Genomic DNA, 143,668 nt, shown 5'->3' with positions numbered 1-143,668 from the left:
TCCTGGTTTCCTGGCATACTGCCCTTGGGTTCCCAGAAAGATAAGTGTATTTGCATCCCAGTGACCTTTGGCTGGGGGCTCCTGTAGCTTCAGGACTGAGGCAAGCTACCTGGGGAACCGAACAGGTGACTCCGGAGTTCAAATTTTCAATGGCCCTCCACCACCTCCCTGGAAGGGGCCGAGGGCTGAGTTAATCATTAATGGTCAGTGATTTAATCAATAATTCCTGCACACTGACACTTGCATTAAAAACTCAACAGTACAGAGCTCACAGCTTCTGTGTTGGTGAGCGTGTGGCTCCTGTGCAGAGAGGACAGAAGCTCCTTAACCCTTTCTCCACCACATGTGTTTGTGTCCTGTGCGTCTCCTCCTCAGCTGTATCATTTCATAATAAACCTGTGATCTAGAAGTTCTGTGAGCTGTTGTAGGAAATTTTCAAGCTAAAAGTGGGGATGGTAGGAACCTCTGATTCATAGCCAGAGGACCCACAGCCCTAAGTGCCATCTGGGCTTGCAGTGGCATCTGAAGTATGGAACACTCCTGTGGGATTGAGTCCTTGCCAGGCGTGAGTATGTGACATCAAGTAGAAAGAGTCAAAGTGAATTGGATTGTAGGACACTGTATTCATCAGCTTTCTGTTACTGGAACAAATGCCAGAGTTTACCACCTTATAAATAGAAAAAAAATATGCTGGCTCCAAGTTCTGTTAAGTTACATAAAACAGGATCAGACCAGACCCATTGCTTTTAAGCCCATAGATGGGATGGGGTGGGGTGGGCAACATACCGTGGCAGGTATGTGTTGTGGAGCAGTCATTCATAATGGCTGGTAAACATAAAGAAAGGAGAAGGGGGTGGAGCTCCCCTACAACATGTCATTATACATTTATGTAAACCTATTAAAACTACAACATACAGAGTGAGTCCCATGGTAAGCTGTAGGGTTTGGGTGACCATGTACTCATGTAGGCTCATACATTATAATAAATGTATGACGAGGCATGAGAATGTATACAACATTTTTTTTACTCATCTGTCAATTTTGCTGTGAGCCTAAAAGTTCTCTTTCAAAAAAACAAAATCTTAGCAAAAAGCAGTCATGTGTCCCAGTAACTTGAATGATGAAGGCACAGGAGCCAGACAGCCTAAGGCTGTCCTGCAGCTCCCTGTACTGCAGCTCCACAGGCTCCTTCCGGCAAGGAGGCCCAGGATACTGGGGGAAGGTCAGTGCAGCTGGAAGGCAGTGAAAAGTTCACCCAAGAGAGCAAGGACATGGCTGTCAGCCAAACTTGCTCCCCAACAATCTAAGAAATTAAGCTACCACAGGCTACCAACAGAATACTCTTTGGACATAGGAAGGGTAGCAAAAGAGCAAAGTGGCCAGGCTAGAAATTAAAGAATATTCATCCATTAAAAATAAAAAACAGAAATGCTAGGCTCTGATGGCTCATACCTATAATCATAGCTACTGAAGAGGCTGAGATCTGAGAATCCTGTTTCAAAAAGCACTGACAGAAAAGTCCAAAGTGTGAATGTGAGGTTCTAAGTTCAAGTTTCAGTACACAGGAGGGGAAAAATGTAGAGTCCAGTGATGGAAGAGAAGGAAGTAGAGATGAGGGCCACACAAGCAGTCTTAGTGTAGTCTTGAGTGTCACTTCTTGTGACAATTCAGAGAATTTACCAACTGTTTTGTAAATAGAAATCTCCATAGTTCTAGAAAAAGATTTAAGAAAAATAGAATCTGCCTTTGTGTGTGTGTGCGCAGGCATGTGTACACACTTGTGCCTGTACTGGGACTCTTGAACTCAGAGTCTTGAAACCTTTTCAGCTGCTTTGCTGAAGGCTTGGGCTCTACCACTTGAGCCATACCTCCATTTCTGCTTTTTGCTAGTTAATTCAAGACAAGAGTCTCAGGACTTTTATGCCTGGACTAGCTTCAAACCTTCATTCTCAGACCTCAGCCTCCTGAGCAGCTAGGATTACAGGCCTGAACCACCTGTGCCTGACTCTTCTTTTGTTTATAAGCATATATAGCTGCATGGAAATGGCATCCTCCTTTTTTGTCGGTCGTGAGGCTTGAATTCTAGGCTTGGGGGCTGTCCCTGAGCTCTTCAGCTCAAGGTTAGGGCTCTACCCCTTGAGCCAAAGCACCACTTCTGCTTTTCTTATGGTTAATAGAAGACAAGTCTCACAGACTTTGCTGCCTGGACTGGCTTTGAACTGTGATTCTCAGATCTCAGCTTCCTGAGTAGCTAGGATTACAGGTGTGAGCCCCTGGTGTCTGGCTTAACACCTCCTTTTTAAGAAGTGAAGAAGCTGGTTCTTTTTCTAAACAACCATAAACAGTAACATATTGAATGGAGGAAAGCATTGAATGTATGGATGTTAGGTGAATATTCTACAGGTTTTTGAGAAGAGAGAGGAAAGACATTATATCCTGTAACACCCAGCAAAGGAAAAGGCAAACTAGAGTTACAGTGATGGATTTGACATGTTGCAAACATTTTGAGTCCCTTAATTTTGATAAAGAAAATTTGCCAGAACTAGTGTAACACTGCCTTCATCAGAACTAGCTCAACCCGATACTGCCAGAACCAGCATGCAAGTAGTTTTCAAGATACTAACCATTGGGGTAAAGCGAAACTCAAAATGCCTGTGCTGTACCCAATAAAAGGGCTAAGGGTTTGAAGTGGGGACTTCTCCAGGCCTGTGGGCATAATAGACCTGAATTTTCAACTCTCTCCAAATGTTTCTTGGTGCTTTTCCACCATTTTCCTGCACCAACTTCTCCTGTTTTTTGTGGAATTGTGCCTCCAGGAAACTGCTGCCTGGTCTTAGCTACCCTCACCAAGTTCATGTTCAAGAGGATATCCTGGTGGTCTAAGACTTCTGCTTTTATAGGATGGAGTAGAAAATAAGTGAAGATCAGGGATACATTATTAAATGTTCTCACATAGAGTGAGTTCCTCTATGAAGGGAGGTGAGACATAGGCCCCCTCTAAGCGTAAGAAAGGGAGATGATGATTTGTTTTGTTTTGTTGTTATATGTGACAGACAGACAGACAGACTGACTGACTGATTGACTGACAGAGAGCTTGTGCCAGTTCTAGGGTTTGAACTCGGGGCCTGAGCACTATCCCTGAGCTTTCTTGCTCAAAACTAGCACTCTACAATTTGAGCCACAGCTGTACTTCTGGCTTTTGCTGGTTAATTGGATAGGAGTCCTTGTGACTCTTCTGCCTGGACTGGCTTCCACCTGAGATCCTCAGATCTCAGCCTCCTTAGCACCTAGGATTACAAGAGCCAATGGCACCCATCTTGATGATTTGTTTTACTTAGTGTAATGTTGAAGTTGGCCAAGGGAGGTTGTATTAAACAATATTAATGTCTGGTGGGGGGGAGGGTTGGACTTGCTACTGCATTAAAAGGTGAAAAGTTCTCATTTGAGGAGGCTGCTATATCTCTCCATTAAAATAACTATCTGGGACTTATCAGGGATCTAAATTTTCTATCAATGCCATCTTCAAGAGACCAGGATTGAGTGTCTTCAGAAGTTACTGTTAGTAAGGTCTATTAGCAGAAAGGAAACAAGACCTTGCATTATGGCCTTAATACATACGAAGACATGTGCAACTTTTATTTATATTTTGGGAATACGTGAGACAAGGCAAAAAGGATTTTTCAGAGGGTTGTCTTTTGCTTGCTTTTCTTTAAAACCTTTTAGAGGACATTTCTTTGGCAATAGCCCAACAATGTGGAATCAATGTAAAAACTGGCCATTTGTTGACTAAGACATCCAGGGTTGACTGGCTGCCATTGTCTCATCCTTTGTCAGGAATATCCTAATGGATGAAAAGCAGCAACATGCCAAGGAGAGCTCTTTTTCTGTGTTAATACTTGGGCTTGAACTCAGGATTCCAAGCTCTCACTTGGATTTTCTGCTCAAAGACTGGCATTGTACCACTTGAGCTACACCTCCCCTTCTGGCTTTGTGGTGGTTAATTTGATATAAGAGTCTCACGGACTTTCCTGCCAGGCTGGCTTAGAGCTGCAATCCTCTGATCTCAGCCTCCTGACTAACTATAATTACAGATGTGAAACATCATTGCCTGGCTGAACTCCATTATTTTTATGGTGGAGACAGGGCCATTGCTATACTTCATGAACTCCTTCAGGGGCTAGCACTGTCACGGTGGCATCTGGCAAGTGACTAGGAATAGAGGAGGCTGACCCTGCAGGTAGAGTGTACAAGTGGCCCCGGGCTGCCCTCATCCTGTTTTAAGAAGGGTTTGCTAACCTTGTATAGCTTGTGCAGTTATTTCTATTTGCAAGAGCTCAATGGAAAGCTGGGTATGAAGATTCACAGGCTTAGGGACTGGGAAAATCTTTATTTCCAAGATAGTCCATATTCATTTTAGTAATATGCACAAGTCTTGCCTCAGACACCTATGGTCAAATTGTGGATGGTATAGATGATCCACAGAGGTGTTTCAAGAGGCAACAGAAGCTGGGCACTGGAAGCTCACTCCTGTAATCCTAGCTACTCAGGAGACTGAGACCTGAGGATCACTGTTCAAAGCCAGCCCAGGTAGGAAAGTCCATGAGACCCTTATCTCCAATTAGCCACCAAAGTGATTCGAAGTGGTAGAGCACTAGCCTTGAGTGAAAAATCTCAGAGGCAATACCCAAGCCCTGAGTTCAAGGCCCACAACTGACAAAAAAAAAAATAAGAGGCTACAGAAGAGGTGGCCAGAGCCTTCCCAGGGAAGGACATTGTAAGGGGGCTGCCTCATTCTTTCTTGTGGGCAGATTTAAGATCCTTTTGTAAAAAGGGGCCCATTGAAAGTAAGCTATTATTGGTACGAGCAGTGATATTTACATACAACTACAGATGATATATAGCCACTTGAAGCCCAAGTGGACTGAAATTGGACCTGCTTCTCTTTAATGAGTGTGTCACAATGAGACTTCTTGAAGGAGCATGTGATTGAAGTCAGGTGGTACCTGAGTTCTTGGATGGATATAGATGTAGTTAAGATCTTGTCTGCCAAGGCTGGAGATGATGATGAAGCTCTTCAGTCCCTGTGATATATTGTATTCCTCTAAGATGAACTATACCTGAATGGTTGTTGACATTCACTGTGCATGAAACAGATGTGTAATATCAAATACTCAGAGCTTGTGGGTTGGATAGAACCTCAGTATTAATGATGTAATGCTCCCCCAGAAGGTATCCTTTATTTTTCTGAGTTTAAGAATGAGCAAGATTACGACTAAAGATATTGAATGGATAAATAGTCAAGATGATCATCTTTTTATTAATTAGACCTTAAATAAGAAGCTTTAATTATTGAAAGCCCTATTTTAATTTTACATTGATCCATGTGAACTACTTTAACTGAGAGTCTGTAGGGCCTATTTTGTCAAATCAAGTTGTATTTGCCAAGGACTTAATTTAAGTTCCTTATTCATTATGTTAAACATCTATGCCAAACAAAGGAGACTCTGAAGCAATGAATACTGTGTAATAATTAAAGTTAGAAATACCATTTTTCCTCTAGTTTATACTTAGTTATCTTTCAAAGATTATACAGGTTTCAGTGTTTAAATTGACAGAATTTCCAAGGATAACTATCTCACTGTTAGGGCAATTTGATCCTTTGGCTTATTTTAGCCAATGGTAAAGTTAATTTGGAACCTATAGTGTAATGGACAAATTACAATTAATGTTCTGTTGAGGTAAAACCTCCGTGTACAACTATTTAAGGAAAACAAAAATGACTACAATATTAAAAAGCCAAACAACACTGTTTTGTTGTTATGTAGCTTACAGAATATAAATCTTGACTTTTCACACATGTATATAGACACCTTTATCATTTATCAGGGACACGGGGATAGGATCAAGTTCTAGCTTCCCTTTCTGTTTTACTAAGCTTTTCCTCCCATCTCCAGTGGCATAGAGGACCGCCCACAATAGCAGCAAATGGAGCAGCAACCCAAGAGATTTGATCCAGAACAGCACCTTGAGCAGTTCCACAAACCCGGAGGTGGATTTGCACCCCATAATTCTAACACATAAGCAGCTCTGAAGTGCATTCTCCCTCTACTCAAGGCAACTTATAACATAAGGGAAACAGCAATTCCTAGTACCCATCATTTGTCAGTGCCATCTTGTTGAATGAGTGATTTTTTTATTGCTGTAACAAAGCACTTGAAACTTGGTAATTTATTTAAAAATCCAGGTTTATTTGCTGAGAAGTCCAAAAGAATGGCACTGACAAGCTTAATATAATTTATACAACAGAAAAGTTATTACTGATTGGCTTTTGTGCCACTGCACCAGAGATTCTAAATATATCTTTGCATTAGCTTAAATAAACCAAGTGACTTTATGGACTTAATACTAAAGTTGAAATTATCAGGATGTCCTGCTCTATCATAATACGGTGGAGAAAGCGCGGATGGCCCATTTTCCATTGTTATGACAAAAACATCTGAAGATGGATAATTTATAAAGATGAAAAATTACCTAGGTGCTACTGGCTAATGCCTGTAATACTAGCTACTCTTAAGGCTGACGTCTGAAGACTGTGGTCCAAAGCTGGCCAGGACAGGAAAGTCTGTGAGACTCATCCCTAGTTAACCACCAAAAAGCCAGAGTGGGGCTGTGGTTCAGGTGGTAGAGCACTAGCCTTGGGCAAAAATGGCCAAGGAGAGCACCCAGGCCCTGAATTCAGGTCCAAGGACTGGCATGAGAGAGAGACAGACAGAGAAACAGAGGGAGAGAGAGGTTTATTTGTTGCACAATTCTTAAGTTCAAGTATATTGCATGCTGGCATACACTGGCTCTGGTGAATGACAAATGACATATGGTAAAAGGCATCCTGTTATTTAAGAGGGAGAGCTCACTTGGTGAGATAGGAAAACAGGAGTTACTGGGATCCCAGAACTATGTTAATACCTTCTAATGGCAACTCCCCAGTAGTCTATCAATGTTCCACTAGGTTCCTCTTAACATCACAACACTGAGGACCACACTGCCAACAGGTGAACATTTGGCAGACACACTTAACCACATCCAAACTATGGTAGCACCACATGAGTCAGAGCCAGTGTGCCAGCTCAGGTCTCTTCTTTGTTATTTTTTTTTTTTTTTTTTGCCAGTCCTGGGCCTTGGACTCAGGGCCTGAGCACTGTCCCTGGCTTCTTCCCGCTCAAGGCTAGCACTCTGCCACTTGAGCCACAGCGCCGCTTCTGGCCGTTTTCTGTATATGTGGTGCTGGGGAATCGAACCTAGGGCCTCGTGTATCCGAGGCAGGCACTCTTGCCACTAGGCTATATCCCCAGCCCCTCAGGTCTCTTCTTACAGAGCCACTGTGGGGCCCCACCCTTATAATCTCTTCTAATCCTAATCACTGCCCACAGGCCCCATCAACAAGCCTATTTCTTGGCAATTGGAGAAATTTCACACCTTGCTTCCTTCAGAGAATGGGCATTTTGTGAATCAAAAGAAAAAGAAGTGACACCAGGATCATGATCCTAGAATGTACACAAGTGACAATAGCTTACACTAGACTAGGGAGATCTCAGCTTTTGAGTTCTGAGTTAGGGCAGGAACTATAAACAATACCTAGCAAGCCCAGCAGATAGCCCAGAGCCAGCTCCAGCATGTGGTGCCTCCTCAGGCTGCTGCTGCCACCTAGTGGCACACACCAGTCAGTGAGTTGCCCACTGGCATCATCATGCCAGTGATGCTCATTGATTTAAAATACAGAGCAGTAAGCTGAGCGCTAGTGGCCCACACCTGTAACCCTATTTGGGAGGCTGAGATCTGAGGATCACCATTTGAAGCCGGCCTGGACAGAAAAGTCCATGAGACTCTCATCTCCAAGTAGCAAAAGCAAGAAGTGGTAGAGAGCCAGCCTTGAGTGAATAAAAGCAAGAGCATGAGACCCTGAGTTCAAGTCTTAGTACTGGCATGTAAAATAATAAAGTAGAATAATAAAATAATGGAGAACCAATAGAAAATGTGAGGAATACTAAGTTCAAGAAGTCAGGAGAGGACTGCTAAGTGGCCCAGAAAAATATGGTTTGTTATTCTTCCTAAGAGGAGGGCAGAAGTCACAGGGGACTATGGGGAGAGTCATTGATGACATGAGACAGAGTAGCAAAGGGGAAACTGAGGGCAAGGCCCTTTCATCCTGGATGAATATTTTTAAATGTATATACATTAAGATTCACTCTTTGTAATATACAGTCCTTTGGGTTTTGACAACTACAGAGTTATATATCCACTCCCAGGTCCATATCCCCAGAATTCTCCCAAGCTACCCCTTTGTAAAACTCTATTTCTTAGCAAGCATTTATCATTTTCAATTCTTACATAGTTTCCTTTTCTCAAGTGGAATATATATCCTTTTGGATCTGACCTTTTTCACTTAGAAAAATGTTTTTTAGACACACCCATGCTGTTGTGTGAAAAGATAGTACCCTGTAGTATTCCTATTCAATAATGCAACAGTTTGTTTATCCATTTACCTGGTTTATTTCTAGCTTATGGCTATTAGGAATTAAGTAGCCATAAATGTGAACACATGGGATTTTGTATAAATATTAGTTTTCACTTTGACCCAGGAAATACATAGACTAGCATATCTAAGTTATGGTTTCTTTCTATGCGTATGTACCCCACTAAAGCACTAGTGCTTCATGCCTGTAATCCTACCTGCTCAGGATGCAGAGATCTGAGAATTTGTGTTTGAGGCCAGCCCAGAGTTTCATGGAAAATCCATGACACCTTTATCTCCAAAGAACTTAGTAAAGAGCTGAAAATGGAGTTGTAGCTCAAATCTTAGAGTGCCAGCCTTGATCCAAAAAGACAAGCAAAAGTATAAGCACTAATACTGGCACAATAAAATCTATTAAAATAAAATAAACTGCTGGCCTGGAAACTTCGCTCAAATGGTAGAGTGCCAGCTGTGAGCAAGAAACTGTTAAACTGTTTTCTGATATTCACTGTAACATTTTGCCTCCTTAATTCTAGTTGCTTCACACCCTCACCAGAATTTGGCATTGACAGTTTTATTAACTCTTGTAGATTCTTGGAGCCACCAATTGGTAAAAAGAATTTACCAATACAGGAAAATAAGAGAAAGCAAACATTTATTAGGATGCTGTACAAACCTAGTAGACAGGTAGGGAAAGGAATGAGTATAATGCACTCAGACAGGCTCTATACAGGGTTTATACTTTGGGGGTTAGGCTGCTTTGGTTGTCCATCTGCCTTTTTGTGGGCCTTATTGATTGCTTCTTCCTCAAATCATGAATTGAATTTCATGTGTGCAGGAACATCTCGTGAACTTGGTTTAGATGTCCACTTGACTGATCTGGCATGCTTGGCCCACTTCTGCATTCCATTTGGCTGGTATTTTGTCATATTCCAACAAGCCTTTGGTATTTTCCTGTCCATCATGTCTCCTTAAAAAAAGAAAAAAATAAAGAAAGGCCTTCCTCCTCCACATCAAGATCAGTATTTTGGGGCTGGGGATATGGCCTAGTGGCAAGAGAGCTTGCCTCGTATACATGAGGCCCTGGGTTCAATTCCCCAGCACTACATATACAGAAAATGGCCAGAAGTGGTGCTGTGGCTCAAGTGGCAGAATGCTAGCCTTGAGCAAAAGGAAGCCAGGGACAGTGCTCAGGCCCTGAGTTCAAGGCTCAGGACTGGCCAAAAACAAAAACAAAACAAAACAAAAGATCAGTATTTTAAGGAGACTTTAAAGAATAGCATGGCTCCAGTGACTCGAACCTGTAATCTTAGCTACTCAGGAGGCTGAGATCTGAGGATCATAGTTCAAAACCAGCCAAGGCAGAAAAGTCCCCATGAGACTCTTATCTGCAATTAACCACTCAAAAACTGCAAATGGAGCTGTGGCTCAAAGTGGTAGAGTGCTAGCATTGAGCAGAAAATGCTCAGTGCCAACACCCAGGCCCTGAGTTCAAGCCCCAGGACCGACAAAAACAAACAAAAAGAACAGCACAAATGCTAAGCACTCTTTTATTTATCACTGTGATTTCTGTAGGAATGTAAAAATTTCCCTAAAGATTGATGGAAGTCAGCTGTACAAACCAGCAGCTAGTGTGTTATTTCACTAAGCCAAGACAGAATTCATATGCAGTGGAATCAGCCCCAAAAGTGTTGCAGTGAAGATTGGCTGCCTCCTTTCCTGTTCTCAAGAGAGGCAGGATAAGGTCTTGCCACTCTAGGATAAAGGTGAGAAAGGAGAAAAGAAGGAAGAGGTTATCTCAGAGCTGCAGCGTACAATTCAGCAGTTTGCACACTGCAAAGCTACAGGCAAACTTCCCACCATCTACAATGTGTCTTTTCTATGTGTTCTGTTCACCTGCCAGCAACCCTATAGATTTCCACAAATGACAGAATTAGGTGTGGGATGATAATGTGCCGGCTTTAACACAATCCTGGAAAGTAGAAGAGCATGAACACACATGTCAGCTTCTTTTTCTTCTTTTGAGCAGAGGTGGGGATTAACTCAGCCATCATAAAGGCACCATTTTCTCTGTAATTTTTCCATTGAGATTTCACTCTAGCCCACGGATTCAGAGTGAAGAAGTAGCTATTGCCAGCTACATTTGAAAATGTCCTAAGCTGACTATGACTGCCTGATGATGACTTTACTAGTTAGTATTTGGTGTGTGAAATGCCCATAATGCTAGGGTGCGCTAAAACAGTTTAGCTGCACTAATTAGGTGAACGCATAGGTAAGTATTTGAAGTGAGTTATCACCAGATATATGAGTCAATGCAAACCATATGTAAATGTATTTTTAATTCTAAATACGGCCCCCATGAAGAAGAAAATCCACCACACAGTGAGTATTCCCTACCTGACCATCTACTGGTTGCGGGAAGAGACACTGAGTCAGACCACCCCGCAGCTTGAGGTCCTCAGGACCCAGGATGTGTAGCAGGCTCCAGGTCCATGTTTGTAAGGAGAGGAGAGGGGAAGGCTGCTGGTCCAGGACCTGAAAGCTTTAACAAAGTGGTAGAGTGAGAAGAGCAGCACCCTAGGTCCAGACAGTGCAACCTGCTCCTGCTAGTCATGGTGGGAGATCCAAACTGCCGTGGACAAGGACCTGCAGGTGGGCCACTCGCAGCCCCCTATCGAGGCTTCATCTTCACACTGACCCAGTTGTGAGGCAAGACATTAATGATTCACTTCAGGAAATGAAATGTGGGTCACTAACCTTGTGCCTGATCCCGTTCCAGAGGCTATAGGATCTCTATATGATCATTTTGTCTGGGGGCCTTTCTGTTGCTGTCAATCACCTAACTTGGCTTCTGTTAAGAATAAGCTAAGCCCTGACTCCAGTGAGCTGCACAACAGAAGGAAGGGGAAGCGGAACCATGGATACCCAGGAGAAGTGAGTGACACTGTACTGGGCAAGCTGGGCCTGTTTCCTGTCTACTCTGTCATGCTAGGGTAAGGGAGGAAGCATCAGACCACATGTGTGCATATTTAAAATTGTCCTCATGAACTTCCAGGCTCCAGCCCTGTGGCTGCTTCCTGAGAGAGGGTGAGAGGGCACTCGCCCAGTTGCTCTCTGACACGTGGACTGAAAGCTGCAAGCTCTCTCCATCTCCCCCATGTAGTACTTAGTAAAAGTATGCTCTTGTATTTATTACTTGCATTATTAATAATGTTAATTGCTAATGTTTTATTAGATTTTTGTTTTGAAACTGCCTATTCTTTTCTTTTGTTGTTGAGAGACCAGGATTTGAACTCGGTACTTGGTGCTTTGCTCATTGCTCGTGCTCTACCTACTAAGCCATGCCTCCAACCCTGAAAACTGCCCGTCCTTGACATATTTACTATGTAGGTGTTGGTTGTTTTCTAACTTATCCACCATATATATTGAAATATTTCCAATTTATGCAATCTACATGATAGATAAAATAGAAATATTTGACCATTTCATCCTTGCTCATGTAATTAATAACTGCAATTAGTAATGATGTAAATTGTGGCACATTGGGACATCTTCTGCTGCTGGCATATGTAATGGGACTGTCACTTGTTGAGGACCTGTGGCTGAGCTCCAGCTCTGTGGTGCTGAGTGACCTGCATGACCGCTAAGCAGGGGCTGAAGGCAGGTTAGCCAGCCTTGCTGGTGGCCCCCAGGTGAACTCAGTGGTGTGGCCAGGCCAGGCCCCTACCATTGCTGAATGAAGAGAGGGGTGGAGCAGCTTAGCTTAGTGCAAAACTAATAATGCATCACTCTGACAACTATCTTGGCTGTGCCAGTCAGGCTGCAGAGAGATTTGCTTCAGGGATTCCTTTTAAGCTGTTTTTCTTAGGTATGTTGCCAAAGCAATAAAAGCAGGTAGTACAGTTGCTCAGCAAGCCCTAGGAGGGGATTGGTGGCCAGAAGTCACATCTTAGGACTGTGAGGCTTTCACCAGGACAACAAGTATCCCACTCAACAAGTGCTCAGTGACCACCTCATCCTGCCGTATAAGAAAAAAAAAAGCCTCAAGGGGAAAGAAAAAGTGTACATCAAAACTTTAGCTCTCCCTTGAAGCACATGGAGCATCAAATTATAAAGTTAAGCAATGGAAAATGAATGTTTGCCTCCTAGCAATGCGGACACACTTTGGGCTTGAGGATCTCACCACCAGAGATAACAATTATTTCATGCTGTGTATACAATGTTTCTTACAGAGGTAGATACACTTTTTTATAAAATAATAATTTTTTTCCATACTTTTATCCATGTATTATTGTATACAAAGTGTACAATATGATGTTTGAGCATGTATATATGCACCAAAGAAATTACCAGTCAAGCAAAATTAATGTATCCACCCTCTCAGGCAGTAGTAACCTTTCTTTTTTGCCTGTGGTAAAGAATATCTAAAATATACTCACTGAAAATATCCAGAACACAAGATAATATGAACTTGAGCACAAGGCAATGAGAGTGTATAAGTGGAAATAACGAGTCAAAACAAAGTCATCTCCAGACAGAGGCTAGCATAGCTGGTCTCCAGGAGTAATAACTGACACAGAGGAGCAGCAGTTTCTGGACCTTTTTTTTTTTTTTTTTTTTGCCAGTCGTAGGGCTTGAATTCAGGGCCTGAGCACTTTCCCTGGTTTCTTTTTGCTCAAGGCTAGCACTCTGCCACTTGAGCCACAGCACCACTTCTGGCTTTTTCTATATATGTGGTGCTGAGGAATTGAACCCAGGGCTTCATGTATATGAGGCAAGCACTCTTGCCATATTCTCAGCCCCCAGCAGCTGCTTTCTGAATCACAGCTCCTGGCAGAAAGCTGGACCCAATACTGTCTGTTAATGACCTTCCTTTTACATCCCACACAGTTCAGTGAGGCTGTCTCTATTTTTTTCCTCCTCCCTCTCAGATAACCCGGAAAAGCCTAATTAATATATGTGTAAATTAAAATCCAGGCTCTAATATTCCAGAGTTAGACTAATCATGGTAAAAGTTCATTCTGTCCAAACTGCACATTCCATATTTCTAACTATTCCATTTAAACTAAGCTGGACTTTATTTTGCTCAGCAAAATTTTATTAATGAGATCTCAGATTTAAAAATTGGGGAGGGTAGGAAAACTATTTAAACTACTTAAAGATGTTCACTTTTAATTTTCCATATTACTTTCAAACTTTTATCTATTTATTAAAATTAATTATTCAAAAAGTTCAATTCGATGAAATAAATATTGTTAATGTTCTATGACTTTTTTTCAACAACCATTTTTTGGCCCTTTCTATAAACTGGGCTCTAGGATTCAGTATCAGAAAATAGAAATATAGATTTGATACTGTATGCTAATTTTTAATTAAGTAAATGGCTTTGATTTATGGGATAAATCAACTGAGGTCTGATTGGGCCTGATCAAAAACTGCAGTTTAGAGATGCCTAAGGAAATGAATTACATGGCCTTTTTTATTCTTCATTATTGGGGTTTTGAACATAGGACTTCCACTTACTACCAGGTGGTCTCACATTTGAGACATGCCTTCATGTATAATAATTTTTTAAAAAATTAAAAGTGTAAGCCAAAGCTGAAAACCAGAAGCTTGCTCCTGTAATCCTAGCTACTCAGGAGGCTTATATTTGAGGATCAAGATTTGAAGTCAGTCTGAGCAGAAAAGCCTCCAAGTTTCTATCTCCAATTAACTATCAAAAATGCTTATCTGAAGCCTGGCTCAAGTAGTAAAGCAAAAAAGCTGAGAGGTCGTTGGGCCCTGAGCTCAAGGCCTCTAATGTATGCATATACACACATGCACACATCCGGGGTGGGGGGGGGGGAGAGAAAATAAAGAGAAAAAAGTTCCTCCAGTTGCAGTCTTTCCATCACCTCATATGCTGCTTGTATCATACAGGTTCACTTGTCAACATCCTTGTCAAAAACAAACCATTCTGGTTTCCACAAAACTTGGCCTTTGTAACACTTTGGTGTATTTAAAATTTGTCTACAGCCCCCTGATCTAAGAACCTGCCTTGCCTATAGATTGAATATTTTCAATTCTTTCCTCTATCCCCTCTTTATTATAGTGTGCCCAGGGATTCATGCATGCTAGGCAAGTACTTTACCACTTGAGTCACTCTCCCACCCATTTCGTTTGTATTTTGGTTTGAGATATTGTCATTAACTTTGCTAGAGCTGACATGGAATTCTTAATCCTCCTACCTCAGCCTTCCATCTTACCATCTTTTGAGGCATGCAAGCCAGCCAGGACTAACAAATAAGGTTTAACACCTGTCTGATAAACTTTGCCTCAGAACAAAGATTCTCACTGTGCCTTTAAGAAACAATCAGATATCATGTTATGAATCCACAAATTCATATGCCTTCTCATCTTCCCCATTGTTTCACCACAGAAGATGGAGGCCACATGAGTACTCTCTGGAGAGGCTCATGTACAAAGGTGGAGGTCCTCTCTTCCTTGTCCTCCACAGGCCACGGTGTTAATCCACTGACCTTGAACTACTGCCAGTAGTCCTAAAACATACACTTGATGGAATTTCTCCACCAGATGCACCACAGCCTTCTCGCAGTATGGCACCAGAGCCAGCACATCAGTGCTAGTTGGACAGCCATCTGAAAGGGTAAAGTCACTCACAGAAAAGACAGAATGGGAAGCACAGCACTGAATAGAATGCAGAAATCATGTTTGTTCAGTGTGAAAACTCCATCAGAAGATTCAGTGATGGTATCCAATTGTAGCTGGGAACGTACCTTGCACATACCTGTGAATGACCAGGAAAGTCTGAGTATTGCTTTTGGGGTCTTGCGTTGGGGGTTCTTGATAATCCTAATTAACAAGCTTCTTTGGTCCCATTTGCAATGCAGATGCATGATCTTCAATGCTGTGTGATGCCCAGCAATTTGTGCTGGCAGTACTCTTACAAGAAAGCACCAGTCACAGGCTGGAGGCATGAGCAGATTATAGACAGAGCCCAGCCCATTTTCCCAGGTTAGTCATCAGGTATGACTCTTGAAAGTTGATTATTGTAAAGTTTATGAAAGTCATATCTGGGTGAAGAGGGCCTTGACTCCCAGAAATCCCCAGGACTGGGTTGCAAATCTTTGGGTCAGAATCCATTACATTATGGGACTTAAGAGTACTGGCCCGGGCTGGGAATATGGCCTAGTGGCAAGAGTGCTTGCCTCATATACATGAGGCCCTGGGTTCAATTCCTCAGCACCACATATACAGAAAATGGCCAGAAGTGGCGCTGTGGCTCAAGTGGCAGAGTGCTAGCCTTGAGCAAAAAAGAAGCCAGGGACAGTGCTCAGGCCCTGAGTTCATGGCCTAGGACTGGCAAAAAAAAAAAAAAAAAAAAAAAGAGTATTGGCCCTACAAGGTAGTTGGGAGCTGACTTTGGAGGTACATAACTGTAATCCTAACACTCAGAAGGATGAGGCAGGAGAATCTTAAAGGCCAGTCTGGGTTACATAGTGAAACCCTATCACAAGAGGCAGAGACAGAGAGAGAGAGAAACAGAGAGAGAGAGAGAGAGAGAGAGAGAGAGGAGAGTTGGAGACAGAGACAGAGAAAGAGAGACAGACAGAGAGAGAGACAGGGAGACAGAGACAGAGAGAGGAACAAGAGAGAATGAAAGACAGAAAGAAAAGGAGAGAAAGAATGAAAGACAGACAAAAAATCATGTTTTCTTTAAGCTGACTTTATTCATCTTGTAGCCAGACTATGTCTCCTAGTATACAATGTGACGTTACAGACAATCTTCAGTGGGGGGACAAGTTTACCAATATAGAAGCCATGAAGAAGCCAGGCATGGATAGCTCATACCTGGAGTACTAGCTACTCAGAAGGCTGAGCTGTGAAGATCGTGGTTCGAAGCCAGCCTGGACAGGAAAGTCTGTGAAACTCGAAGCCAGCCTGGACAGGAAAGTCTGTGAAACTCTTATCCCCAGTAAAGTACTCAGAAAAAGTCAGAACTGGTGCTGTGACTCAAGTGGTAGAGCACTAGCCTTGAGCAAAGCAACTCAGGGACAGTACCTAGGCCCAGAGTTCATGCTCCACGCCAGCAAAAAACAAAGCAATGGAGAATGAGGATCAGCACTATTTGCATACCATTTTTCTGAAAAGGGATGTGCCCAAAATATACAGATGACTTTTACACTCAAAAAAGATGAATAAGTAAATTTTAAAGAATTAGACAAAAGATTTGAATAGACATTTTGCCAATGACAATGTATGAATAGGCAAATAGAATATTCAAAATCAAAAAATGTCATCCTGAGCAAAAGAAGCAAAAAATTAAATAAAACATAGTTTTAAAAAGACATAAGCCTATAGAGCTTTATAGAATTATGGGACAAATCAACAGCCACATAATTTTGGAAGCCAGGAAACAAATGAGGAGTCATAATTGACTTAACAGAACCAAGAAAAGTCAATGAGCAGCAGGGGAAAAGCTTGATTGACTGATAGTTTGGATCTGAATGTCCCTCAAAGGCCCAAAGGTTAAAGGCTTGGTACCAGCCTGTGGCATATTAGGAGGTAGGGGAAACTGGAGGAAGGCCTAGTGGGAAGAAGTTAAGCCACTGGAAGTGCACCTCCTCCCTATTTCCCTGCAGCCATAACAGCCATGTGATGAGCAGCTTTGTTCCACCACACTTCCCTACCACAAAATATTTTGCCTCATCACAGGCCAAAAGAAACAAAACCAGACATACAAGGACTGAAACCTCTGCAAGCAGGGGCCAAATAAATACTTGCTAGTTAAAAGATGACTATCTCAGGTGTCTGATACAGTAATGGAAAGGTGACTAGCACATTCATATTGCCCAAAGGTTCAGATATTGGTAGATCTAGGTAACTTATAGGGCTGTAAATGAGCTGAAAATGGGAAGATTGGTATAAAGTCTAATTGAAAAGCATCTAGGTAGGATAGTGGCTCAAACCTATTATCATAGCTACTTGGGTAATGTGGAATCATAGGATTGCAGTTTCAGGCATACAAATTTGTAAGATTCCATCTCAACTAATGGTTCGGCATGGTGGTACATGCCTGTCATTCCCAGCAACATGGGGAAACTCAAGTAAGTAACACAAAATAACCAACACTAAAAGGGGCTAGAGGCTCAAGTGGTAAAGCCTGAGTATTTGAGTTCAAGTCTCAGTACCATTAAAAAGCAACTGAAAAAAATTAAAATTCAAGCATTATAGTTACAAAAGATGAATCATTTTTTTAATTATAGCAGAAAGACACTAAATACGGAATGAATGATAAGACAATGAACAGTCCAATAGAAAGTTAGCCTCCGAGTGGTAGAGTTCCAGAAGGGAAAAGCAAGAGAAGAATGTTGGAAAGAAACATTTAAGTGGGTAGCCATTTGTATGAAGGCAAGAGTGCTTCCTAGGCACTAACTATCTTTGCACAATATTCAACAAGCAAATCAGGAAAACCAGCCTGATAATGTTATGTAGGGTAGATTTAGAGAAGGAATGCTTAGTACATGTTTTGCTCATGGCAAATTATTATTATTATTTTTTTTTTTGGCCAGTCCTGGGCCTTGGACTCCGGGCCTGAGCACTGTCCCTGGCTTCTTCCCGCTCAAGGCTAGCACTCCGCCACTTGAGCCACAGCGCCGCTTCTGGCCGTTTTCTGTATATGTGGTACTGGGGAATCGAACCTAGGGCCTCGTGTATCCGAGGCAGGCACTCTTGCCACTAGGCTATATCCCCAGCCCTCATGGCAAATTATTTAAAAGAAAGAAAAAAATTATTAGTGCTTGAATCAGTAAGAATGCAGCAAAAGAAACCACTCTCACATTTTTTATTAAGAGTACTAGGCAACTAGTTGGTGCTTGTCAAAATTTAGATTTTTGTCACCAATTTCACGTGCTGAGATTTTTCCTACTGAAATACTTATTCACGAAGAGCCAAAAACATGTAACATTGTCAAAATGATTACAAATAATGAAGTATGCCTGTATGCAACCCAAGGATATAAAAAATGAGTATGTTATGACCCCTTTTAGCTAACAAAAAGGAATTATGACATAAGTTAATATGTTCACTGAAAAATATGTATCTCTAGAGAGTTTAAAATTATAGAATATTTTTCACTTGTTACTCTGTTTCATCAACAAATACCTAAAAGGAATAACTATAAATTAGTAACAACTGAAACACACAGAATGTAACAAAGTAAGAGAGGTAGTCACTTATAATGAAAAGAGATAGCATCTAATCTCAAGAAAAATGATGAATGCAGACAACAGGCTGTAAAAGTCATTACTTGACAGGCTGTCTGCATATCAACAATTAACATGCAAACTAAGTTTGCAATTTAGTCATTAGAATTGTAGTACTCTCAGTCTCCATAGCCTCAGGTTCCCCATCCACAGAGTCAATCAACCACAGACTGACTTTGAGATGTACTTAGGCCCATGATGGTACATCTATATTAAACATGTACCTATTTCCTTGTCGTTATTCCTTAAACAATAGAGTACAAGTATTTATATAGCACTCACATTGCTTTGGGTATTATATTTATAATTCACAGAAGACCTAGGGTTCTACGCAAATAAGGGAATTGAACACTTTGGAGCAACTTCTTGAGGATAAAGAGAGAGCTGTATAAATTATCTACTATTTCCACTTAAGGATAGGAGCTGCACATTTTTTTCATAATTTAAACTGAGAAGGTCCTTCTCTTCCTCTCTTATCTTTCTTGGAATTAAATTATGACTATAAATTCAAGCATGACTATGCAAATTCTTCAGTGCTTACGAAAGAAAAGCATAGAGTAGGCTAGGTGTCCTAGGCTTTCACCTAGACTTGTGGGGCAATAATAAGGGAAAGTGAGTTTTACTATTCCATGTTAGTTAAGACACATATGTCTATTTTAATAGCTCAATATGAATATTTCAGATACTTTGATTTCAAATACTGAACACTACTTCTATACACAGTAGTCTTTCTGAATCCATTGTTAATTCTTCACATTTGTGATTGCTTCCTGAGGCAGAAATTTAGTTTGGCTCTCAAAACAATCTCTCCCTTCATACTGTACCTCTAAATTCATCCTACATGCATTCAGACCCTTTACATAACATACGCCATTGCCTTTACCAGACTTAGTCTTTAAAAAAAGCATTGAGGTGAATAAATGAATAAAAATGTGCTTCATACACAGGCAGACACAACAGACATCTGTGTTATAGTAATCTAGGAATTAGATTACTCCACTCTCCCAGTTTGTTTTGTTTTGTTTTGTTTAAGACTAGTAGAAGGAATGACGTAACCATGGAAATTTCCACTCCTTCCAAACATACAAATTTCAAACAAAACCCCAAGCCTCATAAATACACAGGAAACTAGGGTCTCTGGCCTTCCAACAGAGAACTCAGCATCACCATGACACAGAAGAGCTAACAAAAGAGTGCTTACCAAAACAGAAAGAAAAGTGTTACAAAGACAGAGCCTTTTGCTTCTACCCCAACCAAGATGCCTTTACTCTGCAAAGTAAAATACTTGTCAGCTAGTACAGAAATGAATTACCTCTAAAATTTTCTTGAGGACTATTATTCAGTAACTAGATTCTGTCACTTTCTGTAGATAATTGTGGGAAGTGTTTAAATTCTAAATGAAAGCAGGACACTCCTTATGTAATAGATGAAATAAACAGTGGTAGATCTATGGTGGACATGGGCATTCCTTGGTTTTACAGTTAACTGGAAGCAACTAAAATCTGGACAAATTCAAAACAACAAAGTCTGTTGTCAGAGTTTAGCAACACTGAAGTTAAAACAAATATTACATGCCTATCACATACTAACCACTGGTAAGGGCTAAACAAACAGTTGCCAATGAAAATAGAAAAGATCTCTGAATTTAAACCTGACATCTAATTTGGTAACCAATTGTTAAATAAAAGTAACCAAAAATGCCACATGAGTTACAGTTGAATCATGTACGGAAGTGGGGGAAGAGAGTTGTAGGCAGAGGAAAAACAAATGGTTTTGAAATGAGAATAAGCTCAGAGAACTATAGTTCATGAAAAGGTGTTGTGCATGCCAGACACATGAAGGCAGCAGATAGTGTCTATGAGCTGCAAAGAATATAAAATTACTGAGGAAAAGAACCTGCTTTTGTTATTACCATTTCCCGTTTATGATAGATTTGGTTGAATAAACTAATACTACAAACTTGCACACATAAAATAGAGATGTTGTAAAATAGAAAGAAATAACAATTCCAACCTGGCATGATGGCACACACATGTAATACCAGGATATCTAGGGAGGCAAAAGCACAAGGATCAAGAGCTCATGGCTAGTCTGTGCTACATAGTGAGACCCTGGCTTTAAAGAAATAAGACAGGCAGACATATTGATTTTTTTAAGATAGATGAATGATAGATAAGCATAACCTTCATAACTGTGATGTCAATGTATTTGTAACAGGCAATGTCTTTTCATGAATGTGTTTGTTTGGAGCCTGAAGTAGCAAAGAAAACTGTAGTGCTGTCTTCCTTTCCTTCCTTTCTAGATTCTAGCATTGAGAAATAATCTAAAGAGAAATTATCTCTCTACAATTCCCATCAACAGCCAAATCTAAACAAATTTTGAGACAATGAAGTGTGAATGTTTCTGGTATGCTCAAATCATGTTACTATCAGTGACATTAGATTGAACAAAAGCCAGCATTAGGGATTTAAAAAGACTTCAGTATTGTAGAATGCCAGCCTAGCAAGAGAAAAGGCCCTGAGTTTGAACCCCAGTACTCTATAAATTAATGCTTTGTCAGATAATATTAACAAAATTACAACAAAAAAGTTATCAGGAAGCTTCTTTAAATTTGGAACTCCAGAGCCTGAGTAACTATCCCTGAGCTTTTGTGTTCAACGCTAGCGCTCTACCACTTGAACCACAGCTCTACTCTGGCTTTTTGGTGGTTAACTGGAGATAAGGGTCTTACAGATGTTCCAACTGGAATTGGCTTCAAATTGCAACCCACAGATCTCAGTTTCCTGAGTAGCTAGAATTACAGACATGAGCCACCAGCACTCATCAATACACTCTTAATGTTACCCTTTAAATGAACTATACCTCCATTTTATAATTAAGGCAGTTTATAGTTTGATGGCTTTAAGAATTCACTACTTCCGTGATTTGAGATGTTTGAGAATTCATAATGAAGAAAGAATGTCCAAATAAAAGCAAAGAATGAACCAAGGAGAGTCACAAATATGCTGCTGTGGTTTGAATATTCCCAACAAGAGCATTTGGTGGACAGACAACTCAGGAAGTAGGGGCAGGAAGACGGGAAATTCCAGACTACCTTGAAGAAAGTCAGCAAGATCTTTATCTCAAAAACAAATGCAAACAAAAGAAATAAAGCCAAAAAAAATCTCTATCTATCTGTCTATCTTTTAAGCCTATACTGAAAGATAGTCTCCAAATGAAAATGCTGTGATATATAGCCTAATGGAAACTGTTTTTATTTTTTCATGATGGCTCCACCCTCACAGATGGATTAATACTGACTATATAAAAGGTTTCTAGGCTGGTGTTGGTGGCTCCACCTATAAGCCTTGCTACTCAGGAAGTTGAGATCTAAGGACTGCAATTGAGGTCAACTCAGGCTTTCAGAAAGCTAAGAGACTTTTATTTCCAATTATCCAGCAAAAAGCCAGAAGTGGAGGTATGGTTCAAGTGGTAGAGTGTCTGCCTTCAGCAGAAGCAGCTAAACAAGAGCCCCTGGATTCATGTGTGTGCATGTGCGCGCGCGCGCACACACACACACACACACACACACACACGGATGCTTCTGGCTGCAAATCCAATCTCCTACCTTCTGTATCTTACCTCTTCAGTAAACAGCAAACATGTCCTCACCATACAACTCCTCATTGTTCTTCCCAGCCTCCAGAACTAAAGTAAATCTCTGTTCTTCATAAAGAACAGAGTCTGCGCTCTTACAGATTTTTTTAATAGTAATACAAAATAGACATGCCCAGATCACCCTTCAAAGAAGGACTTGATACCTTTAAGAAGGGAACTCAGTTGCTAGAAAGTTTGCCATCTGCCTCAGCTGCAGAAATGACCTTGCTCAGGGGGGCTCACATCAGGTATAACTGAACATGGAGAGAGCATAAAGGCTTGGCTATTTGGAGTTGATAATGAAATAGCTATACCAAGTACTATATCCATCCCTTAAAGATATATTTTCAGGCCAGTGTCATAGCTCCATTTCCTGAACCCCAGTTCTTCACTCCAAACTTAGTGTCTGCTTTTGGGAAACATAACTGTGCTAGTGATTCATTTTATACTGTTTGTTAAATATGAAATCCAAGTTCTAAAATAGTATGGGTTATTCAGTATAGTACTATATCTTTATGAGAATGAATACTGACACAGCAAAAAGTATTGGACACTGTTACAATAAGTTTCAACCATGGTTATCTCTAAGGAGAGTTATAGGGGGCTTCCCGCTTTTACTTTTCATCTTTGGAAAAAGTCTTTGAGTGTAGTATATGACATTCAGGAACAAACAACCTGAATTTCAATTTCCAGGCGTAGGTATTAGCTCTGTGAGTTTGTAAGACTAACCGGAAAATAAAAGGATTATAAATGTATAATATTAATTAGTTTAAAGGATATTTAAAGCTTAAAGGAAGATTTATTTTGGCTCATGGGTACAGATCGGTTGGTCTATATTCAGCTGGCTTTGTTGCTTTGTCCCTCTGAGGCAGAACAGCAGGGTGGTGGGAGAGGCTGATCAACTCCTGGCAGCCCAGAAGCACACAGCACTTACCAGGAAAGGGTCAGGGCCAACACACCCTTCTTAAACACTCCCTCGTTGACCAAGTCCTCTAAGTAGGCCCCACCTCCCACAGTTGTATCACCTCTCAATAGTCTACTCAAATTTTGATCCATCAATGGGTTAAAATATTGAGAATATCAGAGCCTTCACAATCTAATACCTCTGGAGATATCCTCACAGACACTCCTTGAGCTGTGGTTTACTAATCTCAGAAGCATCTCTCTCTCTCTCAATTCAATCAATGTTGACAATAAAACTTAACCATCTGAAGAATGACACTGATCAAAATGCATTGTACACATAAATTAGCATGTTGAAGCCCCTTTGGACAACCATTTAAAGATAATAAAAATGTTGTAGGGGTAACAAGGTAAGAATGTTCAATAAGAAATGTACTCAGCTTAACTGTAACCCCTCTGTATATCACCTTTACAATAAAATTAAAAATAAAAATGTTAAAGAAATAAGGGTAAAGCATCAGTTATAAAAAATACTAGTACATTTTTTATTCACCAAAAATGTATCTGTAGAGTACCAAAAGACCTATTTATAATGAGAACACATTGAGAATTCACATAACTGATGGCATCAAGACTACACAAAGAACTGGGTGTTAGAAGCTTATTCCTGTAATTCTAGCTACTAAGGAGTTTGAGCTCTAGAGGACTGTGGTTATAGGCCAGTCCAGGCAGAAAAGCCCTCAAGATTCCAAATCCCCCCAAAAGCTGGACTGAAGGCATGGCTCAAGGGGTAGAACAACAGCTGAGCAAGCAAGCCAAGTTCAAGACCCTGAATTCAAACCTGAGGACTGCAATGTGTACACACACACACACACACACACACACACACACACACACACACACCTCAAAATCAATAAAAGAAAAGTAGGTAAAAGACATAAAGAGATATTTCAAGATAAGGCAAAACATATGATCAAGAAATTTATAGAGTAACGCTAACTTTGCTAATTACAACAGAAATGCCAATACGGTCCGTGTTACCCTTTTCAACAGTGTCAACTGTTACAGAAACTCCATGCCATGGCAGTTAAAAGTAATACAATCGCTTTTGGAAACATTTAATACTACCTTGTAAAGTTGTACTTGAAAAGTTATACATTCATAGCAATTCTACTTTCTTCAATTCTGTAAGAATCTGTTGCTTAAAACCAGGCACCAGTGGCTCATGCTATAATCCTAGCTATACAGGAACCTGAGATCTGAGGATTCAGGCCAGTCAGCCTAGACAGAAAAATCCATGAGACTTGCTCTCCAATTAACAGGGAAAAGGGTAGGAATGGAGTAATGGAGGAATGGCTCAAATGACAGAGCTCATAATTATAAGTTATAAGAAAATGGAGTAAGAGCACGAGGCCCTGTGTTCAAGCTCCTTACCACCAATGGCACATATGCACACACTCGCTTGTGCACATGCACACTAATTTACTGCTTAAGTATAACAAAAAGTAAAAAATAAACCTTTAAAACAACTCAAATTTTTGTCTATTAACAGAAGAATGGAAAATATACTCTGGAATATTTACACAATGAAATAATATTCAAAGATTGCATATAGTCTTAAAGGTTACATAGAACATGATTCTATTTTGTGTGTGTGTTCTTATCTTGGGGCTTGAACTCACAGCTTGGACACTGTCCCTGAGCTCTTTTTTTCCAGGTCAGCATTCTACCACGTAAGCCACAGCTCCATTTCCAGGTTTTTGGTAGTTTATTGAAGATAAAAGTCTCATCAATTTTCCTGCCTGGGCTGGCTTTAAACTATAACACTCAGATCTCCCTCAGCATCCTGGATAAGTAGGATTACAGGTGTAAGCAATTGGAGTCTAGCTATGATTCTCTTTAAAATGGAATTAATTAGATGGGAGAGACTGAGGGAAGGAGTGTCCAAAAAGATGTATTCATTATCTAACTTTTGAAACTATATGTCTTTATAATTTTTAAAACTTTAAAAATAAAATTAGAAATATTTTCAGAAAAATGGATGTGGAAATCAAATGAATGATGGAAAAGGAAATATAGAGGCAGCCTGCTGAAGTTTCTATAACACAGATGGACATATCAACATCTTGACTGTTGAATTGGAAGGCAGCTTCATGGACTCAGCATTAAAAGAGAGTAAAATGTAAATAAAGGCCTTACATATGAATTATCAGTGAGAAAACCGTGTGATTCATCTATCTCTGTATACCACTTGAGACATATATTACAAAGGTACAAATAAAACAAAAACAGAAATTTCAGACTAAAATTTTATTTCTTGAACTACCAGTATACTACTTAGGAGGAATGGAAAAAGAAGTCAGGAAAAATTAAATATTTTGAGATTTGGAGGAGATTAGGTACTAATGAATTCTCACTATTGACAAAAAGGTACATTTCAAACATAGTAAAAAGTATAAAAGAACCATAATCAATAAAGCATTATATAATCAATAAAGCATTATAGGCTAAGGGAACAAAATAATCAAGAGAGTTTAAAAATAAGCATCAGAAATAAGGAGAAACACCAACTCTAACCATAAATTGTGGGAATTATAAAAAATGGATTCAGCCCCTTAAACAGTATTATATTCACTTAGAAAATGTAAAAAGTGACCAAATTGAAATATGCTATTTTAGTAAATAATTTAACATAATATCCACATGCATTTAATTGGCTTTACTAAGTATATGGATAGAACATGACTAGCCACAGAGAGAGTAAAGACTTATTTTTTCACCAGATGCTAAATAGTATTAAATAAATAGCATCCATACTAGACTAGGGGGCCATCAGGTTAGTGTCTAGCCCTGATCTTTCATTTTTAGAGCCTTTAGAATGCAGAATTCTATTTTATTAAAACAATGTGATACTAGACACTACTATTTACCCCCAATTTCATCATTTTCAATACATGAGGAAACAAGGCTTGGAAATATCAGTCTTCTCAGGACTCAAATACTGACTTACTGAGTGCTGACATTCCAACACCAGGCTACCACTGACATAGTGAACTGTATTAGAACACATATGACAATCTAGAAATGAAAGAAAATTATATTCATGCCCTCTATTTCTTCTTACTGCTGGAAGATTTCTATTTAGTTTTGCTATTAGATTACATGGTAAGAACAAAATGTACTCTGCTGCCCTCTTCTGGGAGATATACCTATATACACAAAATTCAGTTGCCATAACTATTTCACAAGTAGAAGAATGCAATTCACATATAATAGGCTCACAATGAACGTTTGTAGAATGGATCTGTAAGCTTTTGAATCTTTAATAAGTACCATGAGCTTTCTTCTAATGAGAATCCACTGCTTATGTATTTAAATTATTACTTGCCCCTCAAGTCTTTTCAGTATTCATATATACAAGTAAAAAAATTTAGATTTCATTCTATAACCAGTTCATGTGCAACAAAAGTATAAATGGAAAATATAACCATCTCCAGTTTTCCATTGAACCACTTGTTTCAAGCACCTTTCTTTTAAAAATGCTAACATTGAAGAAACAGCAGAGAGGTTTTCTTGTAATTTCCTGCTTTTTAGTTTACCTCTACTATGATGATATTGCTTTTCGGGGAAGACTAAGTGACTTGAAACATTAAAAGTAAATAGTTAAATAAAGGTCTATAATAGACAGAGCTAATCAATATGCAGCAAAATCCAGGAAGAACAACACTGCTTGAAATTTGAATGTTTCCATCCTACCTACTTCAGTTTTGGCAAGGCTGTTAACAAAAACTTTTAAAAGTCCACAATCATAAGAATTATCAACCAATAAAAATCATATTACAGATAGTTGTTAAAAATTCCAATGTAATCTTCAGATAGTGAAAATCAATCCTAAAATGTGTAATATATGACCATATAAAATGATGTGTATTGAAATGAACTCCAAGAAATGGAAGCAAGAGGTTTTTATTGTACTTTTTATGGTTCATTTTTTCTTCTTTCCTTTGTTCTTTGCTTTATTGTCTTTTGTTGCTATTTTTTTATTTCTGTTCCTTTTGTCTTGTATGTGAGTTTATCTGATTTGGGAAAGGGAAGGGATGCACAGAAATGGTAGGACCAAGGGTGAACCAATTCACCAGTGAAACCCACTGGACACTATGCTGAAAATAAACTATACAACTTGGGGGGAGGATAAGAAGGGGAAAAACTGGGAAAGAATGAGGGAGTGGGTGACACTGTTCAAAAGGAAATGCACTCACGACTTGACTTATATAACTGCAATGCCAATTACATCACCTTTATTTATTTTCTGTCAGCCTTGGGGCTTAAACTCTGGGCCTGGGTGCTATCCCTGAGCTCTTCAGCTCACGGCTAGCACTCTTCCACTTCAGTCACAGTGCCACTTCCAGTTTTCTGGTGGTTAATTGGAGATAGAGAGTCTCATGGACTTTCCTTGCCCCGGTTGGCTTTGAATCCGGATTCTCAGATCTCAGCCTCCTAAGTAGCTAGTGAAGGATTGACCCCCCACCCACCCACCCTGTTGTCCCAGGGGCATACAGACACCAAACAAAACCTCAGGTATGTGTGAACCTGCTTTGATATGCAGGCAGGGCAATTTATCTAGGCCCAGCTGTAAACAATACATTGTGGGCCCAAGGAAAAGCCACCAACCTCCCAGACCTAGTGGTGCTTTCAAAAACCTCTGCCTCCTTGCTCAGACCCCATATAATCTTTGTCCCAAATTCACCCCCTCACACAACCTACAATCCCATGGGAAGGTCTGTGCCCCTCCCTGTTCTTCAATAAACAGTCCTTGACTATTGATGATTGAGTCTGGCCTATTCATTTTCTCTTCTCCTCCCTTTACCTAACTGCTAGGATTACAGATGTGAGCCACCAGGGCTCAGCTTGTACATTACCTTTAAAATAAAATTTTTTTAACTTATGTGTAATATAACAGATCCTTAAACAAAAAGAGCAATGCTGTAGGTATCAGAATACCAGACTTCGAAGTATACTACTGAGTCATAGTAACAAAAACAGCATGGTATTGGCACAAAAACAGACATGGAGACAAATGGAATAGAATAACCCATAAATAATTCTTGATAAAAAATATAATTTTTGACAGAGGAGTTATAAACATACACCAAAAAGGCAGCCTCTTCAACAAATGGCACTGGGAAAACTTGTTTTTGTAAGGGCTGACCTGAGAACCTAAGTAACTAAATATAAGTTTTAGTGTTAAAATTATAACAGCTTCTAAACCCTGGTGATGACTCCATGCTAGAGGGCTGCACCCCAACCCATGAGACTAGTTTCTTGTAGTTTGACATTTAAAAATATAGGGAGTCCCTATATTCCCCTCTGTACCTGGGTAGCAACCATGGTAACAGACAGTAAAAAAAAAAAAATCATAGTAATAGACTATAGAAACAACCATAATAGTAGTAGAAATGTAATGGTAACTGTTGGGTTGGTTTACTTATGATTGAGTATTGGATTGTTCTGGCCCACTCAAGCTTGCTTAGTGGAAATGGGAAAACATGGTAGCAGTTGTTAAAATAAAGTTGGTACTAGGTCAGTCTGACCACAAAATTCTGCTTCTGTAAACGGCTTGCTTAACCCATTTGTGACTTGTTCTACCCGTCTGCATTAACCCCCTACTTCAGTGCTACGTGACCACCTGTTGTCAGTTCCTGATATCGAGGCCAGTACCCAATATCAAAGCCAAAATAGATAACTGAAAGGGTAGATAGCCAATAGAAATAGGATAAGACTTGCTTGCTAAATGCCATCCAATCAAGTATCTGCCAAGTTGGAAATACCCTGCCCCTGTTGTAATCACTATAAAAAACCCTGCCTATCTGAGGGTCAGGGCTCTCAATCCAGATGTGCTGCATTGGTGATGGTTGAGAGTCTAGGCTCAAGCTTGCAATAAAGACTCTCATGTGTTTGCATCGGAATTGGCTCCTTGGTGGTCTTTGGGGACCAGAAATCTAGGCATACCATTTTGTACATATATAAGACTAAAATGAGATCCATATCACTAACCTTCTACAACAATCCACATGAAATGGATCAAAGATTCTAACTAAGACAGTGTGTGTACACAAACACACACACTCATAGAAAGCAGAATTATATTCTCCCTTTGATAAAGGTAGTAAGTAAGTGATTAAAGGATTATAACAAAGTAGGTAATCTTGAACAAAGTACACTGTGAGCATGGAATTATCACAATGAAATCTCTATGGCACTACCAATGTATTCTAATACAACCCATAAACTTTGGAACTCAAAATATTGAGTGGTTTTATGGTTTAACAGTCACAGTAATTGACTCACGTAGGGGTGAGTACTCTTCCCTGGATGGTCTTTTTTAAAAAAATTACTCATTGTCAAATTTATGTACAGAGGGGTTATAGTTTCATACATAAGGCAGTGAGTACATTTTTTTTTGCCACTCCTGGGGCCTGAACTTGGGGCCTGAGCACTGTCCCTGACTTCTTTTTACGCAAGGCTAGCACTCTACCATTTGAGCCACTTCTGGTTTTTTCTGTTTATGTGGTGCTGAGGAATCTAACCCAGGGCTTCATGCATGCCAGGCAAGCACTCTACTGCTAGGCCACATTCCCAGCCCATGAGTACATTTCTTATCCAACTTGTTACCTCCTCCCTCATTTTTCTCTTACCTTACCCTCTCCCCATTTCCCTCTCCCCTCCCCTCATGTACAGTTGGTTTACAGCATATAGTTTTGTAAGTATTGCTGTTGCCTTGGTTTATCTTTTATCCTTGGCTCTCCATTTTGGTATTCCCCTTCCCTTCCCTAGTTCCAATAATACCCAGGGTACCTAAATCAGTAACAGTGACATCAGGAGAAAAACCCTGGAGAAGATAGACAAAAGAAAATGGCAAAATTTCACATGGTACATTGAAAACACTAAAACACTTATTTCCATAACTTGGAGTTCATTTCACTTAGCATCATCTTATGTGTTCATCTGTACAAAGCTACTGAGCTATTGTGAGCTTTTGCTATGACTATCCTAGACGTGTACTAATTATTACCAATGAGGGAAACCGAAGAGTCTATGTTTCTTTGGGTCTGGCTTACTTCATTTAGTATGATTTTTTCCAAGTCCTTTCATTTCCTTATGAGTGGGCCAATGTCATTCTTTCTGATATGCATAGAATTCCATTGTGTATATGTACCACATTTTCTTGATCCATTCATCTACTGAGAGGCATCTGGGTTGGTTCCGTATTTTGGTGGTGGCAAATTGTGCTGCGATGAACATAGTTGTGGTGGTGGCCTTATTGTGGTCTTACTTGTAATCTTTTGGGTAGATGCCCAAAAGTGGGGCTGCTGGATCATAGGGGAGTTCCATGTTTAGCCTTTTGAGGAACCTTCATACTGCTTACCAGAGTGGTTGAACAAGTTTACACTTCCAGCAGCAGTATAGTAGGGTTCCCTTTTGGTCACACTCTGGATGGTTTTAAACAGATAACTTGTTCAGATTTTCCAGAGGAATGGATTGTAGATCCCTGTAATTTGATCTCATCTGGCTGGGGATACTGGGAGAGGCTATGGACACAATAAGATGTATGCTATGTACTGTTCCCAGATATTGGGTAGATATTACAAATATCATTCCTACATACTGAGCAGTTAGCATAAGTTTTTAATGTTGCTGGCATATTCACCAAAAGTATTTCCTAAATTCCCCAACTCTATAGCAGTATCTATTCCTACTTTTTCAAGTGCGATTCACATCTTTTTTCCTATTTTTACTGATAATACATTAGGTCATGCTCTGATCTTCTTACATTCTTTCACCAATCTCATGAGGACGCAACAGATTCCTCAACAGATTAATCCCCTGACAAGTTCATAATTTGATGGGAAGTGAAAGAAATTTAGGAGATGGGATCTAGTTGGGAGAGTGGGTTCTTAGGGTCCTACCTTTGGGGGCTATATCTCTTCCCAGACCTTTCCTGCCCTCCCCTTGGTGGATACAATGAGGTAAGCAGCTTCGTTCTGCCACATGTTCTCTGCTATGATGCCATTTCCTCACAGAAATGGAGGAGCCAAGTTACTATGTTTTGAAATCCTTAAAACTTCATCCAAAAATAAATGTTTCCTTAAGTGGACTTTCTTAGGTAGTTTGTCACAGAGACAGAAAGTTGAGTAGTAGCACAATGATAAACAGTCCCATAAAGTTTTATTAAGGAAGTCAGGATGCTTTATGGAAGTTATAGTAAAGCTAGCTCCCACTTTACATACTAGCAGAAGGAAGCCTCTGAAGAAGTATTCTTTGTGGAACTGATAGTTAAGATTAGAATAAGTTGTGGTAATCAGGGTTAAAAGAGAAATCCAAACAGCAGAAACAGTACAAACCTAAGCCTTAAAGTAGTAAAGGGCATGACATGTGTCAGGATTAACATGCTCATATCAAGAAAGATGAGATTGAAAACAGGCAGAGCTTAAATCATCAAGACTTATTATAGGTCATGTTAAGAAGCCACACTTTATTTCAAGTCATACATTTCAATGTGATAGTCCCATTATCTGATTTTAATCTCAAAAGTGACATAATCTGGGGCTGGGGATATGGCCTAGTGGCAAGAGAGCTTGCCTCCCATACATGAAGCCCTAGGTTCGATTCCCCAGCACCACGTATACGGAAAACGGCCAGAAGGGGCGCTGTGGCTCAAGTGGCAGAGTGCTAGCCTTGAGCAAAAAGAAGCCAGGGATGGTGCTCAGGCCCTGAGTCCAAGGCCCAGGACTGGCAAAAAAAAAAAAAAAAGTGACATAATCTGATCATGTTTTAAAAAAGATTGCTCCAGTTTCTGGGTGGAGGAGTTTGGAGTACAGCCAAGGAAGAAGCAGAGAAATGGAAAATCAGATGCAAGAATTCAACAATATAAAGGTTGAAAGTGGTGCTAATGGAATTAGGAAAACAAAAGTAAATATAGACACACACATCTGGTCCTAAAACAGGTCTTTCTGCCATTTGTGACAACATGGTCATTCATAGCATCTAGGGATTCCTATCCAACAGACATTATGCTAAGTGAAATAAGGCACAAAAAGGGAAATATCACTTACCTGTGGAATTTTTTTAAAAGTGGAACTTATAGAAGCAGAATAGAATGGTGGAGGGCTGGGAATATGGCCTAGTGGCAAAGTGCTTGCCTCCTACACATGAAGCTCTTGGTTCGATTCCCCAGCACCACATATATGGAAAACGGCCAGAAGGGGCGCTGTGGCTCAGGTGGCAGAGTGCTAGCCTTGAGCGGGAAGAAGCCAGGGATGGTGCTCAGGCCCTGAGTCCAAGGCCCAGGACTGGCCAAAAAAAAAAAAAAAAAAGAATAGAATGGTGGAGATAAGTGTAGAGGTGGAGGTAAATGCAGACAAGTTGGAAAAAAGGTACAAAATTGCAGTATAAAAAGGGAAGCACCAGGTTGTAATGCTACCTACTTAGCAGGCTGAGATTGAAGCTAGTCCTGGCAGACATATCTGAGAGACTCTTATCTCCAATTAACCAGCAAAAATCCAAAAGGAAAGCAATGGCTCAAGTAGTAGAGTACTAGCCTTGAGCAAAAAAGTTGACAGATAAAGCCTAGGCCCTGAGTTCAAGCCTGAGTACTGGCACAAAAAAGAAAAAACAAAGTAGTCTTGGAGACCTAATATATATCATGGTAACTACAATTAATGACAGTGCATTTTGCAACATCTTACAAATATAAATTTCAGTGCTGGCAATTTGCTAAGTGTTTTCTCACATACACGCTCACAAAAACAAAGTAAACCCCTCTGTACAATCCCTGAAGCTCAAAAAAGGGAGAAAGGAAAAGGAAAAAAGAAAAATAAGGAGCAAGCAGTGAGGTAGTAGATATGTTAATCAGTTTGATTATAGCTATTATTTTGCAATTATATTGAAACATATATATTAAAACATCATGAGCTGAAGGTATGCTCAAGTGCTAGAGCACATGTACTGTATATATATATATATATATAATCTCACATTCAACATCTTAGACTTATACAATTTGGGGGGAGTAAAACCTGATGTGGTGGTAATTATGTGAATTTATTAAAAAAACACTGATGCACATACTTAAGTTGGATAATTTTATGTAAATTATCTTAATAAAGTTATAAACTTTAAATCCAAACAATTTTGTAACACAGTATGCATAGGATTACTGTAGAGGCTATAACAGAGAAATGTATCAGATTTGATTACAGTACAAACAGGGAGAAACAAAGCTACAAAAAGCTAAAGGAACTACTTCAGGTGGAGCCTTCACTCACACCTAAAGATCTAAAATAATATATAAGGTCAACTTAACAAAAGCTGCCAAAATATATGACATTCTCTATTCTTTCATCTTTATTGAAAGTTAGAATGTGCCTAGTACCAGTGGCTCTTGCCTATAATCCCAGCTACTCAGAAGGCTGAGATTGGAGGGTAATGGTTCAAAACTAGCCCTGGCAAATAAATCCAAGAATCTCATCTCCAGTTAATTAACCAGCAAAAAGATGGAAGAGGTGTGTCTCAAGTGGTGGAGTACCAGCCACAAGTGAAGAAGTCAAAGCAAGAGCCCTAGGTCCTGAGTTCAAGCCCCAGTACCAGTACTTATACATACAAAAAGACAAAGTAATAATTATAACAAATGTATGGTGAATAACATTAATAACAGCAAGGCAACAGAATACTACTATTGAACTTGGGTTTCTAAGCTCAATGAAATTCATATAAATCTGAAGCTGGTAAGTTTAAGTTTAGATGTATATGGTAAGCTGGAGTGATCACTATGGAAAAAGATCTTTTTGGGTTTGATCTCAGGGTCTCATGCTTGCTAGTCAGATGCCCTCCCACTTGAGCCATGTCCTTAGTCCTAGGAAACAAGTTTTAAGTGAACGAAATTTAACTAAATTACTTAAACCGGATGCTGTGGCTCATGCCTGAAATCTCAGCTACTTGGAAAGCACAAATTGGGAGAACTGGTTTGCTGCCAGCCTGAGCAGAGTTAACAAATAAGTATATTAGCAAATAAGCCAGATGTGTTGGTGAATGCCTTTAATTTCATATACTACTTGGGAAAAATAGATAGGAGGTCCCAGGCCAGCCTGGGTAAAAGGAAAGACCCTATCTGAAAAATAACCTAGAGATGGTAGAGGGGTGATTGTAAACAGGAAGTACTGCATATACACATGAACTTGTTAAAATGAAACCTCTTGTACAAACGATTTATGGCAATTTAAAATGAAAACAATTATAAAGAATGAAGACAGAAAGGCTTGGGAGTATAGCTCAAGGAGCAGCAGGGCAATTGTCCAGCAAGCACAAGGCCCAGAGTTCAAACCCTAGTACCACCTCCCAAATCAGAGGGAGGGTAGAGACAAATTAAATGCAACATTAGAAAATATTCATTGGCTGCCAGAGAAAACAGTAGAAGAGGGATATAGAGGACAAGAAATAGCATAAGATTTAGAAAATGTAAGAAGGCAGATATAATCCAATATCTAACAAAAGGAAATGTGATTAAACAATCAAATCCAAATACCAAGACTGTCACAGTATATTTTTTAAACCCAAAAGAATGTGTAAAGGAGAAACAATGTAGAAATAATCTGAACATCAACCACAAGAAGGCTGAAATGACTGGGTTAATGCCACACAAAATAAGACTTTCAAATAAAAATTGTCACTAAGAAACACAGAAACATTTGATCAGCATATGTGCACCTAATAACAGAGAACCAAAATACTGTGTATATGGGTTTTTTTTTTTATTTTTAGACAAAGGATAGGTTATAAGAGCATGTGAAGTATTTAAGACCCAAGTTTCAACAAGACATTTAACACCTACCCAGACTGGAGAACTTTGTTTTCCCCAACCTAAAATCTGCTCCCCTTTTAGCTGGTCACTCTGAGGTAGTAAAAGCATCCATTCAATTGCTCAGGCCAAAATTCATATACGTGGATTTCTATAATCAAAACATTTATTATTTTATATGGAAAAAGGTCAAAGAAGCCAACAGTTTAATGTTGGCTCAGTGTAGTTAAGAGAGGGTTTTGGGGTCTTTTTTGCGTTTTTGCTTCTGCTTTGTATTGCCGTTTTCCATAAATACACCTCTAGTGCTTCAAAACAAACCCCAAGCAAAATGAAACACAAAACAAACACACATATAAGTTAAGGCAGGCATAGTGGTTCAGATTTATAATCCTACAACTCAGGGGCAGAGGGAGGGCAGGGAATTGAAACCTGGCTTACATACAGTGTGTTTTCTGTTTGGGCGGTTACTGAGGTTTGAAGTCAGAGCTTTGAACTTGTTGAAAGTCTTTTGTAATAAAGGAAAAACAAGCTCGTTGCCTGCCCAAATAGTTCCAAATTCCATATCGAGATCTCAAGTAAATAGAACGTTAAAAACCATCTAAATTTCAGTATCGACATTCTTTCCGTTGATTTGCGGGGTGTTTGCATAGGGTTCTTTAACCGATTTCTTGATTCCAGGTTACTTTACTTTTGTTTGTAGCCTGTTAGAACGAGCCTCCCAAAGGCTAACACGGGATTGATGTAGTTTAGAAGGAGCAAATTCAATCCTTTCCTACCATAAGAGTGTGTGTGTGTGTGTGTGTGCGCGCGCGCGCGCGAGTTTGGAATGCATATCGCGTAATTGCACTGAAGAGGAAACAAAGCTGAGTGGAAAAGAGAAGAGACTTTCGCAAACGCACGCTTGTCCCCTACACCTCATCTCCAGACGTATGAACTTGTCCTAGGTGGATTAGACTGCGTCGGCCGAGGGCTCATCTTGAACGTTAGCCTGGCTCCCCGGTGACCGAGGACTGTGAGCCCGCGGCGGGCGCCAGACTCCCCGGTACCGAGGGCTGTGAGCCCGCGGCGGGTGGTGGGCGCTGGGTCCCCGGTGACCGAGGGCTGTGAGCCCGCGGCGGGCGCAGGGCTCCTCGGTGACCGAGGGATGGTGAGCCCGCGGAAGCCGCCAGGTCTATCACCAAACGCGGCCGCGCCGTGGGAAGCGGAGGGCGGCGATCCCAGGATCCGCAGGCCAGCGGGGCTGCGCTACAAAACGCCTCACTGGAGCGGCAACAGCGGAGAGCAGCGGAGCTCGGGACCGGGGAGGACGCTAGCAAGAGCTCAGCTGACGCTGGGACGCGCCGGAACCAACCGAAGCACCCCGGCAACAAACGGCTTTCAGCAGAGCCCAGTGGCGGGAGCGGAACTCCTCATAGTGCCCACCCCCCATGACGCGAGTGCGCAGGCGCGGGTCTGGCCGCCGCTCGCCATTACGCAGGCGCCGGCCCGCCTCCCGCACTTCCGGGAGCCGCTGGGCCGCCAGACTGTCCTAGCCTCGCCTGTGCGCCGTTAACGGCGCTTTCTTTCCAGGGAGGCCTTCAGGTACAAAGATGCACGTGCCAGGTTGAAGTGGTGGGCTCAAGTCTCTGGCTGCGTACACGTTTTTGGTGATGAAGTTAATACTTGCTTTAGTTTTAACTCAGCCTTAAAAAATGCCAAATCTACAGCAGAACACTATCTTTGGTATTTATGAAAAATTCTTTCTCCCTCGGAACGGGTTGACCGTTCAAATGAACTTGATGAGCCTTTATTTCTCTCTTTTTTTGCTTATCCTAGCTTTTGAACTCAGGACCCTGAGCTTTTGTCCTCGAGGTTGACACTACCATTTGAGCCACAGCTCCCCTTCCGGCGAGAGCGCTCGCTCCAGTGAATTTTAGATAAGAGTATCTCCGACTATTCTGCCCCGGCAGGCTTCCTTCAGCCTCCTAAGTAGCTAGCTTTACAGGCGCGAACCAGCGGCACCCGGTTCGATAAGCCAATTTAAAAATACACGTTGTCAGCATTTCTCTAAGCTTTTATTATGCTTTAAGAGTGGATTTTGAGATCTGAATTTGCCTTCAGCGTCCTATAGCATGGCCTCAAACAGGAATCAGAGAAGTACCTATTCCACTTCCCCACAATCACAAATGCAGTTTCCACATAAAGCACATTGCAAAACTTGCACACGACAAAAGTACCAGAAGGGCCCTGGGAGATAAATTGTGGTTGAGAAAACTAAGATAGGTCTATAACCTCTCTACCAATCAGTAGCAAAGTGGGGAAACAAAATTTCTAAACCACTTCCATAGCGAACCAACTTTCGGAGCTCATAGAGGGTGTCAACAGCCCTCTCTATTCACTCCACCTTGTACAAGCTGCCTGAGATAAAATGGCCAGTTCCTACAGGAACCAGAGCCCGGGTTCCACAAATCACCGCCTTTAATCTTAGCAAGCACCGCCCCCGTCGTCCTGGAAATTACGTCATCACGCCACGCAGCTCGCCCCCGGATGTAGAGTTTTCTATCCGGATTGTTAGCGCGGACGCAGACTCCAGCTTTTCTCTCCGCGCTTTGCACATGCGCTGCGGGTTTTTCCTTCTTCCACTTCCCCTGTGTTTCGCCGTCCCGGGAGCCGCCGCCACTGCCGCGGAGGAGTCGGGAAGTTCAAGATGGCCACTGCAGAGACTCAGGCGCTGCGAGAGCAGCCAGAGTAAGTAGTACCTGTCATTGGGACGGAGGCCCGGGCCCTGAGGAGGCTCGAATGGGAGACAGCGGAGACCTGCGCCGGCGGGCGGGAAAGTTCAGGCCTAACGGCCAGAGCCAAACTTTGCGTTTCCCCGTGCGTTAGTTACACCGTGGTGCCGAAGGCATGGAGCGCCAGAGGGCGGCCTTAGGAGAGCCAGGAGAGCCCCGAGGCCGAGGCCGCGGCCGCTGTTGGGGCGAAGGCGCCGCGGCCTGCCGCGCGTCGTTGCCCTGGGAGGCGGAGTCGCGAGCGGCCTCTACAGGTTCGGGGCGCGTGGCGCCTTCCGCGGCTCCAGTCGCGCCCTCCCACCCCTCCCTCGGGACGCCGCGCAGCGCCGCACTGGGCGGCATCGCACTGGGCGGCTTCGCTGTCGGAAACCCGGAGGGTAGTGGCCACGGACGGAGGGAGCCCCACTTTCCTGTTCCAGCCATCCTGATTGTCCTGCTTGCCAGGAGTCTCAGCTTTTAGGACTCTCAAGTCAGAAGTCACTTTGCCTGTCCCTAAACTAGTCTATAACGAGCGAGATCTTCCCTCCTCCTTCCCCCGCAGTACACTTATCCCCCTACCACCCCATGCCAACTTGTAAACTTGCAGCAAAATAAGATAGAGTCCTTCGTTTGGGGTCCTGGCAATTTTTTTTTTTAATTTTAGCCAGCTGTTCTTTGGGAGGGTGACTGGAAAAAGTAGTAAAAATTAATAGCTACTTCTAAACCCTCTTGTAATTAAGCGAATAGAGGAATCCACGAGGCTGGGTGAGCATTTACCTCTGGAAGCAAAGACTTAAAGAAAGCAGTATTTCGTTTTACATGTTTTGCGAGGTACACTCAAACAGAATGATATTTAAAACTTTTTCTTCAGCGACTTTTTTCTTTTGCATTTGCACCATCTGATTTTTTTCCAGCCATTTCAGGAAAGCGGTAGTCTCTAGCTACTTGTAGCAGATTAAGAGGAATCTTTGCCATGAAGCAGACTGACATTTCATTGTGATGCACCAGGTTCTGGACTCCTCAGTCATTTGTTTGACCCAACTAGACAGAGTTACACAGGTTTTTTTTTTCCTTCAAGTTATTAGTAAGGGCATTTGCAAGTTGCATTATTATTTTCACAGTCTTACTTAGCAGAAACACAAATTACAAAGTTTTAACTAGGCTTGTTTTATTGGCTCTCAGAAAATTCAGTGTGGCACTGAGTATGCCAATATAATACAGATATTACTTAGTCTGAAGTTCTAATAGTCTGATAGTATCCATTTGTGTGATTTTTCTGGACAATTTTCAGTTATTTTGAGGAGTGAGTCAGCTGCATTTTATATACATATTCCAACATGCTACTTAATTATAAATATGTATTTGTATGGGCCTTTAGACTAAGTGATTCTCACTTAGTCATTAAATTTCCCTCTCCTTCCCTCACTGGTTTAAGTGGAATATGTGCCATTTTCACTAATTGGAAAGTAGTTAACAAAGACAAATAACAGTTTGATATGAAAACATACTACATGTGCTGACAGAAGTGAGTGTCCAAATAGTATCTAAAACATTATCTGGAGGGCACTAAGTAGTTCATATTTTGTATAGAATCTACTCAAATGTTATATAGAAAACAGTTTAGAAGCTCCCCAAAGGCTTTTTACTGTAGTGGCTTTTCCATTTATTAGTTCCTTCCATTCAGCTTTTTTGAATCTATTTGCAAGTACTTAAGACCAGGTGCTATTCAAATATTTGGACAGATAGAACTCAGTTCTTGTAAGAAACTTTTGCTGATACTGTTCTCTTTCATATTTTTACAAATAATGACAAAGCACAGAAAAAGTAAGGAGTTTGTACAAGGTCACACTCAGTGATAAATTCCTTAAACCTCAGACAGTCTGGATCTAAAGCTCTGCACCCATGATAGTGTCTGGTCTTCTACATTGTAGTTCCTTTTTCTATTGCCTTTAAGACTTGAAATCATTTTTACTTGTTGCCTCCTCTCCCTGTTGTTCCCTCCCTCCCTCCCTCCCTCCCTCCCTCCCTCCCTCCCTCCCTTCCTTCCTTCCTTCCTTTTTCTTATACTGGGGATAGAACCCAGGACCTCACACATGTTAAGCACAAATTACCAGAAAGCTACACCTCCACCTAAAAATCCTTCATTGTTTTTATGCATTTTGTGGTCCCAGTCTGGCCTTGAACTTGGGACCCTCCTGTATTAGTCTGTCACAGGTTAACCGTATAGATGTCAAAGATGGTTTTTTTGATGTGATATTGCTTTAAAAAATTGTCTAGCTTAAAAACTTAAAGTTTGACCATTCATGCTCAAATTTAGTAATTTCTTTGTCTCCAAAGAACAACAGATTGTATGCTTGCCAAATTTATTAGGCTCTTCATTGAGCTGAATGTGATTGAGCTGAATGTGTAAGAGGAAACTAAAATAACAGTAACGATTGGTAATTCATCACTTTTATTAATTTAGAGGTGCTCCATGTGGTGTTCAAATATACCATACATACCTTTGTTTACTTGGTAAAAGTTAGCAAAACAAATACCATTAAACACTCCTGTGTTATCTGTACTTAATTTAGCTTTGCTTCCAAATGATTCTGTTTAAAGGATGTTACCCAGTACCTAATACTTTCTCAATAAATATTTGTTCTGTGACATATTGTAGACAGGTTGATACACACAGCTACTTAATAAATCTTAAAAATTTAAAATTGCAAATATAGTACAATTTTGTGTGTATTGGGATTTATATGTTTATATGATGTCTAATTATTTGTTTTTCAAAAAAAATCTAAATAGAGTCGGGTGCCTGTGGCTCATGCCTGTATTCCTAGCTATTTCGGAGGCTGAGATCTGAGGATTGAGATTCAAAGCAAGCCTGTGAGCCTGGGCAGGAAAGTCCATGAGACTCTTATCTCCAATTAACTACCAGAAAACTGGAAGTGGCACTGTGGCTCAAGTGGTAGAGTGCTAGCTTTGAGCTGAAGAGTTCAAGGCCAGCACCCAGGCTGAGAGTTCAAGCCCCATGATAGTTGTATAGAGTAGTTTCAATTTAGCATGTCAATTTATGAGTACAGTGCAACTTTGTTGATGTTACCATAATCCCCCCATCTGTCAGAACCTCACCCATATCCTCAAGTCATTCAGTTCCATTTTCATATATACATATTGAACATTAGTATTTGCCAACCAGCTAACCATTTGTCTTGTGTGTGTCTCTGTGACTCATAGAACCCCAGGGCCTGGCCCATGCTGGGCATGCTCTCTGCCACTGAGCTTTACCCTCAAACCAGACTAAAATTTTTGTTGTATGTACAATTTGTTTTGAGAAACCAACCGAAGAATGTGTCGGTACTGGGACTTACTCAGGGCCTCAAACACTCACTGCCCTGGCTTAGTAACAGTTGGCCCTCTACTATTTCAGCCACTCCTCTAGCTGGCCTTTTGCTAGCTAGCTAATTGGAGATGGAGTCTTATCTGCAGAGTCTACTTTCAAACCTAAATCCTTCAGGTCTCAGTCTCCTGAGTAGCTAGGATCAGAGATGTGGATCTCTACATAGTAATGTAGATTTTGATATTCAAAGCACAACTAGTGTTCTCCTTACATCTTTGTGGGGAAGCTTTTTTTTTCCTTTGTTCAGTTGTCAGGCTTGAACTCTGGGCCTAGGTGCTGTCTTTGAACTCTTCAGCTCAAGGCTAGTTAGTGCTCTATCACTTTCAGCCACAGCACCACTTCCACTTTTCTGGTGGTTAATTGGAGATAAGAGTCTCACAGAATTTCCTTCTCGGACTGACTTTGAACTGCAATCCTCAGATCCTAGTAGCTAGGATTATGGGCATTAGCCAATGGCACCTGGCTGTGGGGTAGATTTTTTAAGCATTTTGAAGTGAACTATAAACTATCTGTGTAAATCATTAGAAAAGATAAGGGTTCAAAAGCAATTTTTTCTTTGGGAAGAAGTAGCTAGATTTAAATCACTTCAAGCTGGTGGTTCACACCTGTAATACTAGCTACTCAGGAGGCTGGGATCACAGGATCACAGCTCAAAGCCAGCACAGTCTATGAGACTTACCAATAAGGCAACTGCAACAAGAAAGAGGGGGAATGGAAGGGAAGGAAGAACACAGAAGTAGAGCTGTGGCTCAGGTGGTAGAGCTCTGGTCTTAAGCACAGTAGTTCAGGGACAGCACCCAGGCCCTGAGTTCAAGCCCTAGGACAGGCACATACACACACAAAAAAATCACTTTCTGTATTGTACAATAGATTAAACAAGAATACTCTTATGTGTGCACTCTGTAAGGTACTAGATAGAACTGAGCAAAAGCACAATTTTCTTACCCTTCAAGTGCTATAGTAGTAAAAACCAACTTTAGCCTATTGAGTACTGCTTTTAACTTTTATTACTGTTATTTTATATTTATTTCATTATCTAAATAAGTACCTTACAGCTATGAGTTACATAAATTTCTTGGCCCTATGGATAAAACAGTGACCTAACTAGATAATTATGTTCTCACAGTTCTCAGATTGTATGATAGAGACAAAAAGAATTATGTTAAATGAGTGTTGATTACCCTGAAGAGAAAGTTAAGCTTAGGACCATATTGTAGTTAATTTGCGGTCAAGTAAACTTGACTGAGGAAACATTTGAGGAGAGAACCTGAGTGAGACCAGAGGGGCAAGCAGTAAAGAGTACATGTGTGGGTGAATGCACTGGAGGAGGAACAGCAAGTACAAGCACTGGGGCCTGCGGTGGGAGGCTACCTGTCCAAGGAAGACGTGGTGACAGAGCAAGGAGAGTGTGGATGGAGTACAGAGCCACCTAAAGGATGTTAGCTTTTACTCTGAATGAGGTAATAAGAAATAAGCAAGTTTGATGAGCAACAGTGACACAATCTCAAATGTATAATCCATTATAGGGGTGTACAGCTTTTGACTAATTGGGAATAAAATACTAGCTTGATGTGTTGTCTTAGGCAAGCTCTTTTGAACTCCTCAGACTTTCATCTGTTTTGTGGACTTAATGTAAACTCATCGAATTGATACCATAAACATACAATTTATCTACGCTGTTATTTCCTTAGTTTTTACAGTTGAAGAAAATGAGACATGGAGTAGCATTTTGAACCATGTAATTTATCTCCAAAATCTAAAAAAAAACTAAGCACACTGTCAGCTCCACAGAGGTTTTGTGAATAAGTATATTTAACCAGTAATCTGTACAATAATAATAGCTTACTTTGGAAGGTCACTAAGTTCATGCTTAAGCACGGTTTGTAAGCATTTAACATCTGGTACGCCTCACCTTTTCAGGTAGATACTGTTATTTCCTCCTCTAAGATGGCATATACGTGTGGATCCAGAAATCCTACACTTGTCAGACCCTCACAAGTAAGGACTAGAAACAGGGTTTTTAACCCTGGCTGTCTAGCTCTAGAGAGTGCTTTTCCTTTATCTTAAAGACAGTTGTAGGTAGTTAATTACTAAATTTTGCACTTTGTCAACTCACATTTTATATATATATATGTATATATTATTCTCAATCTATAGAAATGTGGCTGGAGAGCTAGGAAATGTGGCTTAGCAGTAGAGTGCTTGCTTGGCATGCATGAAGCCTTGGATTCGATTCATCAGCACCACATAAACAGGAAAAGACAGAAGTGGAGCTGTGGCTCAAGTGGTAGAGTGCTAGCCTTGAGCAAAAAGAAGCCAGGGACAGTGCTCAAGCCTTGAGTCCAAGCCCCGGGACTGGCAAAAAAAAAAAAAAGCCAAGAGAAATGTGGTTGCAAAATAGTATACATATATGCTATATGAGAAGTGTGTGTATATATGTATGTATGTATTTTTTTGTTTTTTTTTTTGTTGTTGTTTTTTGGTCAGTCATGGGGCTTGAACCCTGTGCCTGGGTGATATCCCGAAGCTCTTCAGCTCAAGGCTAGCACTCTAGAGCCACAGTGCCATTTCTGGTTTTCTGGTGATTTCAGGTTATCAGGAATGGAGGTTGGCAGAATCAGACCTCTGTGTTTGGTGACATGCAGTGGTTGTGTATTCTCTATTTCCCACTATTTTAGTTCCTTCCCCCATCATGTTTATTGGAAACTCATGTATGGCTGGAGGGTTAGATTCTAATACTCCAAATCTTGCCATAATCCCTAAAAATGGCAGATACATTATAGACAACCCAAACAACACTCCAACCTTTAACTGTACTTTAACCTTTAACCTTTAACTGTACTTTAGCCACTTACTCCTAGAGACATACTATATTTTGTCATCTCCTGGAATTGATCTACCTGGGATCTTCTGTTGATGTCTTCCATGTATGATACCCTAGCCTCACTGATCTCTTTGAAATTTGCTGTACATATCTTTTGTTAATCTGCTTCTTCTGTATTAAATGCCCTATTCCCTCTCTTTAAATTCTTTGCTTATACTCCATGACCAGTGTTAACTTCCCCTTTAAAAAAAAATTCACATTCCTTTTCAATAAACATCTATTTTCCTCCACTGCCAAATCCCTGCTTATCCCCTCCCCCCCACACATATACACATCTGCCCTAGTGTACAAAAATATCCTCCTTTACCAGACATAGTCCATTTCAAGTAGCATCTGTCATGCTATTAAACTGGTATTTCACTTGAAATTATTAATCACTACTGCCTTGATAAATTGAGAATCTTTAACTTAGAGTAACCCAGACATTTAACCATATACTTCCCATTTTTACTTACATAGCACCTGTTAATATGACCATTTTTTTGAAAACCAATTTCTCATTTGAAATTGAGAGATTAATTTTCAGAATAAATATTGGGTTGAACAATGTGAAATTACTTTTATTAGACTTCAGTTGACCTAGATATACAATGCTCTCCTTCCCTGTGGATCAACTTAAGTGTCACATGATTGCTTAGTGACAGCTAGACAGCTACTGGCCAGGAATCCTGACTCACAGTTCTCTGTGAAGTTCTAACACTTGGGCATTTATTTATATTGTCTACTTACTGTCAGCTACCAAGGACATTGATTGCTCTGTTTGGACGATAGCTTATTAGTCCTAGAGATTTATTTTGAAGGGGGGCAGTTAGGTGAGATACGCTCAAAATAAGTAACATCTTGAATTTGTTAGAGTTTAGACTTGGCAAATTTTCTTAATTCCAATGTATATCAGTACATTTTGTGAAAAAGAAGTTTTTCATTGTTCAGTATGTGTGAGAAATCCTAGTTTAAAACTTACCATACCAAGTGGCCATTATGACTAAATCAATATTTATGGGGTTTTACTATGCCTGGCTTGGGTTTTATTTAAATTAATTTTTTAACTTTAGTCAATTAAGTATTTCCTTGTAGGACTTCTCTGTTTTGTGAGCTAACCATTACAAGCAAAAAGTATTTATCTTCATCTATCTCAGTTGTTGCCATGTACTTTCTTTATACTAAAATATCTGAAGCTTGTAAAAAATTTTAGTGACTAACTTAACTAATGCTGATAAATATTGCTATTTTAAGATGTATTTTCATGCATTTATAGGATGGAAGATGCTGATAATTCTGAAAAGAGTATAAATGAAGAAAATGGAGAGGTATCAGAAGACCAGTCTCAAAATAAACACAGTCGTCACAAAAAAAAGAAACATAAACACAGAAGTAAACATAAGAAACATAAACATTCCTCAGAAGAAGACAAAGATAAAAAACATAAACATAAGCATAAACATAAGAAACACAAAAGAAAAGAAGTTATTGATGTTTCTGATAAAGAAGGTATGTCTCCAGCAAAAAGAACTAAACTTGATGATTTAGCTTTGCTAGAAGACTTGGAAAAACAGAGAGCCTTGATTAAAGCTGAACTTGATAATGAATTAATGGAGGGAAAGGTCCAATCTGGGATGGGGCTTATTTTACAAGGTTATGAGTCTGGCTCTGAAGAAGAAGGGGAGATTCATGAAAAGGCAAGGAATGGAAATAGGTCTAGTACTAAATCTTCAAGTACAAAGGGTAAACTAGAACTTATGGACAATAAAAATAGTACAAAAAAACGAAGTAAAAGCAGATCCAAAGAACGGACTAGACATAGGTCAGATAAGAAGAAAAGTAAGGCAGGTATTGAAACAGTTAAAGAGAAAACAATTAGAAGCAAGTCAAAGGAGAGGAAAAAGTCCAAAAGCCCATCCAAAAGAAGTAAGTCTCAAGATCAAGCAAGAAAATCAAAGTCCCCTACCCTTCGGCGTCGATCTCAAGAAAAAATTGGGAAGGCCAGATCGCCTGCTGATGAGAAGATTAAAATCGAAGATAAAAGTAAGACAAGAGATAGAAAAAAATCCCCAATTATCAATGAAAGTAGAAGTCGTGATCGAGGTAAAAAATCCAGATCCCCAGTTGACTTTAGCAGTAAATCCAAAGACAGAAGGTCACGGTCCAAAGAGAGAAAATCGAAAAGATCTGAAATTGATAAAGAAAAGAAGCCAATAAAGTCTCCTTCTAAGGATGCTTCCTCTGGGAAGGAAAACAGGTCACCCAGTAGAAGGCCTGGTCGCAGTCCTAAAAGAAGAAGTTTTTCTCCAAAACAAAGGGATAAATCACGAAGAAGTAGATCCCCACTTCTAAACGATAGAAGATCTAAGCAGAGCAAATCACCATCTCGAACTCTGTCTCCTGGTAGAAGAGCCAAGAGCCGATCCTTAGAAAGAAAGCGAAGAGAGCCAGAGAAGAGACGACTTTCTTCTCCGAGGTATTTTGTCTTTATAATGTTAACACCTTTTTACCATTGTATTATATTGAAAGGAGAAGGGAAAGTAGAACTTAAGAGCAGTTAAAAATGAGATAACAATGAGTTTTGTAGTCTGTTATATTAACCCTTAAACTTTTTATTTATTTATTTATTTTTTGGCCAGTCCTGGGCCTTGGACTCAGGGCCCTGAGCACTGTTCCTGGCTTCTTTTTTTTTTTTTTTGCTCAAGGCTAGCACTCTGCCACTTGAGCCATAGCACCACTTCTGGCTGTTTTCTATATATGTGGTGCTGGGGAATTGAACCCAGGGTTTCATGTATTCGAGGAACACACTACTTGCCACTAGGCCATATCCCCAGCCCACCCTTAAACTTTTAGCACTGAATACTTTGTGTGTTTGCAAATGTTGAGCTTGATGGCTGAATCGTTTTTTTCTTCCAATTTCTTGATAATTAAGAATCTAGGGCTGGGGATATGGCCTAGTGGCAAGAGTGCCTGCCTCATATACATGAGGCCCTGGGTTCGATTCCCCAGCACCACATATACAGAAAAAAAATGGCCAGAAGTGTCGCTGTGGCTCATGTGGCAGGGTGCTAGCCTTGAGAAAAAGGAAGCCAGGGACAGTGCTCAGGCCCTGAGTCCAAGCCCCAGGAGTGGCCAAAAAAAAAAAAAGAAAAAAGAAAAAAAAAGAATCTAATTTGCTAACAGCTCCTTTAAAACCCACATTATTTGACTGATAAATCATCATAAGATTATTTCAACTCATCAGGTGGTTACATAAAGGTTACATAGAATCAGAGTTCTGTGATGTACTTTATATCAAAGAATTTAATTATAGGAGAGAATTGATTAGACTATTCTAAACGACTTTAATCTTCTATATATTTGTAATTGCAATTTGAAATTGCCAGTTTTTGCTTATTAAAAGAGTGCTATCTTGTAAAGATATATTTATTTACTGTATTAATATTTTCAATGTACAGCTATAAATATAAATGATTTTAAAGTTTAAACCATTACAAAAATGTTAAGATACTGTGCCTGTGTTTGTTTACTGGGGCTTGAACTCAGAACCTCTAGCACTTGGTTGGCTTTCCTGCTCTAGGATATTCTACCACTTGAGCTATACCTCCACTCTTGGCTTTTTGCTGGTTAATTGAAGGTAGTCTTAGGTTTATCTGTTCAGAATGGCTTTGAACCACAGTACTAAGATCTCAGCCTCCTGAGTACATAGGATTACAGGCAAGAGCCTACCAGCACTTGGCTTAAGATAACATTTTTTTTTTCTGTTCTTCACTTCTCAGTATTATGAAATTTCTTCAGCTGTCTGCACTGAAGCATTTGTTTTTCTTATGTAAATTGTTATTTTTACTTTTCCCAATAGTCTTTTAATTTGCTTTCAGTGTGAAGAGAAAATAATGTGGGTGGTTTTTTTTTCCCCCCCTTTTTGGTGCTAGACTTGGGGCTTTAACTCAGAGAGCCTGGCCCCTGTCCTTGGGCTTTTTTATTGAAGGCTAGTACTCTACCACTTGAACCACAGTTGTATTTCTAGCTTTTGTGGTGTTTAATTGGAGATTAGAGTCTCATAGGCTTTCCTGCCTTGGCTGGCTTCAAAACCATGATCCTCAGATCTCAGCCTCCAGAGTAGCTGCCATCACTTCCCAGGTAGTGTTTTTTTTTAAGACCAGACCTGAGAATTTTAAACAAGTTAATTTAAAATTTAATGATAGAATTTCCCAGTTAAAGCGTGATTCAAATAATGCAGAAACCTGTGAATTCTTTGCTTCTCTGTCTATCTACAACCATTCCTAAAGATTGTTCTGTTAGCCCAATTTCTGTGCACATAACAGTTAATATGAATATAAATATTCCTACAAATGGGAGTCATTATTTATCTTAGCAAATCGTATGCTTTTTCATGAAATGTTTCAGTGACATCACATAAATTCTTTTTTGGGGGAGTCTGAAACTCGTACTCAAACTTGTACTCAAATTTGGTACATGCCGCTTTTTGCTCATTGGCTCGTGCTGTTACTTGAGCCACACCTTCAGCCCCCACATGTAAATTATTTTATTATTAATAGCAGTAACATTATTTTACAGTGTAGAAGTGTCATAGTTTGTTGTTGTTGTTGAAACTGATGAAAATGGATTTTTTTTACTTTGTGCAAAGAGATCCACTGGTTCCCTGTTGAGTTTGTCTGTATAATAGATTGATAAACTCCATTTGCAGTCTCCTGTTATTCCCATCTATCTGTCAGTCCAGGACGGTCATATCACCTGTGCTCCCATGACTTAATTAGGATAACATCTCTTGTCATTCTTTGAAAATTAACATAATTTTGGGTTGGGGGCATGGCTTAAGTAGTATTTAGCAAGAAGAAAGCTGAGAATTCAAAACTCACTAACCTCAAAAGAGAGAATGTCTTCATCTGAATTTTTCTACAATTTTATTTTACAATTTTTAGCCAGTCTTCAAATAGGCTTCTTGTACAAGCAGATTGTATATGGATAAAAAAGAATTTTCTCAATTGACCCTCAGTATTCACCAAGAAGTACTACAGATCTGAATCGAGTCTACCTTGTTGCTTTGGCTGAAATTGAGAACTTTTTTTTGGGGGGGGGGGGCGTTATTTTTAGTTCTAGATAGCATCTAGGTCAGGTTATCTTTTTACCAAGTGGAGGAATTGTTGAGATAGCATTAAATTGTGATGACAAGCCTTATGCATAAGTTACCCTTACTTGAGATTAAACAGGTTTTTTGTTTTCTTTTTTGGTGGTACTAGGATTTGAAGTCACAGTATTGACACTTCCTAGCAGGCTTTCTACCACTGAAACCTCACTTCTGGCACAGCATTTTGCTGGTTATTTTATAAATGGAATCTTACAGGGTTTTTTTTGTTGTTTAGACTGGAAGAAATTAAGTTATAGAAAGGCCTATGATAATCATATTTTTTATGGTTAAGAATGAACTCACTGGGAGGTACTTATGAGAAAATTGTTACAAAGTTCATTATAAATAGAAGAGGCTGGGCTGGGGATATAGCCTAGTGGCAAGAGTGCCTGCCTCGGATACACGAGGCCCTAGGTTCGATTCCCCAGCACCACATATACAGAAAACGGCCAGAAGCGGCGCTGTGGCTCAAGTGGCAGAGTGCTAGCCTTGAGCGGGAAGAAGCCAGGGACAGTGCTCAGGCCCTGAGTCCAAGGCCCACAACTGGCAATCAATCAATCAATCAATCAATCAATAAATAAATAAATAAACGAATAAATGAATGAATGAATAAATGAATGAATGAATAAATAAATGAATAAATGAATAAATGAATGAATCTGAAATAACTTCTTTAGTTCTGAGACTAACATTGATTATAAGGCTATGATACTCAATTGACATTAAAAATAAAAATGCTTTAATTGCAGAAATGGCAAGATACAAAAAGAAACTTAATGAATTTATCTGAAATCAGAATTACTAGCTTCCACCTTTAATATTTATAGCTTTTAGTTACTCTTCAAATTCTTAGGCCATACTTACCTGGCAGGGGAGATACCATGATCACAAATTCTTAGACCATAGGAAACAGGTTGTATTGTGTTCTATTGACACCAAAATCTCAGTCATCATCTGAATTTAAGTTGAACTCAAAGTAAATTGACCAGTATTTACTGTCATTAGATCAGTGTGTCTATTCTAGGATGTCCTTTTAGTTTGAATTTTCTTTTAACTTTCATTTGCTTCCCTTAAGAACACGACCTCGAGATGATATCCTGAGTAGACGTGAAAGGTCAAAAGATGCCAGCCCTATCAATAGGTGGTCTCCATCCCGAAGAAGAACAAGTAGATCTCCCATTAGAAGGAGGTCCCGTTCTCCACTAAGACGTAGCAGGTCTCCAAGAAGAAGAAGCAGGTCCCCCCGGAGGAGGTAAACATGTTATATTTTTTTATTTACTAATGTTTTTGAGCCTCTAATTAGCTCAGTTGGTACATTTTCCTTTATATCATTTTTCTCTGAAAATTTGTAGCTGTGAACCATAATTTCCTTCTGCAACAAGTGGCATTTCTCAGGCCAGTTTTTCTTTATTGTAGTTTTCTTTCAGGTTTACATTATCATTTAATAAAACCTCAAATTACTATGGACAATACTGGAATTTGAAATGAGGGCCTGGCACTCCTACCACTTAAAAGTAGGACTTTTTACCTCTTTTTGCTCAGAGAAAAACACTAAATGAGCTGGACTTTGATTTTTTTTTTTAACCAGCAAGATCATAAATAAGTAGCCCAATGTGTCTATATTCTAGCTACTCAGAAGGCTGAGATCTAAGGATCACAGTTTGAAGCCAACTCCGGCAGAAAACTCCATGAGATTCTCATCTCCAGTTACCCAGCAAAAAGCTGGAGCTTTGGCTCAAGTGATAGATTACCAGCCTTGAATGAAGAAGCTAAGGAACAGCACCCAGACCCTGAGCTCAAGCCCCAGTACCATTACACACAAACACCCACAAATATACTTATACACAAAACCTGTACACAAATATTTATAACCACTTTATGCATAAGAGCCAACAGTTGGAAACAACCCTTCACTGAATAAACAGTTAAGCAAACTGGAGTATTGTCATAGAACACTACTCAGCAATAAAGTAGAAAGAAGCTCAATATACAACACTGGTGTATTGATACCCACAATGCACAAAGAGCATTGATAAAATCAACTGGTTGGACTGGATAGATCTCAAGGTAGTCTATGTGGAAAAAAGCTAACCCCAAGAGTTGCTCTCTGTATGGTTCTCTCTCTCTCTCTCTCTCTCTCTCTCTCTCTCTCTCTCTCTCTCTGTGTGTGTGTGTGCGCGTGCGCACGTGGGCGTGCGCGCGTGCTTTGTTTTAACCTCGAGGCCTGGGTGCTGTCCCTGAGCTCTTTTGCTCAAGGCTAGCACTCTGCCACTTTTTTTTTCTGGTTAATTGGAGATGAGAACCTCAGATTTTCCTTCCAGGCTAGCTTCAAATCACAACCCTTGGATCTCAGCCTCCTGAGTAGCTAGGGTTATAGATACAAGCCCCAGGTACCCAGCTTTTTTTTTTTTTTTATGTGTTCCATTTAAATAACATTCCTGAACTCACAAAATTGTAAATATGGTAAACAGATCAGTGATTGCCAGGGATTAGAGTCTGGACATTGGGTGGAGGGTGGGGGGGATAATTGAAAGGCAGAAAGAGGACGTCTTGTGATGATGGCACAGTTGTTACTTTAATTGTGTTTGCTATTAGGTGAAGCTTTCACACAAAACCTCCTCCCCCCCCCCCCCCACGGGCTTGTCAAATGGATGAAATCTAAATAGTCTCAGTGGAGTATATCAGAACACATCATCTCAATACAGCTATTTAAAATGTTAATATTGGGGAAGGCTGAATAAAGAAGGCACATGGACCTCTGTTTGCTTTTGTTGTTATGTTATGTATGTTGTTGTTCTGGTTTCCAGTTTCCTATGAATCATCACTATTTCAAAATAATAAAAGTGAAAGAAATTGCCATTGGGCATATATATAATATAAAATTATCTCAGGATATGTGTGTATGTATGTATGTATGTATGTATGTATATTCCAAATATTTATACACAATCTTAATTTGTTTGGTGAGTATATCTACTTATAGATAGATTCCACCATCAAATTACTATGTTCTCTTACTAACTAAAAGTTTGTCATGATAAAAATAAATAAATAAGCAGCCAAGTTTCTTTTCTAATTCTTCCTGAAGAAAAACTGGCAAAAACCTATTTATTTGCTGCTAGAAAACTGTTTAACCTGAGGATGTGTACTTACATGGTTCATCAAAAAGGTTTTTTTAAAGCAAGTAATCATTCTTAAATCCATATATACACTAACCTAAACCATAAGTGATCACTTGTTTGCCAGTCTTTCAGTATTTCCCATTTATAGTTTGAAAAGACAGCAACTAAAGGCTTGTATTTTAGCTATCTTTCCTTAATTTTGAGGATTTTTTTTCACTAGATCCTAGAATTGAAAACACATAGTCTGAAAGTGCTTATCCTCTTAGAGGTTTTTTTTAAAACAATTTATTTTCTTCTGCTTAATGTGAAGGAATTTTTGTGTATTTCAAGAGCATATAATTACTGTGACTACCTGTTCCTTAATAAGCAAATGCTGGAGAAAGGAGAAGAGGACCTTCCTTCCATTGCTCCTGGTCTTCTGCTCCACACTGGTCTTACACTGTTTGTTTTTCTAGGTTCCAGTATTGGTCTTGAGGGTCCTGCTCTGACTCCTCAACATTTTTTAAAAGATTCATTTCCTTCTTTCCATCCTGTGTTCTAAAATTTTGCCATAATGTGCTGTAGTGTGTGAGTTTTTCTTTTCTTACCCCATTAATTCTGCTGGTTAATACTTACTAATACAGCAAGAAGTTGTGGCCTTCTATTAGCAGGACTTTTGTCTTTTTCTGTTTTCTGTTTTTGAGGTGCTTCCCCCCCCAAAAAAAAGTCTCCCAGTTCTACATGCTTTTATGTTCTCATTCCTATTTTTTATTTTAATCTACTTTCAATTTAGATATTTCCCTTTGCTGTTTTCCTCAGTCGGTGCTTCATTACTTTTTATTTTTGTTTTTTTTTTTGCTGGTCCTAGGGCTTGTATTCCTTTTTTATTTTTTTGCCAGTTCTAGGGCTTCTCCAGGCCTGGTCACTGTCCCTGAGCTTCTTTGGCTCAAGGCTAGTGCTCTACCACTTGAGCCACAACGCCAATTCTGGCTTTTTCTGAGTAGTTTATTGGAAATAAGAATCTCAACTTCAAACCTTGATTCTCAGATATCAGCCTCCTGAGTACCTAGGATTATAGGCCACTGGTGCTCAGCAAGGTGCTTCACTATTATCTGTTCTGATAGGCACTAGGAAAACTGGATAGAAACTGTCTTCCATACAGGCAATATAGAATAGAATTCTACATCATGGTTGTCATTTTGGGGATAAGTAGAAAGAGACTTTAGGATATTTGTTACTGCAGGTCTTTTCTCTTGGGTATTTTCCCAGAACTATGATCTCTTGGAGTGTTTGACGTGGCTACTAAGAGAATTCTAGTCCTTCATATTGTAAGAAAGTGAATCTTAAGTACTATCACACTGTGAAGGGAGTGATGGGCATTTTTCACTGAGTCAGGGGAATGGATTTTTGTAGTGTTTTGAAGGCTTTTACCTCTCACTTTGTCCTTGAGAGAATACAATGATCCTAGGCATGTACTCATATGTATCTGGTTTACTGTGTCCCTCTTATACTAAGATTCGGCATAATTTTCATGTTAATATTCTTACATCTAGTTGGCACATTTCAATTTTTTTTACTGTTGTTTCTTATGTCTTTTGCATTCTGTTTGTGGGTTTTCTTGTGTTCCTTTGCTGTTACCATTTTTGGTAAGATTTCAGAAGAATTCGGGTTAATGTGGTCAGATGCAATATTAGCAGGAAGCTTGCCAGTCCTTTTTTATGTAGACCATTTGGAGGGTCACAATATCTTTCTAAAATCATAATGCTTAAAGTATGTATGAAGTTAGTTTCTCTTTGATATGGGCCAAGACCTCAAGGCATTTATAAGAATATCTGCGAATATCTTCTTTATCTTTCTTGTACTTAGCTGCAGTTTTCCATTAAATTGGACTTCTTGAAACATAACACTTCTTAAGTTTTCCTGGTTGGTAATGTAATTAAAAACAAGTACAGAGCCAGATTGTAATCCTAAATACTCAGGATGCTGAGATCAGGAAGTTTGAGGCCAGGAGAAAGGTTAACAAAACTCCTATCTTATCCAGCGAGCCATGTGCCGCAGTGTCTATAGGAGGCATAGGTAGGATTGCATTCCTGTCTGGCCTTGCCAAACAGAAAACCTTGTCTAAAATATAAGCCAAAAGGACCTGGGTATGACTAAGTGGTAGAATGCCTGTCTATAAAGTATAAGGACTTGAGTTTAAACCTCATTACTACTCCCTCCTAAATGAGCAACATAATTAGACAACAAACAGTTGACTCTTAGTAGTTGTACATTTCTACTGGGGAGACCACAAAGACCTCAGGTTTTTGTTGTTGTTTATTTACTTATTTATTTTCTAGTCTTGGGGCTTCAACTCGGCCTGAGCAATGTCCCTGGCTTCCTTTTGCTCAAGGCTAGCACTCTACCACTTGAGCAACAGCACCACTTCTGGCTTTTTCTGTTTATGTGATGCTGAAGAATCGAACCCAGGGCTTCATGCATGCTAGGCAAGCACTCTACCACTAAGCCACATTCCCAGCCCCCTCAGTTTTATTATATTAATATACAAATACAGGATTCAGTATCTTTCTATACACCATCACTTTTGTGCTATGAAAATACTAAGAGCAGCTGGGCTTTTTAGCCCAAACCAATACTTAGGAGGCTGAGCAGGGAGGAACAAGTTTAAGGCTAGCCTGGGCTACACAGTTAGAACATTAATCTGGAAAAACATATAAAAGGAGATGGTGGTGGTGATGTTTAGTACTTGGCTAGCAAGTGCAAGGCCCTAGTAGGTCCCTAAAATCAGCAGAGGTGAAAAATGACAACTTTTAACAATAGATTCTTGTTCTCATGGAGCTTACAGTCTAGTCTATATTCATGAGAAACATTTTTTTACCTTGAAATTTGGTAAGAATCTAGCTATTTCACTTCCACATGAACTATGCCCCCCCATTCTGATGATCTACTGTTTATCTTTTTTTTCTTAGGCTTTTTTGTTTGTTTGGTGTCAGTCCTGAGGCTTAAACTCAGGGCCTGTGCACTGTCTCTGATCTTTTATTTTTTGCTCCAGTCTAGCATTCTACCATTTGAGCCACAGCTCCACTTCCAGCCTTTTAAGACTCACTGATTTTCTTGCGGGAGCTGGCTTTGAACTGCAGTCTTCGAAGCTCAGCCTCCTAGTAGCTAGGTGTTTTGTTTGTTTGTCTGGCTCTTTGAGATAAGACTTTCCTATGTGGTAGAAATTGGTCTCAGTCTCATGATTCTCCCAGTTTAGTCTTCTGATAGCTGAGATTACAGATCAGTACTTGTGAGTTTGTTGTTTTTTTTGTTTGTTTCTTTTGTTTCCTTTTTAGGACTGTCAGGTTTACAGCTTTTGAGTAGAGAGAGTACAGAGATCTCTTATATTCACTGCCTTTGCACATGTGCCTTTCTCTCACTTTAATTGGCTTTTTAAAAAATTTATGGGGCTGGGAATATGGCCTAGTGGCAAGAGCACTTGCCTCCTACACATGAAACTCTCGGTTCGATTCCCCAGCACCACATATATGGAAAACGGCCAGAAGGGGCGCTGTGGCTCAGGTGGCAGAGTGCTAGCCTTGAGCGGGAAGAAGCCAGGGATGGTGCTCAGGCCCTGAGTCCAAGGCCCAGGACTGGCCAAATAAATAAATAAATAAATAAATAATGTATCTTGTGTTTTTCTTTGAAATAGGGATAGAGGTCGGAGGAGCAGATCACGCTTGAGAAGGAGATCTCGATCACGGGGTGGTCATAGAAGAAGGAGCAGAAGCAAAGTAAAAGAGGACAAATTTAAAGGAAGTCTTTCTGAAGGAATGAAAGTCGAGCAAGAGTCTTCATCTGATGATAAGTAAGAATAGAGCGTTCCCATAATTTAATTAGTTTAGAAATTATTCTAGTTTGAATGCAAATTATAAAATAATTTCTACCTGACTTTCTAAGTGAATCTAGTGATTTTCCTGGGTTTAAAACTTAATCTTTGGTAATTCTCCATTAGGTTTATAACAGGTAGTAGTGGTTCTCTAAATTTAGGTGTGTCCAATTTGACATTCATAAACCTTTCATAAACCTTTTTCTTTTTATTAATAACAACAGATGTATTCCTTAGTCTTACCAGTCTGCATTACCAGTTTACAAGGAGACTTTTTTTCTGTACCAAATTTAAACCTTTTGACTTACATCAAATGTTATGACAACATTGGAGACTAAATGGAGAAAGTTTCAGTGACAGATATTAGAAAAAAATTCAAATGTAAACAAAACCAGTAATTCTCAGCCCAGGGCCTGTTGGAATTCAGCATTTTCAGTGCGTGGGCTAATTCTACACAAAATAAATGTCCATAAGAAAAAAGAAAATGCTAATGTTGAGGAATCCTGATTAAAGCTAATGACAAAGAATGTTGAATAGTAGAAGGCTGAGCTGTATCCTGGTAGAGTCACAGAGTAGTTGGCTTATTGGGCCCCTTTAAAGATTCATGAGGTCTTTGGGGTAACCAATGAATGGATGTTTGTTGTCTGTGTGGTTTGTTTTTTTTTTGGTCTAGTCCTGAGGTTTGAACTCTGTTTTTTTTGGCCAGTCCTGGGGCTTCAACTCAGGGCCTGAGCACTGTCCCTGGCTTCATTTTGCTCAAGGCTAGCACACTGCCAACTTGAGCCACAGCGCCACCTCTGGCCTTTTCTTTTTTTTTTTGCCAGCCCTGGGGCTTGGACTCAGGGCCTGAGCACTGTCCCTGGCTTCTTTTTGCTCTCAAGCACTCTTGCCACTAGGCCATGTCCCCAGCCCAACTTCTGGCCTTTTCTATATATGTGGTGCTGAGGAGTCAAACTTAGGGCATCAAGCACTCTAGGCCACTCTATGGCCACTAGGCCATATTCTCAGTCCCGGCTTGAACTGTTAAGATGTATAAATTTCAATTTTATAATATTAACGATGTTTAAATCTTTTTAAGCCTTGAAGATTTTGATGTGGAGGAAGAAGATGAGGAAGCTCTAATAGAACAGAGAAGAATACAAAGGCAAGCAATTGTTCAGGTATGTGTTATTCACAAACACAATTGTTTAGTCAATGCTCTTTCTAAGTAATCACTATTTTAGGAATTTTTTTTTTTACTATTTCAAAGAAGTAACAGTGCAACTGACCGTGTTTTTTTTAGAAAATAGATGGATATAAACAACTTGACAAGTGGAAATTGATGGCTCAAACCTGTAATCCTTGCTACTCTGAGAAGGCTGAGTTCTGAAGAGGTTCAAAGCTAGCCAGGGAAGAAAAATCTGTGAGAGTCTTACCTCCAGTTAACCCAGCAAAAAGCTGGAAGTAGAAGTGTGGCTCAAGTGGTAGAGCACCAGCAAGTTTATTTAGTTGTTTTCTATATATAGAATTCTGACATAAATTTATTTGTAAGTCATGAGAAATAAACATGAAAATTATTTCATAATAAATGTAGAATATACCGATACCAGAAAACTTGGTTGGATCATTTTTGGTTTTGCTCAGGTCCACAATCCCTTATCTCCAAGTCTTAGGGCCAGATGTGCTTCAAAACTCAGAATGTTTTTAATTTTAGAAAGGTAATTGGTGCATCTCTCTATGACTTAGTGTCATCCGTAGAATTTGAAGATGTTTGTATTCCTACCTGAAATTTTACTAATAGTCACATGGTGTAGGGGAGGGGATAAATAGAAAAATAGCATCTCATCCAGTCAGGTTAATGTGCACCAAACATAGGAAAACAAAATTTTGTTAATTTTGGAATTTATATAAGGGATTATGAATCTCATTCAATCAAGGTATTGATACCATTTTTGTTGTTTTACATTGACACTGACTTGGCAGATGTCGCACCTCCTAGCTAATTAATATGTTCAGATAGCATTTGTTATTTATGAACATGGTATACTATATTGTTACAGAAATACAAATATCTTGCTGAAGACAGCAATATATCTGTGCCATCGGAACCAAGCAGCCCCCAAAGCAGTACTAGAACCCGGTCACCCTCTCCAGATGACATCCTAGAGAGGGTAGCTGCTGATGTCAAAGAATATGAACGGGAGAATGTCGATACATTTGAAGCCTCGGTGAAAGCCAAGCATAATCTAATGACAGTTGAACAGAGTAATGGTGGGTGATGCTTCTTTTATACAGCTTTATTATAGAGAAGCACTTTATTTGAGGTGAGACTTGGGGTTTGGGGAAGAATGAGAGGAAATATTAATATTGATCTGCTAAATATTAAATATACCTTAAATGTAAAAGTAAGTTTAGCCTTTATAAATGGGTTTCTACTAATTCAGTTCCTAGATAGAATATGAACTACCACGTTTTCATCACCTTAAGTTTTTGGTAGAGTATTTTTTTTCTCCTTTTTTGTTTTTCTTTGTTGGTCTTGGGGCTTAAACTCTGGGCATGGGTGCTGTCCCTGACCTCTTCAGCTCAAGACTAGTGCTCTACCACTTGAGCCCCAGAGCCACTTCTGGTTTTCTGGTAGTTAATTGGAGATAAGAGTCTCACAAACTTTCCTGCCCAGGCTGCCATTGAACCGTGATCCTCAGATCTCAGCCTCCTGAGTGGTTAGGATTACAGGCGTGAGCCACCGGTGCCCACCTTGGTGGGGTATTTTAAAACAAATTCCAGCCATGACTTCATCTCACCTGCAAATATTTATGCCCCTTACAGATAATGACATGGATGTTCTCTATTATCAATGTCTGTTTACAGTTACTGGGTTTAATTCTAAATCCAAGGAAGATAAGTACAATGCATAGGGGATGTCTATCTCTTAAACTTCACTTCATTCCTAAGAGTTATTATACATTTATTTCTCCCCTCTTGCTATTTACTCAGGAGGATGCTTTGTGTCCTATGACATTTTCCTCTCTGGGTGTCATTTTCATTCTTCATTTCCAGAATTGCTTGAATAGCATTAGAGACAAATAGATGTTTGTTTGGTAAGAATACTTCAGAAGTAGTGCTGTGTTCTTGGATCACATTTGATGTCTGATTGCCGTGTTTTTATTGACATTGAAATTGTGTGTTTAGATGTAATGAACTACATCTATCCAGTATAGTTACCTTTTGCCTGTTGACTTAGTTTTAACAGTTCTATTATTTTCTTCCATGGAAGAAGTTTCCATTCACTGGTTACTCCAGAATGTAGTTTGGATATGAAAACAGGCTAAATGTGTTAATTATTTTCCATTATTGACCAGTCTTTACAGGAAAATACAGCTATTTCCCAAAGCTACCACTGGAAATGGCTAAGCCTTGAGTTTTTATTACTTACTTAATGTTAGTCTAATTTTGTTACTTACCATTTTAAAGATCTCTGTTCTCTCTTCAGTTAGCCTGTGCATGAAGCCCTTTGAATGAATGACCTTTGAATTAACTCCTTTAATACTTAGGAGTTGTTTTTTTTTTTCACTTTCTAGGACAGAGAGCAGGAACTTTTTTTTTTTTATAGAGGGTCATGTAGTAATTTAGTAATTAGGTGTTTCCTCCAGTCCATAAACGTGGTGCATTTAGAGAAAAGTTGTTTTGTATATTGAGATTTGAACTTTGTAATTTTAGTTTTCACAAAGTATTCATTTACTCACTTGTTTTTGCCTCTTAGGATTTGGTTCAAATTGTGTATGTAGTAACTTACAGATTTTCTGTTTCTGTCTTCTTCTCTTGCAATGAAAAACTTAATTCTTATGAACACAGTTACTGACAGGATATTGTACTCAGACTTTTCTGCACAGTGATTTACTACTGACTTACCATCAGTACATAAATGTACTAAGTACCACTGGAAATTTCAGTGGAACTTCTGTCCTTAGAACCCATATTAAGGTATAGGCATGATTCTGTGTTTTAAAATGGTTTGAAATAATTCTCCTCTGTATGTCACCCCCAGCTTACTTCAGCCTCTGTCCCTTAAGTGTTGGGGTTACAAGTGTTTACTACCACACTTTTAAAAATTACTAATAAATATATATACCTAAGTTCCAACTATAATAAACATGGTATATACCCATATCAGCATGGTCTTTCTTATTTCTCTCTAGTCATCTGACTAGATATGAGGATGTATTTAGTTGTTGGCTACTTCCTAAGTCATTTTTAGTGTTGCATATACCACCACACTCCAGGTGCAAATTTAAGAAAAGTCTTTTTTTTTTTTTAAAGAGCACTTTCATTTGAATAATTACTATTTAACCACTAGCTTATTCATTAAAACTAATAATAAAGTTGATATTAGTTCTTTGTGAAGTATATATTTTTAGTAAAAACGTGGATAATGTTTTATATATCAAGTGTAGGAAAGTGATTCTGAATTTAGTATTAATTGAAAACTAATGTGCTATAATGAAAACAAGCATGAATTACTATTGCTTATTTTTTTAAGTTTCTGGGTGTCTTCATTTTTCAAATATGCACATTTCCTCTAAGGTTCATCTCAGAAGAAGCTGTTAGCACCTGATATGTTTACAGAATCTGATGATATGTTTGCTGCATATTTTGATGTAAGTTTAAATTAAATATTAATAGGAAAAAAAGTACAACGATGCATACAGAGAAAAATATGGATAGCAGGCTGAGTGAACAGTATCCAGAAACCAGACCTTACCCTACAGTACTATTTGCACATTTTCTTTAAGTCTAAACTTATATTGAAAATTTGAAAGCAAGTACGGCAGAACAATTTGAGAGTTTCATGAAAGTTACACACCAAATGACCTAATTAAAATGTACAACAGTTGTTTGTGTACATATGGATGCATATATCTCATTGAACATATAAATAGGGATGTTTGCATACATATGGTAGTTAGGTGACATAAGGGAATACCAACATTTACCAGGCCTTTATTAGAACAGTCTGTGTTATGCTTCTGTATTTAGATAGTTAAGGACTTTAGGATTTGAGGATTTTATAGGCATTGAAGAATATTAAGGGTAGTTTAAGAACTACCCTTTTTGGCAACTTATTGTTTTTCCTTAATGCCTTTTGAAAGGCATTAATGGATGTGTCTTTCAAGGATGTGTTAAAATATGAGCACATTCAAAAGTAAAGCCACTGTCTACTTACATGAGGCTTTATTAAGAGTAAGAAGGGAGGACAGATGAAACATGGAAAATAAAATTTGGGTAGCATAAGCCATTAGTGTTTGAGACCCCCAGTACTTTAGTGGTTGGCGCATATTGGCTCAAGTAATCCACAGGTTACTTGTCTTATATGGATTTCAATAGGAGCCAGAAAAGTTTAAGAGGGTAGCACTCAGGGCATGGCTTACATGGTAGAACAGCATGCATGAGGCCCTGGGCTCAATCTTTAGTACCACTCAAAAGGGGTAAGGGGAAGGCCTGCTGGCATTGTTGGAAGGAGAGAGATGGGGAGAAATGAAAGTTGAGCTAATCAAAGTGTCCACAACTTTCTTTTGCCTAGCTGATACTTGTATGAGTCAGCTTACCATCACTAGAACAAAATACCTGACATCAACTTCTAAAGAGAAAAGCTCTCTTTTTGCTCAGTTTTAGCAGTTCCAGACACAAGTAGTTTGTCCGTATGGCTTTGGGCCATGGCAAGACTTTGTAGCAGAGCAAAACTGCTTATTTCAGAGCCAGAAGGGAAAAATCCTGAAGAGAATCTGGGGCCCCGCTGTGCCTTCAAGGGCACATCTTCCAAGACCTTCCACCAGGCACCATGTCTAAAAGGTTCTATCACCAAAAAAAAAAAAAAAAAAAAAAATAGAAGAAAAGAAAGAAAAAAGGTTCCACCACCTTGGGGACCAGGCTTTTCTCACAAGGGCCTTTGGGAAAGGGGTGGGGGGACATCTAATATTTGAACTATAGCATTGTAGAAAGATCTGGGTATCACAGTAATGTACAATAAAGATTCTTCCCAAGTACTAGATATTCTTATTTTTTAATTTTCTACACAGGCTCAACTAGTGCAGCCAGTGAATGTCACTACGTTTCATGCATATATGGGAAGAGTACAAATGTTGACTACGTGGACAGGGCAGTGAAAGAAATGGTGAAAATTGGTAGGCAAGAGTTGCCACTATGGTTGTTAACTGAGCGCCAGTCTGTAGTTTTTGTCACAATCTGTCTTATCAGCGTAAGGAAAGCAGATCTAATTTTTCAGTTTTTATTTTATTTTGTAATGCCCTAATATTCACAATTTTTTTTTTTTTTTTTTTTTTTTTGGGCCAGTCCTAGAACTTGGACTCAGGGCCTGAGCACTGTCCCTAGCTTCTTTTTGCTCAAGGCTAGCACTCTGCCTCTTGAGCCATAGCGCCACTTCTGGCTGTTTTCTATATATGTGGTGCTGGGGAATCGAACCAAGGGCTTCATGTATACGAGGCAAGCAGTCTTGCCACTAGGCCATATTCCCAGCCCTCACAAAAGTTTTTGAAGATATTTTGTTAAATTGTTTTCCTAAATGTTCTTGTGATGAGACTTTGATAATGTTTTAGCTATACTGCATTTGCATTATATTACTTACTGCATAAATGGTAGCAAGCATTTACTAATTCAGAATAAAATACTGCTTTTGCCATTTTTCTATAAAGGAAATATTCTTAGTGTTGGATTTATAGATAAGCAACTCATGTTACATCTGTTTCAGAGTGCTCGTCTTCGGGCTGCTGGCATTGGAAAAGATTTCAAAGAGAATCCTAACCTCAGAGATAACTGGACTGATGCTGAAGGCTATTATCGTGAGTTGTCATTTCTTACTATGTTTATAATAATGTAAACATTAGGTTTATTAAATCTTGATGCAATGATTTGTTTTAAGGGAACTTTGATAAATCACATCACAGTTTTATCACTTAAGAAGTATGACACATCCAACTGCTGCATGGACTTGGCGTTATGCTCTAGAAAGCGGCCCAGAAATGTTGGATGGAATAAGGTAGACTGGGATGTGCCACCTAAATCTAAGCAGTTAGTAACTTCTCAGCCCAGAGATGATTCTCCAGAAGGAAAAGGTGTATCATCTGCTCATCTTTGAAACAAGAAACACAATAAAGAACTTTGAATGTCACTCATGCAACACCATAAATTGAAAGTTCCTTGAACACATTTTCTTTCTTCATTGCTAAACTTGTTTCATTTGATGGGATTACAGAAGCTCTTCCAGTCATCTGAAATGGACATGCAAAGAATGACAAGTAGAGGCCTGACTTAGATCTCTGTTGTGTCTAGAAAACTATGTAGTAGAATTATGACAGTTTGCATGGTGTTTTCTACTTTTTTGTTTTGTTTTTAAGGTGTGAACATAGGTGAAGTCCTAGATAAACGATACAATGTATATGGCTACACTGGGCAAGGTGTTTTCAGTAATGTAGTAAGAGCCAGAGATAATGCAAGAGCCAATCAAGAAGTGGCTGTAAAGATCATCAGAAATAATGAGCTCATGTAAGTTCAAAAGACATTTTGAGTTAAAACTGTTAATACAGCTTACAGGTAACTTTCTACAAGTGAGTGTGCTTTCTATATCATTTTTTTTAATGGCACAGTCAAACAATTACTGCATTTGTTAAATGGCATAACAGTTCTCTTTGACAGAAAATTTAATTTATAACTATGAACTGTAAAGTGCTAGAGCCATATAGGTTGGTCATGTTTAGTTTATTTTAGTACCTATTCTTTCTTTTGTTGTGATAGTCTTAAAACCAGAAAGGAGAAATGAGAAGATCTTATTTCAATCACTGAAGATAGGGTAGCTGGCAAAAAATTAAATGATAGGATGTATTTATGGCTTTTCTCTTTATTTTTTGAATAGGCAATTACCATACTCATGTTTTAATACACAGTGGACTTGTTTTGAAATGTTAGAAGTATTGGATACTAAATAAAGTGTAAACTATTGTGAGAATGATACACACCAATTCCTCAATAGACTGATTAGACTTTCTAAAAAATTACAACCTAGTCAGGCATGTTGGTGCATACCTTGTAATCTTAGTACTCAGGAGGCCAGTGCAGGAGGATCTTACATTTGAGGCCAGCTTTTGACTACATAGTAAGGTGCTGTCTAGAAACAAAATAAGGCAAAACATTCAACTACTTATATATATTGTCTATGATGTGCTAGACAGTGTACACATACTTGGTTTTAGCCTCATTTTCTTTTTAATTTCAGGCAAAAGACTGGTTTGAAAGAACTAGAGTTCTTGAAAAAACTTAACGATGCTGATCCTGATGACAAATTTCATTGTCTTCGACTCTTCAGACATTTTTACCATAAGCAGCATCTCTGTCTTGTATTTGAGCCTCTCAGGTACAATGTCAAAACCTTATTTTACATAAATATTGTAATACATTTACTGGGTATTAGAGTAGATTTTTTTTCCTCCCCAGTTGACGCTAGTTTTTGTATTTTAGCTTTGTGTTATTACTGGCCTGTAACCTAGTTACTTAGGCAGAAATAAAGAGGATCATAGTTAAAGGCCAGCCTGGGTTTAAAAACCAAAAACAAATTAAAAAAAGAGCTGGACACGCTTCACTGTATCTTAGCCAGTAAACCAGGCTTGTGGTATGCTTCTGTAATCACAGCTATGCAGGAAGCATAAGTAGAAGGACAAGGACAAACCTTGGGCTAAAACATGGAACCCTTTTCCAAAAAAGTTAAGTAAAATGGGTGGGCGGAATGGGTTGGGTGTGAGAGTGCCCAGCTTGCAAACATGAAGCCCTGTGTTCAAACCCCAATACCGCTAAGAAAAATAAATGTAAACTTATTCTAAAATCAAAATAGTTTTTAATATACATCTCTTTGTTTATTTTGAAATTGGGTTTTATTGAGAAGTTGTTTTGTATTAACACAACTAAGGTTGAGGTGCTCATTTCACCTTAATAATCTGTTCAAATTAAGTGCTAAGGAGAGGGGCTCCCAAACAGAATATTTAGTTGCAGATTATATTTTTCACTTAATTTTACTGTGTGCTTGAACATGTCTCTGCCTTTTGTATTCCATGTTACATTTTGACCTTTGCTGCCTTGTTTTTTCTTTCTTTAAAGTATGAATTTACGAGAAGTATTAAAAAAGTATGGTAAAGATGTTGGTCTTCACATTAAAGCTGTCAGATCCTACAGTCAGCAGTTGTTCCTGGCATTGAAGCTTCTTAAAAGATGCAACATCCTCCATGCTGACATTAAGCCAGACAATATCCTGGTAAGTCAGTCAAACAACCAGGCTATATCATATGCCATACCTGTTTTTACTAGCAGTATTACTTCAGCAATGCCATTTTAGAAGCAGTAATTCAGCTGTTGTGATTGACTTGGATAATTGTATCTGTTTTAGAAGTTGGGTTTCTGACAGTTTTAGGCAGTATAAAAAAATAAATGAGCCATTGGCTTCCCTCCTTTTTTTCTTTTGATTAATGATCAGAGAATACACCAACCCAAGAATGCTCTACTGTGGTAATAACAAATATTTATTCATCTCTGTGCAGACCCATGGAGTTAAGAATATCTTAAAGAAATTGCCTTTCTTGAGCAAATAAAGAATTCAGTTTTCAAAGTACCTCCCCCGTTCTACTATTGTCTGATTTTGAAGCTCTGGCTTCTGATAGCACAAGCAGTATACAGTATTGCTCAGTATTGGTTAGTTGCTGTATCGAAAGGCATTCCTTTTCGTCGTAACCTCTCTCAATATTGTAATACCCAGGTTTCACAATGAGTTTAATGTTATTCAAATCTGAAAGCACATTATTCCAGTGGTGTCATTGAAGCACACACTTGCTTTCCCAGCCCCATTCCTGTTTGGTACTCTTTGAGGTTTCAGGCATGTTCACAACTTGGGGAATTCCTAATTTATATACTAGTAACATATTCTGCATTTCATTTTTTAATGAATACATTATATCAGATCTTGTATAGTTAATTCCTTGGGAAATTATTTAGAAAAGCCAAACATGGAAGATGTCCTTTACTAAGAATTTATGTTTGAGCTATGATGATTGATTCTTAAAAGATTGTGACCTCATTGAAATTCACTTAAGCTGCTTAGTTCCCATTTCTCTAACTACTAAAGTACTTCTTTCCAGACTATGACATTAATAATTAGGCACTTCCCATTTTCATGCATTGTGTTCTATATCTAATACAATCTGGAGATAGGATTATTAGGTAATTATAGTGAAATACTAGGTACATTGTAAATGAATAGAATTGCCTAGCCAATGTCACTATTTTCTTTTTACCTCAAACTTGTCATTTTAAAATTGTGAATACAGCATCCACAATGACTACTACATAAAATACAGTGTTTTAAAAGTTATCACTTGACTACCTGTGTAGTCACTATGGAATTTACAGAGTAAGACATTTGCCGTTTTCTTAGAGGTTTTTTAACACTTGAATGAATTTTTCCCCTGAGTGAATGCTAACCTAGTGTAGACTTTCATGTGGACTTTAGAAAGTGTTTTACTTTCTTCCTCAAAAAGGAAAAAGTAGATCCCACAGCCTATTAGTGAAAATCCAATGTTTTTAGCCCAAGATTATAGTCACCAATGTTATAAATATACCTTGTTTCTCATGGGCTATTTTTCTATATAGCTTAATATGGATATCATTTCCCATGTTCCAATCTAAAAATCAACCACACATATGTGACATTTCCCTAGAGAGCTCCTAGGGATATTAAAAGTGTTTGGGGTGGAAACAATAGGCCATGTTCAAGTCCCAACTCAGAATTTGTGTGTCTCTTTTGAAGGGGAGAAGGGACTCTGGAATGTGAATTACCTGCACTTGTTAATCCAATCCTGAACATGCTTCCTACTCATGAGTGGCAGCAGTCATGGAAGCAGCTCCAGCCTTTCTCAGCAGATGTTACTGTTACTGTATATGTGGAAATACTTACAAAGGCACCAGAACAAATAACTAATACAGAGTTCATCTTACCACTTTTGCCAGATTTAACATATTTGTAACTAATGTGTTCTCTATGTTGAAGAAATTAGTGTTTTAAAGACTTTAAGTGATTACTAAGTTTAGGGAGGTCTAGATCAGCTTTGTATGAAGGGTATTTTGATATTTTCTTTGGTCCAAATTTATCTACCTCATCATTTTGCTTTCATTGCCATTGTAATTCTGTCAACTGAAACTTAAGTCTGAATTGTTATTATTAGTGAATGTTTTCATGTTGCTTTAGGAAGTAGCAAAATTACTCAGATTTCTAGAAGATGAAGTGAAATTTTCTCTTACTGCCCTATTTTCCTAAAGTTGCTGGCTGTTAAAATGAAATGTACTTGGTATGTCTTCACTAATTGTAAAAAGAAAAAATTGAGAGCTCATAATATTTTATAATTAGAAATTGAATTTTTAAATGAGTGACTTGTTCTTAGTAGTGAAAGTAACAACTTCTTAAAGCACATTTTTATTTGCTTGTATTATTCTTGGCATGAGTTAAATTTTGGAAAATGTCTTTCAGGTTAATGAATCAAAAACCATCTTAAAGCTTTGTGATTTTGGGTCGGCTTCACATGTTGCAGATAATGACATAACACCATATCTTGTCAGTAGATTTTATCGTGCTCCAGAGATCAGTAAGTTTTTTATGGTGTTCTTTGACCTGGGCCATCGTGTGGTGGAAACAGCATGTTTAATGTCTAAGCACTGTTTTCCATCACACTTCAGCAGCTGCACGAGTTCATTCATGAGGAAGGGAACCGTAGCAAGTTCATCCTCCTCAGGTGGAATGAAGGTAGTTGGGACAGGAGTCTTGATCATGTCGAGCAAGAGTAGCAAACAGTTGTGGAAAATCCTCGACTTTAGAAGACTGCTCTTGATTATTCAAGGTCTGATTATCAATTTATGGATTGTATGGGACCTTTGGTTTTTCTCTTCTTGTTGCCTTGGTTGAGGTTGATAAGCATCCTCTCCAAAGGTGAAAATGCAAAGAGAGAAGAGATATATATTTGTCTGCTCCATTAATTCCTTTCTTGTGCCTCTTTTTTAAGGTTTTTAAGTTTTAGAATCTCTACTAAGAATTAGTGGGGAAGAACATGAAACTAATTGCCAAACTGAGGAATTAAGGTTATGGTTATAGTTTAAGCTAAGTCCCCAAATAATGGAAATAAAAATGAACAGTGGTCAGTCATTCTTACCCTCATGTATTAAAGCTTCCCTTGTTTTCAGTTATAGGCAAAAGCTATGACTATGGTATAGACATGTGGTCTGTAGGTTGTACCTTATATGAACTCTATACTGGAAAAATTTTATTTCCTGGCAAAACGAATAACCATATGTTGAAGCTTGCCATGGATCTCAAAGGAAAGATGCCAAATAAGGTAAGATACTAATGCCACTTTGTTTCCTCAAGGTCTCTGTCGTTCGAGGTTTCCTATAGCCTGAGGGGCTGCTGATACTTAACATTTTAACTGTAAAAGAAAGATTTATAGAAGCCAGTAGGCAGCTACCATGTTTCCTTAGCTCCTTTCCTGTTTCTGGCATTGAAATAGTAGATCTCATCATCCAAAGCCCTCAAAAGAAAGGCATTAATAAGAACTGTTTCAGTCATAGGCAGAGGAGAATTTGTTAGTGTGAACTACAAACATGTTTGGGAGACAGGTCATGTTGAAAGGTAAGGAAGTACTTGATCATCAGAGAATGAATAGTGGCAATTGGTTTATTAAAGGTTGGAGGTTATTCAGGAATACAAAGTAAGTGTCTAGAACATTTTGGCTTATACCTCTAATCTTAACTACTTGGGAGGATCAAGGCTCAAGCTCAGCTCAATTGATAAGTGTGAGTGGTGATGTACAGTGCTCATCCCAGATATGTGGAAGGCTGTAGGTAGGATCATGTTCTAAGCTGGCCCTAGGGGCTGGGAATATGGCCTATTGGTAGAGTGCTTGCCTCATATACACACGAAGCCATAGGTTCAATTCCTCAGCACCACATATACAGAAAAAAAGGCCAGAAGTGGTGCTGTGGCTCAAGTGGTAGAGTGCTAGCCTTGAGCAAAAAGAGGCCAAGGACAGTGCTCAGGCCCTGAGTTGAAGCCTCAGGAATGGCCAAAAAAAAAACAAACCTGGCCCTATGCAAAATCTCAAGGCTCTACTTGGAGAAATAAAATGAGAAAGGCCTAGGGGATATATCTTCTGCCTAAGCTAGCCCAAAGCCCATATTGCCAAAGTTTTTTTAAAAAAATTTTTCTACTTGTGTTTTATATCTTAGCTTTGTAAGATCTGTTTATTTACTGAATTCCTGAAAGAATTGTCTCCTTATAGACCATGATCTGTTTTGGTTATACTGTCCAAATTCTATTACATTGGAGTTCTGTTACCTTAGGATAAGTTACATAGCAATTAGGTATGTCATTGGTTGTTTTAAGGTTAAAAGCCTGACTTTTCAAGGCTTTTGGAATATAGTTTTTAAAATATCTAAAATATTTAGATTTTTCCTTACCATCAGGAGAAAAGGCCTCAACTGTTTACCAGTTTTCCTAAAAATACCACGTGTCCTTGTTTTAGATCAGGAAAGTGCAACTTGATGCTGCAGTTGCATAAGTTGTATGTATTCAGTTGGTAGTGTGCCAGGCTGTTTCATAATAGTTTAAAGCCAACTTTTCTCTTCTATTTTGTAGATGATTCGGAAAGGTGTTTTTAAAGACCAACATTTTGATCAAAATCTCAACTTCATGTACACAGAAGTCGATAAAGTAACAGAGAGGGTAAGTGGTTTTTAAGTTTATTAAGTGCTTTACTGTTAATGAATTGACTAGTAGATATTATACAAAATTGTGAATGCCTTTTAAAAACAATTGTATATAATTCCTTTTGTTGCTGATCAGTTTCTGAATAAAACACATAGCAGGTTATGAAAAGAGGAGGGATTAAAATATCTTTCCAGTATGATTTTGTGTGCTGTCATTTAGGCCTTCACTACCAGCCCCTTCTATTCCATTGTCAGGCATCCCATTTAGCCTTGGTACTGCTGCTGTTGGATGGATGATCTTTCTCCTTACTTAAAACCCTCTTGGCTCATTCTTTCCTATAAAACAATGTTGGAGTTCCCCACAGTGACAAATTAAGTACTTCATGACACTACCTCTGCTTTCTTAAGCAGTTCTCCACATTTAGCACTTGGCTAACAGGCTCACTGGTTCAGATCTTGGTGCCTTTATTCCCAGACTTCCCTGAGCTTATTGTTCTTATACTACTCTAGCTCCTAATGTGTCTCTGTGCATATATCCAAAGTCCCTCTAGAACACACAGTCTGTATCTGGGTTGAAATATTGGTTTCTTTGTGCTTTCCCTCACTGTATTCTATCCCTGTTTTTCATCATAGCACTCCATGACATTTGTGGTATTGGGTCGTTTAGGTGTCTGCCTCTAGCCACCTGAGTAAGGTTAGGGAAAACATAGCTCAGGCAGTAGGCTCTTACTGTCTGTTTTCATTGTTCACTCTGGAGCCATTTCCATCCAAGTTTTTTAGTTGCTATTTAAAAAGATGTAGAAGAGCTGGGAATGTGGCTTAGTGGTAGAGTGCTTGCCTAACATGCATGAAACCCTGGGTTCGATTCCTCAGTACCACATAAACCAAAAAAAGCTGGAAATGGCTCAAATGGTAGAGTGCTAGCCTTGAGCAAAAGAAGCTCAGGGACAGTGCTCAGGCCCTGAGTTCAAGCCCCAGGACTGGCAAAGAAAAAATCTAGAGCATAGAGAAGACACAAAGTAGCTGATCATGATTTATATAAATACCTTCCTAATGTTTATGGTAGACAAAATCTGATTTATGTTAACATACATTTAGTAACTTTTTCAGAGATATGCATTGTAAAAATTATTTTTAGGAGAAAGTTACTGTCATGAGCACCATTAACCCAACTAAGGACCTGTTGGCTGACTTGATTGGGTGCCAGCGACTTCCTGAAGACCAACGTAAAAAAGTACACCAGCTAAAGGACTTGTTGGACCAGATTCTAATGTTGGACCCAGCCAAACGAATTAGCATCAACCAGGCCCTACAGCATGCATTCATCCAGGAAAAAATTTAAAATGAGATGAAGAAACTCCAAGGGTTTGAGTAATTAAATACAAAGACTGAAGAAATTTCACAGCAGTTTATTATTAATGTATATAAACTTATAAATATATTTCTCCAGCAAATTTGAGGAAGCATGATATATTTGAATTAACACCAAGGGTGATATTCCTTTTAGAAATGCTAGCTAATTGTTTTGTGTCTTATGTGAAATTTCACTATTGAACTGTTTAATTGGCAAGACTGCACATAGTTACAGTACTAATGTATAATGTTGCAGTTCCCATAAAAGACAAAAGCATCTGTTTCGAATAGTAATATTGGGTGGTTGATTTGTTAGCAGACTTGGCTTCATTTTGGTCTTCGGATACAATGGCCAGCATAAATGCTGTTTATATTCACGTTTTCCTAGGTGTGTGTGTGCAGGCCACAGCAGCATGCCCTTGGTGTAGTCAGTGCCGAAGGGGGTCTGTTCCTTCTTGAGCCTGCCTGCAGGGATGGTCTCCTCTTTTAAAGCAGGTTGTGTACAACATTCAGTACACTGAAGGTAAGCTAAACCATCAACATCACCGGTGTTTTTAAGATGTTATTTTATTGGAATAATAAATGACAAATGAGGGATATTAGCTTTGTGGCAGAATTCCCTGCATGTTTGATAACTGATCTTGTTTTTTTTTTTTTTTTTGGCATTGCAACTGTGGCATACTTACAATTTCTGTTCTGTTCATCACATGTAAAAATTGAAGAGTACGCGCTTGATGGGTAGAGCGCCTTCAGTGTACTGTTTCTTATAACTTTCCTTTTTTAAATCAACTTGCTATAGACTTTCTATACATTTTGTTAAATACAGTTCCTAGCAACATAGAAACAATGCATAGTTTTCATTTACTAATTACAAATGTTGAGGCCTGCTTCTGAAAGTCCTCATATTTAAAGGTTAGACACATAATGAAATTTTTAACTATTTGTATGTCATTTTTGAAAATGTACTGCTTTATGGTAAAAATGTTTTTCATTTGTTCATTGTTTTCATTATTTGTGATCATGTTGTCTTTCGATACAGGCATAAACCTTCCACTCTTGAACAAAGCAGCTGCTTTTTAAAAGCGGTAATTGCTTCTTTACCTTTTATTTCTTTTGTAAATGAAGCTTTTCTTTAAAAATGTGACTTTGAAGTGTTGTCTATTGCATAAAACAGTTGACACTCACTGTAAAGTGAAGATTGTTCCTCTGCATGTGGAGTGGACCATGCAGGTTTCTGTATGTTCTCAGTATGCATCACTAGGTAATAAAGGCTTTTGTGAACAAGGCATTTGTAGCCATTTTTAAAAGATTTTTGTCTTCAGTGCTGGTAAGTCAGGTAAACCATAAATAGTTAAAAGTAACCTTTGTCTTTCTCCTAAAAGTAACTGAAAGTATTATTGCTTAAAGACATAGATCTGGCCAAAGTTTGTCATTTTATTATAATTAGGGTCCTGTACTTACTTCATCCAAAAATAAGTCCTACAGATATTGTCAGCTTACAGTGTAGTGAGATTATTCCTGTAGGTTACAGGGTGTCATTCAGGATTTAACTAATGTTTCTGCTATTTTCTCACTTTTCCTTTTGATGGTGCGGAAAGAGAAAAAAGAAAGCGGGGCACAGGCCATCCGACGCCTTCTCCAAGGGGTCTGATTTGCTGAGACACCAGCTTCACCTTCTTAACAAGGTTATTTCTGACAGCATGTGTAGATAAACATTTAGCAACAATTTTAAACAAAATCATGTAAACCAGCTTGGTTTTGCAACACAAAGGATTTCATATTTTTACCTTGGTAGAAAAGATTCTCAAAACCGTATGTAATCATTTCTCTTTGGGGGGTAAGTTCTGCTTTGTTTCCCTGAGGAGTATGGAAAGTAAACAGGCTTTAGGGGTTTAAATAATATTTTTAAATTGTAAATGGGATTCTTTTTATTTACCCAGGCACCTAATTACAACAAGCATGCACATTTTGGTGCATTCAAGAATGGAAAATCAGAATAGCAGCATTCTCCTGGTTGGTTTTGTTCCATTTAAAGACATGAAATGAACTACACAGCCAGGAAGGTGATAGAGATATAATAAGCCACCTCTGAACCTACACCCCATCTCTTCGTGGTTTAGACTTACTAAAATAAATGTAAGGTGATTTCATCTGCAGGTTGAGTGAAGCCTATTAAATTAAGGCATCACAGGTGCAGCTTCTCCACCTTAATGACCGGATAGTGGTTCTCCCACCATTTACTTTATCTGGTGATAATATGCTGCATATTCAGTCTTTTGTAGTTATTTTCACTCAAAGTAGTTGGCGTTTTGATGCTTCTGGTGGTTTTCATGGCTTCATTTTATGTAATTATTTAATAAGTTAAATTCCACTAGAAACAGTTCATGCCTCAGAACTATTAGTCGTTCTTTAAAAAAAAACAAAGTTGCTTGTTACTTGTTCTTTGTGTTTTAGGTGCAGCTCAGTGGAAGATGATGACAACCAGAAGACATGAGCTCAGGTTTCTGTCCTATAAAAGATTAAAAAAAAAATGAATTCTCCATTTAATTCTTGTCTTAATTTTTTGAGTTTTCAGCATTATGATTTGGGTTTCATTGATGTTTAGTATTTAAAGTGGTGGTGCTACTGTGGTATTTTTGTCTGTAAAGTGCTCGTTTGGCCATATTTCCTGCCATGTCCCCTCCCTCAAAACAGTGCTCAACTTTAGTGGTATGAAAGATTTGGGTAGTGAGTGAGATCAGATTTGTATAACATGTGGTCAAAAATAGTCCTAAGGATTATTAGAAAGACAGCAGCTACTGAAGCAGTTAGATGCTCTGCAGCTTTAGGCAGGTGCAAGAGAGGAAGAACTGAGCTCTTAACATTGGTCAATTCTAGTATCCATTCTCTGACTTCTAGCAAGTCATGGTCTTAAATAGGTAAAATATTCAGAGCCACTACCAGTTTTTCTTTAAGAGAAAGGTGATACTATAGATTTTTTGTATTTCCAAACTAAACATTCCTAGATTTATCTGTTTGGAAGGAACTGCCTGGCAACATATACACTTATTTTTAGTTCATGATTTTGCTGAGGCAGAATTTTTGTAACTACCTAAGGCATTTGTTAGGTGGAGGTGACTTAGTAACTTAACCTGCATTCACAATTCAGAATACTATTTTTCAGATACAATTGTCTGTCATGAAGTTTGGGCTTTTACACACTTTTTTTTTTTTTTGGCCAGTCCTGGGGCTTGGACTCGGCCTGAGCACTGTCCTTTTTGCTCAAGGCTAGCATGCTACCACTTGAGCCACAGCTCCACTTCTGGCCTTTTCTGTTTATGTGGTGCTGAGGAATCGAACCCAGGACTTCATGCATGCAAGGCAAGCATTCTACTACTAAGCCATTTTCCCAACCCACTTTTTACATATTTTATGGGAAAAATGATAAGTGATTGTCAGAGTTGAGGGGCCCCCTGAGTCTCTTTTTTTTTTTTTTTTTTTTGCCAGACCTGGGGCTTGAATTGAGGGCCTGGGCACTGTCCTTGAGCTTCTTTTTTGCTCAAGGCCAGTGCTCTGCCACTTGAGCCACAGCTACACTTCTGGCTTTTTCTGTTTATGTGATACTGAGGAATTGAACCCAGGGCTTCATGAATGCTAGGCAGGCACTCTACCATTAAGCCACATTCCCAGCCACCTCGTGGGTCTTAAGCATAGCTCTCAAAGATGTCATAGTTTTTTACCCCTGGGGTAGAGGAAGTATATAGGTCTACATTCTATGTAAACTTGGTTCTCAGAGGCCATCAGAAGTGAGGGTTGAGATTTTAAACAAGGAGAGAGTCTTTTCATAAATAAGACCCTCTAGTATTTGTGTTTACACTTAGTGTTCTTTGAACATGCTGTGGGTTCAGAGTGGTAGCTTACTGGTAAGAGTACTTTTCCTGGGTTAAATTCCTAGCACTACCAGGAATTAGCAGCATCCTTTTCATTTCCCAATGGCTGTCTCATTTCACCCTCCTTTTTCAATTGTTCTGTGTTCTAAGGTAATATAATTTTGATTTGACATTGTAGTTACTCCTTTTTAAAAAATTTTTCCTAACAAAAATTAATACTCAAGACACTTTTACAATACAAAGTATATGATGCTTTATGGGATGTGGTAGAGGTGGTGAACTGCAGTGTTCTCAGTTTTGTTCCAGATCTGCATTCCTGCTACTCTGCTTTACTTTTGTACTGCCTCATCATTCATAAGCAGAATGCATAGATTGAAGTCAGAACTCTGAAGTGAAACAAAGGAGTTAAAATTTAGGCCAAACATTTAAATGCTGGAGATAGATAGGAAACCATATCAAATTTGTAATTTCCCTCCTTTGGTTATAACACCATTAGCAATTGGGCTCCAACTTGAGTATACTTTTAATAGTGTGCTAGTGCCAGCATACATTCATGTGTATTTTTTACATGTCAGTAATGTACACCAAATTGACTTTACAGTGTTTTCCAGTTACTTTGAGATGTTGTGGATTACTTACTTTTTCTTCTTCTGTATATAGGGTAAGGGACTGTTCATCTGAAGAATCTTTCCATTTAGTGGTCAAGATACAGAAGCGGGTCTCTGAACGTGCTCACTGTGTATCCCAATTGTTCGTGGTAGCATTTGATTTGTAACTTGGATTTAAGCAATTTATGTTCCCAAATGACTTGTGGGGAAGCTCAATAAAAATGCCTCTTGGTACCATCTTGTCTGCTGTTTGGGTGTTTTTTTTTCCTTTGCTTGAGTTTGGCATTTTATATTTAGTTTTCAGTTAGAAAAGCCAGTTTTTAATCTGGTGTTTCTTAGTTGCTTTGAAAAAGTATTCTGTGCTCAAATGTGGTTAGGGACTGATGGATTAAAGCTAATTGAAGTGATGGGGAATTATGGTGTGTCCCAACCTATTGGGCAGAACTTGCCTGTCAGGAAACTACCAACATGGAAACAACTTATCACATTTTTCCTCAGGAACATCAGAATGTTTCCAAAGCATTAAGGGCCGCACATATTCCAGTTGTTGTTTCTGGTTATGGAAATATGAATCATTAGCTGCCTCCATTTTCTACAACCGTTTAAGCCAGTTGGTACATGGCTAATGTGGACTCCTTTCACACTGGGCTCTGTCAGTGTGCTCACACTTCTCAAATGAGAATGAGAGTACAAGTATGTCTGTCTAGGTGCATGCAAAGCAAAATTGGAGGATTAGGGTGAAAATGTCTACCTGCCTGGAGCAAGCACTACATGCTATAACATTCAGCTTAGGCTGGTAGGAATCGGGATCTACCTACTGACCTACTCTGGGTGATCTAGTGGACATTGGATTGGTACACTGACAAGTGTGTAGTGTGTGCATTGAAGTGAGTACTGTAAAACCTAGACACTCTTCTGTGGCCACTGGAAAGATCTACATGAACAAGCTGATAGGATGTGTGGGAAAAGTTCATCTGAATTTTCCTGAACAGAACCTCTTTATATTTATGTGTTATATAAAATTTGCAAGATGTTTCCAATCCAGAATTATAAGTTTTCAGCAATTTTCTGTTATTAACTTATTTCTAGTTTTCTCACAGTGGTAAATTCACCTTGTTGCCTTTTGGGGCCAAGCTTTTCCTGCATCAAGCTGACATGATTATGTCTGCTTTCTACAAATTTACTATTTCTAGTCTTATTTTAGGACCCTGGCACATAGAAAAAGGTTCCATAATTTTACTGAATGATTAAAAAAAAAAAGCAGTCCCTTTGTTACATAATTGAGATGGCAGTGCTTCTGCTGTATTCCTGATATTTCAAGCCATTTTAGAGTATAGTTTGAAACCTCAGCTAGGTGTTTAGCTTTTTTGTGTGTATTTTGTTTTTGCCAATCCTGGTGCTTTGAATTTAGGGTTTGAGCACTGTCTCTGGCTTCTTTTTGCTCAAAGCTAGCACTACCATTTGAGCTACAGCCCCCCTTCTAGATATATACATACATATATATATATATATACATATATGTGTATATATGTATATGTCCCTTATAGTGCTAAGGAGTCAAACCCAGGACTTCATGTATATGAGGCAAGAACTACCACTAGGCCATATTCCCAGCCCACTAGCTTTTGCCTTTTTGTATTTGCTTTGCAGTACTAAGGCCTCATACTTGCTAAATAGCTAGTACTACAGGTGTGAATTATGGATACCTGGCTCCATAGCCCCCCTTTTTACTCCTTAGGTCCCTGGCTCATTCTCACGCCCCCCCCCCCCCCAGGTCCTAAATTGACCTGCTTATATTTCCAATAAAAATTTGGTGCTTAGCTGTATGCTGGTGGCTCATGCCTGAAATCCTAGTTACTCAGGAGCCTGTCTTGAGATCTGAAAGTCAGTTGGAAGCCAGCCTGGGGAAGCAAAGTCCCTGAGATTCTTGATCTTTAATAACAAGCAAAAAAGGTAGAAATAGTGTGACTTAGAGCATTATCCTTGAGTGAAAAACCCATTAAGAATGTGCGGCTCTGAATTCAGGTCCCAGGACGGCACACACAAATGGTGTTTAACTTTGTTTCCATCTGCTTGCCATATATTTCCATGTGACCTAAAGGTAGGTTCATATTGCTATATGTATATGTTCTTAGCAGATGTCAAAGCCCAGGATGAATTTGTTCCTTCTTTCAAAAGAACTGAAGCTGTCCAATACAGGATCTGTCTGGAAGCTCTGGATACTCCCTATATGGCCTCTGCCTCCATGGTTCATGTCCCTACCATCTCCCTATCTCTTTGTCTTTAAAGTTTGGGTTGGTGCCTTTGCTGACCTACACCATGTCCTGACATGCTCCCTGCAGAAGTAGGTTGGAGTTTGTTTGACATTGCAATTCTACCATTCTCACAATTGCATGAAATAAAGGGTGACCTGTGGCCCAAGTGGCAGAGTGCTAGCCTTGAGCAAAAAGAAGCCAGGGACAGTGCTTAGGCCCGGAGTCCAAGCCCAGGACTGGCAAAAAAAAAAAAGTTCTCTGATTTTTAGGTGGTCTAAAGTTTGTCCATCACATCTTTTTCTGCCAGTTAGTGAGTGAGCTTTGAGCTGTTTGGGTTTCCCTTAGCCAGGGTTAACTCAGCAATATAAAACCTTGGGAGAAAAATAAACTAGTAATGTGGTTTTGGCTACTTTGCTAACTGTGATCTTACTGTTCCTCCAATACTTTTTAACTATTAGGTCTAAATAGATAAAGGTTATTTTCTATCTAAATCTGTAGAGAATTCCTGTATATTACAAAGAAGGATCTAAAGAAATAGTTTTGAAGGCTTTGGGAAAACCTAGTAAAAATCCCTTAATGGAACAGCAGCTTCTTACACTTTGAAGCACCAGATGCCCAGAGGTCAGAATGTTAGCTTTGTGGAGATGGAGAAGGAGAGGGAAAAGGTGACAAAGGAAAGGGACTAAGGAAAATCACAGCAGGTAACTAAAACTTGCATGACTGTATCATAGGATATAATAACAGCAGGAAGTCAATTATACCATTTATTGACTATGGAATTATACCAGAAAAACAATCACAAAGGATTGCTTCTTTTGAATAGAATAGTGTGCTAAGTAAAGTATATCTCTGAAACCTAACATGAAAGGAAAAAAATATCAAGTGTGGAAGCCATCTCAACAGTGACTTTCTCACACATCATTCCATATCATGCTACGCAGTCATTTGGGGGATCAGGAAGTTCTTAATACTTGTTTCTCAACGATAAATTGTATTTTAGCTAGGCTTCTTAAAACAGATTTACTGTATTGGTATAAATGAGTTATTTTTGAACAATAGGAGAGTGCTTACCCTTAGCTATAAACGAAGGTGACAAACAGTTTAGTTTCTGAATATAGAATGGTCTATTCAATAGTATACTTCTTCTGTAAAGTTTCCTTTTGCTCCGTGAGGCCTTAACTTCCTCCCTTTGATTTTCAGGAAAAGACAGGGGTACAGCTGAAATCAGTACTGGGGACCGTGGTGGCAGACATCTTGTTGAAACCATTTTAACAAGTGATTGAGTTGGTTGCCCAGTAGTAGGCTTGGGTGACAGCTCCTGGCATGGATTTAAAGTGGAACTTTTGGAATTCTTAAAATCATCACAAGTCACCGTCAGCTGTTTTGTGGTGGATACATTCTTTAAAGATGGTGGTCTAGAGTTCCATTTGTATTTGCCAGCATTGCTCCAGTTCCATCGTGAAGCATTTTGTTCAGGCTTGCTGGATCCAGAATTGTTCTTTCTCTTTTCTCGACTTTTATCTACACAAGGTATCTGAAAACTTGAAGGGTCAGGAAGTTTTGCCTGTCTCATTTTCAACACAGCTTTGGAAGAGGAGGGTCGCTCAGAAACAATGGGAGTACAGAAAGTGGACTGTGGTCGTGTCCTCTCTTTTTGTATCGTGGCCTGTTGTAATCTTTCCAGATCCAGTAAACGATTTATCAGGCTCCCTAGGGAGCTTTCTGGAGGCTCTGTTGTCATTTTCCAACTTTCACATTTTGAGACAGCAACTTTGTGCAAGTCCAGAGTATTGAAAGGAGGGGGCAGAAAATCTGGATACTGAAACACTTCAACAGGGTCCTCAGTGAAAAATTTTTCCACGTTTTCTATTGGTTCTGGCTTTAAGTTCAGCTCCATCTTTTGGAAATAGCTGAGTAAAGAATCACTGGCCTTCTCACTTTCTGATAAATCACTTTCATCTGTTAAATTTTCTTCCAAACTGCTGTGTCCAGATTTTAAATTCCAGCGTGGGATAGATAAAGCATCACCGCTGTTGTTTTCTATAGTTGAGCTTGAATTAAGATGAAACTCATTTCTGGCCTTTGAAAAGTCTCCATCTGCATAGGGCCAGTAGAGACCTAAGGGTATCATCACTGGGCGATCAGCTAGAGCATTTACTAAGGAGTGGCTTAGATGGAAGATCCTCGAGGTATTAGTGGTTACCTTAACGCCACTTTCTACTGAAGAGTTTTCTAATTCCCTTAAAAAAAAAAAAAAGAATGTCATTAATGAGTGGTTTGTTGACTAGAACTAAAATGTCATTAAATGATAAATAACCTTTGTCAAAGAATGGTTAAGATATCTGACATCGAAATAAGTTAACTTTCAAATTACATATTTTTTAAGTAAAGAATGAGACACTGCATACCCTTGTGCAAGCACAGGAAGATTATAGTCTGTTTTAGGGAGGGGTGCGTGTGTATGTGTGTGTGTGTGCACATGTGCACGCGCATGCCTGTCCATACTAGGGCTTAAATTCAGGCCTTGTATCCACATTTGGCTTTTCTGCTGGTTAATTGGAGCTAAAAATCACATGGACATTTCTGTCCCAACTGGTCTTGAACTGGAATCCTCAGATCTAGCCTCCTGAGTAGCTAGGATTTACAGGCATAAGCCACCAGCACCCAGCCATGGGTAGTTATAATATCTAAAAACAGCTAACTGGGGTTATGATTAGTCACTCAGTTAACAATGGCTAGCTATATCTAATTTTTCTGTGTTGTATGTGCAATCCTGCTGTCTGAAAATGAGGATAGCAACTCAAACTGAAATTGTAGTAGTGCTTTTTTTCTTCACGTAATACTGTCTTTAATTACCTTAAGTCTTATGGCCCCATAAATCTCAATCCTTTTCTCTAAGAAGTTGGCAAAAAGCACCACTATCAATCACACATACATAATAGTTCCACAAAAACTTGTGAATAGCTGCATAAAGAAAATCCTGAATTATAACTTTGTCTTAGTATTCAAAAATAAAGTTGGTATTGTATCTATCACAGTCACTTTTAAAAGCATTTGAACTTACAGACCAACTGTAAAATGTGAGAAGTGTTAAATATTCTTTATTTGACATTTATACATAAGCCACACTAAAATATCTTTCAATAAGTAAAAGGCAGATTTCAGGCAGATTGTAAAGGCAGATTGTAATTAAATTGGCTTAGTGAAGACCAAAAATATAGACATTGCTTCCTTATCTTCAACCACTGCCTTTAACAAGTTAATGATCACAAATTCAAACAGGTTAATTTTGCTTGATTATCAGACAGTGAAGGGATTTCCCCCCATGTTTAAAAGATGTTCTCATAGTTAGCTATATAAATCTGAATATAAAACCAATCTGACAGATTTGGAGATGGTATTCCCTAACTTGTTGAAAAATTGAACATTAGTAAGTCCAATCATATCACAGAAAGGGGAACAAATGACAGTATTTTTTTTTAAAGCTCACATTCACTTAACCATAAGCCAGTTTTACTTAAATCAGGACTGCCCAAAAATATTCTGCCAGCCATTCATGATCTGAAATCTGGTATTAGAGATCAATTGAATTATGGTACACATTAAAAAGCCATGAGACATTTGTTTTGCAATAAATAAATAAGGCAGTGGCTATTATTCATTTGTAGCTTTTTGAGGTAAGCTATCAAGTCTGCCCTTTCTCCCTTCTTAATGCCAGCGAAGATCATTTTTGTTCCTGAGATATACTTTTTGGGATTCTCCAAGTACTCCATCAGTGTATCCTCTCCCCAGGTTATTCCTTTGTTCTTATTGGCATCTGTGTAAGTGAATCCAGCTGCTTGACCTGTCTTCCGACCAAACAGACCATGGAGATTAGGCCCAGTCTTGTGCTTGCCTCCCTTTTCAACGGTGTGGCACTGGGCACACTTCTGAACAAAAATCTTCTTGCCTTTCTCAACATCACCCATTTTAAATTCGCTCCTCCGTTGCTACTACAGCAGACAGCAGCTCTCGAAAGCCAGACGTCCCGCTCTCTCTGTAGTAGTGCTTTTAACTTAGAATTAGAGGAGAGGAGCCTAGTGGAGGAGGGAGAGGTGGCGGTAGCATTGACGTTTGAACTCAGGACCTTGTCCTTGCTGAGCAAGTACCATCTGAGCCATTCTCCCAGCCTGATAAAAGGAAAAACATTGTGTGCCAGTCCTGGAGCTTGAATGCAGGGCCTGGGAGCTGTCCTTGAGCTTTTCTGTTCTAGGCTAGAGCTTTACCACTTGAACCACAGCTCTACTTCTGGCTCTTTTAGTAGTTAATTAGAAAGACTGTCAGACTTTCCGGCTAGGGTTGGGGGGGGGGGGGCAACAACAACAAATAAATATCCCTAGATCTCAGCCTCCTGAGTAGCTAGGATTATAGGCATGAATCACAAGCACCTGGCCAAATAAATTTTTAAAGAAAGGTTTCTGTAATAGCCACTGCAGGTTTTAAAAAGCATTCTAACAAGAAAGGAAGCCAACAGTGTCTATGAAACAAAAATTGCCTCCAACAGTTCCTAGAAAATTCTCCATTAGTATGCTCTTTTAGGAGAAATACTATTTTTAAAAAGAAACTGTAAAACTACAAAAAATGGTCATGAAATGCTGAGTTTCTCGATTGTTTTAAAGTAACTAGAGAGCAAGGTGTTACAGTTCACACCTGTAGTACCCACTCCTCAGATAAAGGCAGAAGGATCATTTGAACTCAGGAGTTTAAGTCTGGGTAACAAAGCAGAAAAAATAAAAGATAACTAGAAATGCTAGCCTTGAAAGATTTGAAGCAGTTGATGGGCAGTCTCAGTAACCACATATATGTGTGTGTGTGTGTGTGTGTGTGTGTGTGTATACACACATATATGTATATATATACATATATATACACACATACATATATATATAAATAAATGCTTTCATTTTTACAGAAAGTGATACAGGGTCAAAATGTGACTTAGTGGGCTGGGGATATAGCCTAGTGGCAAGAGTGCCTGCCTCGGATACACGAGGCCCTAGGTTCGATTCCCCAGCACCACATATACAGAAAAAACGGCCAGAAGCGGCGCTGTGGCTCACGTGGCAGAGTGCTAGCCTTGAGCGAGAAGAAGCCAGGGACAGTGCTCAGGCCCTGAGTCCAAGGCCCAGGACTGGCCAAAAAAAAAAAAAAAAATGTGACTTAGTGGTTGAGTGCTTGCCTAGCATGCTTGAAGCCCTGGGCTCGATTGCTCAGTATCACATACATGGAAAAAAGCTAGAAGTGGCATTGTGGCTCAAGTGGTAGAGTGCTAGTCTTGAGCAAAAATAAATAAGACAGAAAGTGATACAATGTGGTCATTGCCTTGCCTTTGAAAAACGCCAGGAAAATCACTTCAAACCAGCAGTTAATCAACACAGTCCATGTACTATGCATTGTAAAAGGAGCATACAATCTGAGGGAGGAAGTGGAAGGAGAACAACATGAACTAATAGGAATATCTGGAATATCAAGCACTACATGAAAATGTCTTTATTGCTACTCTTCATTTGTGTATGGCATGTGGAAGAGAAAAAAATTCTAGGTTTAGACTAGTCACAGCAGAGGATCACAAGAGTCCAATATAGCTATACCCTTATGAACACATAACATGATGCTAAGTGAAATGAACTCCATGTTATGGAAACGACTGTTATGTCACTGTTGTAATTACTTTCAACATGTGATGTGAAACCGTAGCTTCTATTATTGATGACCCTCTTGTATCCCCTTCCTGTAGTTGTACCTGCACTATCTCTGTATCTTATCTGAGTACATTGGAAACCGTGTATACTGGTATTAGAACTAGGAAACTGAAAGGGAATACCAAAATCGAGAGACACAGGGTAAAAAGACAAAGGATTACAAAAGCAATACTTGCAAAACTGTTTGGTGTAAATCAACTGAACAACTCATGGGGGGAAAGGGAAAGGGGGAGGGAGAGGGAGGAGGGGGGAATGAGGGAGGAGGTAACAAACAGTACAAGAAATGTATCCAATGCCTAATGTATGAAACTGTAACCTCTTTGTACATCAGTTTGACAATAAAATTTTTTTAAAAAATCTAATAAAATATCATTGAAGCCAGGTGCTGATGGGCACACCTATAATCCTAGCTGACCAGGAGACTGAGTTCTTAGGACCACAATTCAAAGCTAGCCTAGACAGGAAAGTCCACCAGATTCTTATCTCCAATTAACTACGAAATAGACAGAAGTGGAGTTGTGGCTCAAGTGGTAGAGCACTGACCTTCAGTGAAAAAGCTAAGAGAAAGCTCCTGTACCTTGAGTTTGAGCACCAGCACCAAACTGTCATCACTGCATCATTGCAATTACTTGGTTTTATCCTCCCAACATCCCTAAGAAAGTGCTTTTGTTCCCCTTTCCCCTTCAGAGAAGGAAGCTGAGGCAAAGAAAGCAAATCACTTCTGAAGAATCTGTTCTCTTACCTGTTCTCCATGGTGTTTCCTTCATTTAATGGATAGCTCCATAAATGGAATATGCCTTGTTTGCTGTTCTGACGATAGAAAAACCATGGACAATATTTTAGAAACTGCATGATTGTTTTCTTTTCTCTCCCTGCTTTCCTTTATTTCTTCCTTCTTTTCTTCCTTCTTTCCCTCCTTCCTTCCTCTCTCCCTCCCTCCCTTCCTTCCTTTCTCTTTCTTCCTTATTTCCCTTCTTTCCTTTGTGCTAGGGCTTGAACTCAGGGCCTGGGTACTCTCCCTTAGTTTTTTCACTCACAGCTCCACTTCTGGCTTTTTGGTGGTTAATTGGAGACAAGAATCTCATAAACATTCCTGTCCAGACTGGCTTCAAACCATAATCCTCAGATCTCAGCCTCCTGAATAGTTAGGATTACAGGTATGAGCCAGAGGCACCCTGCTTGGCTTAGTTTTTAAATAAGATCCTGCACTTATGCCCAGGCTGCTCTGGGTATAATCCTCCGACTTACTCTTTCTGTGTAGCTGAGACGACAGGGGTACACTACTATGCCAAGCTTTTATTGTTTGGAAAGGGAACTGAAGAATTTTTTGACCAGGTTGGCCTCAAACCATGATCCTCTCAATCCCTGCCTCCAGAGTAGCTAGAATTTGCTTGTGTGAGCCACCATGCCCAGCTTACAGAAATAAAAGTTTAAATTTAAGTTTGAGGAGGAAGAAAAACAAAAGACTTAAAGAACATGCATATTATTTCAAACAATATACTTTGTGAATTATTTAAACCAAATATCCTTACCTTGTTAATTTTGCCTGGAAGAATGTATATGAAAAACATGACAATTAATTACTTGTTTTATGTAGCACCCCAGACAACCCCCTCCCTTTGATACAAGTAATTATTCCAGCATAATATACAAATCCAGAATTTCTTACCACCTGCTGCACTATCCCTTCCAGGTGGGAGGATTTTATTTTCAGGAATGAGTACTTCGGAATCCAACTTCCAGGGAGATAAGTTCTAAAACAGTATTTGTTTTAGGATAAGCTTCAAGAGTAAGAAAATTATAAAGCTCAAGCACACAATTTTATACACTCTCTGGGGAAGATATCAGAAAGTGCACAGAGCTCCATGCCCCTCTGCCTCCCTGATGACAAGCAATATCTCTGAGGAGATGAGATCTTTCTCATATCAAACCATTACCAGCTTGATAACACCTGCTATTCCAGAAAGGGAAAGAATTTTCCAATCATTTATGGCTTCATTCTCATTTTGGTTAAAAATAATGGCGCATAGGATTTGAACATTGATTTAAAACATTATCAAAGCGTGGTGCTGGTGACTTGCACCAGGAATCCTAGCCTTTCAAGAGGCTGAGATCTTAGGAGCACAGTTCGAAGCCAGACAGGGCAGGAAAATGGTCATAAAACTCTTATCTCCAAAACCACCAAAAAGCCGAAGTAGAACTGTGGCTCAAGTGGTAGAGTACTAGTCTTGAGCAAAAAAGCTCAGGGACAGCCCCCAGGCTCTGAGTTCAAGCCTCAAGACTGGCAATAATAATAAAAACAAGAAAGAAGAAAGAACTGTTAGGGGTTAGGGCATGGCTTCATAGCAGAGTGCCTGATTAGCATGTGTCAAGCCCAGTATCTGGTCCCTGGCACTGGAAAAAAAAATGGAAAAATTGCTATAGATTCTGATTCAAGAGGCCCAGCTGCTTATGCTCTGTGGTTTTTTTTCGGGGGAGGGGTCACACATGAAACAGCCTCATATTTAAACCAGAAAAATGAAATCTGTGAAAATTGAGCTATTTACACAGTGAAATTAACATAAATGTATCAACTGGTAAAGAAGGCTCGTCCTCTGGTTTGCAATTTTTTTTTGAGGTTAGGAAGTTGTTAGATAATTTTGATATCCCACCTACCTAATTTTTTCCCAAAATACCCTGCAAAAAAGTAAAAAGGTGATCATTGCTTGATTGATGACAAGGGAGCATTTTATACTGAAATATGTTTGTGATGAGGAATGTTTTGACATTTAAGAAGATGCTAAATTTCCCTTTGTTAAAAGAAACCAATCCCCCCTCCCCATCGTCTATCTCCAATATGGTAAGGTGAAAGCTCAGTACAAAGTACACAAGAGAGATCAGCAAGATTACCTCTGCAGCAAGAGTCAATGGGAGTTATGTGTCAGCAATGGGAGCTGCTGCCCAAAGCTCAAGTGCAAGAGCATCTGCCATACCTCCTGAGTGGTGCTTGACTCCTGGAGGTTAGGGTCATAACTCTCACCAGTTCTTCTCTCCACTTTGTTGTAACTGCTCCTCTGTCTCCTATACAGGTTGTAGGACAAGCACAGTTAGGGTAAGGTCCACATTTGTATGTGGGAAGTATGAACTTGAGCTGGGCACTGGTGGCTCATGCCTATAATCCTAGCTATTCAAGAGGCTGAAATCTGAGAATTTTGTTTCGAAACTATCACAGGCAAGAAAGAAGAAAGTGTATCAGACTCTGGTCTCAAATTAACCACCAAAAACTGGAAGTGGAGCTATGAATCAAGTGGTAGAGTGCCAACCTGGAATGAGTTTGAGCCCCAGGACAGAGGGAGAAAGAAAGAGGAGAGAGAGAGAGAGAGAGAGAGAGAGAGAGAGAGAGAGAGAGAGAGAGAGAGACAGACAGACAGACAGACAGGCAGGCAGGCAGACAGACACAGAGAGACAGACAGACAGAGACAGACAAACAGAGACAGAGGGGGGAGGGAGGGAGGGAGGGAGGGAGGGAGGGAGGGAGAGGGAGTCTTTGTTCCCCATCTAAAGGAGGCTAAGAAAAATGCTTAATGGGCCTAGGATGTAGCTCAAAGGGAGTCCTTGCCTGACCTGCCCAGGGCCCTTGATTCCATCCTCAGCCCACCTCGACCCCTGCTTTTGAAGCAGAGGAGAACTGTGGGGGTAGGGTGGAGGTATCCCTGTGAACTCCACCAGAAACAAAATGGCATAGACAGAAGTGAACTGGGAGGCCAAACTGTCAGAGACTGGAAATTAAGGTTAGAGGTGAGAAAGAAGTCATTAGATAAGAAAATAAAATACCAATTGAAAGAAGAAACAGGATGGAATTTATAAAACTGGGCCCAAGTTTGCTGTTGATCATGCAAAACAAAAAGTAAAGCATTTTAAAGCAAAGTCAGCCTCACCTATGGGAAAAGAAAGAACCTCGGGCAGGTTCAGGAGACACTAAACAGCCCACAGGAGTGACTACTTCCTCAGAACCAAACTAACATCCTGTGTAAAATACCCACTACCATTTAAGGGGAAAATATTTGTGAAGTAAAGGAGAATAAAGCCATCAGTGGACTTAAGGAAGGAAAACGACAGTAATGACTGCAGTAAGCCCGGACAGATGATTTACACTGTATCGTCTACTGAAGAAAAAGCTATCTCTCCATCCACCTGCTATTTGCTCTGGGGTTGAAACTGGCAGGAGGAGTCTGACTGCTGAGCAGGGAGAATTGCTTGAGCCTCTCCTCGGGTATGTGTCCTGGGAAGGGACTCTGGAAAAGACCCTTGTGTCTGCATCCAGGGAAAGGAGCTTCCGAGTGCCTAGGGTAGGGAGGCAATGACTGCAGGGGACCCCTATGACCAGGAGAGGTTCCCTCGTCCTCCCCATCATTACCAGCCTCAGTAGCAGCAGGTGGGGAGTAAGAGGTAGGGCTAGAGCTTCTTACCCCTCAGTGCAGCTGGTCCATGTGTCATTCCCGTTGTCCTCTCTGGGGGTACCCCAAGGCCCGGGTCCCTCCCTGTGCGCCCCAGTCTGTGCGAGTGCCCCATCCAGCTCAGTGTTCCTGCAGCAGGAGGATGCCTGGACTTAGCTCTTTTCCTAGCCATACAGCACAATCTCATTTTGCATTTTCATCTAATGTTCTGTGCCAGAACTTACTTTCTGGAGCCAGGAAAAGTGGGGCTAGGAGCCTCTCTTGCCTCCTCCAGATTCGCCCACCTCATCTGGTGTGAGCCAAATACTCTCTTCAGGACACTTCCTTTGAGAAACTTGGACATCATCTTCTCCTTCTGGACATTGCTGAACACTCTGCCTTCTGGGAGCCAGCTAACCTTGTCCCAGCCACCGTGGCCCAACGACAGAGAAAGAGGCTCAGGAGGCTCAACCGCCCTCTTTGGAACAACAAAAAACAGCAATTGCCATTTACCTCAGGTCACACATAAAGATCTACCTAATTAGAAAAACAGCCCAGAGTCCTGTTTCCTGGAGTCCTGTTACCTTGGGGGACCAACTTAGTCAATCATGAGCTGCCAGTGATAAGCAGAGGCCTGGTCAGGGGTGGCAGCGAGGAGAAGAGCTTGACAGAGGAGAATTCACTCTAATCTGTCCTTGGAAAGGAAATCATAAGCTACACACACACAAAAAAAAATGGCCTTGCAGGGCACTGGCAGCTCATAGCTGTGATCCTAGCTGCTCAGGAGGCTGAGATCTGAGGACTGTGGTTTAGAAAGAGTCTGTGGCCAGAAGTGAAGGTGTGGCTTAAGCGGTAAAACACTAGCCTTTGAGTGAAAAAGTCAAGGGGGAGTGAGAGGCCCTAAGTTCAAGCTCTAGGACACATGACCAATAATAATAATAATTTAAAAATAAAGAAAATAAACATGGTCTTGAAAAACTCAATATCCTGTATGGAATTGCAAATCAGATGAATTGGTCCTATGGGACTGGGCATCCTAGGCTTGAGGCCTGGCAGCTCCAACTACAGTTGCACAGGAGGTCACCTGCCAGGCTGCTCCATGGCTGTTAGCAATCACGCTCAACAGAGTTCTTTCTACTACATCAGACTTAAAGGACATGAATGATGGATCTCTCGAAATCTTACTCATTGGAAAAGCTGAGCTGCTACTATATTAGCTTATTTTGGCTAAGTGGTATTCTATTCAGGGCATACATATGTATGTGCATATATACATATATGTATATGTAAATAAAATATATATGCAAGATGCATATGTAAATTATATATTTGTATATTATATAATATATTTATATATTAAAATCTATCTATCTCACATCATGTTTTCTTCCTCCATTCATCCACTGATGGTCACTTGGGTTGATTACTTATCCTGGAGGTTGCAATGAACCTAGGAATCTGGGTGTCTCTTCTACACACTGACCTCATTCCCTTTTGTGAGTGTCAGGCAGTGGGTTTGCTGAGTTTGCAGCAGTTGAACTTCCAAACTGCTTTTCCTAATGATTGTGCTCATTTACATCCACCTTCGATGCATAAGTTCCTTTTTTTTTTCTTCATCCTTGCTAGCAGTTTTTATTTGATACTGAAGGGACATTATCCCTTGCTCCCTCTCCCTTTCTTTTGTCTCCAATCCCCAACCCCCAGCCCCCTTTTTTCCTGCTGGAGAGAACGTGGAAGACCCTTTCTAAGGAGCTATGGAAGACATAGAAACACCAAGAACCAGGGGGAATGTGGAGGTGAGCTAGTGCAGAAAATGAGCCACGTGTATTGCACATGAAGTACCCTTTAACTCTTCTATCCTATGTGAAATTCAAAGCATAGTCTGAAAAATAGCCCAAATTAACAGAGCCCACGGAAAGGAAGACAGCCTGAAGGGTAAATGGTAAGCTAGATATCTCTCACCATAATCTTGGAGGGCTTTGGGCCTGTACTTCCCAAGGCCCAAGGATTCAGCTGGTTCCTCATATCTAAGTAACCTTGACACATGTATGCATGTGCTACTGTAACTGCACTCGAGAAGTGCATGCGCAGTCTTATGTGGCCATCCTTGGCTAGATGCCTCTTTTGTCTACAGAAGATATAAATAAGCCTCACTGGAGGACTGGGGCCAATGGGCTGCTGCTGCTGCTGAGGAACAGAATGTGAACCTGTGAGCAGAGACGCTGGGGCTGCTTGGCAGAGTCTGAATCTATTCTGGGATGGGGCCATGACTTAGTTTCACCTAATGATGAAATCTATGGTCAGAGAGCTTGGAATAAACATGACCTCCATTCGACTGGTATCTTTCTGTGGCTTTCCTGAATCAAAGGAGAACCTAAAAATGGTCTGCATAAGACAATTCCCCAGCCCCATAAAATAGAAGTCTGTGCCCACCCCCACCCCTGAAGTGCAGCGACAGCATTAGGCTCCCCTGGCTAGCTGCCTGCTGTGTATGATTCTCTTATCTCTCATATTTTCCTGTCTCACTATTTTTTTCTTAATAAATCACAATTAGGTTTTGGTAATATAGTTGTAGGAGATTGAAGTCCATTGCGATATTCCTACCCAGGAAGGAGACAGAAAACCACCCTTGTATGAGAACACCACCCAACAGCTGGGCATCCTGCTCGTTCTCTTTCTGGACATCCTTTTTTTTTTTTTTTTTGCCAGTCCTGGGTCTTGGACTCAGGGCCTGGGCACTGTCCCTGGCTTCTTTTTGCTCAAGGCTAGCACTCTGCCACTTGAGCCACAGTACTACTTCTGGCTTTTGTTCATATATATATATATATATATATATATATATATATATATATATATATATGGTGCTGAGGAATCGAACCCAGGGCTTCATGTATATGAGACAAACCCTCTACCACTAGGCCATATTACCAGTTTTCTGGACATTATTTTTGCTCCTAGAAAATATCTGTGCCCTAATGTCCTAGAGTTACTTTGAGATGAAGAATTCCCTCTGTGTTCTTCAGGGCTGGCTTAGAATAAACCTATTTCCTTCCATCAATTTCTGTCATCATGGTTTTCAGCAGAGCAGTGATAAGTGCAAACCTTACATCCCACTAACAATAATAAGTGGATTTTAAAATACATTTTTTTGTCAGTCATGGGGTTTGAACTCTGGGCCTGGGCATTGTCTTTGAGCTCTTCAGCTCAAGGCTAGAACTCTACCACTTGTGCCTTAATGCCACTTCTGTTTTTCTGGTGGTTAACTGGAGATGAAGAGTCTCACAGACTTTTTTGCCTGGGCTGGCTTTGAACTGTGATCCTCAGATCTCAGCCTCCTGAGTAGCTAGGATTACAGGTGTAAGCCACTGGTGCCCAGCTTACATTTTAATTAATTGTTATCTATTTCTGATTTTAGTCAGGCCAACAATCTTCAGACAGCTAGAGGTATTCCAGCCCTTGCTATTTAGAGCAAATATGGATTAATTTACATAGCATATACAGAATTACTTTTTTATTTAAAGTAAGTTTTAATGGTTACAGAATTTAAGTATGCAATGAGTAATATACCCAAAGCCCTGAAGAAGTACAATGGAAGCGATCACTTTGTTGGTATGAGATAGATCACTATGTTTGTGTGGCTTGTTCTTTTCTATTTATGAAAATGAAGGCTTAGAGTAATGTATCTTACTTTGCTTGGAAAAGAGAAACTACAGGATTTGTGTTTAAGATGCTAGTTTTCTGCCCAAAGATACCCATATAATTTTAAGACTTACATCATATTTAAGTGATTAGTTCACTAAATATTTTAAAGATTTTTTTAATTTAGAGTAGTACTTTTGCTAAGTGTGTGTGTGTGTGTGTGTGTGTGTGTGTGTGTGTGCAAGCATGTCAGTACTAGAACTTAAATTCAGGGTCAACACTATCTGCCACCACCATCTAGGTCTTAGATGTTCTTTCCGGTTTATTGACCACTTTTCAGTGTTTCCCTACTCTATTCATGAGCAGTGGAGTAATTCCAGACACCTGGCTCATGGCTGGGCACTAGAACATCTGAAATTAAAGAGTATCTCTAACAACCCTGCTGTTTACATTTTTTCTCCTAAATCAGGAGTAATTCTTGGTAGCTTCTAAATTTGGTGGTTTCGGATTATTTAGTACCTCTTTAGTATGCTGAAGAATGGCCTTTTATCAGAAAGGCTCCTATAAAACATTTTTTGTTTGCTTCTTTTATTTCTTCCATGCTAATTTAGATAAGAGAATAAGACATAGTTAGGCTGCTTACCTGTGCCAATCTGGACATTTCCTTAGTTTTAGACCATGAAGCTTTTCTTCAGTTGTCACAGACTGTGCTGTTAACACCCCTCTCTCCCTCCCTCTCCCTCTCTCTCTCCCTCTTTCTCTCTTCCCCCCAACCTCTCTCTCTCTCTCTCTCTCTCTCTCTCTCTCTCTCTCTCTCTCTCTCTCTCTCTCTGTGTGTGTGTGTGTGTCTCTCGTCTTAATTATAAATTCATGGGGTGCAAAGTCTCTCTGAAGTGCCAGATGAGAAAATACTATGGGCTGTGTTCCTAGCAGTCTTCCTCCTTCCCTTTAGGAAAGCTATCTTTTCTCCTCAGAAGTCATCCATATTCAGACAGGAAGCTAGAATTTCTGTGGAAAATCCCTGAAGGAGGATGTGGCAGGATAATTTCCATGGACTGTTTTTCCCTGCTTTGAAGATGCAAAATGAACACTTAAGAATTCCAGGCTCACTGTGGGCCATTGTGACTCTCAGAATGCCAAGCTGTCAGAGCCCAGGGAGTAGGTTCTGTGGTCTCTTCTTGGAAAAGGAGGGATGCTGAGAGGAACAACCCTGAGACACCTCACTCATCAAATTCTGTTTCTTCTTTGTAACTCAGCAAGACATCATGGGAACACACAGCAACAATGCTACTCTACTAAAATTTCCACTCCTCAACACAGAAGAGCGAAAAAACTATGCCAATCCCGATGTCCTGATTAATACCTTCGAGAGACTATCCAACCTTCACAAGCTGCTTCCCAACCACCTGGTAGAGATGCTGCAATCTCATAAGAGCGACGAGCCCAAAGGTAAAAAAGCACATGGGGAGAGGGCAACCCAATCCTTTTTGGAAGCAAATATTTTATCTTGGTACAAATTTCCTGCTTTAGCTACAAGTAGGTAAAAATAAGTTCCTCTTCCTCCTCCTCCTCTTAACTTTTGTGCCAGTATTGGGGCTTCAACTCAGGGCCTGAGCACAATCCCTTAGTTTTTTCATCCAAGGTTAGTGATCTACCACTTGAGCCACACTCCACTTCTAGCTATTATGCCGGTTAATTGGAGACACTAGTCTCATGAAATTTTTTTCTCTGGTACTTCCATACAAGGCCTCTTAGTGACATCAATCAATTGGAGGTAGGAGTTTATCAATGAATTGCTTGACATCCATCATTTCCTCTTGACAAACTGTGCATCATGCCTTCGTATGGTTTGAAAGTCACATTGGCTGGATTGACCAATATTTTCAGTTTTTCTTTTTTTTGGCCAGTCCTGGGCCTTGGACTCAGGGGCTGAGCACTGTCCCTGGCTTCCTTTTGCTCAAGGCTAGCCCTCTGCCACTTGAGCCATAGCGCCACTTCTGGCCATTTTCTGTATATGTGGTGCTGGGGAATCGAACCCAGGGCTTCATGTATTCGAGGCGAGCACTCTTGCCACTAGGCCATATCCCCAGCCCATGTTTTCAGTTTTTCAACAGTCAGAGAACCAAACCTTAGGGGAACTACAGAGTCACAATCCCCATGGCACTGGAGAATAGAAATATCTCTACTAGTGCCACTTAGAGGACCCTGTGAAAGGAAGTCCGAAGTGGAAGCCAGCAACTCAGTGCAGTGACGCCTGTCAGTTTCTGCTGCATGGTGAGAGCAGTGTATAAAGATAAAGCTCCTCCCTGAGAAAATCCTCCTAAAATATTTCTGTTAGAAGGAATGCCATTCTTTACCTCTTCCTCTATTAAAGCTTTTACATTTTCTGATGCCTGCTTAATTCCATATTCATCTTCCTGGGATTCTGGTGAAAGCCCAATGATACCAAACCATGAAGGCATAGCGATATTCATATTTAATGTAACAGGCATAATTGGCGCATATGGGAAGATGTATTTGATATGTGAACTTCTGGTACCTGCAAAAGCTTCTGCCCATCCATGCCCAGTATCTCCCAGTCCATGAAGGAAAATAACCATGGCGGTGGCCTTGGGGGTGTCGGGCATGAGGGCGGGCAGTGAGTGGGGCAGACATGTTATTGCCGCACATCCACGGGCAGCCTAATGGTACTATCCAGGTGACCACTGGCTCACCCTTGTCAGTAGCAGTAGAGGAGAGAGCTGGGGCACCACTGTGTGATAGGTGGGATCTGTTAAAACAAGTGGCTTTGGCTCTGGTAGGGCAAAAAAGATGGGTATTTATACAAAACCTTTATAACTATTACTATGTCATTTGCCAACTAGAACTAAGCAGAATGTGGTAATAATAAAAATAGGAAAGTATTTCCCATCTTTTCTCTGCATTGCTAAGGGGCAGTCTTTTTTTTTTTTTTTTTTTTTTAGTGCCAGTCTTAGGGCTTGAACTCTATAGCTTTTGTACTTAACGCTAGCACTACCACTTGAGCCACAGCTCCACTTTTGGCTTTTTGGTGGTTAACTGGTGCTAGAGTCTCATAGACTCCTACCCTAGCTGGCTTTGAACCACAGTTCTCAGATCTCAGCCTCCTGAGTAGCTATGATTACAGGCATGAGCCACTGGCAACCAATGCATTTCTAAAAGGAAAACTATCACTTTACTAACCCCTCTGCTTTGAGAGATGGAATCAACACAGTGAATTTTGTTAATAAAAACTTTAGGAATATCTGCACATACACATTTACATTGAATGAGTTAGCATGAGTTATCATTACTGTACAGATTATGCTAGAGGAATTTTAAATTTCAGACATGGTCATATATAAGCTATTTGAAATTCATCACCTTGACACAGATCTTGACAGTGTATCTCTTGATGATAGATAGGAGGCTAGTTTGTCCCGGAACTCATGGAGATAATTATATTGTTTAATGGTCTGGATCGCCCCAGATCCTCTTACGTCTCGAAGGCTGTCTATGTCTTGCGGTGGTGAGACTGTGTCAGACAGGTCCAAGAGGAGACAAGCGGCTACAAGACAGGATCTCTCAAGGCCTCCATAACAGTGTAGTAAGGTTTTACGGTTGTTTTTGAGGCAGATTGTGAGCTCCTCCATTATTTCCCAGCACCTGTCTATGTCAGGTGTTCCTCCATCTGGGATGGGATGGTGATGAGTGATAATTCCATGCTGCTGGTAGAGGTCCAAAAGGTTTGGGTCTCTATATTTTAACAGTTGCCCTCTGGTGCAGAAAACAAATATGTCCTGTATACCATAGCTCCTTAGTTCGTCTGTGTCTTTGTGAACATTTCTTCTAACATCTTTACATTTACAACCTGGAAGAGCACATAAACCGAGAAACTGAGAATAATTTATTTGTGATAGAGGTAGCCAAGAAATCTGAATTGAAGTCTGTTCGTCTTCACCAGGCTCTTCATCTGAGGAGTCAAATTCACTTGCTTGTATTGAAATAGGCGGCTTCATCAATGGCTGCCAAACACCAACACCCTAGCAGCGGCGTTGCCTCCAGTGGCTGGGTTCACACTACGCAAAAATTACTTCTTCTGAGCCAGGCACTGATGGCTCACACCTGTAATCCCAGCTACCCAGGAGGCTGAGCTGAGGATCACTGTTTGATGCCAGCCTGAGCATGACAGCCTGAGATTCTTATCTTTAATTAACCCCCCCCCCAAAAAAAACCCTGAAGTCATAAGTAGAGTTGTAACTTAAGTGGTAGAATGCCAGCTTTGCAGAAAAGCTAAAGGACAACACGCAGGCCTTAAGTTCAGTCCCTAGTACTAGCAAAAAAAGATCTTTCGAACAATATAAATAGTCATCATTTGATTTTTAAGTAGTCAAAATTTCTGGATTACCAGTAAAAATTATTTAAGAACAAATTATAGGTAATAAAGATCAGAACCCTATACTACTGTGTAGTTATCACACAGCTTAATATGTAGCAAAGGTGTATGCTTGGTATTTTTGAACAGTGTTAATTTTTCTTGTGTATTCCAACTGACCAAAACAATGTTAAGAATGCATCTTTGTAAATGGGTGGTAGTGGAATTTAGTAATGGACTACATAGGATGTTAATAATGAAGCTATATGTTTGTGTCTGGATTTGAAAATTTTAAACAATCATTTACTAAGTCATTTGCCTTGAAGAACATAGTTATTTCAGTTACACAAATCAGTAAGGTCTTTATGGCAAGAAATATTCCAGTGAAATGCGTTGTGGTATGGGAATATTTAAATATTTTTCACGGTTTCTATCAATGTGAAATAAAATTGAATTCTGACTTTTCTGTGAAAAAAAGAAAAGAAAAGAAAATTTTTTCTCTGGCTGGCTTTGCACTGTTATCTTCAGGTAGGTCTCCTAGTAAAATACGTTATTGTTGGCATGGTAGAGGTAAGGAGTTCTTGAGACACAGGACCAGCTATGGACTTCCAGGCCCAGGTTTTCAGAGCTCACTGTAGAATTGACACTGGCACTGAGGTCATGGTCCCTTTCTTATATATGGCTCTTTGGTGTTTGTAGCCTTTTTATGAGCCAAGATACATTGGTTAGTGTTGTAGGCAAAACATATTTGTGGAATGATGTAAGGGATCACAGAGAAATACACCAAATGTATGAATTAAGCTTTTGGGTGTTGTGCCTAGATTTTCGGTTCCCAAAGATCACCCCAAGGAGTCAATTCTGATGCAAATGCATGAGAGTCTTTATTGAAAGCTCAAGCCTTGACTCTCAACCTTAACAGATGCAGCAGATCTGGATTGAGAGCCCCGACCCTCAGATAGGCAGGGTTTTTATTGTGATTACAACAGGGGCAGGGTATTTCCAACTTGGCAGATACTTGATTGGATGGCATTTAGCAAGCAAGTCTTGTCCTATTTCTATTGGCTATCTACCTTTCAGTTATCTATTTTGGCTTTGATAACGAGAACTGGCCTTGGTATCAGGAACTGACAGCAGGCGGTCAAGTAGCACTGATGCAGGGGGTTAATGCAGGCAGGTAGAACAAGTCACAAATGGGTTAAGCAAGCCGTTTACAGATGCAGAATTCTGCAGTCAGGCTGACCTAGTACCAACTTTATTTTAACAATTGCCACCATGTTTTCCCATTACCACTAAGCAAGTTTGAGCGGGCTAAAACAATTCAGTAATCAATCGTAAGTAAACCAACCCAACAGTTACCATGGCATTTCTACTACTATTATGGCTATTTCTATAGTCTATGACTATGATCATTTTTTACTGTCCATTACCATGGTTGCTACCTAGGGACAAAGGGGAACAAAGGCTCCCTGTATTTTAAAATGTCAAACTACAAGAAACTAGTCTCACAGATGGGGGTGCAGCCCTCTAGCATGGAGTCATCACTAGGGTTTAGAAGCTGTTATAATTTTAACACTAAAACTTATATTTAGCCACTCATGTTCTTAGGTCAGCCCTTACAAGGGTTGACTTTAAAATTAATGAGATAGCTTGGTACTGGTAATTGTAGCTACTCATGAGACTGAGATCTGAAGATTGCAGTTCAAATCCAGCCAATGTAAGAAAGTCCATGAGACTCTTATCTCCAATTAACCACCAGAGAACTGGAAGTATGGCTGTGGCTTAAAGTGGTAGAGTACTAGCCTTGAGTAAAAACACCCAGGGACAGTGCCCAGGCCCTGAGTTCAAGCCCCATGACCAATAACAACAAAAAATTAGTGAGAAAAAAGAAATGAATCCAATGCCTAACGTATGAAACTGTAATGTCTCTGTACATCAGTTTGATAATAAAATTTTGAAAAAAAATTAGTGAGAGAACTTCCAAGTTGAAAGTAAGTTTTTTGTTTTTTGTTTTTTTGTTTTTGCCAGTCCTGGGCCTTGGACTCAGGGCCTGAGCACTGTCCCTGGCTTCTCTTTGCTCAAGGCTAGCACTCTGCCACTTGAGCCACAGTGCCACTTCTGGCCATTTTCTACATATGTGGTGCTGGGGAATCGAACCCAGGGCTTCATGTATACAAAGCAAGCACTCTTGCCACTAGGCCATATTCCCAGCCCTGAAAGTAAGTTTTAATAGCATATTCTTTAACTCTATTTCTACCACTTCTTTCTCCTGTTGCTATTTGATACAACTCAGGATATTTTATCTGATGATTAGAAGTAATCTTCAATTTTATTATTGCTGTTGCTGCTATTTTGAGTAGGTTTTTTTTTTGGTAGTATTTTGTAGTTACTTATGCAAGAGATCTCTTTCTCAGCTCACAGCTAGGTACAGTAGCAAGCGCCTGTTATCCTAAACTTTGTGAAGAGCTAAATTTAAGAGAATGGGACCCAGGCCAGCCTAGAAAGAAAATTCTGTGAGACACTGTTTCAGTGGAGGGAAGCTAGATGAGGTGATGCCTTCCTGTCATCTCAGAAACAAGGTGAAACCCAAAACGGGCAGATTGAGGTCCAGGCATATGCTTGGGCAGGAAGAGAGACTCTGTCTCAAAAATAACCAGCAAAAATGGGGCTATAGAAATGGCACAGTGGTTTGAGCACCACTTGATAAGCACAGACCATAGAGGAAGCAGCAACTTCCCTTTTTTGATCCATCTTGTTGTTCTTCACCCTTGGGGGAGACTATAGGCAAACTGTGGACCTTTTCTGGTCACAATGATATATAAAATTCTTCCTAATATCTGATCTCTAGATTCTCACCCAGTTTAAAATTTTTCTGCTTCCCACTTCTCTGTCTCAATTGAGACCTAGAAACTGGTACAAGCACAGCAGTGGTGTGAGATTCTGTTCCACTTGGTTAAATTGATTAGGGGAAGCAGAGGGGGGAGAGGAAAGAAACAAAAAGGGTTTTTTTTGTGTGTGTGTAAGAGACAATATATTTGTTATTTTGTTAGTTGATAATAAACCGTGTGTGTGTGTGTGTGTGTGTGTGTGTGTGTGTGTGTGTGTGTGTGTGTGTGTGTTTGCCAGTACTGGACCTTGAACTCAGGGTCTCACTCTGTTGCTTGGCTTTTTAGCTCAAAACTGGTGCTCAACCACTTGGGCCACAGCTCACCTTTCTAGGTTTTTGCTGATTAACTGCCAATGAGTCTCACAGACTTTTCTTTCTGGACTGACTTAAAACTACCAGTCTTAGATCTCTACCTGATGAGTAGTTAGGATGACATGTGTTAGCCACTGGTACTGGAAAACATCCTCTTATGTCCTGCCACTCCTGTCCTTTGGCAGTGGTCACTAGCAAAAGCTGGCTATTTCCTTCCAGGACTGTTGTGTGGGATATTGGGCTATTTCCTGTTGCTGAGCATATCATTTTTACAGCCTCCTACCAACATTGCCCTTTCTCTCATCCCACCAATCTTTGCTTAGTCTGCTGTAACAAAACAGCACAGATTGAGTAGATGATAAAAGAGGAGTTTGTTTTCTGGTGTTCTAGAGGCTGTGAGTACAATGTAAAAGCAGACCAAGTGTCTGGTGAGGACTTTCTGGCTCACAGACAGCAACTTTTTGCTGTGTCTTCACATAAAGGAAGAGGCAAGGGGTTTCACAGCTATTTATATAAGGGGACTAACCCCTTTCCTGAGACTGCAGCCATCTGACTTAGGCATCTCCTAAAAGCTCCACCTCCTGTGGTCTTGGGGGTTAGAATTTCAACATACAAATTTTGACAGGCAGGGCTGGGGATATGGCCTAGTGGCAAGAGTGCTTGCCTCCTATACATGAGGCCCTGGGTTCAATTCCCCAGCACCACATATACAGAAAATGGTCAGAAGTGGCGCTGTGGCTCAAGTGGCAGAGTGCTAGCCTTGAGCAAAAAGAAGCCAGGGACAGTGCTCAGGCCCTGAGTCCAAGCCCCAGGATTGGCAAAAAAAAAAAAAATTTTTTTTTTTTGACAGGCATAAGCGTTTTGATTACAGCACCTCCTTTCCCAGCTTCTATACCATAGTCTTCCAAACAATTTCAACGAATATGGCCTCATCCTTTGACAGAATCCTTCTTGAGATCCTATTCAAGATGGCTTGGAACCAACTACTTGCCAGGTGCTAGTGGTGCTCACCTGTAATCCTAGCTACTTGGGAAGCTGAGATCTCAGGATCTCAGTTTCAATCAAGTCTGGGGAGTGAAAGTCTGTAAGACTCTTTATCCTGAATTAACCAGCAAAAAGCCAGCAGGAGAGCTGTGGCTCAAGTTATAGGGCCACAGTCTTGAGAGGAATAGCTAAGGACAGAGTACAGGCCCTCAGTTCAAGCCATAGTGCTTGCTAACACACACACACCCCTACTTTCCATGGAGTTACATTTAGTATGTAAAAATTACAGGCCCCTATTCTGTGTACTCTCACCAGTTGGTGCAAATACAATGGCTTCCCATATTGCCTTCTTCCCATGGCCACAGGTAGCCATAGTCCCAGGCACTCACAGTTGCATGCTTCCTTATGTTAAGAATTAAAGTCTTAACAACAAATGCTGGTGGGGTTGTGGAGAAAGAGGAAGCCTACTGCACTACTGGTGGGAATGGAAACCAGGACAACCACTCTGAAAAGCAGTCTGGAGGTTCTTCAAAAAACTAAACATAGACATATCCTATGGTGGATGGATGAATGGATCAAAAAATGTGGTACTTGTATATGATGGAATTTTACACAGCCATTAGAAAGGATAAACTAGTGGCATTTGCAGGGAAATGGACCGAACAACAACAAATCATGTTGAGTGAGATAAGCCAAGATCAGAGAGACAAATGGTGCATGATATGTGGGTGTTAGATTTAAAATGCAATGAGATATGACCAAGTAAACAGGACTCAAGATACCAATACACAGTGAGACCAAAAGAGGACAGTCTTGGGAGAAAAGCATCAAATAGTAAGACCCAAGCACCTCTTCACAAGTGTGTAAACTCATATATAGACAGACGCAAAAGAACTCCAAAGATAAGCAAAGGATCTCTTCTTAATTTGTCTTATCGTTTTTAGATGACTCTGTATTCTTTACCTCACATGTGGTGTATGCATGTGCACATATGAGGGAAGCTGGGAAGAGGGCACAGAATGAGTGGAAAGCAGATGAAAAAATAAATACAGCAGAGGGGCCCAACAGCTGCACTGGACATTGATGGAAGCAAACTAAGCAATTCAAGGGCCATAATGGGAGAGACGAAATGGAAGAAAAAGAAGGAACAGATGATACTAAACAAAAGGAAAGAAATGCACAGATCACCCGATCTAGAAGAAATAGTGTTATTGTTAATGTTCATAGAGTTCAAAAGCTTTGTAGATTAGAATGATGATATCCATCATTGGGAAGGTTAATCTGTGTACTGTGAAATTTATGTCATTATTTAATCTCAATAAAGGGGACCAAAAAGGAAAAAAAAATATTTGCAAAAAAAGTCTTGGGCTGGGAATATAGCCTAGTGGTAAAGTGCTTGCCTCACATACATAAAGCCCTGGGTTCGATTCCTCAGCAACCAATAGAAAAAGACAGAAGTAGAGCTGAGGCCCAAGTGGTAGAGTGCTAGCCTTGGAGAAAAAGAAGCCAGGGACAGTGCTCAGGCCCTGAGTTCAAGCCCCAGGACTGGCAAAAAAAATATTAAAGTCTTAACCCTCAGCATACCGTATTATGATCATATTTAAAAATAGGGGCTTTTCCAAGGGTTCCTTCTTCCTTTTCCTTTCCTTTCTTTTTTTCTTTTTTCTTTTTGTGCCAGTACCAATCAAGTTTGTTCGGCTTATTTGATTATGGCTAGCTATCATCTACTGCTTGAACCATGCATCTCACATTTGGCTTTTTGCTGGTTAATTTTGGAGATGGAATCTCAGGGACTTTACTGTCAAGGCTCGCTTTGAACCATGATCCTCTGGACCTCAGCTTCTTGAGTCACTAGGATGACAGCTAGCACCCAAGGAAGCTTTGTTTTGTAATATATAGATTAGGACTTTGTGTACTAATAGGTATCTGACACCTGCTGGATTTTTTTCACACTTTAGTCTTTCTTGGGATAAAACTGAGACAACAGAAAAATTCACACTTCCATGTTGTTACATATTCATGTCCCACAGACTAGCAATTTCCCATTTTCTATCGGATACTGACAAATACACCTGTGCACACAGATGCATAAACAGGGATGTGTGTGGAAGTATGTGAATAGTCCAATGTCATTCAATAGCAGAATGATCAAATGAATAGTTATATTTACGGTGCACTATTCATGACAGCTAAGTTATGGAAAAGCCCAGATGCCCCACAATAGGTGAGTGAATCCAAAATTGTAATACCTACACATGATAGAATTTTACACAGCCATTAGGATATCATTTGCAGGGAAATGGATGGACCTAGAACAAACCATGTTAAGTGAGGTAAGCCAAGCTCAGAGAAACAAACAGCACATGTTTTGTCTTATATGTGGAAGCTAGATGTAAAAATACACAGGAACATGATAAATTATACAAGATTCTAGACATTCACACACCGAAGGAGGATATTCTTAGGAAAGGAACACAAAGGTGCAATGCTTATGTGCATCTAATCATATGCATTCATATTTATCAAAAAGAACTCCAGGAAATGGAAACAAAAAAGTTATATTTATAATGTGGACAAATACTAGAAAGGAGATTGTAAAAGTTGGATTTCTGTCATTTTGAAAAATACTCAAGATAAATTAAAAGTGGAGAGGTTAATCTTGGCTCAGCGTCTTTGGGGTTTCGGTCTGTGGTCACTGGGAGCTGTTGTTCTGTTTCCTGTAGCAAGGCAGGACATCATGGGGAGGAGTGTTTGGTAGAGCTGGTTTGTTCTACTGTCTGTTAGTAGCTGGGAAGCAAAGACAAAGGCATGGTAGGGAAGTGTTCCACTATTTCCTTCGAGGCCAGGGACTCCCAGGGACCTAACTTCCTTCCACTAGGTCCCACTTGCTTTTATATATACACATACATACATACATACATACATACATACATACATACATACATACACACATACATACATACATACATACATACATACATACATACATACATACATACATTGTAAAGGTGATGAACAGGAGGGTTACAGTTACATAAGTAAAGTAATGAGTACATTTCTTTTTAAACACTGTTACTCCCTCGTTTTCTCCCACTTGCCCCTCCCCACTCCCCTCTTCCCCAACTTGTAAAGTTCATTTTCAGTGTAGTGTCTAAAGAGTATCATTGTTGCATTAGTCCATTCTTTGCCCTGCTGTTTCTGTGATTCCCTTTCCATTCCATGGATCAAATAAACTTATATACAAGACAAAGGGTACAGAAAACCAGAACAGAAAAAAATAGAAATAACTGTACATAGGACATAGTAAGAACCTCTTGTTTCCAATTCTTGGAGTTCATTTTGATACACTTCATTATGTGTGGTCCTATGCGCTTAGAGATTGGGCTATTGTAATCCCCTGCTAAGAATATCATAGACATATTCTAGTTATCACAAATGAGGGAAACCATGCAACCTACATTTCTTTGGGACTGGCTCATTTCGCTTACTATAATTTTTTCCAGGTTTTTCCATTTCCTTATGAATGGGGCAATGTCATTCTTTCTGATGAAAGCATAGAATTCCATGGTGTATATATACCACATGTTTCTTGATCCATTCATCTACTGAGGGGCATCTGGGTTGGTTCCATATCTTAGCTATGGTAAATAATGTTGCAGTGAACATGGATGTGTTGGTAACTTTAGTATGGCCTTGTTTGTGGTCATTTGGGTAAATGCCCCAACGTGGGACTGCTGGGTCATAGAGGAACTCTATGTTCAGTCTTATAAGGAACCTCCACACTGCTTTCCAGAGTGGTTAAACAAGTTTACACTCTCACCAACAGTGTAATAGTATTTCCTTTGGGCCATATTTCCCACCATCATATGTTGTTATTAGATTTCTTGATAATAGCCATTCTAAATGGGGTAAGGTAGAATCTCTGTTGTTTTGATTTGCATTTCTTTTATGACCAGGGATGTTGAACATTTCTTTACTTTTCTATTGGCCATTCTTATTTCCTCTTCAGAGAGGTCTCTAAGTCTTTAGCCCACTTATTAATGGGGTGGTTGTTTCTTTAAGGATTTGTTTTGGGGGGATTTAATTTTTTGAGCTCTAAGTATATTTTAGATATGAGTCCCTTGTCTGTTGTATGACTAGTGAAGATTTTCTCCCAGTCTGTGGTCTTTCTACTTATCTTGCTAGCTATGTCCTTTGCCATGCAGAAACTCTGCAGTCTAATGCAATCCCATTCAGCCAGCTTTTCTTTGATTTAGTTGTGTTTCTGAGTAGGTCCTACTTCCTAAAGGCCCCATCTCTCAAAATGCCACAACCTTAAATATATGGGCCTTTGAAGAATATTCAAGATCCAAACCCTAATAAAGGTTGACATTGAAATATCTACAAGACCTATTGGTACAGAGTTTAATAAATAAACCACAAAAGAAAGAAACACAACAGGATTCCATTTTTGTCCCATGACAAACATACATTTGTACAAACAACTTTGTATGTGAATTCAAAGAAAAAGAGTTTTGGAAGGAGACACACAAATTCAGGAGAAAATAAAGACTTTCATTTAGGTATGTACATTTCTCAGAGTTGTTTAATTTTATTTATACCAATAGAAATTTTTTCATGTCATCTTTGCAATGAAAATCCAACTTTAAAGTTAATAGTGCAATGAGTTTATGTGAAGTTGGAGAAGTGGCTTTTGCTTTTATAGTGATATTCCAGTTTTACGTTGTTTTCATTTTGTTCCTTTAGCACAATACAAATGCTGACTGACACCGACATGTGTTTGGCAGCTAGTAAGTTCATGCCACAGAAACTGTCATGTGTCTTGTTTCAGAGGTATTTGAGTTCAGTAAGCCTTTGCTTTGGTTCAAACCAATTTCAAGAGGGCAGATGCAGTCAAGGTGCATTGCATTACAGGGAAGAAACCATTCCTTTAAGTCCCGAGTCTGTGCTTTGGAGTCTTGGCTAAGGTAAAGCTTTATCTGCCACGTAGATAAATCTGATAAACTGTTATCTCCAATTTACCAGCAAAACGGACTTGTGGGTCAAGTGATAGAGTGCTAGCTTTGAGTGAAAAAGCCAAGTGAGAGCTCAAGGCCCTGAATTCAAGCCCTAGTATTGGCACAATGAATAAAAGGATAGAAGAAAAGAAAAAAGGAAATTATTAAAGGATAAAAATAGGACTTTGACACGGCTCAGTAGAACTCTGCCTAGCATGATCACAACCTTGGCTTCTGTCCTCAGCCTGTGTGCTCCCACCCATGACAAAGGCATGTCAATGCCATGCAAAGATGGAAAGGAATGACACATTGTATTTGTGTTTGTCCTGTATCAGATGACCAATCAGAACTCACTGGCATAGAAAGGCTCTTAGCAAGACAACAATTGCCAAAAGAGATTAGTCTGTCCCCAAAGCCAAGCCAGATGCCTTCATGGAAGAGAAAGAAAATCAGCAAAGCTGAAGGGTGGAAGAAATGCCACTTGTGGAAGAAAAACATAAAAGAGCCTCCAATGTGCACCATAATTGTTAGGTAAGTTGTCTACTTTTTGCCCTACAGAGACACATTCAGAGATACTCCCCCCCTTTCTGTCTCTCTCTTTCTCTCCCTCTCTCTGTCCCTCTCTCCCTTCTTTGGTGTTCTTGTGCTTTTGCTTGGCTTTTTTTGCTCAAGGCTGGAATTCTTTTTTTTCCTTAATCTTTTCTTTTAATCTTTAAAATAATTTTATTTTAAAAAATGGGAGAAAATACACTGATAGGTTTTTGGAAAAAAAAAACAACAAACTACGCATAGGAGAAGTCTTGTGCTTGGCCCTCAAACTGTCTTACTCTATACAAACTGTCTTATCTATGGTGACCTGAAAAGGCCAGAAATAAAGTATGAGACAGAAAATACTTCCTCTTTGGTATCTCCCATGGAGCTCAAATTTAATCACTTAGGTCTGATTGAGTCTTTTTCTTTTTTTTTTTTTTAATTTTTATTGTCAAACTGATGTACAGAGAGGTTACAGTTTCATACATTAGGCATTGGATACATTTCTTGTACTGTTATCTCCTCCCTCATTCCCCCCTCCCCTCTCCCTTTTCTCTTTCCCCCCATGAGTTGTTCAGTTGATTTACACCAAACTGTTTTGCAAGTATTGCTTTTGTAGTCTGCACTATCTCTGTATCCTATCTGAGTACATTGGAAATCGTGTATACTGGTATTAGAACTAGGAAACTGAAAGGGAATACCAAAATCGAGAGACACAGAGTCAAGGCTGGAATTCTATCACTCGGGTCACATCTTCACTTCCAACTTTTTGCTGATTAACTGGAGATAAGAATTGTTTGGATTTATCCAGCAGGCTTCAAAAAGTGATCCTCAGATCTCAGCTTCCTGAGCAGTTAGCAGTTAGCATGAGAGGCATGAACCACCAGCATATGGCTGGGATGTCACTTAAAAAAAAAATTAAAGAAATCATGTTTTAAGACAGGTACTGGTGGCTCATGCTTGTCATCCTAGCTACTCAGAAGGATAGGATCTAAGGATTGCAGTTTAAAGCCAGCCCAAGTAGAAAAGTTTGTGAGACTCTTATGGCTGAAGTGGTAGAGTGCTAGCCTTGAGTGAAAAAGAGCTCAGGGACAGACCCCAGGATTAGGGTTCAAGCCTCAGAACTAGTAAAAAACAAAACAAAACAAACAACAACAACAACAACAAAGGAAGTATTCAAGACTTTATCCCTAATTAACTGGTAAAAAGTTGGCTTGGAGGAATAGTTCAAGGGGTAAAGTGTCCGCTGAGCAAGTGCAAGGACCTTAGTTCAAGGCCTGGTACTGGCAAAAAGGAAGGAAGTAAAAAGGAAGGAAGGGAATGAGGGAGGAAGGAAGGAAAGAAAGATAATCCACTAGTTGGTGTCTCATGCTTGTAATCCTACCATTCAGGAGGCTGATATCTGAAGCGCACAGTTCAAAGCCAGATCATGTATATAAATACAAAAGATTCTTATCTCTAATTAACCAGCAAAAAGATGGAAATAGAGGTGTAGCTTAAGTGGCAGAGCACCAGCCTTGAGCAAAAAAGCTAAGTGAGAGTATAAAACCCTGAGTTCAATCAAAAGGCTTCTGTGTCTCTTTCTCCAAACTAGATAAGACCCACAGGACTCCAGAGCTAGGCAAAGCCACCTCATCCTTGTGGGATGATAGGAGATGGCATCCAGGAGTCACAACTGTCTCCCATCAGCACAGCAAGAACTAGAGCCACACCTGAACATGTTCAAGTCATTGTCTGCTGACTCACCATTGTTGACATTGCACCAAAGTCCCTGAGATCACATGTAGGCAGGACTAAAACTTATTGTGAACATTTGACATGCTAGTTACTTATAATTCATACATTTTTAAATTTACTTTGTTGTTGTTATAGAGGTGATGTACGGAGGGATTACAATTATGAGTCAGGTAATGAGCACATTTCCTTTGTACAGTGTCATCTGTTCACTCACTCCCAGCCCCTCTCTCCTGTCTCCACCCATGAGTTGTGTAGTTCACTGTCATCCATGTCCAGTTGGCTCCACTGCTGCAGTTTTTCACCCTTTTCCCCTCGAGTTCTGTGCCCTGTCCTCATCCTCCCAAATATATACACATGAATATGTAAGGTAAAGAAGACAGAATGACCAAAAACTAAAAACCAAAAAGTCTTTTGTTTCCATATCTTGGAGTTCATTTTAGTATTTATATTATTTCATATAAATATGAAGAGGCACTTAGGCATTGTGCCTTTATGTTTCTTTCCTAAGAGTATCGTCTTTTGGTCTCACTGTGTGTGACTATCTAGAATCTTGTATAATTTGTCATATCCCAGTGCATTTTAGACCTAACTTCTGCATATCAGAGAGAACATGTGCCATTTCTTTGATCTTGGCTACCTCACTTAACATGATTTGTTCTAGTTTCAAGCATTTCCCTGCAAATGACATTATTTTATTTTTTCTAATGGCTGTATAAAGTTTCATTGTATATAAGTACCACAGTTTTTCAGATCCACTCATCTATTATGGAACATCTGTGCTGGCAATTGTGAATAGTGCAGCAATGAACATGTGCAGGTGTCCTTATCATATCCTGGTTCATGATGCTCAGGGTAGATGCCTGGTAGTATTTCTGGGTTGTAGGGAAGGCCTATGTTTAGTTTTTTGAAGAACCTCCAGACTTCTTTCCAGTGTATTTATACTTGATTACATTCCCACCAACAGTGCAGGGTTTCTTTTTACCCACATCCCCACCTACATTTGTTGTTGTTCAAATTCAAAATGTTGGCCAATCTAACTTGGGTGAGATGGAATCTCAGAGTTGTTTCAATTTGCATTTATGGCCAGGGATGAGGAGCATTTCTTCATGTATTTCTTTGCCATTCTTACCTCTCCTTAGCTCCCTTGTCCATTTAGTGATTCGGTTATTAGGTTTGGGAAGGCTTAGTTTCTTGAGCACTTGTGTATGTTGGATGTTAGGCCTTTATCTGAGGGATTGCTGGTAAAGATTTTTTCCCAGTCAGTTGACTGTCTTTCTAGTTTGTAACTATGTCCTTATCTGTACAAACCCTTTTTATTTTAATATAGTCCCATTTGTCAACTCTCACCTATCTGTTGTGCCCCTGGGACTTGATTCAAGAAGTTTCTACCTGCACCTATAAGTTCTAATGTTTCTCCTGCTCTCTCTTGAAGTATTTCGAAGTTTCAGGTCAGATGTTGAGGTATTTGATCCACTTGGAACTGATATTAGTGCATGGTGACAAACAAGGAACCACTTTTAATTTTCTGCATATGGTTGCCCACTTTTCCCAAAACCAATTGTTGAGGAGGCTATTTTTCCCCCACTGTCTTTGGCTCCCTCATCAAGTATCAGTTAACTGAAAGTATATGGTTTTACTTCTGGGTCTTCTAAAATTGATTCCATTGATCTTCAAGTCTATTTTTATGCCAATATCAAGTTATTATTATTATTATTATTATTATTAATTATTATTGCTCTGTAGTAGAGTTTGAGGTCTGGTATTGTGATACCACTTGCATTGCTTTTTTGTGTGTGCCTAGAATTGCTTTGGCTATTCTAGGTCTTTTGTTGTTCCATATGTAATTCATACATTAGTAAATATGTCTAGCTATGTAACCAGGCTAGACTTGAACTCCTGGGATCAAGTAACCCTCCTGCCTCAGCCTCCTAAGTAGTTGGGATGACAGATGAACGCTTCTGCACCCAGCTTACATGAAAGTTAACTTTACACATCCAGTTGGCTGGGTGGGTACCTGGTTTGTTCACACACTGGATGTTATTGTAACGAAAATTTTTAGATGAAAGTGTCATTTTAATCAGTAGACTTTGGGTGATGGAGATGGTCCTCCATAATTTGATGAGCCATATTCCATCTCTGGAAGGCCTCAACAGAAAAAGACTGAGGTTCTGAAAGAGTAAGGAATCCATCCTACAGGCTGCCTTTAGACCAATCCTGCTGAGATTTCTAGCCTGCTTACTGGTATTACAAATGTCCAACTCATCTGCACCAATCATTGCAAGAGCCAGTTCCTTAAATTTCTCTCTTGCTATCTGTTAGAGCATTCTGTTTTCCTTTATGATCATTTGCTGCTTAATCACAGGGATGCATTTTGTGAAACAAGCAGGTCACAGGTAATCTCATCATTGTGATTCTGAACATCATAGTTACTCTTTTGATACAGACGAGTCGCTGTAGCTAGTACAGCGCCACCTGCACACCCATGTACATCACAGCACCACAACTAGCGAAACAAGGAAATTATTCTAGATGCTCACCAGCAGATGAATGGATAGAGAAATGTGTTTTTTTTGTTGTTTTTTTTTTAGGGAGAGTAAAGTTATTTTATTAAATCATGCACATCACGTGTGTTAGTGCAAATAGTTTAATCTGTACTCCAGAAATTCTATTGTACTTTATATCTTTACAAAATAGATTTCAAACAATTATTTACTTTAAAAAATGTAATTTTGAAGTTAAGCATTTCAGAACAATATTTGCAATAACCTATATACAAGAGGTACTGGGTACCACTGGCATATTAGCATTCTGTGGTGGAGTGGTTTCCTGCAACAGAAAATGATGAAATCAACTATATGACAGTATTTTCTATAAGTCATTTGTGACTAATTCCTCCATAAACCTAGTGATCCTCCCAACAGCAATCCCAAGTAGCTTAAAAACATAACTTTTAAAATATAAACAATGACTGGCAAACATCACAAGGCAAATTATACCCTAAACTCCCATTTCATCATCTGCCTAGATCTATGTATTTCCACAGAACATTGAATCCAAATCACTGACTTTCCCTCCCAGTCTTTACCGATGCCTTAGGACATTCTTTGACCTAAATAAACTTTACTGACATAACTATGGTGCTGGAGAAATGTGGTTTTATATACAGTAGAGTTTCATTTAGTCATAAAGAAAAACATCAGAGTGTTCACATGAAAGTGGACAGAACTGGAGATCACATGAAGTGAAATAATCCTGGCTCAGAATGACATGAACCACATGTTTTCTTTCATATCATGCAATGTAAAGGCAGATCTTTCTGAAAGTCTGCTAAGACTCCCCCTTCCTGCCAAATCAAATGGAAGGGAAATTGCACATCCTGGTAACTGTGAGAACCATTTCATATTCCTGCTAGTCATCTGAGTACCTTCTGTCATGAAATAACTGCTTAATTTGTGCATTAGTACTGAGTTCTAAAAATCCTTTATATATTTTCAGTCGAAATTCTTTGATATGGTAGTGGTAGATTGTAGCTTGCCTTTCATTATTTCACGATCTTTTCTTTTAAAAAATACTAGTGATCCTAGAACTTATAGGCACAGGAAGGAACTTCCTGAATAGAGTCCCAGGGGCACAACAAATAGGGGAAAGACTCAACAAATGGGACTACTACAAATTAAAAAGTTTCTGCACAGCTAAGGTCATAGCCACCAAAATAGAAAGACAGCCAACGATATGGGAAAGGATATTTACCAGCACAGCAACAGACAAAGGCCTGATATCTGTCATCTACAGAGAACTCAAAAAACTAAGCCCCTCCAAGCCCAATAAACCTATTAGGAAATGGGCAAAAGAGCTAAAGAGAGACTTCACAAGAGAAGATATAAAAATGGCAAAGAAACACATGAGGAAATGCTCAACATCCCTGCTAGTAAAGGAAATGCAAATAAAAACCACCCTGAGATACCACCTCACCCCAGTTAGAATGGCCTATACTCTGAACTCAGGAAACAACAAATGCTGGAGGGGCTGTGGGGAAAGAGGAACCCTTCTCCATTGTTGGTGGGAGTGCAAATTAGTACAACCACTTTGGAGAACAGTATGGAGGTTTCTCAAAAAGCTCAATATAGACCTACCCTATGACCCAGCCATACCACTCCTAGGCATCTATCCTAAACAGCAAAACCCAAGATATCAAAAGGACATTTGTACTTCCATGTTTATCGCGGCACAATTCACAATAGCCAAAATTTGGAAACAACCCAGATGCCCCTCCACAGATGAATGGATCCAAAAAATATGGTACTTATACACAATGGAATACTACATAGCGATTAGGAATGGTGAAATATTGTTATTCGCAGGGAAATGGTCAGAACTCGAACAAATAATGTTGAGTGAGACAAGCCTAGAACACAGAAAACAAAGGGGCATGATCTCCCTGATATATGACTGTTAACAAAGGGAGATGGAGAGACAGTAGAGACCAAGTCTGTGAACACTGTATATGTGCTTGATACATTGTATATTGCATATGTGTCTACCTGACCTAGACAAGGGATGGAAAAACAGGTTGTAAGATATCACAAGAAATGTACACACTGCCCTACTATGTAACTGCACCCTCTTTGCACAACACCTTGTAAAAAAAAATTATGTTCAATTAATAATAAAAAAAATTAAAAAAAAAACTGAAGACTGAACACACATGCCAATGAAATGCAAGGTGCAATGGCAGGTTAGTCAACAAACCTGAAAAACAACTAAACAGAGGGCATTATGGGACAAATAGACCACTCACTCACCCCTTCTCTGTCTCATTTTGCAAACTGCCACATGCAGATAACCCTATTTATTTCCAGAACTTACCAGTGCATGAAATGAGGTATCACTGTAAAGTTTGCAGCAAAGCCCTCTTCATAATAAATATGGGATCTGTGCTCAAAAAAAAAAATACTAGTGATCAAACACAGGAGGCAAATGTACTACTTGAATTATGGCTCCAGCCCCAGAGTCTTACTACCTTTGTTTCTAGACTGGCCTACAACTAGTTTGGTTGCAATTGAATTGAATCTATAGATCAACAGGATAGAACTTTCATAGCAATGAGTCTTCCAATCCATATCTGTCGATATGTTTAGTTCTTTCATTTCTTTAAAACAATATTTTATAGTTTATAGAAAAAGTCTTGGACATCTTTTATTGACTTCCTTACTAAAATTTTGTATCTTAAACCACTACTGTAAACGGAACTTAAAAAAGAATAAGGACACAATTGATTTGTGTTTACTAATGCTGCATACTGCAAACTACTTTATTAATTTATTAAGGTAACTTTTTAGTTTCTTGAACTTGAGTGTGTGTGTGTGTGTGTGTGTGTGTGTGCGCGCGCGCGCGCGCATACTGGGGCTTCAGAAGCTCAGGGCCTGGGCCCTGTCCCTCATTTTTCTGCTCAAGGCAGGCATTCTCCCAGTGAGCCACACCTCTGATTCTGGCCTTTTCCTAGTTAACTGGAGATAAGAGTCTCAGGATCTAGTTTTAGTTTGTTGCATGTGTTGAGCCAGTTTTGCCAGCACCATTTGTTAAAGAGGCTATCTTTCTTCCAGACTATTTTTTTGAGTTCCTTTATCAAAGATTAAGTAGCCATAGTTCTGTGGGTTCATTTCTGGGTCTTCAATTCTGTTCCATTGGTCTTCAGGCCTGTTCCAGTGCCAATACCAAGCTGTTTTTATTACTATAGCTTTATAATACAGCTTGAAGTTGGGTATTGTAATTCCTGCAGCACTGTTCTTTCTGCTTAGGATTGTTTTTGCTATTCTAGGTCTTTTATTGTTCCATATGAATTTCTGGATTGCTTCCTCTATTTCATTAAAAAATGGTGTTGGGATATTAATGAGTATTGCATTGAATTTGTAGATAGCCTTTGGCAATATTGCCATTTTGATTATATTAATCCTCCCAATCCAGGAGCATGGGAGGTTTTTCCATTTCCTTAGTTCTGACTTAATTTCATTTTTCAAGCTTTTAAAGTTCTCATCAAAGAGGTCTTTCACTTCTTTGGTTAAGGTTACTCCTAGGTATTTTATGTTTTGGGGGGCTATTGCAAAAGGAGTTGCTTTCCTGATTTCAGCCTCGGTCTTCGGGTCGTTAGCATAGAGAAAGGCCGTTGATCATCTCACCCCAGTAAGAATGTCATATATCAAGAAAACTAACAATAACAAATGCTGGAGGGGATGTGGCCAAAAGGGAACCCTACTTCATTGTTGGTGGGAATGTAATCTGGTTCAGCCACTCTGGCAAGCAGTATGGAGATTCCTTAGAAGGCTAAATATAGAACTCCCCTATGACCCAGCAGCCCCACTTTTGGGTATCTATCCAAAAGACCACAAACAAAATCACAGTAATGCCACCAGCACAACAATGTTTATCGCAGCACAATTTGTCATAGCGAGAATCTGGAACCAACCCAGATGCCCCTCAGTAGACGAATGGATCAGGAAAATGCGGTACATATACACAATGGAATTTTATGCCTCTATCAGAAAGAATGACATTGTCCCATCTGTAAGGAAATGGAAGGACTTGGAAAAAAATACACTAAGTGAAGTGAGCCAGACCCAAAGAAACATGGACTCTATGGTCTCCCTTATTGGGAATAATTAGTACAGGTTTAGGCAATTCATAGCAGAGCATCACATAGCTATACCCTTATGAACACCTAAGATGATGCTAAGTGAAATGAACTCCATGTTATGGAGACAATTGTTCTTGTCGTGCCAAGTCGTGAGACCACCAACAAGAAGACCACCGAGACTCAGACATTCCGAAATGCAAAAGCAAGGCAAGGCTTTATTTAAGCGAGCTGCAACACGGGCCTCATCCTACCCACCGACACAGTGGAGGTTAGGAGGGAGCCCCGGGCTGTGATTACACAGGGCTTATAAAGGCAAAGAACAAGGTTACAACAATCAGGTGTTCAAGCAAGCAAGATTAGGACACAGGTACAAATCTGATTGGCTCAGGGTTCGATTCTAAAATAGGGTTCACGAGGTAAAATGGGGTTCACGTGGTAAAATGGGGCCTGACTTCAAAGTCTGGCACTTCATTTCCCCCTTTTTCTTTTTGGTACCTTGAGAGCCAATCATGGCTCCATTCTGTCCATTTCAATGGCTTGCATGTCTAGGGGATGATATAGAGGTAAGGCATGGGCCAGTAGGGCCCAATGTAGTAACCAAAGGGCCTGTCACCATTTCTTACAAGTATAGTCTCTGTACCTCTGTTTTGCATGCCTCTAGTTTATCCTGCCTCATCTTCCCCAAAACAACTCTGGTCCCTCGGTTTTAAATGGGGGGCTGATGGGTGAAGATCATCCATCTTCTGTAACTTCTTCAGGCTGACTCAGGGGCGTTGACCTTACCTAGCCAGGAACCTATAACCTTAGTCTACTTTACCAAGGGACTGCAGGATTACTGAAAACTGAAAATTAACTTTCAGCTATACAGACTTACCATTAGCTGTATAGTGTTTAGTATCCAAATGTAAGCAACAAAATAATACATAAACTTCTCAGCTGTGCTCTAAGGGTCGGGTGGCTATACCCGTATTCCTGAGCAAGCCCAAAACTACCTAAAATAAGGGGGTCACCTCACTTTGGAGTGAGCTGCCAAAATATCATCAACACTAGCCAGTGTAGTAAGGAAAGAAGGCAAAAAGAAAATTATAACAATATTCAGTCTAACTTTCTTTTCTTGAGGTGAAGGTGAAGCGGCTGAGTTGGGTGCTTGGAGACCTCCCATGTTCCACCACGGTAGTTATCGTCCAGGGCAAAGGGGTCAGCTGGCCTGGCGTGGAAGCAATGAACCCAAGTGGCGATGCTGTCTAGGGTTCCTTCCACCGTGGTTCTAAGGATTTCAGTCCCCTGGTCTGAATAAATGGGGGGTAGGGACAGAAGCAGAATCATATAATGCCTTAAGTTGGGGTTACATTCTTGTGCACGAGCTGCAAATAATCGAGTTTACACAAAAATTCAGCATCATCCAAACCAGCAAGCAATTCAGTCTGAAGGCTAGGGATAATGGGCGGGGGGTACCCATACATTATTCTCAAAAGGAGTAAAGCCAAGGTGATAGGGAGAATTTCTTACTCTAAGCAGAGCAAAAGGAAGGAGTGACACCCAGTCTGCGCCAGTCTCTAAGGCCAGTTTAGTTAAGGTTTCTTTTAGAGTCCGATTCATTTTCTCTACCTGACCTGAACTCTGGGGTCTATAAGCACAATGCAATTTCCAATCCATCCCCAGTGCTGCAGCTATTCCCTGACTTACTTTTGAGACGAAAGCCTGTCCGTTGTCTGACCCAATGGTGGATGGGAAGCCATACCTGGGTAGGATATCTTCCAGGATCTTCTTAGCCACTACATTTTCAGTCTCATGCTTTGTTGAATGGGTTTCAACCCATCCTGAAAAGGTGTCTACAAAAACTAGCAAATATTTGTAATTTCTGTGAAATCTACTTCCCAATACACGCCTGGCCTATTCCCACAGAGGCGAGCTCCTTTAGTAATCTGTTGATTGGGGGCATTGGCAAGCTGACAGGACTTGCAATTTTTAACAATATCTTCAATAAGTTGATCTCCTTGTCTAATTTTCACTTTGGAGTGTTGGAGCAAGTCCTGCATTTTTTGGGTTCCCATGTGAGAAGCTCAGTGGATTCTCTTAAGGATCCCCTTACCCAGCCCTTATGCCAAGACAAGTTTCCCTTCACAAGTTTTTCACCAGTCATTGTTTCCTTCTCTGTCCAGGGGTTTTGTGGGCCATGGGAATTTTCTTTATCCACTCCAAGCCTTCTTGGAAATATTGGGGCACAGGAGGCAAAGCTCGTGGCCCTGGGTCTACTAAAGTCTGTTCCCAGGAACGCTGACTTGTTTGGCTGATTTAGGCACAGGGATTTTCAGCACAGTCTACGTGCATCTGACAGCCAACGCTTGCTCTCTTTTAATATGAAGCCCAGATGGGTGACTTCAGGTTTACAAATTTGTGCCTTTTAACATTCTAGTTTGTAAAAGCTTTTTCCTGACTGGCTGGGGAACTGATCGCTGATGACCTAAAAAAATTACCTTTGCAGGCCTTTAACAGATCTCAATAAGGACACAATCTCAGGTCTACAAGCTTTCTTTCCTAAACAGATGTATCAGCTTAAAATTCTCACTGCCAGTCAGAGCTTTGCGTAAATGCGGGGGGGGGGGGGGTGTGTGTGAGATTTTAATCTATCCTCTCATTTGACAAACTTCCCCTTACTAACCACTATCACAGATGACTGGCAAGTTCCTGCCCAGTAGACAGACATGGACATTGGAAAGGCATGCTTATGAACTATTCTTCTAGGACTTCCCAGCTTTGATTAACTTTTGAAAGGCCAAACAGGAGTGACTCTATCTAGGATCTGACACCATCTCTGCCATCCAAGCAGTGGCTTACTGCCTCTGGATGCTCCATCACTTTTGTCCCAGGAGGAGTGACTTTCCACTGGACTTGGACTCAGGGTCTGAGCGCTGTCCCCCAGCTCTCCAGCTCAAGACTAGCACCCTACCCCTTTGAGCTCCACACAACTCCGTTCCCAGCACTCTGCTGGCTGATTAGAGACAAGTCTCTCACAGGGACCTTTCTTTGCCCGGGCTGGCTTCGGACCACAGATTCAGATCAGTGAGTCTTATAAGGGGCCACTTTACTCCAATTATAAGCAACAAGGTGGTCCACACAGAAGTAGTTTTTAAGCATGCTCTCTTACCTGGAACTTATTAAGGGTCAGTATTAGATCTCGACAAACTTGTAGGAATCACCTGTGCTTCTCTGTGGGCCTGCTGGAAACTGTTACAAAAAACCTACAAAGAAGCTGGAATGGCAATTAAACATTTTTGTAGCCATAATTCTCCTTTTCTCACTTTGCAATAATTATTTAGGACAATTTTACTTCCAAATTTCTTATCTAGAAATATATTCTTGATTTCCAAAGCCTTTTTTAACACTAACACAACATTTTAGCTTTTATCTGCATTGGAAAAACTGAAGCTCACAGGCATTCTGAAACCAGGTGCCGCCCTTTGCCTACGGGCTGCTTGTTTCAAAAGAGCCTCTTTTTTTTATTTTTTTCTTCAGTCCCAGTTACTGCATGGCATGAAGACCTTTGAATTTTTCCTTAATGCAAGAATTACAATTAGAAATACTTATACATTCAGCTTTCCAATATATTAGTGAGAAACATTGGTCCATTTTGCCATTTCTTCCTACATACATAGAGTTAATGAGAGTTTACTTCTATCCCCATTAGTTTAGTATATATATATATCCTTTTAAATCCAAATTTCTGACACTTAGCTCTGATTTTTTTTTAATTTTAATTAAAGAACCCTGAGAAATCCTTTGAAGCATTTGGTAATGCCCAAACTTGATGACCCTTTGACTTTAAACTTAAACCTAGTTTTGCATCATACTGCAGTCTTGAACATGTTCACACTCACACATGCACACACACATACATTTTCAAAAGATCTTAAAGTGCGCAGAATAAGCATCGGCCATACATTTTAAGACAAACACCTTTAACAAATGATTTTAGCATTCTCCAGCCTCATTTTCCGGGGCTTGATAGTTTTAGTAAAACATTTTTAGTCTTAGTAAAACATTTTAGCACACCAAATAATTTTCTGCTTAAGAAGGCTGGGTGGGGGGTCCCCCTAGAGTTCTTTTTTGCGGACACTCTCACTGATTGACTGATTGTGGGCTGTCACCTGTACATCTTTCCAGTGAGCTAAAGTAAAGTCCAGGGGAGTGGAAGGAACATTCCCCATCATCCGTTTGTCAGTCAGGCACAGCGCAAGAAAGAAACACACAAAAATAATCACAGGCACAAAGACCAGACAACACTTACAGACAGACTTAGGGAGCCGCGGCTTACAGGTATGACTGTGTCTCTCCTGCCCCTGTGAGGGGGCAGACCACACAGTCTCACTGTGTCTCTCCTGCCCCTGTGAGGGGGCAGACCACACAGTCTTGAGGCTCTCTCTCTCCCATTCCTGTGTAGGAGCGGACCAGACAACCCCGAATATAGAGTGGACTGGACGGGAGCCTGTTAGAAGGGCCTCCCAGTCCATTCCTTCAGGTTCAGGGTGGTAGTGGGAAGCCTGAGCCCCCTGTGGAGGGCTTGAGGTGTTCCCCAAGTCCTCCAGGACTGCCCATACGAGCGTGTCCACTCCGGCTGGTCCTTCACTACCTACAGGTTCAGATTCAGGCAGCTGGCCTAAACAGAAAACAAAACTACAAATCACACAGACACAGACACACAGAATGAACAGCGCTATTTTCTTACCTTCGGAGTCTGGGATCTCGGGGGTCTCTGAGGCCATCCCGGACGCAACCCCAAATGTTGTGCCAAGTCGTGAGACCACTACCAAGAAGACCACCGAGACTCAGACATTCCGAAATGCAAAAGCAAGGCAAGGCTTTATTTAAGCGAGCTGCAACTCGGGCCTCGTCCTACCCACCGACACAGCGGAGGTTAGGAGGGAGCCCCGAGCTGTGATTACACAGGGCTTACAAAGGCAAAGAACAAGGTTACAACAATTAGGTGTTCAAGCAAGCAAGATTAGGACACAGGTACAAATCTGATTGGCTCAGGGTTCGATTCTAAAATAGGGTTCACGTGGTAAAATGGGGTTCACGTGGTAAAATGGGGCCTGACTTCAAAGTCTGGCATATCACATTTGTAACTACTTTCAACGTCCCATGTGTATCTATAGCTTCTATTATTGATGATGTTCTTGTATCACCTTCCTGTGGTTGTACCTACACTATCTCTGTAATCTTATCTGAGTATATTGGAAACCGTGTATACTGGTATTGGAACTAGGAAATTGAAAGGGAATACCAAAATTGAGAGACACAGGGTAAAAAAAAAGAAACAACTACAAAAGCAATACTTGCAAAACTGTTTGGTGTAAGTGAACTGAACACCTCAGGGGGGGGAAGGGTAAGGAGGAGGGGAGAGGGGGGTATGAGGGACAAGGTAACAAACAGTACAAGAAATGTATTCAATGCCTAACGTATGAAACTGTAACATCTCTGTACATCAGTTTGATAATAAAAATTTGAAAAAAAAGAATAGTATTTTAAAAAGCACAATGAGGGAGGAGGTAACAAGTTGGATAAGAAATGTACTTACTGCCTTACATATGAAACTGTAACCCCTCTGTACCTCACTTTGACAATAAGGGGGAAAAACGAGTTCCTGTGTGGGATACATTGAGAGGTAGGTTCAGGTAATTAGGGCAAGGGAATCCTGCCCTCATAGGGATAAATGCTAGGTTCACAAGGTCAGTCAGTTCTCAAGGGAACAAGATGTTATAAAATGAATAAGTGTGCCCACTCTCTAGTTTTCTGTCTTGTCATGTTCTAGCTCTACAAGGGTTCCCATTGTTGTGATGCCAGCTGCTAAAAGATTCTCACCCAAGATGGAATCAATATGGTTTCAAAACTTATTTTAAACATCTTATTTTTTAAGTTGGTTGTTGGGTTTGAACTCTGGGCCTGGGCACTGTGCCTGAGTGACTCAGCTCAAGGCTATTGCTCTACCACTTGAGCCACAAGGCCACTTCCAATTTTTTGGTGGTTAATTGGAGATAAGAGTCTCAGGGACTTTCCTTACTGGGCTGTCTAAAAAAAATAAGTAAAAAAAAAAAAGCAAAATAATCCTTGACAATCTTTTTACTCCTTGGAATTGCATCTCCAGTCTTTGTCAAATGAGATGCATGGCATTAATTAGAACAGGAAGCTAGAAGAACAGGTAAGATAGTTTGCAGTTGTGCCACGTAAAATAGCATATTAAAGAAGAATCAGAGCTGGGCATTGATGTAATCTTAGCTACTCAGAAGGCTGAGATCTGAAGATGATGGTTTGAAGCCAGCCCAGGCAGACAAATCTGAGAGACTACAAATAGCCAGCCAGCCCAAAGCTGGAAGTGGAGATGTGGCTCAAGTGATAGAGCACCCAAGCACGAGCACAAGGCTCAGAGTTCAAGGCCCTGTAGCAGTGCACGCACACACACAAGAACTCTGTCACAGAGGAGGAGCATTGCTTTCCAATGGAATGATCCATTTCCCCTTCATTAAACTGTGAAAAAAAAGAAAAATAAACCCTAAGATCCATATCTGTTTTCTAATTGTTTCCTTCTTCCATTTCTCCTTTGCCAGATGGTTGAAAAAGAATATGCAACCTATTGAGGATGTGAGGTCTGTGGTCCGAAAGCTGTCAATGTTTGGTCCAATTAGGACCGTCACTCCTTGCGGACGACAAAGCGCTATCTTGGTGTATGAAGATATAACTTCAGCCTGCAGAGCGGTGGCTGCCTTCCACAGTAGGATCCCAGGCACAATGTTCCACTGTTCCTGGCAACAACGATTCATGACAAAAGATGTAAAACTTTCTTTTTTACTCATTTTTGTGCTGGTAATAGGGCTTGGATTCAGGACCTAAGCATTGTCCTTAGCTTTCTCACTCAAAGCTGTGCTCTACCACTTGAACCACATCTCCACTTTTTGCTGGTTAACTGGTGGGAAGAATCTCATAGACTTTTCTGTGTGACTGGCTTCAAAGCTCAATCCTCAGATCTCAGCTTCTCAGATAGCTAGGATTATTGGTGTGAGCCATCCGGGCCTGCCAAGATGTAAGCCTATTACCGAAACACAAAAACAAAAACAAACACATGAAAAAATAAAACCAAATGTGAATTCCTGAAGAGCTTCCTTTACCAAAGTTTTATTTTTCATCAGAGGTGTAAGGGTAACAGTTTTAATGGTACCATTTTTACAATCATAATAACTATGTTAGCAGTGGAAAAAGGCACAAGGAGGTTGGTTTAGATCAGGCACATATCCCGTGGTCATCAGAGTTTTGCTTTCTGGGATAAGAAGTTCACGATCGCATTCATGCACTCATCAGACAGCCATCTTCCCTGGAGGGTAGTGCATTCTTCAGCATTAACGGCATGGAGCTTTTCTTTCTCATTAGATCTGATTAACTCTTTGGAAATTCTCATGGCCTGATAAAAGAAAACCAACAATATGGTTAAAGTGGAATTATTTTTGATTGACTCTAGTCATTCACATATCAATTAACTAATCCTGATAAGTCTTAAGCACTTATGTAATACAGGAGAGTGCTTCCCAACTTTTAATATACATACAAATCACTTTAGTAAGTATGGGGCAGGTCTGTCCCTATCTACTTCTAAAACACCTCCAAAAATCAAGACCAAAACATCAAGTTCTAAGACCACATATAAATAACAAGAATAAAAAAGCAATAAACTCTTAACAATCACATATAAAAACAAATATTCAACCTATCTACATTTTCTCCTGTATTCTAGTTTTTTTTTTTTTTTTTCCCCCAGCCTTGAGACCAGGACTTGAACTCCCGGTTTGAAGCTTTCACTCAAAGGCTGGCACTCTACCAGCTGAGCCATGCCTCCAGCCCTTTCCCTGTATTCTAAAATGAAAGTTCTCAGCAAATCCTGCCTATCCTCCTCTTCAAGTTATTCCCCATAAGGAACCACTACTCTGTCCTGTGTCATGGAAATGTCTATTTGATAAGTTTTGTAAAAGTCAGTGCTTCTAACACTATTATATTATTTTCAATCTCAAATTGATATGTATTTGAAGCCAAATGTCTTGTCATTTTTAAGCAAAGCATTTCCCTACAGCAAACACATTTTCCCCTTAGGGAATTAAGTTCCATGGTTCCTATGGGGGAAGGGTAAGAGGAGGGGAGAGAGAGAGAGAGAGAGAGAGAGAGAACTAACATTTGGAGGTAATTTTGCATATGCTTTCAGCCTGGTCCAAACTTCTTTCTGGAACGTGCTTTCAGGAAAAACTTCAGTTACAAGGCCTTGGGCACATGCCTCTCTTGCTGTTAACTTCTTCCCAAAAATAAGCATCTCAGCCGCCTGAAATGGAAAGTTTAGATGCCAGCTTACTAAAACAAGGCTTCAGTTCCTATGAGAGCTGACTGCTTTCAGGAGACACAGATCTGCGGGTGGGCTATGGGGTTGTGTGTGTTTCACAGTAAGGGAGAAGTTGACGACCTCACAGTTTGCAAAACAAGCCACTATCTTTGCAGGCTTCCATCTTTGAAAGGAGATCCAGGAGGATCTATGTTGGAGAGGCCAGAATGGGAATCTCCAGACAAAAATGACCCAAAACCTCAGAAGCTATGGCTTGGTTTGCCCTATGAAGTGATTGTAACAGAAAATGTTAAACAAGCGAGAAAAATCATGATCAATGTCAACTTTTTAAAAATCCTTTTATTTATTTTTATTTATTAATTAAATTTTGTTGACAAGGTGTTGTGCAAAAGGGGTACAGTTACATAATAGGGCAGTGAGTACATTTCTTGTGATATCTTACACCCTCGTTTTTCTTTCCAGTGTCAACTTTTTTTTTTTTTTTTTTTGGCCAGTCCTAGGCCGTGAACTCAGGGCCTGAGCACTGTCCCTGGCTTCTCTTTTGCTCAGGGCTAGCACTCTGCCACTTGAGCCACAGCACCACTTCTGGCCATTTTCTGTATATGTGGTGCTGAGGAATCGAACCCAGGGCCTCATGTATACAAGGCAATCACTCTTGCCACTAGGCCATATTCCCAGCCCCCCAATGTCAACTTTTAAAGAAACAAAATTCAATTTTAAAAAAAGAAACAAAATTCTATTGCCTGCTGTTTTACCCAGTGGTCTAGTTGTGAGATTTTTCTTGACATTTAAATTCACTTTAAAATATTCATTTATTCACTTATTTATGTGCCTGTAATGGGGATTGAACTCATGGCCTGGGTACTGTCCCTTAACTTTTTGCTCAAGGCTGGCTCTCTACCACTTGAAGGACAACTCCACTGCTGGCCTTTTGGTGCTTAATTGCAAGTAAGAGTCTCACAGACTTTTCTGCCTGGGCTGGCTTCTTGCCTCAATCCTCAGATCTCAGCCTCCTAAGTAGCTAGATTACAGGGGTGAGCCATAAGCACCTGACTTAATTTTATTTGGCTGAAGAAAAATGAGAATGTCTTATATTACATTTCTTTTTTTTTTTTTTTTTTTTTTTTTGCCAGTCCTGGGCCTTGGACTCAGGGCCTGAGCACTGTCCCTGGCTTCTTCCCGCTCAAGGCTAGCACTCTGCCACTTAAGCCACAGCGCCGCTTCTGGCTGTTTTCTGTATATGTGGTGCTGGGGAATCGAACCTAGGGCCTCGTGTATCCGAGGCAGGCACTCTTGCCACTAGGCCATATCCTCAGCCCCTTATATTACATTTCTAATCAGAGGCTACTAAATGGAAGTTCTTTCTACATTTGCAATGTCTCTTCCAGAAGAATAAACTCTATTGCAAATATTCTAGTCTCTTATGAGTTGGTTCTGCTCTACTTTTCAAAATGCAATCCTGAATAACAAGTCTGGGTATATGGTAGCATAATGAGAGTTTAAAAACTGAACTGGCGGTGTAGCATCCTAGCTACTCAGGAAGCTGAAATTTGAAGATCCTGGTTCAAAACCAGTGTGACCAGATAAATCCAGGCAACTTATCTCCAATTAACCAGCAAACAGCCAGAAGTAGAGGTGCAGCTCAAGTAGTAGGCAGAGCCACTGGCCTTGAGAGAAAAAGCCACACCAAGAGTGTGAGGTCCTGAGTTCAAGCCCCAGTATCAGGATGCGCACACACACACACACACACACACACACACACACACACACAATGTATCTTTTCTTCTCCCTTGCTCTGAGACACTAAAGAATATTTGCTAAGCATATTGCTGGGCTCCACTTCTCCAGTTGTTATTTATACTCTTGGAGTCATGCCACAGAATGCACACAACACAGAGCTAGGCCTGAGAAACCACTTGGTCACTGCAGGGGTGTCTAATACATGGGCAACTTGGGCTGACAAAGGCAGATGGAGTGAGGAGAGGCAGCCAGTAAGCTCTGCCTACATGGTCACATGCAAAGTGTCAGGTTGTCTCATTCTCAGGGCTGCTTATCCACCGGATGATGTAGCCCCAAGCTCAGCAGCTCCTTGTGCTCCACAGCTTTGGCATTAGTGAGCCAACAGCTGCCAATCAGCAGAGAGAGGAGGGTCCCCCACACTAGGCCTCAAACAGAATCTCAGCTTCTCACACCAGACCCTTCCCAGATCCTGATTTCTGTGTAGGTGATATTCTTCAAGTGGCAGCAAGTGATTTAGCTTCTATAGCTTTTGCTTATCTTAGGAAGGGAAAGGAGAGGGAAGATAGGATTATTTTAGGAAGAGAGATTACACATTATATATTATCTTTAAGCTTCTCAAAGTTACCTTGGCCGGGCCCATTATCTTCGGGAAAGTATAAGAGGAGCACCCCTCCGCAGTCTGGCCCAGGTGACTAAATGGAGTATGAAAGGTTGCCTGTTAGGGGTAGGGGGAGAAGTGAAAATCATTTTCACATGTGATTTTTCACATACTTGATTATAATTTCACAATTCAGGTTTTCTTTTCTTTCCCTCCTTCAGTCCTTTCTCTTTCTCACATTTTCCATCCCCTCCTTTGTTCTCCCTTTTTCTTCTTTCCCTTTCTCCCTCCTTCTTTTTGATCTGTATGCCAAGACTAGGGCTTGGACTGAGGGCCTTGCACTCTCACTTGGCTTTCTTGCTCATGTGTAGCACTGTATCAATTGAGCCATGCTTCTACTTCTGGCTTCCTGTGGTTAAGTAGAGACCAAATCCTTTGGGCTGTCTGCCTGCATTGGCTCTGAATGGCGATCCTCAGATCTTGGCTCCCTGAGGATTTCACTGAGTAGTCCAAACTAGCTTAGAAATGTATTCCAGGCTGGACTCCAAATCACGATCTTGCCTCAGCCTCCTGAGTGCTGGGGTTACCGACATATATTACCACTGTCAGTTGTGTATGTGTATGTGTGTGTGTGCGCGCGCGTGCATGTGCACAAGCATGTGCCAGTCCTGAGGCTTGAACTTAGGGCTTGAGTATTGTTCCTGAGCCTTTTTGCTCAAGGTTAGCAAGCACTCTACCACTTGAACTACAGCTCCACTTCCAGTTTTTTTTGCGGTTAACTAAAAATAAGAGTCACAGACTTTCCTTCCAGGCTGGCTCTATTTTCAGATCTTAGCCTCCTGAGGTTATAAGTGTAAGCCACTGCTATATGTCAAGATGCACTTAAAAGTGTGTTGTCTACAGACTTTTATAAACATAGAGTTAATATAGCTATACCATGGGGAACATCTCCATGGTCCCCAAAGTTCCTGTATACCTCTCTGTAGTTAATCTGTTCTTTCTACCATTCCCATGCAATCTAGGGACCAAGCTGCATTTGGTCCCTAAAGTTTTGCCTTTTCTAGAATGTTACATAAATAGAATCCTTAACTCTGAAACTCTACTTCTGGCTCTGTCACTTAGCTAAAGGCTTCTGAGAGTTACCATGCTGTTGCATGCTAGTAGCTTATTTCTTTTGATTGCTGCATAGTAATCCTTGTGAGGATGTACAATAGTTTGTTTCTCCATTTGCCATTTAATGCCACCATTGTTACTTCCAGTGGTTTGGCTATTATGACTAAAGTGATTTAAAAGTGCTTTTTTCATGCAAGATGAACAATTTCTGTTTTGTCAATGAAGCTTAAAAAAAAAGTCAAGTCTTTTTTCTGATTAATTCCAATAAAAAGAAATGGTTATCTTTGTGTAAAGGATGCTGGGTAAACAAGTTCTCAGGCCTCGTGGATAAATAGATGGCAGCAGAATAGCTGGTTGGGAGACAAGTGTAGCTCAAAGAAGCTGTAGGATTCTCTCCCAAAGTGGGTGGGCCAATGTAACAGTCCAGCTGTGCAGCGTTCCATTTGCTCTGAACTCTGTGTAACAAATTGAACTTGGTTAATATATATTTATATATACATATGTGTGTGTATGTTTATACACACACATATGTATATTTGGTCGGGGCCTGGGCACTTTTGCTCAAGGCTAGCATTCTACCACGTTGAGCCACAGCCCCACTTCCAGTTTTTGAGTGGTTAATTGGAGATAGGAGTCTCATGGACACTTTTCTGCCCTGGCTGGCTTTGAATTGCAATCCTGAGATCTCAGCCTTCTGAGTAGCTATGATTGCAGTCCTGAGCCACTGGCACCTGGCTAGTAGTTGCACATTTTAGCTGCACATTTATTTTCTGTTGGTATTAGGGATTAAATTTAGGACCTTCTTCTTGCAAGGAGGCCCTTGACCAATGCCTCTTAGACCTTTCCTTCTATGTCTTTTTAACTTCAATCATATGAATAGGGTGTACAGATGTCTAGTGGTTTTGCTTTACACTTTATATTTATGATTAGCCACATGGAGCATCTTTTCATGAACTCATTAACCATGTATATTTCTTCTTTGGTGAAGACTGTTGAAATATTTTTTCCCACTATTTTTAAGTTAGGGTCTTTACCTTTTTGGGGTTGTAAGAAGTCTTTATACATTTAGGTTACAAGTCTTTTTTTCTCTCATTTGTGATGCACATTATTTTTCTGTGGCTTATCATCCCATTTTTTGAAAGATCTCTATCCTTTTGGTTAAAGAGCCACTATCTTTCATCTTCTGTGGGCAATTTATTCCTCTCTAGTCCTCATTTTTATATTATATTACACATATACTTTATTTAGCAAGGTTACTTTTGTTGTGAGTTGAAGAGTTGTTCCTTCTATTTTGAATTTGTCTTCATCTTGCTCTAGAGATCTTTCAATTAGCTTTATATAACAGAATCATCTATCAGTTATCTACTTTTGGTTTGTGTGTTTCTTTCTTCTTTCCTTTTTCTTTCTTTCTTTTTTTGATTTTTTTGTTGTTGCCTTCTTGAACTCAGGGCCTGGCCTTTTAGCTTTTTCACTCAAGGCTGGAACTCTACCATTCCAGTCACAGCACTACTTTTGGGTGGCTAACTGGAGGTCATGGTCTTACAGAGTTTCCTGCCTGGGCTAGCTTCAAACAATAGTCCTCTGCCTCCTGAGTATCTAGGATTGTAGTCATGAGCCACCAGTGTGTTCTCTTGTGTTCTTAATTTATTTATAAAACATAAAAGAATATTTAGATTTTGTTTCTTACCATCAACACAGTGTTATTTTGAATGCACATTTGTTAGAGATATAAAGTTATAATGCATGTATTATATAAATAAAAATACAAAATAAAATGTTCTCATTAGCATTATTTTTCTTCTATTTCTCCAAAAGAAATGTTTCTCAAAGCAAGAAACTGAGAAGACACAACCAAAGGAATACAACAAGAAAACTTATGGGGAAAAAAAAGAAAAACCTAAGCAGACCTAAACAACCATGAACAGGTACAGTCAAACCTGACAGAGCTGTCATTACAATGCTTATTTTTAAAATCAAGACCTGGATGTAGTGAATGGTTTAGGGTCTGGCATTACTATTTGGAGGATTACCTCAGGAGCATTTTCTACCCTGTAGGTGCCAGTTTCCTCATCTGCAGAAATGTCCAAGAGTCCTAGCCTCACAATTTATGTTATATAAATGTGTAGGGGGTGCGGTCTTATGGGTAGGGATGTGATGTGGGTTAGTTAATGATCTAGCAAGTACATGGTAAGTACCGAAAAAGTATTTTTTATGATTTTATTTATATCTTTGTGCCACTATTGGGGCTTGAACTCAAGGCACTGTCCCTGAGCTTTTTTGCATAAGGCTAGCAAGCAACCATCTGGGCCACAGCTCCACTGCTGGCTTTTTGGTGGTTAACTAAAGAGTCTCATAGACATTCATGTCTGGGCTGGCTCTGAGCCACAATCCTCATATCTCAGCCTCCTGAGTGGCTAGAATTACAACAGCCAGTGTGCCAGCTTATTTTATGATTTTTAAAGCCACAGAAAAGTTGCCACTTGCTGGCAGAGGAGCAAATAGCATTGCTAACCATGGCTTATCATAAAGAATGGACAGCACATACTAATTAGCATTTTGGCTCTATGTGTTAAACACAAATGCATCATTTACTATATGTTATTTGCTCATGATGTCAATAATGACAGCTCCTGGGACTCTCCTCATCGGTACAAAGTAACTGTTTTTCACAGTAGGCAAGAACTCTTTTAAGTGTGGAGACACTTAAAGAACCTGCCAGCCTTAGAAGTTCTACAGTAAATGTTCTAGGGACAAAGTTCTAAAACAAATATTCATTCCATGTTTGTTTAAAGTGACAAAAACTAGAAATAGCCAAGGGTTCCAGCAGTCAGGGAACTCTTAAACCAGGTAACTTACATAAACCAAATGCCATTACTGGTTTTCTCTGAATGGTAAAATAACGAGTGACTTTATACAAGGGATATTATACTTTAGCATATATAACATGGCATTGTAAGATACATATATAGTAGAATGAATGCTTTAGTGGAAAATAATTAACTTATCCACCATCTCACATAGTTAAAATAAGGCAGCTATAAATCTACTAATTTAGCAAAATCCTGCCTGTAACCAACTACTATTAACTCCAGTTGCTCATGGAGCTTTCCCTCTGCTCCTCATGTCTTTGACCTTCATCTACACCGTAAGTTGACTGATTGGTTGATTGATTGCAGGTACTTGCACTTTCATTTTTTTCTGCTCACAGACAGTGCTCAACCATATGACACATGCCTCTAATTTTGTCTTTCTGTTAGTTAATTGGAAATGAATCTCAAGGATTTGCCCTAACTGTGAACCACAATCCTCAAATTTCAGCCTGGCTTCAGGGAGTGATGTTTAGGTTATTTTTTTTCCTTTGTGTTTTTTCATATATATATATATTTATATTTTTGGCCAGTCCTGGGGCTTGGACTCAGGGCCTGAGCACTGTCCCTGGCTTCTTTTTGCTCAAGGCTAGCACTCTGCCACTTGAGCCACAGCGCCACTTCTGGCCATTTTCTGTATACGTGGTCCTGGGGAATCGAACCCAGGGCCTCATGTATACGAGGCAAGCACTCTTGCCACTAGGCCATATCCCCAGCCCAGTTTTTCATATTTTTCAAAACATTATTTTTTGCTATAGCAAACACACACTGTGGTAAGAATAAAAATTTCAGTATTTAATTCAATGGTGAACTCAAGGCTGAGTTGTATTCTGGATAAGGAATTACCTAGGAGCTTTAGTTTTCTTATCTGCAAAGGAGAGGGGTTAGAGTGATAGAGTGATGATAGTGTGATGGTCACATCCTAAATTCTCAGTGTTCTAGGACTTAGTTAGAAAAAGAGGACCAAATTATCTACTTGTGTATAACCTGCAAAGATGCTACTTCTTGCTCTCCTATGAGGGAAAGCTTTCATGTTTCTCCTGTGTATTTGAGTAACATGAAAGATGAGTTACTATTGTATAATTTGATTAGAATACTGAACCATCGTAGTTGGGACAAAATTTATAACAAATTAGTGTCTAGAAAATTTAGATTAATGATGGAGGAAAAAACACAATCCTACAAGTTGAGGAGAATCCAAAAGATCTCATTTTTACTACACTTGCCTGGCCTCCCATGTTTCTGGGAGCTGACTTACCTGATCTGATGCATACACAGCATCAAACAGCCCAAGAAGGGTGACCGGGATTCCCACAGCTGGACCATTTACCACTGCAACCAGAGGCTTAGGAAAATCTATAAAACAGTCTACGAATTCTCTACAGAAATGAAAATAGAAAAGCATTGAATGTTCTAAAGCAACATTCCCAAAGTACAGGCCAGGCAGTCTGAGATGAAGATACTAACTAGCATTGCCTTCCTGTCTGGCCACATCTGCTCTTCCACCCCAGATCTTTCCAGGCCATCCCTATGCAAGGCACTTGGTGGAGCAGCAAATCCTACAGGCTGAGCCTGGCTGTACACTAGCTATGGTCTAAAAGATTGAAGTGGGTTCCTAAGCACATACAGCAATATCAGTGGGATTCAGAGATGATAGAATCAATCTGACAGGAAGAGTGATGCCTCCATTCTGCTTTTTGTGGCTCTCTGCATGACTTCATGTCTCCTATAGCCAGCAATCATGGAAGTCATCCATTCATCTGATCAGATGCCAGCCTGCTAAAGTTCTCTTCCTCAAATAGGAGAACCTTACTTACAACTCTACTTTATCTTTTGCATTCTAGTCAATTTGACAAAGTGTCAAATGTCAAATAGAATTAATGCCTGTATATTCAAGGACAGGATGGAGACACATGCCTGTCTAAAGTCACAATAAATCGAGGCCACACAGAGAAGTAGGCATTTTACTTTTGCTCAGCTGAATACCACTTTGATGCATAAGAGTAAGCCCTCGGGATCAGATGAATGTCACTCTTACCTCAGTAAAATGGCACCACTTTTGGCTACTTCCTCTATTCCACCTGGGGGAATCTTGGTAAAGTTAGTTAAATCATTTCCACTGCTGTAATAGTCACCATTTCCTGGAAACAATAAAAATAACAGATCTAGCATGCATTCAATCTATGCATTCAGTATAGAATTGTGAAGAGTCAGCGATGTCCTGGTCCTGTGCTAGTCACTAAGAATACACCAGTGCAGCCATGGTTCTGGTCCTCATTGCAGACTAGTGAGGTGCAGGCCCTGGGTTTATCTTATCCCTGAAGATCATGGGGGAAGACTGTGCATACATACCCATGACAAAGTTAGGTAAGATGAGAGCAACAATAATAAAAATAAAACATTAACAATATACGATAACAAATTTAAAATGTGTGAATAGTTTATTTTACGTAATTTTTAATTTAGTGTTTTTGGACCAAGGTTGTCTGTGAGTAACTGAAATCCAGTGAAGGAACAGTCAGATAAGCAGGGCTACCATCTACAGCATCTTCAGCATCCCAAAACATTCCCAGAGTGCTCCTTGAGACATGGCACCCCATCTGCCCAAAGACAATCACTTTCCAGCTTCCATCATCACAGAACAGGGCTTTTGCCTAACACTATAGAAATTCATATGAATTGATTTAAACAATATATACTTTCTTCTACGTTTTATTGATTTTTTTTTTTTTTTGGCCAGTCCTGGGGCTTGGACTCAGGGCCTGAGCACTGTCCCTGGCTTCTTCTTGCTCAAGGCTAGCACTCTGCCACTTGAGCCACAGCGCCACTTCTGGCCGTTTTCTGTATATGTGGTGCTGGGGAATCGAACCCAGGGCCTCATGTATATGAGGCAAGCACTCTTGCCACTAGGCCATATCCCCAGCCCCGTTTTATTGATTTTTCTGAAATCAGGACCTCACCTCAATACTCACACCGTGCTCCCAGTCCTTGCTGACCTATCTTAAAGATTCATCCATGTGCTTGTGTTATCTCTCACCCACTGCTTTTCACTGCTGAGTACTGTCTTATTGTATGAAGAATAAACAATTTGTTTATCCATTTGTTTTTGGACTCATAAGTAGTTTCATGTTCTGACTACAGTGACTTGGCTACCATGATTATTGAGGTACAAACCATATCAGAATATATTTTTCACCTTGGGTAATTATCAAAGACTGCTTGTCCTGTGTATTTATAAAATGACTGTGCTGTAGTACTGGAAAAATATCTTGAGTTTTCATTCAATTCCCTATCAAGTAAGACCCTTCCCCAAACAGAAATTTAAATAAAAGAACCCTGTACTATAAAATTGTCCTCTGAGAGGACACCATTGGACTTTCTTTGGAGCCTCTCTATTTAGTCTTGTTTCTTTCTTTTCACTTTCAAATAAACTTGCTCTGTCTGCTTAAAAAAAGAGAGAGTAAGAAAGAAATTTAAACAAGAAGTCTGAGAAAATGTCTTACCTGTTATAACAGTGATGGCTGAGTTATCCTTGCTTGCAGTTTTAAGTGCAAGTATAACCTCTCGATACATCTGTGAATGGGAAGGCAGGAAATGAAAAGAAACTGAAACGGATTCATTTTATCAGTCTACAAGCCTGCTCCCAGAACAACCCAAACATAAATACTGGTTGGGGAGGGGCGTGTGTGTATGCATGGGTGTGTGTGTGGTGGATACACAATTTGTGAGCACATGCCTGAAGAACTTAGGCTTGAACTCAGGGCCTTGCACTTTTATGCAGCACTTTTGTTCATGTATGGAACTCTACCATTTGAGCACAACTCCAGCCAAGCACTTAGCTACTTAATTGGAGATAGGAGTCTCAAGACTTTCCTGTCCAGGCTGGTTTCAAACCTTAATCCTCAGATCTTTGCTTCCTAAAGAGCTAGTATTACATGTGTGAGCCACCACTGCCTAGCTTTATTGATTGTATTTAATTTTTTTTTTCCTGCTGGTCCTGGGGCTTGACTCAGGGCCTGGCTACTGCCCCTGAGTCTCTTTGTGCTCAAGGCTACTGCTCTTACCACTGAGCCACAGCACCACTTCCATATTGGTTGTATTTAAGTACCTAAAAAGTTGGTTGGTTACTCTCTAAGTCATTTTCATTCCTTCTGTGATTCCTCAGTACATGCTGTGTCCCCATGCTACAGCAGAGGCAGAGGGGTGGTTCCCAAAGCAAACAAAAAAAGCATTGCTGAGCTTCTGGAATTAGCAGGAGATTATTTTTCCACATCTTTAACTAGAACTGTGCTCGTGTGTGTGTGTGTGTGTGTGTGTGTGTGTGTGTGTGTGTGTGTGTAGTTTAAGCAACAGAAGGTCATCTGAGATCTGAGGTGCTGATGTTTGTCTAGAGCAGGTGAGATGGTACCTGTCCAGAAGAAACATTCTCAAAGCTGCATCTCAGTTGTCACTTCAAGAAACAGCAAGTGTTGAAGGCAGTCTGGGACATGTTAACAAATGCCAAAAGGATGGGATTTTTGAGCAGCTGCAAGGAGATTCTGGGGCAGTAGTCTCTAAATTCTAAATCAGTAACATTTCTGAAAATGTTGTATGTATTGCTTTACTTCCGAATGTGTTCCACTGTGGGAAAGAATGATAAAGAGGACTGATATTCACATTAAGGGAGGGATTTTACATAATGTACAACTTAAAGATATAATCATTTTCTCCTAGGGAAGGAGGAGAAAGTTCTATTATTGTTAGAATACTGATGACCTAGCATGGTAATGTATCTGGAAAGAGCTAGGATTAGGAGGGGGATATATCCATCTGGGTTTCAGTCTTCCTGCTTATTCACTTTGGGAACTTGGGCAAGTTACTTCTTAACCTGTCTATTTAACTGATGGTAACAAGCTCCTTGTAGAAATTAGGGCAACTCCTGCACAGACAGTACAGAAATTTATTAGATACCTATAATGAGGAGCTATCATTGCCATAGATACAGAGATATGAGGAAGGTTAAGCAGAAACCAAACTCTCAGAATTCAGTGCATTATCAATTAAATGGCACATACCAATTTCAAACAACTCTTACTTAAAACTACATCAAGTTAATAATCTGTACCATGATGTATCTTAAAAACCCAACAAAAACCCAGAAAAAGAAGGACGAAAAGGTTAACAAATGTAGCAATGCTACTCACTGAACACCATGCGAAAAACGAACTATATAACTTGTGGGTGGAGATAGGAGAGAAAAACTGAGAGTGAGGGAAGGGGTAATACTGTCCAAAAAGAAGTGTCCTCATTACTTGACTTATGTAACTGTAATCCCTCTGTACAACACCTTTATAATAAAAATAAAAAATGAAAAGAAATATAAAAAAAAATCCCAACCAAAACAGTCAGGCACTGGTGGCTTATGCCTGTAATCCTAGCTACTCAGGAAATTGAAATCTGAAGATGGCAATTAAAGGCCAGCCTGGGCAGGAAAGGCTGTGAGACTCTTATCTCCAACTAACCATCAAAAAACCAGAAGCAGAGATGCGTCTCAAAGTGGTAGAGTACTAGTCTTGAACAAAAGAGCTCTGGGATAGTGCCCAGGCCCTGAGTTCAAACCCCACAACCGACACATATACACACACACACACATCAACACCCCCTCCCACAATGATTACAGACCTCTTAAACTTGAACCCCAGTTTATCTCCAAGGATTTGATGAATTCCCTGTAATTTATTTCAAAGGGAAGGAGCTAAGGTGGTTATCTTGCTATCAGTCTAGGTCAAAGGCAGATGCAAAATCCTCAGAGCTGCTTTTTCAAAGAAAAGCTGGGTTATGTTCTACTTTTATATTATTTGTTATAAAGAGGAGTTACAGTCTGTGAAACTTTTCAATTAGCCAGCAAAAAGCCAGAAGTGGAAGTATAGCTCAGTGGTAGAGAGCCAGCTGTGATGGAAAAAGCCAAGTTCAATCCCTAATAGTGCACACACACATGTGCACACATGCACACAAATTACTAGCATGCATTTGTTATTCAGGAGGGGATTTCATTGTGAAGTTTTCCTGCATTTGTGCAATCAGTCTCACCCTTCTGTTGCCCTCCCTCCCCTCCTTTCTAAAACAGCAGGTTTCATTGAACTATTTTCATACATGTAAACCATCTACTTGGGTTATATTTGCTATTGGAGGTGAAGTCTCTCCCCTCTCCCTCTGCCTGTACAAAATAAAGCTCCATTAGAGCAGAAAAGATAATTGTCTGTGACATGAAGACACACAGGGAAACATTATACTTAAGTCTAATCTTAGAGGGCTTCTCTGTACATTCTCTCATAGCCACATGTATTTCACTTCTCCTGATTTAAATGATCTGTACTTCCATTCACAGGAAAGTCACCATGCCTTCTGGATATGTAGACCCTATTTCAAACAAATTCTAAGCAAAGATTTCATAGTTCTGAATGTACTCTCACTTACCTTGTACAAATCAAACCAGAGAAACATAAAAAAAAAGTTTAATGTAGAAACTGTGATGTTTTGAATGAGACAAACAGAAGACAAGAAGAACAGGAAGTACTTCCAGGAGCAGAGTCATTACCTGAGTGGTGATGGCATTTTTCTGGGCAGGACGGTTAAACATGATCTTCGTGATGCCATCCTCAGAGGTCACAACTACATCTTCAGACCCAGGAGTCTTCTGGTCAGCCCCAGCCTCTACCTGGCTAGAGGATTGAGATGGAGAACTCAAACCGGATACCAAATCCACATAGTTCTGCCTGGCAGTTTCCTGAAGCATAGATGACAAAGAACTCAGCCGTAGTCAAGGAGTAAGCATTTTGAAGACCATATTGTGCTAATAACTAGCACTTAGCAGTAGACAAAAGAACTTCGGCCTTGATCAATAAAAGCACATTAAGGTTTCAACAGAGCTGGACATGGTGGCTCACACCTCTAATCTCAACACTGGGGAGATGGAGGCAGGAAGATTAGAGTGTGAGCCCAGTTCAACTACATAGCAGGGATATAGGAGGGGAAAGCAAAGGAAAGGGTGACATCATCCCAAAAGAAATGTACTCATTACTTGACTCATGAAACAGTAAGCCCTCTGTAATAATAACAATAAAATTATATTAAAAAGAAAGATTTTAAAGACTCATTGAAACACCAAGCTTCTTTAGAAATCCAGCAAACAAACGCAGAGTAAACAAGTAAATTCACCTTGGGCAGGCTGCCAAGGGCATTCCACGCATCCCACTTGGCCTTGTTAACAAAATCAAATACACCAGGTTTGGGTATACTACAAGGTCCTTCCGTAGCCTGTGAAGAGGGTAAGGGTGATTAGTGGTCACATATTTATGCAAACCAAAGTCTTAAATATGTAACAAAGTTCAAAGCTAGCAAAAATACCTCTCTAAAATCTCTTCACAGGATATGCAAAATGATCTGGAGTTTTTCCTTACCTATATTCAGGCCGTAGCTCAAGTGATAACAGTGCTACCTTTGAGTGGAAAAACTAAGGCCTTGAGTACAAGCCCCAGTACCATCACACATATACACAATATGCACAAAATATATGCTCATTCATTTTGCTGATGACCACATTTTTCACAAATGATCAAAACAGACATGAATATTCAAAAGGAACTAGTTAGCATTTGAAAAACCCACAGGATATTCGGCAATATCCTGCCCCAAACTGTGCTACGGATTAAATCCAGGGCTTCACACAATAGACAAGTGCTTAACCACCAAGCTATATCCAAAGCCAATCTGCATATATTCTGAAAGCTTGTGGACAGATACAAAAAACACCACCAATTCCATGAACACAGCACTATAGCTAGTAGAGATAAGTTGTGAGCAGTTAGAACCACAGGGCCTCAGGAAACTTAATTGAAGAGCATACTAGTAGAAAACAAAGTAAATTTTATCTATTTGAGGTTGGGTGCAACAAGTGTTTTGAGATGAATAAAATGTCCTGTTCTATATTTTAGAGATGGCAATTTAAAACCCCATTCTAAAATTTCTATAATTTTGTAATAAGTTAGCTAACAGAGGAAAGAGGCTATGAAAAGCAAAGGTAGTAAGGTGTCCTCGACTTAAATAGGCCTTTAAATAGAAAGTCAAGTTGCAAGAGTTAGCAGAAGGACAAAGGGTTTGCCTTATCTTCTGACTGCTCTCATGTCTCATACCAATTGCAAGGTAGAGGAAAGGGCAGTTCCCAACACTAGCCTCATCTTCAATAATTTGCTAGGAAGACTCAGAGCCCACAGTAAGCTATCTCATTCATGAGGATGACTCAGCAGAGATGGGGAGGGGATGGGGATGGGGGGAGAAATCTATTCTTTAATACCACTGGGAAAGACTCATAGCCTTGACATAGCTGGCTGGTAACAAACAATATAGATGATACTTAGAAATAAAATCAAGAAGCAAGTCATTCCAGGAAATATATCAGTACAGAATTGTGATTGGTTACAAGATAGAGACATTTCCATTTGACAGATTGCTTTTTCTTACTATATAAGTTCTTTTTTTTTTTTTTTGGCCAGTCCTGGGGCTTGGACTCAGGGTCTGAGCACTGTCCCTGGCTTCTTTTTGCTCAAGGCTAGGACTCTGCCACTTGAGCCACAGCGCCACTTCTGGCCATTTTCTGTATGTGGTGCTGGGGAATTGAACCCAGGGCCTCATGTATATGAGGCAAGCACTTTTGCCACTAGGCCATATCCCCAGCCTACTATATAAGTTCTTGACCATTCAAATGAAATAATTAAATTTGGCCTTGTTTTGAATTTCCTTCCTTCACTTTTCTTTTGTGCTCTTTCTTTTCTGTTCTTCCTTCCTCCTTCCTTCTGGTTATTGGGGCTTGAACTCAGGGCCTCTCACTCTTTCTTGGCTTTTTCACTTGAGGCTGGTGTTCTACCACTTGATCATTTTCATTTGTGCCTTTTTGCTGGTTAATTTAAAATTCTAGTTTGTCCAGGCTGGCTTTGAACCATATTCCTCAGATCAGCCTTGTGAGTAGTTAGGATTATATGTGTGAGTCACCAGAACCCAGCCTTCATGTGTTTATTTTAGTGAATGTCAAACATCATGTCAAACAACATGTTATTTCACTCCTACATACTCAGTATTCATTAAAAAGCCAGTACTTTTTTTATATAACCATGACACAACAATAATTCCCAGGGAGCTTCTTCGAAAACTCAGTCCATATTCAAATCGCTCCAATTGTTTCAAGATATCCTTAAGTGGTTGTTTTGTGCCACAATAGTATTTCAAGACATAACAAACCACAAAAAAGAAAAGAAAGTAGAGCTCACATGCACACATATTTCAGAAGAAAGGCAGAATATACTTAAATATTAAATCTCAATTTTAGTAGCCATACAATGTGTGTATTTAAGAAATCATGAGTTCAAAATGTCTCTAAAGAATGTCAGACTGTAGGCATTACCTGCTTATACAGGGCATAGAGTTTCAGCTTCACTTCATTTCCTGGATCCTTCTTCAAGAGCTTCACCTGATTCATTGCATTTTCGAAGTCCTTCTGACTGGCCCCCATGGTTCTGCTCAGGTGCAGATGAGCAACCTGCAGAAGACTACAAAGAATGCACTAGGTTCTATCTCTTACCTTACATTTCTACAGCCTAATTTCTTTCTTCTTTGTTTTTTTCTTTGTGGCCGTTGTAGGGGAGGGGGGTCCTTTAAACTTTTTCACTCAAGGCTACTGTAATTCTACCATTTGAGCCACAGTTCTACTTCTGGCTTTTTGATGGCAAGAGATAAGAGTCTCATGGACTTTTTTGCTTCAACTGTCTTCTGTGTAGCTAGGATAACAGGCATGAGCTACCAGCATTCAGTAACACAGCCCTTACCAAAATTCAATGTTTGTTTATAAATACATTCTCTCTACCAGTCCCAGCAAGCTAGCACCAAATGAGCCCTATATAAGAAATCTGTGCAATAGCTCACTGTAGTAAGCTTGAATAATAGAAAAGCAGGCGACATCCAAGAAATATTGGTAAGCAATTCAAAATGAAAATGGCCAATTACAATTTTCCCATAAGTTGAAAATCAAGGGCATGGAAGGTAGAGCTAGGGAAGGGGAAGAAGGGAGTAAAATATACAGAATTTAATCTTTAATCCCACTGTCTTAAAATATCCTTTGCTGAATGAACAAAGTTTAACTCTTATCTGGCCAATTCTTGCCATGCAGTTGTCAAAATACCTGTCCTAACACACACACACACTCTTTGAAGGATAGAAGGAAAGGAGACTGGGTGAAGATAGAAGATACAAGAAACGGTTCAAGGGACAGAGGAGCAGTTGCTGGCATTGGACACACATCTTTCTCAACTGCGAGGGAAGGACTCTAGTTGGCTGGAAGATAGGGGAGAGGGCTCTGGCAGGTCTATCTTCACCTCAGGCAAGATATTTAAATAGCCAGACAGGAGCCCAGGAGAAACAGGAAGCAATGCCTGGTGACAAGCAAATTTTTTTTTTTTTGGCCAGTCCTGGACCGTGAACTCAGGGCGTCCCTGGCTTCTTTTTGCTCAAGGCTAGCGCACTGCCACTTGAGCCACAGCGCCACTTCTGGCCATTTTCTGTATATGTGGTGCTGAGGAATCAAACTCAGGGCCTCGTGTATCCGAGGCAAGCACTCTTGCCACTAGGCCATATTCCCAGGCCCGACAAGCAAATTTTTAAGCTAGGGTATATCAGGGAGAGGGTGGCCCACCTCAGGGGACAGCACTGAGACCACAGGCCCAAAAAAAAAAAAAAAAAAAAAAAAGAAAAGAAAAAGAAAGAAAAGAAAAGAAAAGAAAAAGGATAACAATATCAAGAACATTAAGGGTAATTAGTTAAAATAACAGTTACAAATAAAATCCGCACCTAACAGATTTATCACCTTTTCTGCATTTATGTAATTTGTATATGGTATAATGAACCCTACATTTCAATCTTGAAAAGTTAGTATGTAACTTAATGAAATTCACTCACAGTAAGTTTGATGTGTTTTTTTTTCTGGAAAGAAAGGAAAATAATATGCATTTCACTTGAATTTGTCACAGGAATAATTCCAAGTACAAAAGAAAGGAAGCTGGGTGCTGGTAGCTCCTGCCTGTTACTACTGGCTACTTGGAAGGTTAAGATCTGAGGACTGAGGTTCCATGCTAGCCCAAGAAGCAAAGACCATGAGGTTCTTATCTCCAATTAACCATAACCAGCAAAAAGCTGGAAGTGGAGCTATGGCTTGAGCAAAAAATGCTTAAGGGGCTGGGGATATAGCCTAGTGGCAAGAGTGCCTGCCTCGGATACACGAGGCCCTAGGTTCAATTCCCCAGCACCACATATACAGAAAACGGCCATAAGTGGCGCTGTGGCTCAAGTGGCAGAGTGCTAGCCTTGAGCGGGAAGAAGCCAGGGACAGTGCTCAGGCCCTGAGTCCAAGGCCCAGGACTGGCCAAAAAAAAAAAAAAAAAATGCTTAAGGGACAGCACCCTGAGTTTAAGTAAGTGCTTGCGCTTGCACGCACGCGCAGGCGCGCGCGCGCGTACACACACACACACACACACACACACACGCACACACGGCCTAAATTTGCAACTTCCCATAAAATGTGATGCAAACCTTTTATTTCAAAATGAAGTTTCTTTTTAGCGGAGGGGGGTAGTTATTGTTTTTGTTTTAAAGTAAATAAAATCCCTGGGAATTCCACCCCGGTCAGGTGGGGGGTCCTGGGCACGGATTTGTTTTTGGCTGTTACACTGTCGGGACTGCGGAGCTTTCACTCAGCATTGCAAGACACAGATTCTGTATGAAAACAGTTCTAAGTCCGAACACGCCAGCAACAGCCCACTGACTGGTTTTCCACAGCGCGCAGCGACGCACAGAACACCCCGAATGTCCTCCTCGCTTCTTCAAGGCGCACTCTGCGCCCTGGAAAGTACCCAAGTGGGGCACGGAGGCCGGAGGGCAATGGGTGGCGCAGGGGGGAGCGGGCGGTGCAGGGGGCAGCGGGCGGCGCTGAGCGGCGGGCGCAGTGGGCAGCCGGCAGGCGGAGCGGCGCGGGCCCGGGCTCGGACGCGTCCGTCACGGCTCTCCCAGGCCCGAGAAGGCGGACGCGGGTCTCCGGGCACTCGCTAACGACCTCTCGTTGGAAAAGCAAGGAAATGCTGCTACAGAGCGCAGACAGAGCGTGCCCCGCGGGCGACACCCTCCCCAGAACGTCTGGCAGTGACCCTGGGCTCGGCAGCCAAAGCTCCAAGCTTACCTCAAACACGAAGGACGCCCCAGTCTCCAAGCCACAAACGCCATCGCTAGTCCGGACCGCGCAGGAGCCGCGGCTCGGGGGCGGGGTCTGAACCGGGGTTGGGATCCAGTCCAGTGTGGGTCGGGCCAGGACCGTAGCTCCGGTGTGGGCGGGGAGAGAGGCGGGACCTTCGCGCGACAGAGGCGGGATTGGGGCGGGGCCTGGACACGCAGTGGGCAAGGCCGTGACGAGAGCCCTAGGTGGGCGGGGCCAGAGCCCGGTCTGAGCACGTCGTGGGCAGGGCCAGAGTGAGGGCGGGATTGGGGCGCGGCTTGGACTCCGCCCTGGTGGGCCAGACGGAGTACTGGGCGTTGGCCGGTGTAAGGCGGGGCGGTTGTGACCCCGCCACGTAACTCAGAGAAGCGCGTAGCCGGGGGACTGGGCAAATATCCAAGCTGGGAGCTCGGGTTGCGGCTTCTAGCCCTGCGGTGAAGGGGAGCCAGGGTGTTGGCGGAACCTGGGAGGGAGCATTTATTTACCCTGTATTATGGCAGTGAGCTAAGGATCGCGACCTCAGCTTTGGAAGCTCGTGGGGGAGAGAGCACGTGGTTAAAAATAACCAAGTTAAGCACCTCACAGTCCTGGAGGGATGCCTGAGGACCAGGAATAGGCTCTGGCATGTCTGCGTATGTGTGTACCTGTCCTAAGGTTGCCCCAGAGCTTCTGTGCTCAAGACTGGCCTTCTACCACCTGAGCCACAGCTCCATTTCCAGCTCTTTTGGTGATTAATTGGTGTTAAGAGTCGCACGGGGGGCTGGGGATATGGCCTAGTGGCAAGAGTGCCTGCCTCATATACATGAGGCCCTGGGTTCGATTCCCCAGCACCACATATACAGAAAATGGCCAGAAGTGGCGCTGTGGCTCAAGTGGCAGAGTGCTAGCCTTGAGCAAAAAGAAGCCAGGGACAGTGCTCATGCCCTGAGTCCAAGCCCCAGGTCTGGCCAAAAAAAAAAAAAGAGTCGCACGGACTTTCTAACCCGGGCTGTCTTCGAACTGTGGTCCTCAGATCTCAGCTTCCTGAGTAGGATTACAGGATTACCAGGACCCAGGGTTCTCTGGAATGTTTTGAATCCATGCTTTTATGTCACTAACCACCCGTGGGTAGTGAATCATTTAAACAGTATGATCTTTGACCTGGGCGCCGGTGTTTCACACCTGTGGTTCATGCCTGTAATTCTCAGAAGGCGGAGGTCTAAGGATCACTGTTCAAAGCCAGTTGGAAGTTGGTGAGACTATCTCCAGTTAACCACAAAAAGCTGGAAGTGGAGTTGTGGTTCAAGCAATAGAGTACTAGCTTTAAGCAAAAGAGCCTAGGAACAGCTCCCGGGCCCAGAGTTCAAGCCTCATTAACAACACCAAAAAAAGAAAAAAGTATTTACTTTGGAGAAGTACTCTTACCACCACCCTCCTCCCCCCCCCCCAAAAAAAATCACTATTCCGAGGTAGATGTGGGGAAGCATGACTATAATCCCAGCACTTGGGAGGCTGGAGCAGGAGGATTGCATATTCTAGGCCAGCCATACAGTGAGACGTGCAAACAGCTACGAACTCACTACTGCACTCTTAAACTTTGTGCTTAAGGCTGAGTACCCACAAATGTTTCCATTTTGTGTGTGTGTTAAAAATATATGTAGCTGACTGAAATGTAGGTTTCCTTTTCCTTCTGAATAAGTTCAGTCTTCTTATTCTGGCATATAAGAACCCCTTGCCTGCCTGCTCTCTGTGTAACACCAGGATTGAAATTTCCATTTCAGATGAGCTGGAAGGCTCAGCTTCTGTGAGTGTCCCCTATTCCTTGTTTTCTCAGTTCAAACACTAGGATATCCAGGACGCTTTGACCTCCCCATTGCATCCATTTGATCCTTCTGAGACAGACCTTGTTTTCCAGGCTTGTCTCTCTCCTATCTGTATGTCACTGTGCTCACTTCTGATGAACACACAGGGCACACTTTGGGAAAGGTGACCTGTATTAACTCAATTTCTTGCATCCTAACAAATTGTTGATACAACACTTTGAAGATGTTTATTGAATGTTTCTCTTTAGCCTGAGTTTCTTCATGTGATACAGGGACAGATCAATTGCTACCTTTTTATTAAGTTATCAGCAGATGTTTACATGGGTGTTTTGGGTGTTTGGAAGTATTTCTTTTTCAGTGAGTGGTAGCTAGAATTTGACTTTTTATCAGGTTCCTGTGTTGAAACATACTAGGAAAACTGGTACTAATGAAATGATGATGATACTTATTTCTAGACAGTTCAGGGAGAGGGAGATCTGTTATAGCTTC

The 143,668-nt window shown here is 40.2% G+C and overlaps 6 protein-coding genes and 1 pseudogene across 19 annotated transcripts; 2 read left to right on the top strand and 5 right to left on the bottom strand.

The window, feature by feature from the left end:
* The first annotated feature begins 37,637 nt into the window (after window positions 1-37,637).
* Prpf4b (pre-mRNA processing factor 4B) lies at window positions 37,638-76,129 on the top strand. Of its 10 annotated transcripts, XR_007211250.1 has the most exons (20): window positions 37,639-37,894; window positions 45,442-46,641; window positions 50,390-50,566; window positions 56,107-56,262; window positions 57,362-57,443; window positions 58,323-58,533; window positions 60,844-60,917; window positions 63,026-63,116; window positions 63,672-63,819; window positions 64,547-64,684; window positions 65,422-65,575; window positions 67,838-67,952; window positions 68,545-68,696; window positions 69,995-70,081; window positions 71,204-71,485; window positions 71,807-71,941; window positions 72,458-72,503; window positions 73,017-73,103; window positions 73,873-73,918; window positions 75,948-76,129. XR_007211250.1 is itself a non-coding variant. In XM_048348539.1 (15 exons), the coding sequence occupies exons 1-15, from the start codon at window positions 37,854-37,856 to the stop codon at window positions 71,405-71,407; spliced, it is 3,030 nt and encodes a 1,009-aa protein (XP_048204496.1). In that variant the 5' UTR covers window positions 37,639-37,853; the 3' UTR covers window positions 71,408-74,109. The 10 variants fall into 10 exon arrangements, 1 of the variants encoding a protein (XP_048204496.1); XR_007211256.1 differs by lacking the exons at window positions 72,458-72,503; window positions 75,948-76,129 and having other exon boundaries at window positions 71,204-71,941; window positions 73,873-74,109; XR_007211249.1 differs by lacking the exon at window positions 75,948-76,129 and having other exon boundaries at window positions 71,204-71,941; window positions 73,017-74,109.
* A 3,063-nt stretch (window positions 76,130-79,192) lies between these two features.
* Window positions 79,193-90,574, bottom strand: Fam217a (family with sequence similarity 217 member A). The gene is made up of 8 exons (XM_048349349.1): window positions 90,269-90,574; window positions 88,552-88,784; window positions 86,864-86,951; window positions 85,561-85,645; window positions 85,424-85,437; window positions 84,898-84,906; window positions 84,634-84,701; window positions 79,193-80,390 (listed from the first exon to the last, which is right to left on the bottom strand). The coding sequence occupies exons 1-8, from the start codon at window positions 90,572-90,574 to the stop codon at window positions 79,193-79,195; spliced, it is 2,001 nt and encodes a 666-aa protein (XP_048205306.1).
* On the bottom strand, window positions 81,379-82,157 carry LOC125353077 (cytochrome c, somatic-like). The gene has a single exon (XM_048348538.1). It carries the CDS (start codon window positions 82,116-82,118, stop codon window positions 81,753-81,755), a length of 366 nt encoding a protein of 121 aa, XP_048204495.1. The 5' UTR covers window positions 82,119-82,157; the 3' UTR covers window positions 81,379-81,752.
* Window positions 90,575-90,626: 52 nt separating the features above from the next.
* Window positions 90,627-121,334, top strand: LOC125353680 (uncharacterized protein C6orf201 homolog). Its single transcript, XM_048349348.1, has 4 exons — window positions 90,627-90,644; window positions 93,202-93,394; window positions 105,830-106,025; window positions 120,999-121,334. Exons 1-4 carry the CDS (start codon window positions 90,627-90,629, stop codon window positions 121,279-121,281), a joined length of 690 nt encoding a protein of 229 aa, XP_048205305.1. The 3' UTR covers window positions 121,282-121,334.
* LOC125353074 lies at window positions 93,683-94,615 on the bottom strand (annotated as a pseudogene).
* Window positions 95,062-96,021, bottom strand: LOC125353075 (cyclin-dependent kinase inhibitor 3-like). The gene has a single exon (XM_048348537.1). It carries the CDS (start codon window positions 95,959-95,961, stop codon window positions 95,323-95,325), a length of 639 nt encoding a protein of 212 aa, XP_048204494.1. The 5' UTR covers window positions 95,962-96,021; the 3' UTR covers window positions 95,062-95,322.
* A 197-nt stretch (window positions 121,335-121,531) lies between the features above and the next one.
* Window positions 121,532-141,412, bottom strand: Eci2 (enoyl-CoA delta isomerase 2). Of its 5 annotated transcripts, none has more exons than XM_048348532.1 (10): window positions 141,345-141,412; window positions 138,525-138,669; window positions 136,286-136,384; window positions 135,666-135,854; window positions 132,592-132,661; window positions 131,127-131,229; window positions 130,347-130,467; window positions 125,136-125,225; window positions 122,609-122,752; window positions 121,532-121,846 (listed from the first exon to the last, which is right to left on the bottom strand). In XM_048348532.1, the coding sequence occupies exons 1-10, from the start codon at window positions 141,386-141,388 to the stop codon at window positions 121,691-121,693; spliced, it is 1,161 nt and encodes a 386-aa protein (XP_048204489.1). In that variant the 5' UTR covers window positions 141,389-141,412; the 3' UTR covers window positions 121,532-121,690. The 5 variants fall into 5 exon arrangements, with proteins under 5 accessions (XP_048204489.1, XP_048204493.1, XP_048204490.1 ...); XM_048348536.1 differs by having other exon boundaries at window positions 138,525-138,659; window positions 141,345-141,404; XM_048348533.1 differs by lacking the exon at window positions 141,345-141,412 and adding an exon at window positions 140,702-140,865.
* Between the last annotated feature and the right edge of the window lie 2,256 nt (window positions 141,413-143,668).

Source organism: Perognathus longimembris, chromosome 6 (assembly GCF_023159225.1).
Source record: "Perognathus longimembris pacificus isolate PPM17 chromosome 6, ASM2315922v1, whole genome shotgun sequence".
NCBI lineage: Eukaryota > Metazoa > Chordata > Mammalia > Rodentia > Heteromyidae > Perognathus > Perognathus longimembris.
The sequence above is the reverse complement of the archived record's forward strand: the minus strand, read 5'-3'. Positions and strand labels throughout refer to the sequence as shown.

Coding starts and splice junctions, on each gene's coding strand:
- Prpf4b (XM_048348539.1), top strand. CDS start 37,854: ATGGCCACTGCAGAGACTCAGGCGCTGCGAGAGCAGCCAGA. Junction 64,685..65,421: donor CTTGTATTTGAGCCTCTCAG/GTACAATGTCAA, acceptor CTTTCTTTAAAG/TATGAATTTACGAGAAGTAT. Junction 70,082..71,203: donor TCGATAAAGTAACAGAGAGG/GTAAGTGGTTTT, acceptor AATTATTTTTAG/GAGAAAGTTACTGTCATGAG.
- LOC125353077 (XM_048348538.1), bottom strand. CDS start 82,118: ATGGGTGATGTTGAGAAAGGCAAGAAGATTTTTGTTCAGAAGTGTGCC.
- Fam217a (XM_048349349.1), bottom strand. CDS start 90,574: ATGGCCCCATCCCAGAATAGATTCAGACTCTGCCAAGCAGCCCCAGCG. Junction 88,785..90,268: donor CAAAGCCCTCCAAGATTATG/GTGAGAGATATC, acceptor GTTGTTCCAAAG/AGGGCGGTTGAGCCTCCTGA. Junction 86,952..88,551: donor ACTTTTCCTGGCTCCAGAAA/GTAAGTTCTGGC, acceptor CAACCTGTATAG/GAGACAGAGGAGCAGTTACA.
- LOC125353680 (XM_048349348.1), top strand. Junction 93,395..105,829: donor TAAGAGCGACGAGCCCAAAG/GTAAAAAAGCAC, acceptor GTCCTGTATCAG/ATGACCAATCAGAACTCACT. Junction 106,026..120,998: donor ATGTGCACCATAATTGTTAG/GTAAGTTGTCTA, acceptor CTCCTTTGCCAG/ATGGTTGAAAAAGAATATGC.
- LOC125353075 (XM_048348537.1), bottom strand. CDS start 95,961: ATGAAGCCGCCTATTTCAATACAAGCAAGTGAATTTGACTCCTCAGAT.
- Eci2 (XM_048348532.1), bottom strand. CDS start 141,388: ATGGCGTTTGTGGCTTGGAGACTGGGGCGTCCTTCGTGTTTGAG. Junction 132,662..135,665: donor AAAATGCCATCACCACTCAG/GTAATGACTCTG, acceptor TCCCATTCACAG/ATGTATCGAGAGGTTATACT. Junction 131,230..132,591: donor AGCCATCACTGTTATAACAG/GTAAGACATTTT, acceptor TATTGTTTCCAG/GAAATGGTGACTATTACAGC.